Source organism: Scatophagus argus, chromosome 16 (genome assembly GCF_020382885.2).
Source record: "Scatophagus argus isolate fScaArg1 chromosome 16, fScaArg1.pri, whole genome shotgun sequence".
NCBI classification, from domain to species: domain Eukaryota; kingdom Metazoa; phylum Chordata; class Actinopteri; family Scatophagidae; genus Scatophagus; species Scatophagus argus.
In genome coordinates this window covers 5885684-6028777 of record NC_058508.1, presented here as the reverse complement: position 1 = coordinate 6028777, position 143094 = coordinate 5885684, and the positions used below count along the sequence as shown (strand labels likewise).

Here is a 143094-nt window from a genome sequence, read left to right as displayed (position 1 = left end):
GTCAAAGGCATATTAAAGACATATTAAAAAGTTGTTTTTTAATATCAAATGTGATATATACCAACATTTAAGAATGAACACCATGTGCTGACATTTTACTACAAGGGTAGTAATGGCTGCCAATAATGTTTTTACTCAACCCCATCAACCACATTACTATGGAAGGGTGACAGGATTGAAAAGAATTTGCAAAAATTGGAAATTGCAGAGAATTTGTTTTCAACGGTGTTTATAAGATATATGCATTTTTCATCATGACAATGAGCTCTACCCAGGAATCACTTTGGCTATAGATGAAGGACATTTTCAAGTGCATGCAACAGGTAGGCAGGATTAAATATTTCTGACTAGCCCAGGAGGACTGGATCTGGAACATGTTCAATGACATTTCAATACTGATTCCTGTTCCTGTTAGAGTGACAGCACATAGAGATACAGAAAGACATCAAAACCTGTTGCATAGACAGTAGAGGAGTTGTGGTGAACCAGTATTGACGAAAAATATTAATACTGGGCTAATAATGACATTTAGTCATGTGTGGTAGCAATCTGCAAACCATTCTTTCTTTGTGCAACAGTTTATACTCAGGGGATCAGGGGACAGAGGAGAAATGAGAAATTGTTTAAAATACTTGTGATCTAGGTTCTGTTACTAAAAAATGTCCTCAGAAACACATTTTAACACATTGTACTGTTTAGCTGTATTATGTGAAAGTTTGTGACCCGGCCACCATTTTGAAAACGAAGAATCACATGCTCAAACACACATGTGCATCCAGCACAGCTACCAAAACAAAGAGCCGAGAGGCTCAGATTGAAACTGCGATGTCAGTCTCTGCTCAGAATGCCATTATGCCACTATATCTTTACCATACCAAATAGTTGTTTACTGCTACATACATTTTCAAAATCTCATATATTTAACCTTGATGTTAGCTACCTTGTTAATGGCCATCAAAACTAATGTGCAGCATTTTTTTGCCTCTCACCGCCCAAGCACTTTATCCCCAAGCTTCATCTTTCTGCCAGAAAGGAACTCCATATGTACATATATAGTACATATAGTATATACCATATGTGAGCGAGATGGCTGTGATTAGAGGGTGGCAATGCAGCGTTCCCCTCGAGCCAGTTTTCCCTGTTATTTTCCCCTCATCAGCCCGTGCCCTCAATAGGGTGGGTGGGTCCGTGACCTCCCTCCCACGCACAACCACGGGAGAGGGAGGCACCCTCTTCACACAACTCCGCTTAAGTGTCCAGAGGGGAGTGGCTGAGTTCACCCCCTCTCTCCCCCCCCTCAGGCTTTTGCAGCCCCCAGTGGAGCTCCACATTTCTCATAAGAAGGTATGAAAAAGCCTGGGCCTCCAGGCTGAATCCTCCACACTCTCCTCCGCATTGTGACACAGACAGTTAACATGTTCTCACCACTGTCATCCATCTGGGCTCATGGAAGTCATCAAAAGCAATGAACTGTTGAAACATCAAGGCAGTTGAGGCAGTTTTAAGGATTTGGCCTCACTTCCCTTTAACTTCACCAGATAAATTAAAGAGATAAGAAGGGACCAAGTGGTAACACATGTAATATGTCACAGCGTTCTTCGGCATCCATCCTCCTCTTGCTCCCCCTTTTTTATGCCAGCTTTTCTTCTCTACCTCTGGCACTTTTTTCCCACTGTCTCTCGCTCCCTGTTTCCCACCCACAGCATTCAGAAACCCTGAAAGGGAAGCACCATCGTAAAACAAACAGCCCAGGGCCTTGTTTAGCCAGGGCGCCCTGTGAAGTCTGACGGAAGGAGAAAGAACAACAACAAAAAAAACAGTAATAAAATTGTGGTTGGGATGCACACAGTGGACCACTTTGTGCTGAAAACTTTAAGTCTGGGATCATTAAGCTTTAAAGAGAGTTAAAAGAATAGTGGACAGTGGAGAGCCTGTGCACAATAGCAGCACAATGACTGGCAAACAACTCTGCAGTCTTGCTGTCTGTACTTACCGGTCTGATGCTTCCAGTTGTACAAAGAGTTCAGAATGTCTCAGAGTCTTACTGATTTTAGGACAGCATTCAGAGTCTTTTGGTGGGCAGGAATTAGAAAAGGACTGGCTGCATGCCAAAATGACCTGAGATGGAACAAAACAGTGCATGTGGCAGAGCTGACAATGCTGATCAGGATAGTTCTGTCTGTGATGGTTTGTCATTGTTAATGTTTTTAATGTTATATGTTTTGTTTCTCAGATGGCTTTCAAAGACTCAAACCGATAAAATATACGCTATTGAGGATTGAAAATGTTGAAAACAAACAATAAATGGAAACAAATGGATAAATGGAAACAATGATTTTCTTGCAAACCTGCCCTTTAAACATCAGATCATGGTTGTGAGCTCAGAGAGCATTCAGAGTGCATTGCCATAGTTCACCTTCAAGGCTGATAGCTTCTCCACAGGACACTAAGTCTCTGCTCCTAACCGAGGCCATCTTCTTACAGCCAACACCACAGTTAAAGAATGTCCTGGCCTGTTAAATTTGTTTGTTCATTTAAAGTTGCACTGATAGACATTTTATGTTCACAGTAAATTACATGGCTATCTGTAACGTGAAAGGGCCACAGAGAATGATCCTCAGATTCTGCAGTTCTCCTTCAGCTCTACAGAGTACTGAAACATCTTTCAGGTCAGTGGTTTGGTCTTGAAAGTATTGTTAGTATAAAAGTCCTCATATTGACTTTGTCGTGAGTCCATGATGTTTGTTCAAAGTTAAATAGAGAAAGGAATCTGTCATGTTTTTCCACTTTTAATTTTAAAAAAAGTGGATTTATGGAAAAGAGTTGCCACTTTTCCCACTTCTGAAAATTATTAAAAACCAAGCCAGCTCTGGTCACATCCAACATTTATTCAAACATACAGCCCACGGTCAGTCCAAACATTCCTGCCACAGCAGTTCCCAGACTCCCACTGCTTCACAGAGCTGTGAAGCATCATAGGAAACACTAAAATACTCTCCAGAAACACAACTAAAAACACTTTCAAAAACACTCCTCCCACTGGGCTGTCTGGGAAAGATATGAAATGAGAATGACACAACATAATTCTGTTGCGACATTGATGTTCATTCTTTCAAAGAAGGGAAAGCTGTATAAAACCTGAATTTTAGCGTTTCTGTTAGTTCTTCTTCACACACACAGACTTGTTAACTCAGCCTGTTGACTCACACACACAGTATTCAGACAGCAGCAGGTGAGAGACACAAAAAGGGCATGCAGAGGAAAAACAAAACGGGTCGTCAGTATTGCCAGCATCAGATACAAACCACAGCACAAGATGGCATGCTGCCTTTCTTCTGACTATGAGAATTGTGGTAAAAGCTGATATGACTAAATCTGAAACAGCAATCTGGGTCAAACCTCACCTCATGTTGCTCGTGCCTTACAGTTTCTGCAAAGGAACTCAAAATACGTGGCATCAAGCCCCTGTTAATGTTACTGTTTGCAACAATTTACTGAGAAATTACTAATAATTATTCTAATATTTATGAGGCAGATCTGGGTGGTAGTATTTTTCCCAGCATTCACAGGGACTCCATATCGCTGGAGCCGTGCCATTCACCTCTTACTTGTCAGTTATCAGCCAGTTCTGTATGTGTAATGTCATCACGCTGAGGTTTTGGTTCAGTATGCTGTAATAACATCCCCCAGATGTCAACTCCTAATGCTGTTTGTTGGGTAGAGCTGCTGGCATTTGTGGGTCATTTTTTAAAGAGGAAACAAGGGGCCTGTTAACATCATAGCAGAGATGATGAGAATCTAAACCCAGAGAGAAGTGTTACATCACTACAGAGAGCCAGAGTAATTTTTTCACACACCATTCACGCAAATGTTCTGTTCTTGTTCTCTGCATGCTGATATCTCATAGCTTCCCCACGGACAGAGGCCTCAGTAGTGAGAAGTGAGAAGTGATCGTGAGGAGGCAGAGGCCCTGACCTGAGGAGAAACAGACTTATCTCAACAGGGATCAGATGCTCTGCTTAGTTTTTCCTTAGCTCTTCCAGTGTCTTATCACAGTGTACCTTAGAGGGTACTTCTACCAGTACCCAGTGGTACATGGACTATACTACTACAGATCTGCAGTTTGGGAGTGAGTAGCATGTGAAACTAGTTAGCAAGTAAGCAGATGCATATAAACAGTTAGCATAGCAAGCTAAAGTTTAAAGTAAGTGATATAAAATTTAAATGGTTAGCTAAAAGCACCAGATATACATTTGAAATAGTGTTTGAGTATCAGACAAATACTTAAGCTAAAAATACTAAATCAACAGTTGAGTTAGTTTAGTAACTTTACAGGGACAGTCATGTCCCAGGTGCTCCCTGGGCATCTCCTGTGTGTTTCACTGCATGTTGCATGTGTGTGTGTTTCAAGCAGTGATAGGTTTAATGCAGAGAAATAATTTTGGTGTATGTAAGAAATATACTGACAAAATAATTTTGAAGTTTGAAGTTTTTTTTTAAAAGTATCTGATAGCTTCTGTTACTCAAGTGGTTGTAGAATTGCAGACGTAAACCAACCCCACCTCTGGCAGTTTAATTTTATGGATATATATATTCTATATATTCTAACAGTATCAATTTTTGTGTGGTTAATAGTGTTAAAAACACCTGGTTTAAAGTCAGTTCAAATGACCACATCCCATATATATATAATCTTTTTAAAAAACGTTTTCTTTCTTTTGTTCTTTTTGGTACATCCTTCATTTCCATGCATACCACAATATGTATCTCCAAAACATCAGCTTCTCACAGTCAAAGAGAGGCAATCTTGCGAACCCATGCAGTTCGTTTGATCTTGGGCTGACACTGTATCTTCAAATCAGCAAGCTGTGATGAATCTGATCAGAGCTTTTTCACAATTACAGTGGTATGAGTCTGTGGTGGATACATCAGCTGTTGAGCAGAAATGACCTGTTTATGCGCTGACAGTTTCCAGTGAAACATGCCGAAGTAACACTGATGCCACCTGGCCTTGTGCCCGCAGCTCACCACAGGCCTCAGCAGAGTTTGCAAGGCATGGTGTGTTTTTTGTGTTCTTGCATCTTTCAATAGGAAAAGTAATTTCCTCAATAGATAAATAGGTTATTCACAGTCAGAAGATATTGAACATTTTCCTCCAGGCCTCTTTCATTTGAAGGGCTAATTAAAGATGAGGAAATCGTCTCAATTATGTCTTCTAAATTGCATCAGTAACACCACCAATAACACAAAACAAAGCCTCCACACACACACACACACACACACAGTCTTGTTTCAGTCATTTTTGGGGGCATTACATAGACTTACATTCATTTCCTGCAGGCTTAACCACCACCTAACCATAACAAATAAACATTACTAGCCTAAGCCTAACCCTAACCTTAACCTTAAAGCAAGTCTTCACCCTAATATATAATGATTTACGATGTGGGGACTTGCATTTTACTACACATGCTGTGCTTGGAAAGACATTCGTTCTTAGGCCCCTGACATCGAAAAATTAGAAATTGCTCAGTGTATTTTGATGCATGCATAGTGAGTGATGATAACTTTTTGGCTTGGACATCCAGTTGTTAATAACAATCATCAATAAGTGCAGTAATGAGGGACCAGGGCTCCAGAGGTGAACGGGGACATTTTTTGCATTTGTTTTGTCAAAGAGCAAAGAAGAGCAGAGTGACAGGGAAAAGAAAGACACACAGACAGACCTGGGGAAAGTAAACAGATAAGTGCATTAAAAGAGTCTGCTGTTCCATCTCCATGGGCACTGTGCCTATCCAAACACCCCATCTGTGTCTTCCACTGACCCTGCAAACCTTCCCTTAACCCCAAGATGTCACGCAAGGCAACAGCTGCATCCCAAATCTGAGGAAAAGAGTGTGCAAAGGCTAGAGGTGGAGAAGACCTGCTGAGGATGGAACTTGTTCCCATTTTAGATACTTGGGAGGATCTTCATGTCTACTGGTAACAGATCGAGAAATGAGTTTGCCTCAGAGTGCAGTGGTTCTATTCCATCACCCCACGGCCCTTTTTCTTAGAGGGACGAGGGGAACATGAGGGTTGGATCGAGTTTATATCTACAGCTGGAAGGTCAGCTTTCCTCTGGGACAATGTGAGGATATGAATGTTTGATGACAAGCTATGATAAGGGACTCAGTGTGTGTATGTGCGTGAGGGAATGTAGGATAATGAGTACAAGGGCAGCCAAACCTTTTTTTTTTCTTCCAGTTTCTGGAGATTATTGCCACAGTCTTTTTCATTTAAGTTGCGCAAGTGCAGAAATTACTTGTCGTGCTAATGAAAACAGACATATCTTTTAAATGATCAGTCAATAAAGTGATGATATGAATGGGTGCGTGTATAATCTGGCCATGAGAAAGACAAAATAGGTTGTTATGTAAGTGTTATTCTCAGTAGGGTTTCCCTTCCCCACCTTGTCATTGTTGTTGCATTGTGCTCAGGTAATTAATTAAACCAATACAGCACCAAAATATGCCTGAAAACATATTCCTTCACAGCTGTTAACTGTGTATCTAAAGTATATTTAGATATCAGTTCAAAATTAAAACAGAAAGTGTCTGCCTGAAATGTCCTGAGATAATCTTCCTTTGCACAGAGCGATTATTACTGCATGTCTGTTACCCCACCAGACCTATTCAGCTCTTTTCCCATTATGGTTCAAGAGTTCAACTATTATGTAGGTGCGCTGAGCTAAATGCTAATGTCAGGACCTTGACATGTTCAGAATGACTGTAGCAGAGTTTCTATCTGATTTTCAAGTCAATTTGAAGCAAAATTTATAAATAAGCAACCAGGAAACAAAAGTTGTCAACCAAATGACAATAAACCTCAAAGAAGAAGAAACAAAACCAGTCACCTTGGCCATCTCTCTTCTTTTTCTTCTTCTCCTTCTTCGTCTTCTTGTGAGTTCAATGTTTGTAAGTTAAAACTTATTGGAAAAATCTGATTCTGTCTCATTAGGTGTAGCTATAGATAATTTTGCATCAAAATATGTTGATGGAAACTGTCAACAGGCCAATGTTTAGCATGTAAAATGTTTACTGTGTTCCCCATGCTAGTTTTGTGTGTTTATCCTACAGTTCCTGAATAATCTGTATAAAATGTCATGGCAATACAGACAATAGTTGCAGAGATATGTCAGTGTGGACCAAACAGTTTGTTCAACAGAAGACTGTCTCAGTCTGTGTAGTTGTTGGCCACATTGACTTTTAGGTCATCCGAAGGTGACTCATTATACAATGAGCCATCAAAGCCAGTTTCCAAGCCACATAGTCATCTGCTGTTTTGACATAAACTAAAAATGAACTTGTATACTGACTATTTATGAGCTTTTTAAGGACTCTCCTTGCACCTTGTTGACCTCAGGCGACAGTTTATACTCACTGGAGATGCAGATTCAACATGTGCACCCTGACTCCATGAATCAAAGACGTTCCGTGCATAATTCAATCCACAGATCTGCAGGGATAGTTGGGGGGGGGGGGGGGGTTTACAGTATGTACCTGCCCTGTTTCCTGTGCAATCAGAGGAAATAAGCAGGGCTCATCAGTGGTCCGTGAGGCCATGTGTTTCCTGAACTGCTTTCAATAATGAGTAAACGCACATCCTTTTGGAGGCATTTTATCTGCTCCCAGAGCCCACATCAAGGCCTTGGACTGTCTTCCAGACAATGGGCTCAGGAATCCCACTCTCTGCTCTACGAGAAATCAGGCAGTCATTTAGATTAGCTGTATCTGTCCGTCTAGACACACGAGGCACATCAGCGGTATCACTTGTTGAAACAATGCAGTGTTAATTGCAATTCGAGTGACCCTGGGCAAAACAACAAACACTGAGCACAGAGGGGAATTTTAACATTGTTTAAGGGGATTTGGAGGTTAAATCTCTGATTGCTGGTGTTTGCTCTCTGCTATGTCTGAGATCTGAAATCACTGAAGTCTTTGTAGAAGGTAAAACATTTACGTACTCTAATGAAAAGAACATGAGAGAGACAGAAAGAGAAACAGAAAGAACGCCACCATTCTGGCCGCCAGCTTCTGCCACAAGGGGATTTTTGGGATCAGCACTGAAATCTACCAGGTCAAGAGACGCCCACGGCATTCCAGGCCTACACAGACAGACCGAAACTAGTGAATAATGACTTCCGGCAAAAATGCAGTGTAAGACGTGTTACCACTTCCTTTAATTTTCCTTCTCATCTTTCATCTACGGTTGTAAGATTCCCGGTGGACACGGTTCAAAATCCCAAGCCGAGCAGCATTTTTGATCATTAGTAGAACTCTTTGGACAAGCCCGAACAGCAGAGACGATAAAGGAGGCAGGAGGCAGGAGGCAGGAGGCAGGAGGCAGGAGGCAGGAGGCGTGGGTGGAGAATGTTAAAACTGGACCCTGTCTGAAGAATGGTTATTTTTAAGACATGTTGTGCAGGGTGGCTAATTCTAAGGTCCACTGCCACGGTTACATTTACTGTAATCTTTTGCAAAGTGAGAACTCTTATGTGGTTAACAACCCATTACCGACTGCTGCTCTTGACACAAACCAGTCGACAGGGCGTTAAAGAAGAAGTCTGGCCTTTTTAGAAAAAGTTTTGCATTGCACAGTTGAACAACGACAATTTAAATAATGGTGGTGGTGCACAGATATGCAAAGGTTTTGTGTTTGCAGGAAAAGACTGGGGCAAACCATTGCAGCTGAGGTGATGCACATACAAGAAGAAGATTTGCATTAAGAAGGAAATTAGCTGCAGTTTACAGTAACAGTCTCTTAAATTCAACACATGCCTTCACAGTATTGCTCAAGTAAACAACACATTCAGACGGCCATTAATCATCCACATTCTATATATAGTCTTGGAGTACGACCAAATTTCCTGCAGTGATGCAACTTGTTGTCCAGATGTTGACACTCCTTTAACACATTTGTACAACTGCGACTGAAAACAGTGAAGTCATGGGGAAAAAAAACAGACACACCCACCTCAGCGTGGAGCACAGTGAGGGCAGAGGTTCTACATTAACTTGTCTGTTCCATCAGGAGGCAGGAAAACCTCATATGAAGCTTCAGCACTTGAATTCCCCCACACAATGAGAGCATACACAAAGGCACAAGAGTGTGACAAGAGGCAGAAGTGTTAACTAGGTTTTAACTTCTATAGTACTTTGTTGCGGAAAGAAGGGACAGTTTGGTATGAAATAATGTTAAAGCACTGTACATTTCTGGCCATCTTTTAAATTAGTTAGATGTCATATTGTGCAATGGGAAAAAAAACATCTGAAGTTGGACATTGCTCCCATTTTCTGTCACACTGTGAGGCTGGTTGGACTGGGTTATGACCTACGCTAATCCCTGGGGAGGGGGAATGAGAAGAACAGAAAAGCGTGTGACAAAGAGAAGTGTTGTGTTTACGGTGGTCAGAAGCGGCCTGAATCGCACAGTGTGTTTGAGCTTTGGTGACGAGCCTGGTCTCTGCTAGGAATGATTGGGACGTTTTGGGGTGCAGATTGTTAAATAAAAATCACATTTTTTTGTGCTGCCAGTAATGTGTATTTTCATTACTGATTATTACTGAGTTATTTTCACAGTTAATCACTTTACCTTGTGGTCTATTAGATGCTAAAAAAAGAAAAAAAAATCCCTTTGCAAAACACTCAATTAAAATGCGTATTGTTTGTGTCTCAAGTTGACAATTCTCTCAGTGCCTTTGGAAATGAGTTTACCTTCACATAATATAATGCATATGGCATTATATTAATTATTCTTGTTTGGGTGATTTGACTAACCCTGAAATGTCGTCCCTTTTTCAGATTCTTCAATTGGTATCTTCTAGATTGGTGTGAAACAACATCAAGGCCAGAGTTACAAATACATCAAAAATAAATAAATACATATAATACATCAAATGGGAGAAAAGAAAAACAGGGCATTTTGATAAAACTTGATAACTGGACTTGATAAAAATTTACCCCTTCAGTGTGAGATTCACAAATAAGGAAAGGTCATCACATTCTGGTTGTATAGCCTGCTGGTACTGGAGATCTACGGAACATGAATTTGTCTGGGCTAACATTTACAAAGTAAGTGTACATATGACTCATTTATCTCAACCTCAGCATGTAAACTGCATCTGAAAACACGTCCTTTTTAAGGTACTATGTGGCTGTGAGCAAGTGAGAACCAGCAAATACAGCCTCAAGTGTGATGTGTTCTGTGGTGTGCAAAAACAAACACCAGCTCCACCCAGAAAGGTCAAGTTGAATTATTATTACTGAGGTGCTGCAGCCTGCAAAAGCACTTATACATCAGTTCCTTAATAGAGTGCAGGTAGACACTTTACACTGAAGTATTACACGTCCATTATTTTAGGTATTGGGGAAGGATAAAGAATGCAATTTCAAGCCATGCCATTAGCTTTAAAACTATAGAGCTAATGCATGAAACAAAGCATTTGGTCTGTACAAATGTATTACTGTCAGTGTTGGCTTAAAAATGATTCCTTTGAACTTGCTTTCTTTCGGCTTGACTGATTCACTAAGAACCCTGCCGACCTATGTGATACTGCTGACTGTTACCTTCCTATCTGTTCTTTGTTTTGGTGTGTGGTGCAGCATGCTGTGGCTAGAAAGTGAAAGCAAAGTTTAGTGTTACAAGGGCGGCTTGACCTGTTTGAATGTCCAGGAGTCCTGCACCATGGGAAGGACACACGAGGTTAAGGAGAAACCAGAGCATTGCTACAGAAAGAAGGTTTTTATGAAGGTCAGCATGGCCTGCGCAGTGTAGCATGGCCAATAACAGCTGCTTCACAGTGTAAATATTTCACATTTCATCAAAATACTCCCCCCTTTTTAACGGGCACAAAGACAAGCTGGAAATCTGTAAAAACAAATCCTCTCTTTGTTTTCTGTCAGTGGCCTGGCTCACACTGCTCTCAGCCTTTTCATTTCACAGGTGTGCCTGCCATTAGACATTTCAGTCCAATATTTGTCTCTGTGTTATTGTCTGTGCTCACTGCTGTGGCAGTGACACCAGTTTGTGACTCAGCAGTAATTAATGGATTTAGTCTGGGAATGAAATGATGTGCATGCGTGTTTATTTGTGTGTGTGTGTGTGTATTTGGAGGTGGTGGTTGGGTCATTAAAGTTCCTAGAGGTCAGCTGATTTCCCTTATCTTTGAAACCATTGTTTCACTTGTGGTAATGCCCAATGTCTGAGGATGAAGATGATAAAAGATAATAATAAGAAATAAGAAAGAATAAGAAATTCATTTTTCATTTTTTGACAGTATTTGTTGTAAAGCACAGAAAGAAATGTAGAATATACTTAAATGTAGTGTGTCTAGGGGATGCATTCAATTTTGTTTTGTATTTTCCCACAGGGGAAGTAGGTTTAATTTCTGTGAAAGTGAAGTGCAAATATGTATGACAAGAAGGAGGCACTTTTTTTCTGAAAAGCCTACAGCAAACCTGTGGTATGCATGTGCGTTTTTGTGTTTCCTTCCATTTAAAGAACTACAGAGAGAAGTTAATTGTAAAACCACAAATAACAGAACCGGGCCACCCTCAGTGTCTCTGCCACAGTTTCCTGAGGAAATATCTACATCACAGTTTGCAAACCTCACAAATTGTTTTGCAGGTCTGAGAGCAGAAGGTTCCTCACAGCATCCAGGACATTATGGCTTTCTTTAGCAGAAAGCTGAGGTTTTTCTGCATCTGAGGTATTAAGATGTTCTTTCTGGTACATCAATTTGCACCATTCCTATATAAAACCATGTCACACACTCATGCTTGGCCTTCAACAGCAAATCAGAGGCCTTAAACTACACTGTAGAAGTCAAATAGTAACAACAAAACAACCACAGTAACTACACGGCTAGCATGCTGAAAGAACTAAAACTAAATTTTGGAACAAATGGAAAATTTGACCTGATGTTGGTGCTCATACCAAAAGTCAGAGGGTCACCATTAAAATTCATCCTTTGGGGCCTATGAATGTCTGTACAAAATCTGATGAAATCCACAAGAGAAGCAGTGAAGTATTCCTTTAAACACTAATCAATCACTCACTTTTAATGAGTCTTTGACAAGCCACAGTGTACCATATTAATTAACAAAGTGTTTATGTTATGTTTCACATTTCTTACCACAGATATTAAGTAATGACTCAGGATTATATATTATATGTATATTATACATAGCATGAAAGTGTGAAAGTATGAAAGTGGGTCAAATATTTATAGAGCTGCTTGGAGCGGAAGAGTGCGGAAGTGTGGGGAACACAATGTGTGTGTGGTAAACAGTCTTGGGAGAATCATGACTGATGACCTGCGACTTCCAAGACAAGACTTCGAGTCTCAACAGAGTGAGCTGGTTTTCTCTGAAAGAAGCAACATGTGCGGTCCAGATACTTCTTTTTTGTTGAGAATACTGAAATCCTAACAACACACACATGGCAGTGGGGACTGACTGAGTGAGCTGGCTGGAGACAAGATCATCTCATTAAAACCGCTGGTATCCAAACAGAACGAAAACCTAGCTCCCCATCCTTCCTGTTCTGGTCAATCATCTCCCTCATAAGATTTCCAGTAAAACCATGTATTTAAACAAAACCTATTCCATCTGATCTGTAGACCTCATTCGCCTTGAACGCTGCAATGATCTGTTTATGGTGATTAAGGGTGGCATCTGCCCAAAACTGGTGAGAGAATCGTGTATAAACATGTGACTCACAGTGAGGACAGTGGGAAAGGGATTGGGAGATAATTGGCTGGAATTGAAACAAGACGAGGACACTGTATCCAAAGAAGAAGATCAAACTGAAGAACGTGGAGTCTCAAAGGCTAATCATGATAATAACAGCAACCATGTGTTCAAATAAATGACCTCTACCAATGGCCTATCTTCCCATTCACTTTAGACAGCTCATCATAGTAATTGGCATAGTAGGATGATATGACATTATTTTCCAAAGAACATCAACAAAAGGATATGTAACGCAATATGACTGCTCAGAGCTGTGTGAAAGTGTCCATATGAGGCAGGTTTTAGAGAGCTCTCTGGGAACAGAGAAGTGCATAGCTGCAAGCAATCTCGTGCAAGGCTACAGTTTCTCAGCCCCAAGGGTCTGGAAAGACTGGAAAGAATATACTCCTTGTCTCCTGGTAAAGTTTTACAGTGGAATACCTCACATAACTTCACAGTCCACAGTAACACAGCCAGTACTCAAGCCAGCAGGGTGCTGGGGTCCACTGGTCGCTATGTGCATGGCCCTGCCACCATTACAGCCCAGAGCCACAGAACATGCTGTTATTCACAGCAGCTGGAGTTCTACATCTGTTTAATACCTACTCTACATCATCAGAGAGTGAAAGGACAACAGTCAAGACAAAAAACACATTTGCACATTTAATATCACATCTTACTCAAAATACTGTCATTTATTTTTTTGTACAAAAGTTTCATTTCATTTCCACTTGCTGCAGTTATGTGACAGCTAGGATTACTTGTTTCTTTTCAGATTTAAATTTTACATTAAGAAAAACATGCAAAAAGTTTGTAAAATACAACACGTTGTTGGAGATTGAACCAGTAGTCCCAAACCTTTCTGATTTGTAAACCCTTACAAAAAAGCAGTGCCTAGAGCCTCTTGTCTGCTATGAATTGCTAGCAGTTCAACCAAAAGGAGATTTCCTTTCTAAACTGCTCACGTGGCTGAATTTCAGTGGTTCATTTCAGTGGTTCAGTCCCAAAGAGATTTAACATAGCTAACCCTTTGGACTCTCAGGTTGGGTACCACTGTATTAAAATACCTAACTGTATATAGGAGGAAACCTGCTCCACCTTGACTACAGGGTTTTTACGCTATAAAATATTTTTACACCGTTGTTGGTAGCTATACTTAAAGCTCCAGTAGACAATATTATTTTGGTAATTTTGGTTGAAAACAACTCATTGCATGTCACTAACAATTCAATTAAAGGGTTCTTTAGTCGATAAGGATGCCTGCACTATCCTCTGATCCTGAATGTTGGTATTCACACTAGCTGCCTCTGAAGCCTGGGGCTGCGAAGGAAGATGGGGGGTGTCTTTGAGAAGACGAGCTGCAGGGAGAGGGCAGGAGTCTTGCCGAGGCTCACGCCAGGGAGGGCCGTGGTTTTCACAGAGAAACTGACTCCTGCTGTCATTCAAACTTGTGGATTATCACTTAGTGGGAGGGGATTAGTGGACTGGTACAAGGCAGCAGAGAGAGAGGTGGAAGGATTTGTATTCCATCCATTCATTGTCTATACTGCTTATCCATCAGGGTCCGTCAGGGTACATTGTGGCCTGGTCGCCAGTCAGTCACAGGGCTAGGATTTGTATTGTGTATGTTCAAATGTTCTACTGCAGCTTTAAGTAAAGGATCTGAGAATTTCTTCCACCATGTTTTGTTTTGTGAAGCAGCCTACTGTCAGGTCTGCACAGCTCACACAGCTACATCCATCCATCCATCTTTTATACTGCTTTTCCGTCAGGGTCGTTGGGGAGCTGGAGCCTATCCCAGCTTACTACGGGCAAGAGGCGGGGTACACCCTGGACTGGTTGCCAGTCAGTCGATACACAAAGACAGACAACCACACACTCTCACACTCACACCCAATGTAGAGTAGCCAATTAAGCTAATGTGCATGTCTTTGGGATTGTGGGAAGAAGCCAGAGTACCAGGGAAAAACCCACGCAGGCACAGGGAGAACATGCAAACTTCACACAGGAGGGCCCAGACCGGGATTCAAACCTGGAACCCTCTTGCTGTGAGGAGACAGTGCTAACCACTGCACCACAGTGCCGCTTTCTCACACAGCTACATCTGACTCATAAATGAGCATAAGCTGTCTTTTGCTTCTTGTAGAAATTAGTAATCATTGGCGATCCACACATCAGTGTTAAAAGTACAGATGAAAGCTTTGTGACGCATGGTGTGTTTCACTGCATATACACGGTAATTGTGTGTGTGGGTGTGAGAGAGCAGCGCACTTTATGATTAGGTCTGTAAGTGTGAATGTGAGCCAGACAAGGTTTTTTAATAGCTTCCAGAGGTTGGAACTGTGTCAGCCAATAAAAATACAAGAACTTACAAAATGTTGAGCAATTCACTTCCTGTAGCAGTGGCTTTATCAACGCGACAAGCGCCAAAGACAAATGGCCTGTTGGTTGAGTGCACCATGTTATTGCATTGCAGTAATACTTTCACACACATTTCTCGCTCCAGCCACAGGAAATGACATAGGAAGGAGAGAGTGAATCCACCAAAACACATACACAGCTATTATCCCTGATCCAAAAACAACCAGAGAGAAAAAAGCCCAGCTACAACCCCATAATTAAAAAATCACTATCTTTTCCTTATTGCAGAGATCAGACAGATGAAACACACTTCACATGCTTCAAAGTGATGCTCTGAAACACATAGAAATGTTAAAGCCATCCAAAGCGCCTCCCAATGAGCCAATATTTTGTTTCATTCTCTTCTTTTTATGGCAGATACACATGAAACCAGAGAGGGGACTAACAATACTTTTGGTTTCAGTTAAGTACAGGATCAGTGAAACATACCCAGTCTGGCCTCTGTGATGGTCTGGGTAAGTCAAAAAGCCTGCTGGTTTCCCCTGAGTGGGCCCACACCACACTCACAGAGCACGCTCATAATGAAGGGTTTCTGCTCAGCTTTTTTTGGAACCACTATGGAACAATGTACAGATTATATTTACTTCACAAAGTGTGCCTCGAATATAAGCAGAGAGAGACACGGACAAGGGGAGGAAGTGGGACTTTATGGTGTCCGTATGAACATTCTTATTCCTTGGAGATCTTTTTGATGTTTCGCAAGTCAAACAAAACACAAAATTTTGTGATCTCCTTCATTACACCAAAGGATTATCATGTCCCCAGTAAAAATGCTGTTTATCTGCTTGCATCTGCTAACGTAAAATAAATGTCTGAAGATGCTCATAATATTTCAATCATATATGATAACCAGCTTTCACCATAAAATATATGTTATAATGCAATACAATCATCAAGATTTTTGATACTGCAGAGCTTTGAGTAACCTAAAAAATTACAAGTATTATAAACCCACAGAATCCGACTTCACCCTTGTATCAGGAAAACAGTGTGAGGTTAGATCCATTTGTTCACATACTGCACAAAATGCAGTTTACATTTACAACAGTGGCACATTCGAAGATCAAAATCCTAAGTAAGTTTTCAAGCAGTGTGTCCTTGATTCAGACAGAAGTCAACAAAAGTAGGCCTCCCACTTGTAGCTGACAGGCATCAATTTACTGATGAAATTATAGCAATCACTGTCAGATTTAATCAGCTTTAGCTGGATAGTTAAGCTACTGTTAGCTCCATGACTTTAAGTATTAGGAAAAATCCATCCATCCATTTACTATACCCGCTTATCTGTCAGGGTCTTGGGGGAGCTGGAGCCTATCCCAGCTGGCTACAGACGACAGGCGGGGTACACCCTGGACTGGTCGCTGGTCAATCGCAGGGCAAACACACAAAGACAGACAACCACACACTCTCACACTCACACCTAGGGGCAATGTAGAGTAGCCAATTAAGCAATTAATTAATGTGCATATCTTTGGGATTGTGGGAGGAAGCCAGAGCACCCGTGAAAAACCCACGCAGGCACAGGGAGAACATGCAAACTCCACATAGAAGGGCCCAGACCGGGATTCAAACCTGGAACCCTCTTACAGTGAGGCGACAGCATATGGAAAAATGGGATACTTATTTCTTTGTTCACAACTCAACACAACCTGTTTGGCTAGTTACTTGTTCATATTTTTAACCAGAACTTATTTACTTTTTATGTCACAATAATGTTACAAAAGAAAAGACTGCGAGGATGAGGCCAAACCAATATGTTTTTCAAACATTAACACTAGCTTACATACTCTCCTGTTGCTGTTCCTTGGGAGTAAACTTCCCCAAAAATGAGCACAGTGGACGGTAATTGTTGTACTAGTGTTGAACAGGACTTTTCTGAACATACATGTGTATGTATACACACAGGCCAACAGCATTTACTGTTATGAATCTCTGATTCACAGTTTGGAGCATTTAACAATCTGTGAGTTCTTTCTAAGGGATCATTTAATCTCCATTAACATTAACTTTCATCATGTTATCTTTTGCTACAACTAACTAAATAAGGCAAAACCTGACAATGGGGTTGCAAATATAAATAGCATTGTTTTAAGGAGTCAGAAGCCAAGAAGTCTGAGGACTAGCGTGTTAAAGAAAAAGAGTCCCATTAAGTGCAATCTACCCAATATGGTTGTGCCTTTCACCTTATCAGCCTGCTTGCATTTCCAAGCATTTTTCAGAGAAAAGTCTTCCTGATAGGAAGTCGCCCTCTCATGTCTGGCAAGTAAAATTTACAGCCTTATTTTCATTGGAGGAGAAATGCTTATACAATCATTTAAGTGAATAAGATTGTGCGTGTGCACGTGTGGCAATGGGGAGTGTAAGCTAAAAGGTATTGAACTGAGACAATGGAGTGTTGTAAGAGGGTATTTTTAGCCACCATGCTAAGTACCCTAAAATCACTCTTACCTCATTTGCTATGGTAGTGATAGATTCATTTATAATCCTCCTGTCTGGCTGATATCTGTGACATTTCCTGAATACATATTAGATTGACTATTGTATTCTTAATCTGCCCCTACCTGTTTGCTGCCTGGCTTCCTTTATATACAGCATTGCAAGCTTTCATTCATTGACTAACACCCTGGCGGAAGTTCTTCATTACTTTACCTTGGGAAAAGCAGCAAATAAAACCCAGTGACTGGTTTTATTGCTCTAAAGAACAGCACAGTTTACTGTAGGACAGTAAACAACACAGAAAGCATGATGAATACCATATTTTATATACCTTCTAGCAGTAGGTACCTGAAACCCAGAGAAAAAACAAGGATCGGTCTTAGGGAGGAATGCTGAATTTCCCCAACAGCGTCATCACACAAAAGCAGCTGTTTATGACTGTATTCCCCTGTGCTGGATGCCCACGCTCCCTCTGCGTGGAAGTGAGAGGAGCTCTTCCGAGAATCTGATCTGCAACAATAAGTGCTGGTGGGCTGTTGGTGTGTCAGTAATTGAAGAAGTTTGAATAAATCTCACGGAGGAGGCCGGTTACTAATTCTCATGACTCACCCCCACTATACAGTCCGTTACACATCCCTCCCTGCCCAAACCCACCCTCTTCTCCCCTTTCCCTCGATGTGGGAACGCTCTTCTGCTCTTTCTTCCATTCCGTCCTCCAAGATGAACTCATCCCAAACCGCTGCTGTATGAACAAAACAAGCTTTCATGAGAACTGCCCATTCACATCTCACCCCCCTAACAGTTTAAGCGGAAAGAAATACATATGTATGAAAGTATGAGGTAGCCTGTCAGTGACCAGTGCATAGCAGCCAGTGAATTGTAAATGACAGTCTCTGTGGTGGATACTGTCACTGTGGAAACCTCTCAAATGTCAGCCTTCTAAGAACAAGGAAAAGTTTCAGTATTGACCCATGAGACATTTTTGACTGTACCCACTTTGGTTTTTACAACTGACATTGCATCATATGATCTTTTCATGTAATTTAAAACATGACCAAATCACCAAAATGCAAAAATTTGTAATGATAAGCAAGTACTTTTTACTCTCATACAGAAACCGTATTTGGAAAAAAATGTTTCTTTATCAAGGTCTTTATCTGGTGCCTTTTGGGGGTTTATCAGTGAATGCAGGACTGGGAGAGGGTAAAGGTTGGAAGGTTAAATGTCACTATGTGGGAATGTGGAGACACAGAAGAAGAAAACGGCTGAAAAACTGAACCAAACATGAAGTGAAACAAAACCTCCATAGTTTGTAGAATTGGACTGTAGCTGACATTACTGACGGACTGTTACTTGCTAAATTTTTGAGTTTATTTATTCAAGTATCTGTGTGACAAATTTAGACAAGCATGAAAAGAGGTGACTGCTTATTTGCTTTCTGGCACAATGCTAGAAGGACTGATACCACTCTTGTGTCTGTACGGTAAAGATGAAGCTACAGCCAGGAGACGATTAGCTTAGCTTAGCATAAAGACTGGAAACAGGAGCAAACAGCTAGTCTGGCTCTGGTTAAAGGTACATAACATCACATACTGATTAGTGAGTGTAAAGGTGTTTTGGCAGGTGGTTCGATACTTTGGAAAAGAGACCGGCTAGCTGTTTCCAAGTTTCCAATCTTTATGCTAAGCTAAGCTAGACAGTTGCTGGTTGTGCTTCATATTTAATGTACAGTTTAAAAGTGGTATCAATCTTCTCATGTAACCCTTGGCAGGAAAACATGCAATAAATTTAAACATCAAATTATTCTTTTAATTACTGACTAACTACTGACTGTATATCATTGTTGACTCAGCTATCGTTTAACAATAAATACTAAGTTAATTTCCTGTCTTTGCAGGCCAAGAAAGCTTGGCGGTAAACCTCAAACTCAGCTCTTCGAAACCTGTGGGATACCATCACAGTGATGCCATCTTGGTTTTTTAATAAACACAACCATAAGTGAGCTGAGAAAAAGTCAACAATATGACTAAACAGTCATTTATCTATAGTATGGAAACTGCATGGCTGGAGAGCTCTAGCCGAGCAGCTTGCCAGCTTGAGAGTGAGAACTGGTGAAAGGTTTACACAGAGTATGAGGATGTTTGTGTTAGCATATAGACACAACTGACATTCACATATGCTCGGTTTATGTTTAATCAAAGTGGTCCCGAATGGCAGCCTCTTCCTGTGTTTATTTGTGCCAGAAAATCCCCACTGACTTTAACAACTTTGAAAAAGCTTCTTCTGACCCTTATGAAAAATATCTACTTGGAAGAAGATGTTTTTTTTAAAAAAAAAAAAAAAAAAAACCCCAAAAAAACAACTCCGTTTAAACCAGGGAAATAAATTAGTGCATTTTACTGAGCAGAGGCTCTCTATAAAGACTGTCTGGCTTTAACACAAACGAAAAACTTCAAGTGTGTTTTCCTTGTAAAAACATGAGGCCTGGATCAGAGCAAAATGCAATTAGACAGTGAGCTCTGGTGAAAGAATTTACACGCTCCACAGACCCTCTACATAAAGCACACTGTATGTAAATGTCGCTTTTTACAACAGATGGAGCCCATTTTTAAAAGACTTGCATCGGTTTGCATGATAGAGAGAACACAACTAAATGAAAAGCAGAAGAAATGGTGAAGCTAACCAAGCTGTGTCCTTGCTCGGGTTTGAGTTTAAGTTTGCAGATGCAATCTGATCTGAATTCAAATTCTTTGACTGTGAGTCTTGCTGGACAAGAAGGAAGGGACAACAAACATGACAGAGCAGCTGGAGACTAGCAGGGACAGTTCAGTACATTAGCTCGCCTGACAGAAATACACCAGGCTGAATGGAGGCAATGGAAAAGAAGTATATCCAAAATTTACATATGCTCTTCCCATTTAACCTTATTAGGAGCTCAAAGTGAGGTCACTGCCCAGCACAGCTGCACATGAAACAGTGTGGCAGAGAAGCTGGACTTTGACAACGCAGGCTATTTCTAGGATTCCCATAAATCTCTGGCAGTGCTGGACACTACATTAGAGTTCCTGTGTTTTCATTTTTTTTTTTTTAAGAAAATGGGCTCTGTTGTTGCATTTTTCCTAAAACAGCATGCATCTCCTCTCTCTAAACACACAGAAAGGAGGAGCCAAACAAATCATGACCTTAGGTTAACCTGCACTGTCAAGAAAGACATCAAATACTTTCCAAATGAAAAATAACTAGGCAGTTCTGTGACTACTCAATTATATTTATCACCTCATTCCTTCCTGTGAACTAATTTACCAAGCAGACAGCATATGAAGGTATCTGACTGAGAGCATTATTCAAGTGTACAAAAAGCAGTGAGGAAATGGCTTTACAAATTTACTTGTGAAAAAAGGAAAGTAAAGACCGAAGTGTCTGCTTTGAAGCACACACACTCACATTCTTTCATGACTGTGAAACAACAATAAACAATGACACCTTACATATCTGTTACCAAGAGGTGATAGTCTCATTTTGAGGTGTGAATTTGCATCTTATGGGCCACCAATAACACCTCAGAGCATAGAAGTGCAACAAGTGGGTGATGCATGGCTTTTAAAAGGTACTTTCAACAGTGCTCTCAAAAATGTTAGTTATTTATGTTCAAAAGTAGCAGCATGGGAAGAAGAGTCATTTTATGGTAAAAGTCACCTCTGTCCTTAAAAGAAAAAGAAAAAACAAAAAACAGCCGCTGGTCACTTTGGGATTATTTACTCAAACATGTCATTAGGCAGTGACAAACAACGGTCAGACAAGTTAGTCAGTAAAGGAGACAACACAAGCGGTGGTAAATCTAAAGCGGGCTATCCTGACAAAAGCAGGACTGACTGGCTTCCTTTCTACAGGCGCACTAACGTCACAGGAAAAATGCCCAGAGCCAAGAGCATTGACCACAACATACTGAATACAGAAAGTCCCCCTGCTCCCCAAACGCTCCTCAACTCCAGCCGCTGAGACGACTGGGTGGGTCAGAACTGGCCAGTCCACTGCAAAGCTTTGCTGGCAGCCTGAGGGAAGAAGCAGTGACGGAGCAGATCCCCACTGTGGGAAACAGAAAAAAGGCAGAGCACAGAGTCCTGCTGTCGTGTCTTTGTGTGTTAACTAATCAGAGACAGCACACTGAGAGCTTGTCACAGCGTCACTGCGGGGGGTTAACTGCCACTCGCCTGACAGTCCAACCTGGTTATCACTTGGGTGGGCCTCAGGGGGCACAGGAAAGGCAGAAACAAGATGAGTCAGGGACCAACTGGAAGTCACTTAAAGTGGACAAAAAACTGGTCCCAGACAAGCAGGTGTGGTGAGATTAGCTGTTGGATCTAAAATAAGAACAATCCTGTTCAAGTGGGGAGAAAGAAAATAACTATTTATAGAAGATAGAAACTGGACACAAAAGTTAAGAACACCAGGCAAGAACATTCTGTATATAAAGTGATGCATCCATTATTTGCTGGAAACACGTTCAGTCAAATCTTCCATTTATACCGGCAGCGGAAATGAGTAAGTTGTTGATTATGCTCGCTAAGTATTTGTTGAACGTCATTCTGTAGTCACAGCCCCCCATCACCTCGTGTGTCAGTTCCTACCAGTGACTTCATCTGTGTTTTTCTCAAGGATATCCCTCTCCTTTCTAGGCACAATGAGTTAGCTTCCTGTTTAGAGAAGGTCCAGTCCAGCCTTCACTCACCCACCCTGGCCTTATGTAATTTCCTCTGTCGTTCTACCAGTGTCCCAGCAGTGTCACAACACTGGTTTTTTCCTCGTAGTGCCAGTGAGTAAATAATAAATTAACAAGACTGAATAAAACGGGGATTTATCTAATCGAATGTGATTACTCATGTGTCCTGTGGAACTTTACCAGGTAAAACGATTCAAAATTAAAAGTAAGAACAAGATAAAAAATAATACACACATGCACATGTATAAATGCATATACTTCTGTATCTAGTCTATACATATAAATATATAACGTTGACAGTAATGTGTTTTTATTTCCATTAGCTTTTGCTGCATATGGATGGAAACATGACCGGACAAACACAGAAACTCCTCACATCTGAAAAAAAAAGCTAGTGCCACAGCATGTCTAACGATTTTCTTTAAAAAAATTAATAAAATGGCTAATTGGTCACCTATATGGTCTCTGTTGGATGACTAATCAATTAATTAACAAATCATAAAAATGATAGTTCTCTAAAGCTGGCAGGTAAAGGAATGGAGGATCTGGTGATAAGCTGGATCTCTCCAGCTGTGTTTGCTATTGTGACTGTAATGAGATATAAAGGCTGATTAAACTAATTTAATCCCAGCCAGGAAAAACATCAGAAATCTTAATTTGTTTAGCACTTTTCTCGACACAAATACAAAGCAGTTTGGAAGGAAGACAAACAGTAACTGAGATCTTTAAGTAGTGAAAGTAGGTTAAAGTCCCACTTAAATATCTCGACAGTTTGATTTACGTCAAACTTGAATGTTTGACATCTGTTTTGTGTCTCTGTGCTCAGATATAATCTGAATTGGAGACGAGTGTACCAGCATTATTTTCGTTTCACTCTGGAAGACAAGCGTGGGTCTACACTCAGTATGTGTGATGTGAAACCTTGAAGCCTCCAGCACGCACACACGCGCACGCGCACACTCACACACACATACACACCCACACACACACACAAAATGTGTTCACCGATTAAACGTCTGAAACAAAAAATATTTACCTAGTCACAGACTTTGGATTTTCCAGAGAGGTACGGAGAAGAGTAGATAATTTCAAGCATATTTGATGAAGTAACTGAACTTACACAGTGGTAAGATGAGGTCACACAGTCATGCCAAGCAGGGCAGTTTCTGTGTCTTAAAACACGTATGGAGGGGAAAACAGTCCTCAAACTGCCATGTATGCCAAAAAAGAGCGTTTTTGATGTGTGAGCTAAAGAAATAATTACAGATGAAACTTATTTTCTGAAATCTGGGGTTTCTGGACTGCAAACCAGACCAAGCCACACCAGTTTGACAAATTATATTTTTCCACTGACAAATTAAATTGTGGCTTTTAGTTTTGAGTTTACTTCTGAGAGTGATGTTTGTCTTTTATTAGCTGTGGGAGACAAATATTTCTACATATTCTGACAAACCAGAAGAGCAGCACAGAGCTGTAATGATCTACAGCCATAATGACACTCCAAAGGCGGAATGAATACAAACAGGAGGGAGAACACAACTGGCAACATTTACAGAAGCCGAGCAGCACCGGAGGGCAAACCGATGAGGTGAAAATCTCACTTTCTTCCACCTCCTTCTTCAGTTGCACTAACGAAAACAGTAACACATAATTTGTCATCGAGCCCTAATTCCTCCTATGGACAAATCAGACACACACACACACTCACAAAGAACAAAAAAAACCCCTGAAGGGGTCAGATGAAGGAGGGAGGAAAATCGTTGAAGGGCAAAAACATTATAGACCAACCCACTGCGTGTTGGGTCCTGCCCTGCTCTACTCCCACATCGCACTCACATGTCGTTGTGGTGCAGTGATAGTCCGTGTCCTCCTCCTCCTCCGGCCGTGGGATCACCTCAGCCGCTGCTAAAGTTCCCCTGGATGTTCACACGGTTTCCCAGGTGCGTGGAAACATTTTGTAACTTGAAGTTTGTGTCAGATAGTTAATGGTGTCTGCAGGGGCGTGAAGTGTGATACGTTTCTAGCGACTTTACTACGTACAAGTCCGTTTTAACCTTCTGTAAGTTTAAAGCTGTGATATGGATATTTGACTTGATAGTGTTGGCTATAAAGACCCAGTTTCCCGGTTTTGGTTTGTTTTGTTTACTGCATGTATGCCAGTGAAAACTGGATGAGGTACTATTCAGGAATAAGCTCACTGTGATTGTCTGTACGATTTAAATTTACCGGTTTGGATACTTGGATACACATGCGTATTTACGCATAAATGACATTTAAATAAACTGCGAGTTAGTTTACAATAGTTATATGCCAAATGACCCAAAGGTGGGTTTCAGTTTTGACTGGCATCAAAATACTCCCAATGAGGTCAATGGATTAGGAAGGAATGTTCAATTAAACTTCAGACGTTGAAAGTGTTTTCTCATTTTAATCCCACTGAAGCATAAACCTTTCTTTCTCCTGTAAGTCATTACTGCATGTTCCGTACTGGAGACCTTTCCCTCTCATTAATCATGAAGATATAATCGCTATTAAGTGTAATCATCTGTGCGTACTCAGAATGTTGTCGAGGGTTTCTAAATTAATTTAATATTGAATTTCCTGTAGTTAATTGTCGTGTTTATTGTTCCTCATCAACAATAACTTTCTTTCTCTCTTTGTCAATGCAGCCTGGCTCTCCTCGCCTCCTAGTGCGCAGCCTGGGCATTGAAAAGAAAAATAGATTTTTTGGGGGAAAAATTCTCAAACCACAGGAAATCCCATTTGATAACATCAGAAGAAACACTTTTTCCTTCCGGCAAACAGCTGAGGGCTTCTGTCTTTCCAATTGCAAAGGAAGAAAGAAATGCAGAATCAGAGGACTATATGACACCTTTCCTGTGGATCTAAGTTTCAAATCAGAAAAGAAGAAGAAGGAGAGGAAAAGCATCTACTTCTGAAACGATCAAAAATGGCCACAGAGACTTTCCACGCCGCCTATGCTATCGAGACCCCGTCCGCCATGCCCATGTCCCCCTCCACAGGAAACCTGCTCCAGATGTTTCATGAGTACCAGAGCAACTCAGTCATCATAGAGCACTACAACTACACAGGCAAACTGAAGGAGAACAAGTACAAGGAAGGACTCAAACCAGAGGCCATAGCTTTCCTGCTGGTCTGCCTGCTTATAGTCGTAGAAAATGCTGTGGTGCTTCTGGCTATCTGGAAGAACAAGAAGTTCCATCTGCCCATGTACTACTTACTGGGCAACTTGACCCTCTCTGACCTGCTGGCAGGCTTCACCTACATGGTAAATATTATCATGTCCGGTGCCAACACATTAAACATGACCCCGGTGCTGTGGTTCCTGAGGGAGGGGGGCGTGTTCATCATGCTGGCCGCCTCAGTCGTCAGCCTGCTAGCCATCGCCATAGAGCGTCACGTTACCATGGTGAGGATGAAGCCGTACCAGGGGGACAAACAGGGGCGGATGTTTGCTCTGATTGGAGCCAGCTGGGTGCTGTCTGTGTTGCTGGGTGTTCTTCCCGTCCTGGGCTGGAACTGCATGGGACAGCTGGACCAGTGCTCCACAGTCCTCCCTCTTTACGCCAAGAGTTACATCCTCTTCTGCATCACCATCTTCAGCGCCATCCTCATGTCCATCGTGGTGTTGTACATCCGCATCTTCCGTATCGTCAAGTCCAACACCCAGCGCCTTGCTTCGGTTCCACAGCGCAAAGGCCTCTACCGCAAGTCCCAGAAGTACATGGCTCTCCTGAAGACAGTCACTATAGTCCTGGGAGTCTTCATCGCATGTTGGCTGCCCCTCTTCATCCTCCTCCTCTTGGACTTTGTCTGTCCAGCCAAAAGCTGCGAGGTGCTCCTCAAGGCAGACTATTTCCTGGGCATTGCTATGTTCAACTCCCTGCTGAACCCCATCATCTACACCCTGACCAGCAAGGACATGAGGAGGGCCATCCTCAGGCTGCTTTGCCGACACTGCCTCCTAACAAAAGACGGACAGGTAAAGAAGATCGGGATGCCCTTCCTGGAGTGCAGCACCAGTAAGACCGAAGCAACATCTCACAGACTAGAAGGACTGGAAACGACAGTATCCTCCAGTAACTTAACACCCTCTGCTATCAAAGCCATTTACCCCAGGATGTCTAAAACATGACACAGTGGCTCCATTAGCACTGAGAGCAAGCATTAGGAATAAGACTCTGACTTGTGTTACAGCCAGGCTGCTTCTCTTTAGTCCAACATGCGTATGTGCTCTAGTCGAGCCAACATTTACGAATGGAGCTGAAGATTTGTGTTGCACTCTGCTGTAGTTTTGGTATTAATTGTCATGGAACAGAATAAGCTTAGTGTATGTGACAGATGTCCAGACTGGGAGAAATACATGGATTTTTTTTTAAGCTTCTGTGAATATTTTCTATGACAGCCTAATCACGAAAAACAGGAAATGTAAGTGCATTACGGTAGCTGGCAGTTTCCTGTTAAAACAATGCACTGCATTTGTCTCTTACGCAGTGAGAAAAGGCCAGTATTTGACAGAGGACATTCCCTCAGGGGGAAAATGTCATTTCATTCTTCTTGTCAGGGTTTGTTTTTGCACATGAAAAAGAAATCAAAGACATTAATACAGCCAATTATGCTGCACATCTGACAGACTGAGACTAAAGCCTAAGCACCGGCTTTATCCTTATCTCCTCTGCCTGTGTAGCATATAATGACATGTTGTTACAGACACAGAGCATCCACACCCAAACTCTGCTGCCAAAACCATGTAATTTCTGCCATGTGAGGTTTGGTCAGCAGTAATTCTGGGTAGAGGTCCCCTCGGCTGAGATCAGAGGCTTGGTGGCCTGCAGATGCACTGAACACGTCATATGGAGAGCCGTGCTGAGCGGTTTGCAGCTCTGGAGGTCCCCTTCAACATATGTAGCAACACATGATGTATGACTAAAAGCAATAAAGTTGACGGCGGAGGTTTGTTCGCTCCTTCTTGGATTTAACATACTAGCATATCACAGTGATATGCTGTAGCTCATGGACAAAAAGTTCAGAAGACAGACGAGTGTTTTTCTTATTGGAGAATGTTCACCGTGACATGATATTAATCTATTTTTCCTGTGAAAGGCTGCAGATATAATTTTGTTCCACACAGCAGCAAAGCCCAGACATCAGAGTCTGTGGGCTTCAAAGTGCTGGGGTATTTCATTGTGGTTAAAGTGACACAAAAATGGACACTTTGCCAATTGTAATATTGTACATAAATGTAAAGAAAAAAAAAATCTATCTATTTACTTTTTTTTTTTTTTTTAATTGTAAATATCCATAGCCTTTTCTGAGCTGCATTTTGTATTGTAAAAAAACTCACTTAAGTTATGATGCCACTTTTATATGTGCACTGAATAAAACGTGAATGTTTACACTGAGGCTCAGATTTTCTTTACTCTAGACAGTCACACAACTCAGTTTTATTTCAGAAATGTTTTTGTTGTTTTTTTAAATAATTTTTTAGTTTGTGATGGATTTCACTTGATCCACATCCTTCCTTGTTACTTACTATCAGAACTTAAATACACTCATATATAACACTGACCACTTTGATTATACACACACACAAAAAAAATGTAAATTATTTATGATTACATATACTGTATACAGTCAATTTATATATGTATTAACAGTGATATTTATTCCATTTCATGAAGTGTGAGTATTTGGTTGTTGACATGAGAAGTTCTACAAACACTGACATTATGAACTATTGGCACATGTGAATTTATTTTTGGTCTTAATATGGAAAAATGAACATATTTAAAAAAATATCGGTTCATCAATATAAATGCATTTTGTGAAGAAACTCTGAGTGACAGAAACAAACGCGTGTGCGATAACTGCGCCACAGCGGACTCAACACCTCGGTGACTTCAGAGGATGTATACTCAAATACTAAACCAACACTTAAACACATACCAAGACCCATCTTAAGTTGTACAAGTTACTTGATAAAGTTAAACATCAACAGTGACTCTAAAAATTAAATGAGTTTTAGTAGTAGTAGTAGTTTTCTACTTTACAGAGTTGAGTTTTGAGACTTCAGCAACTTAACAGAAAAAAAAATAAAGACAACAAGTGCCTCGATCTTAACAAACAAAATCCCCTCCTACATGCAAACCACTTGTCAAACCACGTAATATAATATGCGCCGCCTGTGGCTGAAGTATAGATGAAGTTGCAGAAACAAGGTGGTGTCAGCTGCTCCGTTTATCGTAAGAAAACCACTTGTTGCTGCGTGGTTCTTCAAAGTTTTGGAACTCGTAAGTATGAGTCTCCTCTACATATGTGTGTCATTCTGCCTACTTGTAACCACTCGCTGTGCTGCAGGGGTACACATTCGTGGCACAAAAGAAGGTGGAAGTTTCAGTTCCCAGTAAAGCAAAAAAACTCAAGGCACACACTCTGCAGTGCAGAAACACGATCTGAGCACTGTCACTGTTACCTGGATAGAAGTTCAGATTTCTGCATCTTGTTCACATTGCTGACATAAATTATTATGCCTACCTCACCACTATCAGGGCTCAGTTTTAATGTGATGCGTGTAATTGTTGTGATGTACAGTTACACTTACGGATGGTGGCGCAGGTAGATTTCTAAACGTGTGGACACTTGGAGGATAATGCCAGACAAAGTGCTACACTGAGTGCTAACCAAACAATAAAAACATCCTAAAACTCATCTGCCAATGGGAGCCATGCTCACCAAACCAGTGATATCCAGCACCAATGGGTTTACATGGAAAGCTCAACAAACAACTGTGATGTGATTTAAAAGCAATGGTCACAGTTGTTGCTGTGTCAGTTTTCACCACATTTCATCACAACCAGCAGTGCAAACCAGTAACCAGAGGCAGAGAAACTGAAATTTGCTGAGTGAAAAATATAGCTAAAAGCAAGCAGGAATGATTGAAACAGTTAAAGCAATTACAAAAGAGATAAAATAGTTTGCTCTCTGTATTGTTAATAGCTGGAGCTTTTATCAAAGTGTAATAAAAATGTTGACATTTTGAACATGACTGGGGATGTTGAGCTCATTTGACAGGCTGTGAGGGCACATCACACAGGAAGGTCAGGGAATCCCTGAATTCAACTAAACTGGTCTTTTAGTGCTCTTCTAAAGCTTTCAGCTGCCTCTCTTCTACAGCAAATGGATTTTGCCTTGTTACCCAAACCAAAAAATCTAAAAACTGCATAAAGGAGTTTATCTCTCTGTAATGTCTCATCTGGGTGGGCGTGCTTACAAGAAGACAATGCTGACATTTATAGCAATAACAAAACAGTTCTGCAGCGACATCTAGTGGTCAACACAGCCCTCAGGCTCGTACAACACTCGAGAATGTGCTGATGATTTCATGCTGCTGAAACACAAGTAGAAAATGACTGCTAAACCACAGGTCTGAGATATTTAATTTTTAAAACAATACTAAGGTCGTACAGAACAGAAGAAAAACAGACAAATTCACAGACAAACAAAAATAATATGCACATTACTGACATCCTTCAGCTACCATTCGGTGCTGACAAAGTCCCACAGCTGGTCGCTCACATCACTGCGAGTTCGCACAGATGTGTCAATGTTGATGGGAGTGGCCAAGTCAGCACCATAGTGCACTGCAAGAGGGGGAAAACAATGTGAAGCCGTGTTAACAGACACACAGGCACTGACACAGCACACATGACAGACACAAAAACTGTACCTCCTTTCAAGGTGTTGGGTTGGGTGTCATATTCCCACTTGATCTTAGTTATTAGGTAGTACACCTGAGCCACATATCTGTTGAGGGGAGTTCAAAAACAACAGTCAGAAATGACAACAAACTGCTTACAGCTCCCACATGTCACTGTGGTCACATGAAAGCTGTGCAGGCGAGTGAGACGGACGATGTTAATTTTAACATGAGCTTTTCATCTAAAAGAAGAACAGCGCTTTATGTTTTATTTTGACTAGCTTGTTAAATAAGGTTGTCCACTAATCTGTCAAGTAGTGAATTACTGTCTACAGGACTTTTTGCTGTACTCTACTCTGTTTTCAACAAAGCACACAGTAACACCCACAACATGAGACAACATCAGCTTTAGAGCAGCAAATAATGATTATGTTTTTCTAATAATGATTCATCTGTTTTCTTGATGAAGCAATTCATAATTTTGTTCATAAAATGTCAGAAAATAATGGGAAAGGCGATGCCTTCACTTACCTTGTTAATCAGCTCTCAAAATATTTCATAAATTGAATTTCTGCTGATCAAATAATGAACTAATTGACTCCAAGAAGGTGCCTCACGTGTGCAAGACAACTGTTTTCAAAGAGCACAAACTGCAAAGCATCCCATTCACTGAAATGTCAGGTCACAGTATTTTTTTATATGGGTGACTCCTCTTCCACAGTCTGTCATGTTGCCCTGCCATGTTTCCACAGCAGGCTCCAGAGAGGGCCGTAAGCCTTTTTAGTGGCCACAGTGGTGGACAGAGAGAGACAAAGGGTGTTCGTTTCCAATCTGTAACCACACCAATAGATGCCAGTAAGTCCTACAGACATGAACTTCAAAGGGACAGTTCACCCCAAAATCAAAAATACATTTATTCCTCTCACCCGTAGGGCTGTTAATCCATCTAAATTGTTTATGGTGTCACTTATAGAGTTTTGAAGTTATCATCTGTAGGAATGTTCGCCTTCTCTACAACAAAGTGGAACTAGATGATACTTAACTTGTGACCCTTAAAGGACCACAAAAATTAAAAAATAACACAATTGAAAAACTCATTCAGTTACTCAAGATAATCCACAGACCTTGTTTTGAGCAGTTTCATGTAGGAACTATTTTCTTTCTACACCGTATCACAGCGCAGAAGGAAACATCAGGCAAACATCTCTATAGCTGATCTCTTCAAAAGTCTGTAACTCACACCAAAACTATCTAGATGCATAAAAACACTGCAGGTAAGAGGAAAAATACATATTTTTGATTTCAGGTTCCTTTGTTCCTTTAAAGGTGATGTCCGTAATATTTATTGGCATTTAGTGGTCTGGTTACAGATTGAAAATGAACTCCCTTCATCTCACACTTAAGGCCCTCTCTGAAGCCTGCTGTGGAAACATGACAGGGCAACATGGCAGACTCTGTGGAAGAGGACCCTGCCCATATAAAAAGCTCATTCTAAGGCAATGAAAACACAATGATTCTTAGTTTAATGACTATACATTAAAACACAATTACAAATATTATATTGTGCCCCCAAATCCTCTTCAGTCCTACACACTGGACCTTTATGTGACATTCTCATTCAATCTGCATTAATGGAGATTTGTAGATGGAAACAAAAATCTAATTTTGAACTAAAAACAATTCAGTCACCAGTAAGGAAATTGGCAATGGCTCAAAGTAACACAGTCTCAAATAGGAAGATCCCTAAACCATTATAAAAGCACTTATATAAGTTAAACTTTGTAAGGTGCTCATCATTTCTATCTAATGTTATATAAAGAAGGTGGACACAACAACCCGTGCCATATTCTCTGTTGATTCAACATCTCTCGACATAACCTTCAGAAAGACAGTATCTGAAGGGTATTGGATTATGTCGAACTATTATTATTACAGAGCTCATACAAAATACATACAGAAGCAGTCACTGCCCTGTAAAAAATAACTTGTTTTTCAAAGTCTGATCCACACAAAAATAAACAGAAGTAACATCAATAAGAGGCAACAAGGGACATTTTCATTTTGGTTTATATGCGGTGTGTGGAGGTAGGAACAGCAATGGCATAATTGGCATAAAAAACCCATTTGAGACTCACACTGCTGAAGGGATGACCTCGGTGGTGTCTTCATCCACCTCATTCTGAAGAGTCTGAAGCTCGTGTTCAGTGTTTCTCAGACTCTCCAACTCTCTCTGCAAAAACCTGGAGGAGGATTAAGGATGCTAACAAGGAAACTAAAAAAAGACAGGATTTCTAAATGTAAAAAGCTGCATTGTACAACCAACACAGACGTATAAAAAGATACTGTAATTCTGAGTCAGTGATCTGGCTCTTGGCAGTGTACTGCCTCAGCTGTTCCTCCACGCTCTGCAGCTCGTTCTCCCGTTGCTTCTTCTGCTCCTCCATGTCCAGCAGCCTCTGGCCCACACTCTCTTCAGTCTGAGCCACATCTGGGGATGAAGGACAGTGACAGAGAGAGTACAAGACAGAGAGCATTGAAGAAGATGATCAGGGGGTCCAATTTTGAAACACTGTCATGTGGATGCAAAAAGAAGGCAATCAGCTTGCAGACATAGACACTGAACACAAAGCAGTACTGGCACACAACCTTATATAATGTACATGAGAGACACTGTTCATCTTCACGTGGCAGTGACAATGCACTTATGAGTAAAAGTAAACAACACTGACATCTGAGAAACAACAGATCATTTAAAGTCTGATTACTTGCCTTTTAAAATCTGCGTCACAATCTTTTTCGTCTCTATATGTTGGTCAAAAAGAGCCTGATGCTCGTCTTTCACTTGTCTCAGTTTCTCAGGCTGGCTGCTGTTGATGAAGGCCACCAGCGCCTCCCCCGTCTCCTCCAAGTCTTGAAATTTATGACCTTGAGCCATTGTGGTGACACCAGCAGCTACAAAGCACATAACAGAAGAGATTAAACTAAACATGTTGTGGTGTTTCTCCTTTGCAAGGTGCACAAAGAAAGAAAGATCATCAAAGTTTGTTAGACTTCTCTTTATCAACAACAACTAAAAAATAAAAACAGCAGTGTAGGAAATATTCAGATGAGTTACTGTGAGAGAAGTTGCATCCACAGTGTACTAATATTCCATAACATAACTTACTCAAAATTTTACTCAACCGCAACTAAATCCGTATAAAGTCTACTAATTCTACATGAGTGTTGACCTAATGCATTGATACTCATATAAAGCTTGGTAGTAACTGAAATAATGCATATCGGCACTAATATTTCAGTCTAATAATAGCAAGTAAAACAACAGTATCTTTAGGTCTCAGAAATATTTACGTTCTCCGGTGTATAACAGTTGTATAAATGTTGGAAAAGTCTTAAATAACATAAGAAACTAATTTGAGTAAACGTATATTAATTGGCCCTCAAGCTGTTGGCTAACATACTAGCTAAAGTTCATGGAAACCCTCGCTGTTTTGTTTACCTTTCACAACGACACACTTGTTCAGTGTAAACGTTGTGTGGCAAACCAAGCGATAAAATAAAAGATACGTAGAGCAAGTTACAATTATCGACTCTGCAGCTAAGTAATCATAACAGTATTAATTGAAATTAGGTAATTTTCTGCTAAAAGTAAAAAAACAGCATACCAGTCAGCTCGCTTCCGTGATTCAAATTCAGTCAGCGCGCCTGTTTTGTTTCTTCTTCTTCTTCTTTGGTCTTGAGGGGATCTCCTCTAATGTGTATACCGCCACCTAGTGTACAGTCCCTACCTCATTATTTGTTTTGACCTTCCACTTCGGTACATTTCCCAATTTTCAGGTAAAGCGTGGCGGAACAAGAGCAGGACTGTGCAACTATCGTCCTTCAAACAACTCCTAATTTGCCATTATGGGAAAAACACAAACTGCTAACTGAAACAATACAACGAATGTTATTTCAGTATATACAGTTATAATCCACAAATCAAGTATGCTAAATTCAGCCTGCCGACCATCCAAACTGTTGTGAATTACCACAGAGGTTAAAAAAAATATATGTACATATATTAAATAATATATAACCTCCCAACTACATGATTTTAAAAAGAGCAGTATCTAAACAAGTTGAGACAAAATCTTTTTTGAAAAGGCAGAGTGGTTTAAACTAATAAGCCATTTTAACTCTACATTCTAAAAATGTTTATAATATATATTTATAGTATATATTATAATATTGGTTTTAATCTTTTGAAGGTGCACCTCTTTTTATGTTTATATTATTACCTGAAAAAATAGTCAGCATGTTCAATGTGCCCAAAATTCTGACTAATACAGCACTAAGTTAAGACGAAAGTAATTAATAACTAGACCACATCCCTACCATTTCTCATCAAGTTAAGTCCAGACACACAAGTATAATTATCAAGGTGCTGTGTTAGTAAATTTATTTTGCATAGAAATTTACTAAAAATGGAAACAGGGTTGGGAAAGACTTTCTCATCCCCATAACTGCTCCTACCTGGTCCACACATTATAAGCATGTCTTGTTCCAGTTCACTGATTTCATCCACCTGGTTCAAAGCATGCCTTACACATCTGCTTGATTCGGCTGTGGAAGGAGAGACAGCAGCCTGCTCACAGACACGGGTTGAATTTGGAAATGATCCACAGAGGAAAACGACTTGTTCCCACTACTCTACCAATTTTTGTCAGAACTGATGTGTCTAAAACTGTACAGGAATAACTGTACATTTTTGCTGCACGTTTATTGTTTATACGTTGGTGAAATCTAAATGATTTGAACGTAGTAAGAGAACTACGTTCAAATCTGATTTTATACTCAGCTGTAAGTTTAAATATAAATTACAGGAATAAATTCAAAATTTGTAGTCAACCTTTACACACACAAACTTTTCTTCATATTTTTTCATCATAAAGGTCAAGCTGAGGCTGCGAAATAATGAAACAGTTAAAATTTCGTAATGGATTTGATCATAAAAATTACAGATCATTTCATCAACGTTATCTCTCCGAGGTGGTGGCTCAATGCTGCGATCACTCCTTTTTCTTCTGCTTTTCTTTCTTCTCCTGTGCTTTCCGTTTCTGTCTGCCGAGCTGTCTGAAGAACAGTCTCTTGGGGTTCAGACCGTAGGCCTTCAGTCTCTCTCTACTGAACTCCTGGATGCCTATTTTCACCCCTGATGTGAGGCGTCCACTTGAACGCTTGTTCTTCTTCTTGGACCATTTTGGCCTCTCAGTCCCGTTTTGCAGCTCAACAGTTTTATCTGCTGCTTCGTCTGCAGTAACCACTGCCTGCTTCTCCTCTTCCTGCCTCATCTTCTTCTTGGGTATCAGAATCTCTTCCTCTTCTTCAGCTGCCTCATCACCTGCCTCTCTGAGAGCTTGTGCGAGGGTCTCCTCTGCAGAGTCGCCAATGGGGACAGCACCGACGTCCTCTTCTCTGCTGTCTTTCTCAGCGTTCTTCAGCCGATCCCTCCTCTTCTTCCCCACCTTGCTCTTAGCCTCTGTCCCCTCTTGCACATCCCTGTAGATTAAGTTTAAATAAATGTTACATATTACTACACTAATGATGGATTCATTATCGGTTGTCCAGATGATTGATATATGCTTTGTGTTATACTCACTCAGTATATACAGAGCTCAGGATTTGTTTCTTCTTCTTTTCGTTCTGGGCCTTGATTTTAAAATTCTTCAAATCACTCATCTCTTCCTTGTCGGACCTGTGAAAACAAAAGAAAATCATCCTGTAAATAACCTGAGACAACAGAACAGATGTAAACGCCTTAAGAAGCAGGACATAGCCAGTACCTGAACATGCAGGTCTTCTTCAGAGAGCACCACTGGTTCAGCTCCTTATCATCAGCGGTTAAAATCTGAGGGATCAGCCAGAGTCTTTAATTAGTTCAAATCAACAACAGCTGTCTTTCTGTAACACGTTTGGTCCATTTTCGAAGAGTCTCCTTTTTTACACTTGTCGCTGCTTAAGAAAATCGCTGTGTGGTCTGCTCAGAGAGAAGATTAAATGGAGATCATTCCCTGGTCAGAGCTTTTCCCAGAGGAAAAGCAATACCAGATCAGTCACCTCAACACTCATCACTGCAGCATTATGAATATCCAGTCAGCCTACATTATAAACCCTTGTTTGGTTTAAATGGCATCGCAATTAACTATTCACTAAGCCCTCCCCCAGAACAGACAGTCCAGCTCAGCAACCTCAACATCAATTACTATAATCCAATAACATGATATACAGTATTCAGAAATACACTATTATGCATAGTGAGAATACTTATGTATGAAAAATAACAGTTTTGATGCTAATACTTTGGTACATCTTGCACCACTGATAAAGACTTAGACTTAGGTGGTTGTCTGTCCAGTGGCAACTGCAAACGTTAGCATAACCGGCTAACTAGCTTACTACCTACAGCAACAGAGCTTCACCACCAAGGCCAAGGTCACTTCATACACAATATTTTGCAGGGCTGCAGATCATTTTATAAAGCCCTGTTGACAACTAGAATGTTTTAAGTTTGGGCTAATATTAGCAGCTCTGTACTGCATTTTATTGATTTGGGGGAAGACAAATACATATTATTTAATCACCCAAACTCTGCTCTGGTCTTTTCCATGTGATTCTGATGAATTTTTGTTTGGAACATTAAGGTTTTTGTACTTAGCCACTGAATAAATGAGTAATAAATCAATTACAAAAAAAAACCAACCCAACATAATTTTAAAAAGAAGCCAGCCTGAAATATTTAAAATGTCAGTCAGCCTTTTTAACTAACTCACGAAGCTAACATTAGCATAATTACCTAGCTCGCTACACTTGGATAAAGTCTGGGGGTAAAAGTTATTATTATTATTATTTGAAAGCACTGCAGTCCTCACCTCGTTGGTGGTCAGACCGAAGTCGTTGGGCAGAACCTGTCTGTAACGGAACCTGCATGGGAGATCATCTATGATGTCTTCATAGTCCATCTTATAGTATTCATCCAAGTACTGCTCAAAGCTCTTCTCCTCTGAAACACAACAGCCTTCATTTAGACAATTTCAACACACTGAATTTTATTTCATGTTGAAAGACTTGGGTTAGTTACGTTTCAGTGGCAGGAGGTTTACTGACACTTACGTGGATCGAACACAGGCTTGTTTTTGGTGATGATTTCTGCAAAATGAGACTTTTTTCTCTTTTTGCCCATTTGTGGCATATCCTCTTTCTGCATCTTTTTCTTCCTGTCCATTTTCTTCTTCGTCTTGGAGGTAGTCTGTTGGCTGGGGTCATAGTCTGCGTCCATCTAGTTTAACCGATGCACTTCGGTGAGCAAGTTTCTCTTTACCACAAAATGTTGCCCAGCAGATCTGTGACCAGCTGAGAGGAGGATAAAACATGTTTTCTATAAAAATTGGCTAACTCACAATAAAATTTTCATCTTCGCAGTGGGGCCCATCATACTCTCGCTCCTCGTCACCGTAGCCCTCCTCTTGTTCCTCCCCTGTCCACGTGTCCCAGTTCCAGTGCTCTGGTGCACACACACGAAGCACATACGCATGGTATAATTACTGACAGACTATTGTGCTTGTTGCTACACATGCATCAAAACCCAATTCCTGATTTATTTTCTCTTGAAAACTTCAAGAGGAACCTTTAAATCTGGAGTCTCTGTCAGTACCATCTGCAGCACCGTGATAATTACAAAGTCAGTGAATTAATGCCACATTCAAATTAAACATGTAGGTTTCAACACTCAGATGATGTGAAGAAAACAGAAGCTTACCTTCCAGTTCATCATCATCATCAAACTGAGGCTTCTCCCCTTCTTGTTCTCCATAATATTCATCCCCAAAGAATTTCTGCAAACAGGAGGAAAAACAGAAAAAATACTGCCTGACTTCAGAGGTTAGAACAGTAAGTTAAGAACATTGCTGTGGGTGATGCCAGGAACGTCTTTGTCAACCAACAGGAAAGTCTGTTCAATCTAGAGACCATCTCATGTAAAGAGCAGCATACACTCACATTCACGTGAAGTCTGATTAGATAAACACAATACACCTGTGTGAGCTGGAAGCTGACTTCATTCACAAATTAACATGTTCAACACTGTGAAGAGCAGCAGAGTGATGGTGTATGACACATTAAAGACGAACCTGCGTGTTTGAAAACATACAAAATTAAGACAGACTCAGCTTTCAGTTTCATTGGTAGTGTATGAGAATTTGTCAGAGCTCTGAAGCCTTCAGTAAGCCCTGTCCACCCTCGTTACTGTTGCTACATCTGTTAGCTTTCCGTTCTCTCACAGCACACAGTTAATAGTGATACAAGTCGAGGATTTCACTTTTACTGTAACAATAGAAAATGCTTTTAGGATTGACTGATGTGTTTGACAACATGAACATGAACATGTCATTATATTGTGTAACACTGGGGTGAGGTTCCTGGAGTGCAAACTCCCCTGAATCCAATAAAGTGCAGGATGGAGTTGCTAATGTGAGCCTAAACTCTGATATGACAGCATCCAGGCATCTGGCTGCCACACACAGGGGAGATACTACGCAGTGGATCGATTAAACACACAAATACCACACAGTGAAACTGAGACTGTCCTGCACCATTGTTAAAATGCACATTGCGTGTATCCATGTTTCTGTAGGTGAGTGTGCTGACACACACCTGCATGAGCTGATCGTGCTGTTGTGGATCAAATTCTCCCTCCAGGTCAGTCTGACTAAAGGCAAGCTGCTCGTTGCCCGTCAGCTCCTGAAGCCTCTTTAGCTTCTCCATGATCTCACTGCGCTTCAAGTTCTTCAGCTGCTTCAGCTGCTCTTGCTTCTGCTCTTTCTCCTGAGATAGTTGTTGGGAAAGAAAGAAAAGCAGAGGGTAGGCTGGCATATATTAGTAAAATAATACTGGTAAGTAAAGGTTAATCATGATAGATTCATGGGCTTGGTTGGATTTTTGTTTTCCCCTTTTTTAAAAAAAAAAACATGACGCACCTTTTGCTTCCTTTCTTTCACCTCCTCCCTTTTCCGTTTTCTGCGGTCGTCTTTGGAGCGCACAGAGGTAGCGATGTTGCGGGGGTATGTCTTGATCTGCTGAGCGTCAGGCTCTTCAAAGCGAAAGTTGTAGCTTCTCTCAAAGTCTTCCTGCCGCTCCAAGAAAGTCTCCCCGTCCTCTTCGGAGTCCTCCACATCATCCTGAACCACCTCATCGTAGGTTGGGATCCTTCGTGCATCAGGAGCATTTATTGTATGTGTTACAATTCACATGCTTTACACCAAACTAGGAAATCAAAACTAACGTCCAAAGAGAAAGCAACATACCGTTCATCATCATCATCCTCGTCGAGGTAGCCCTTGTTAAGGACATAGTCTCTCAGGAATCGCTCCTTCTCATCCAACTGTGGGTCATTCCAGTAGTCCCTTAAGTATTTCTGTCAAAACATAAACCAGAATCATCACTAAGCAACACAAACACAGGCCACTGCATTAATTTCCCATCACGCTTTCTCTTCTTTATTTCACACACGCTCACCATGTCCTTCACCTCCTCTGGACCGTCAAGCTCAGTCTGGCCTTTCAGCCACTCCATGTAGTCTGCCTCTTCTTTATCCTACAAACACACAGAAGCAGAGATGTTAATCAGCAAGTCTTTTGTACGTCTCAGTTTCAAGGTGGGAAGTAAATGGTAATGGTCTCTGACCTTCTCTTCCTGCGTTTTGATCCTCCTGGTCAGCAGCTGAGACTCTCCATCTCCCTCACCCTTTTCATCATCACCATCATCATCATCACTGTCCTGGACGAACTTACGAAAACTGAAGAGAAATTTTGCCTTCCATAAATTATCCTACAGTTATACTGGCAGATAGCTTCAGAATGTTTGAGTCTCACCTTTCCTTCAGCTCCCTCTGCTCCTGAATGTAGCTCGGAGAGGCAGCTCTCTATAGAAGAAAACAATGATAATTAATAAAACATCTATCAATGGCAATTATCTGCACATCCCAAAGAAAACAAAGTCATCTGGTGACTGTCTACCTCTATTATCTTGGCAGCCTCCTCATCATCACTGTCATCATCTTCAAATTTACTGTAAAAAAAAAAAAATGAAATTATGAGTGCGTTCATAATTCAGGTTGCAGTTTTACTCACTGTTGAGTATTACTGAATAAGATAAACCCAGGCTGTATGTGCGCAGATCAATAATATAGTGATAAATCTCATTTTTGACTAGTTTTGGTCTTCTGATAGTTGATGAACAATTGTGACAGCAACTGACAGATATTGTATACGATTGCACATCAGTCGCTCACTCACCCTCCCTTTTCCAGTATGACTTTACGTTCATAATCCTTGAGGTACATGGGCTTTATGGCTTTCTTAGAGGTTGACGGCTTCTCATCAAGAGTGGATGTCCCTAAAAGCAAGAGATTAAGATGTTTTTTCCTTTAAAAAAAAACGTCCTACAAACTGTGAATGCAACACCAGTAACTGCGCTTAAATAACCTTCCGAGTAGAACTTTTCATCTGTCTGATAGATCTTTGGGTCTTTCTTCTTCAGCAGTGACAGTGTCCTGTAAAAGTCCCTTTCCACCTCAGGGTCCAGCTCCTGCGAGGGAAAATAAAAGTGAGACAAACCCACTAAACAAACCAGCATGTTATGCTATCTATAAAGTGTGGAGAGAGAAGAGGTAGCGATGCTAACCACTTCACTGTCATCAGAGCTGGACTCGGACGACTCAGAGTCGCTCTCATCAGCTCGGTCTCCGTATCGGTCCTTCACTGCACGACAACACAGACCACAAAGATATTAAGCCCGTAATTAACACAGCGTCGGAGAAAACAACTTCAAGCCAACAACTCGCTTCCACGCTGGGTTGTTAGCCTGGCAGTTCAGCCACCGTTAGCTAACAGTGACACACTTACGTCTCTGAAGTTCTTCTTTCTGTCGGTATTTGTCATATTTCTGCGCGAACCGGGGGTTGATTTTCAATTCCGACTTGCCTGACATGGTTTTAACGAAGGAGATAGCTTTATGCTATGATTAAAACTGCACGCTAGTAAACGGAAGTCATCCCAGCTACTACATGCGCGTGTAAAAAGCTGAACCACATGGTTTCCGGTGGACAGCGATTGCATAAATTGTCCGGTAGGGGGCGCCTTAATATTCATTTTCACCAATTAAAATTTGGTCTCATTTTCAGGTGAACTACTGCTCACCAGTTCAGCCTGAAAGAGTTTTTAGTGGGACAGACGGAAGAAAACAGCTACCACGTGTTGATACATTTCTTGTTTTATTTTTTTTTATGTTATTTTATTCTTTTTTTACAAACATTTGCAAAATTTTGATTTACTTTTATCTCTTCCACTTAATCCTCTTGCTCCCAGAAGCAGTAAAAAAGGTTCTTTATAAAAACTGCACATTTTAGAAACAGTTTAAATAAACTGAAAACGAATGAATTCCTCCTTCCTTCCTCCTCTTTTATCTTTTTGTGTTTTTTAATGTGTTTATTTTTTCATTTACTTTTTAAGTTATTTTATTAGTATTTATTTAGCTTTGTTTCATTGTTTTATTTAATTTTATTTACTACAACACTTTATTTAATATTTCATAATAACATTCTACACCACATATTAAGGGTAGTATTTACAACTTCACCCATATAGTCCAGATATTTAACCAGAACCACTTATATATAATGTGTTAAAAATATAAAAATATTTTAATGTCCCTAAAAGGTCTTTGCACTGTTAACAACCAGTTAACAATATACATAGGGTTATTTATTCTTATTCTATTAAAAAATCTGCAAACATCAGTAAAGCCCTCTGTGGGTGAATCAGTTACTTATATTGTGTAAATAACACCCCACATTCCATCCCACAAAAGGGAAATAATATCATTGATCAGTAAAGTGGGTACGATTGCAGAATCACCAATCAGGTAGGATGTTTACTTGATGCAGGAACAGCCGAGGTGTCAAGGCTGTGTGACGGAGCCTGAACAACACAACCTCACATACCATCAGAGCAGGTTGAGACACGATTTCCATTCCTTTTTTTTTAAATCTGAAGATTGCCACGAAGCCAATAATTATTGACCCATTAGCATCCTACCAGCAGTTTACTCTCAGAAGTTGCATTAAGTCATTGAACAGCTGACATCTTATCAGAAATCCTGAGCAAATCACCTAACAGAGCAAATAAAATCTAGGTTAAAGAACACTTGGTGCTGTATTTTAGTATTTGTTCTAAATTCAATTTTTCATCTAAAGGACTGGAGTGGACATCATAATTATCTAAAAGGATACAATGTTTTAAAGCCAATGAGTCAGTAAATGAAGTGAGTAACATCCACCATCATTAAGTCTCTATAATATTAATCTTCCATAACAACAATGTATGCCAATGACACAGTTTTAGTTTTAATAAACCTTTATTTGGACAGGCAGTCTCATTGAAATGTGGGGTCTTGTTCTCAAGAGACCTGAACAACACATTGGCTTTTGGTGCAGAGACAAAATTGAACACAAATAATAAAAGTATTTGACACACACAAAAACTGCTGATCTGTAAAGCAACCAAGTACTGTTATTACAAGTACCTTGATCAATTATGTATATTCTACATCACACCATGTACAACCTTATGATGTTAATGTTCTCATTAAGAGTAGAAAGGGTGATAGAGTTAGTCGAGTTAAATATTTTATCTTATGGATTCAAATCTTAATTGTAAGCAAAATAAACAAACAAATTCTGAACTGCCTCTCTATGGATGTAGCTGAGATATCTGTGCATGTTATGATGCTCTCCCACCTGTCTTGTATTACATGTTAGGCTAAAGAGTCATTTAACCACTAAAGACCTCTAACAGCCAATTTAATATCCTTATTGCAAGCATAATCTTCTGAGCTTTGAGGATCTTTAATTATGTTCAAATCTGTGTCTTGTGTGGGTAAGTTATTCATTTATTTATTTTATTTGTGTGGCTTGATATTCTCTATCTCTCTCTCTCCTCTCATTCCCACCTATTAAAACTAGGACAAAAAACTCTGTGAGCAACTGATCAATTATTGTTAGTAGTGAGATGGTCAGTCCGTGGGTGGTGGTGGGTAGTGTGAGGCTGGTCTCACACACACTGTGAGCAAAGGTCAGTGGTGGTTCAGGAGCCCGACTGGTTGGTTTTTGTCCATGTAGGATCAGGTGAGCTGTAGTGTCATATCCTCACATTTTGGGAGATCACATGTTACCTGCTCAAATATTTCATCAAAATATTTATGTGTAATGAATTGATTTACTGTGCAAAACTCTGTTTGCCACTTTTGTTCCACACATAAATGTAAATGTGAATTAGCTTTAATTGGTGTGTGATTGTTTCTGAATGAACACCCGCTGACCTCAGAGAGAACTCTCTTCAGTAAGGAGGATGTTTAGGCTTTCTTTTAAACTGAAAGCCGCGCTGAGCAAGCAGATAACACTGCTTTACTGCAGGAGCGTTTATTCCTTTCATCTGACCGGAATGATCCGGCCTGCTTTGCGTGACCTTTGTGGTTAAATTAATGATTAATGATGTTGAGGGATTCAGATGAAACTTTTCTTTGAAAAACAGATATTTTCTGCGGTCTGTGCAAACAAAAAACAAATTGCACTGCAGGACTGGGAGTCTTGATGACCGCTTCAACAAAGGTCCAGACTGACAGATGATGCCACAGATACAGTTTTATTAATAATTGTACACAGTATGCAGATATGTGACTCAGAGGGAGATCTGACAGGTGACATGGACTGCTTGTTTCCTGTGTTTACATGTCTGTTGATGTGTTACTACGTCTTTTCCCTGACTTTTACTATCAGCTCAACACTTCCGCTCTTCAGGCTCAGCCTTGAACTTTACACGTGACATGACGACTGGTGGGTTTGACCACAGAGCTGAAGGGTCATAGAACTGCTTGTTTTCACACTCTTCTCAGATTGCTGTTGTTATGGCTTACGTGGCTTAAAGCTCCCACAAAACACAAATATTGTTGATTTTAGCTACGCCCATGTGATCGTTGGTGTAAGTTAACTCTATTTGATCTTAAGAGATGTGAACTTCTAACTCACGTGAACACAAACCGCTCATGACTTTACTATGCTGTTTCTGGAGTCATTAGAAGCTGCTTGTACAAATACAAATTCTCTCAATATACTACAGTGTTAAGAAAACACCTGATAATTAGTTCCTCAAGTTGATAATACTCCATCAAAATTACCAAGATGTAAGCAAAAACATCAATATTACCACATGTATTTACACTATATTCAGAATGTGTAAACTGTAGTATCACATCTTTTACTTTATGTGGAAAGACTTTTATACACATGTTGTTACTTTTCCTGTCCGTGATCTCACAGCGTTGGAGTTTCTAAGAAGCTGTGTGGTTTTGCCTCACTGTGACAGCTTGTCTTTCTAGGAAAAAAGGATTCTTTTCTATAGAAGCGCTACAAAAGCACAGCAAGCCCCCTGAGAAAAAAAAGAAAAAAACAGTGACTGCACGTTTTCTGCCATGTCTGCATACCAACGCTGTTGGATGAAAACGTTGGAAAATGCTGCTGTGGACTTTTAAAAATCGACCCATCTGCCACATAGGCTAACCAGCACTCAGTCACGCATGATAACAACACAGAGAGGAAAAGTAATAGCTTTGTATCATGCAGTAACAAAGCAAAAAAGAGCTAACAAAGCAATATGTAAGACTGAACAGCTAATTCTGAAAAACTGAACTGAAAAGTGAAAATCACCACCATGTCTTACAGTGTACTTTTACTTTCACATTCATATTAATGAAGAGACTCCCAGCCAGGACTACTTGTACCCCAGAGATAACTTCTGCACTTTCAGGTTTAAGGAAAGATTGCACCTCAACTAATTAACTCGCTTAAATTCAACCAATTGAACTAAAAATAGCGAGTGGCATTTGATTAAATATCTGAATCCATAGAAACATGTTCAGGTTTGCTAACACAATTTGTAAGTTCAGTTAATTAATAAATTAATTTAAATAGTTGGAATAGTTACCGACACTTCAACTCTAAAAAAAACACTATAACGATATGCACTTTTACATGACAAAAGGTGTCAAATTATATCCAGATTATAATCAGTTCTTAAGAACATGTTTGAAACTTGATGAGTGGGAAGAACAAAAGGGAAGCACTGGTTTAAGGCAGATATCTTTATATCCACATAAATGTCACACTTTTCCCCTTTATTTTCCTTATTATTATCTATACTTCCATGCATAGCTGTCATTGTTATATGCATCTTTTTATTTTCTGTTTTCTGTTGCATCACCTGCATCACCTGAGCTCAATGCGAGAGAATTTAGTTCAAAATGAAATAAATGTCTGACGTATGAACAATAAATGCGTTAAAGTATCTTCAGACTGAGTCTTCAAAAAATGAACTTAGAGAGCAGTGATTCCATAATAAATAGAAGCATTTATTTATGTACAGCAAACGTTGAAGTTTACAACAAACTCTAAAACAGTGGCATTATTACCAAAACAACAGTAAAGAACAAATATGTACATTTATAAACATTATATTTACATGTTCAAACTGCCCTGTTAGTCTGTGCATGTAAGGTTACTTTATGTACAGCTTCACTAGCACTTTTTTCTACATAAAAGCCTCTCGACAGTCATTAACCCACATCACAATAACTAACGTCTTTGTTAGGTGTAACCTCACCTGCATGTAACACTGCCACATTCCTCAAACACTTCATTGTAAACAGGCCGACACACTGAGTTCAATAGCACCAACATGAACGAGTGAACAAAATACATCATTGAAAAAGGCACGCATTTGTCATCAATGCACAGAAACGAGCTCAAACAGCCAGCGAGAACTGGCAGGAAATCTAATTTCTTCTGTCTGGAACGCTGCTATAAGGCAAGCTGAAGCTCTGGTCCTAAAGGATGATGTAAATGTACACGTGCCATGGTACACAGCAATAGACACGGCCCCCATAGGTCACGTGTTTGCATCAAAGCTTTTTGGTCTTTGAGGAATGCACTGGCCCCCTGAGAGGGGCATATGGAGGGATAATTTAAAGATGGCTCTCCAACACATGGGCAGAACATCACAAATCAAAGAATGAAGCCGATAAAATGTACAGGGAAAAAAAAAGCCTCAGAGGCACTGTGGTGCAACCATATGGTGATATGTGAGGTCTGAAGGAGCACAGTATAAATCAAGGCACATACACAGTGTGCAATGTGTATTCTTTGACATTAACTACAGCAGTGTCTTTAGGTCCCTTTGGATGATATTCTCACTTCACTACTGAGGCAATAGCTGGTGTAAAATGCAAAATTAAACACACATCATTATGATGATTGAGGTCATACTGGTTAAACTGGCACATGCAGAATTGTTGTTAGTATAACATTCACCTATTATATGCTCAACTTTAAATTCATTTCATTTCCCGTCTTGAGATAAAAGTCAGATATTTTTTTGTTTGCAGTGAACAAAGAGAGATAGTTTTGAGTGGTCAAGACAGATGATATTCCATGAACATAATATAAAAAATAATAGTGATATTTACAACACTCGAGTGGTGAATTCTACCCTAAACAAGTGAGAGGAAATTTCCATCTAAAAGTTTCATTAAATGAGCTCACTTAGTTGTTGCTTTACAAACATCAGCATCAAAGTTACCAGGCAAAAAAAAAGGACTGAGAAATTCATCATCTGATGATTTGGTATGATTTGTTGAGACATGAGTCGTCAACTGTTAACTTGATGGAATAAAATGAAAAGTTCCATGCTGCTTTCTCCACTGAAGTGGATATCGTGGTTCAAGCTTGTCTGATGCTGGCTTCCACTTCCATATCTTTGTGCTGTGTGAGGTAAAAATACAAAAGCACGTCTAAGGTAGCTTATGGTCTTCTTTCCGCTCTGTCCAACATTTCTCAGTTTTCTGTGAAGGCTGGATTGTCCGCCTCCTCATCCAAGCTCACAATTTGTCTCTGATAGGACAGCAAATAAAAAGCATGTCAGACACAATGTATACTGTAGCCTGTATGTGCTAATCACAACAATATGTCTGGTGTTGTTGAAGGAACGGGGAGATTACATTAGGAAGAGAAGAGATTGAACAGGAATCTTAGATCATTAATGTCAGTAAAACTGAAACAGGTAAGGTGAAGAGACTCGTCTTAAGACTTACTTTTGGGTAGGAGTAACCGTCAGGACTATGGCTCCTCCAAATGTGCACTTGGTCCTCAGTGGTTTTCTGATAGACAGGATTGTCAAAATGAATGGTGTTGGTGTTTTTTAATCTGTAGTTCCTCCATAGCAGCACTCCACCAACAGCCACCAGACAAATGATTGCTACATGGGAAGGACACAGGGAAAGAGATGCAGTGAGAAAAAGGAGACTTGATGGCTGTTATTATTTCAAATAAATTGTTTGGGTTTTTTTCTGGACAGAAGCCTACTTTACAGCTGCTGACAAAGTAACTCACCCAAAGGTAAGACGATATACAGAGCCACTGGGTTAGTGGAGGCAGTGGGTATAGCTGCGGCAAATCCATGTCGGAAGTCTGACGGAAAGGTAAACACAAGACAAGAAGTTAATGATACATGAAGATGACCTGCACTATACACATTGTATACAGCTGGATATGTCAGAGCTGAGAGCAATGTACTCAAAGAAGTGCGCTGCTGAGTTCGCATGTTTTTACCCCACTGATCTCCGAGAGCATAGAGGAAAATACTTTACATTACTCACAGCTGTTTTCCCAAAACACATAATGCTTGCCATACCAATTTTAGACTGATTATAGATCACAGGCCAGTACAGTACAATAATATAATCATTCATAAATTCTTGTAGAAAAGACATCTGAGACTCAGGAGTCAGCTGCCCAGCAGGAGACAACTTACTACAAGAAACCCCCTAAATCACGTGATCCTTTTCCCTGAGTCCATATTTTGTTTAAGTTTGTTAAATGGTCGACAGGAATGTAAAACGTCTATACAATTTGACTTTAATTATCTAAAATACACAAAGTCACCATTGTGTTACTGCAACTTGCCTGGAGAGGTGACTGGAGTCTCTGTGGTGGTATGGGCAGGCTTCGCTGTGTTGGGTGGAGGGGCCTTTAGTTCAGGTGTGGTGGTCCTTACAGGAGGCTTGGTGGTGCGTGGCACAAGCTTGGCTGTAGTGCTGGTGATTACAATGGGAACCGTGGTGGTGCGAACCTGAAGTTTAGGTGTGGTTCGGACCGGGGGTTTAGGTGTGGTGCGGACCAGGTGTTTAGGTGTGGTGCGGACCAGGGGTTTAGGTGTGGTGCGGACCAGGGGTTTAGGTGTGGTGGGGACTGGGGGCCTCGGTGTGGTGCTTGCTGGTGGCTGGTGAGGGGAGGTGGTAGCTGGAGCTTCAGGCTGATTGGGAGCTGCAGGAGTTGGCACAGGTGGAGAAGTGCAAAAAAACCAATGAGGAGGAGTGAGAGCCAGAAATAGGACAGCTTAAACTAATGAATATCTTCTACCTAAATGAATTAATTCAATTAAATTTTCTTTGTGATGTTTTACGACAGTATATTTTGCTCTTACAAAATTACATACCAGGTACACATGTCCTCATATCCCTGGCTAGCATCATGTTATCTGGACAGACACAGGTATATTTGGGGGGATGTCTGCCCACTTGAGGAGCTGCCAGGCACATGAATTCACAGCCTGACACCTGGCACCAGTCTCTCCCTGCAATGGAAAAGATGAGATTTTAATTTAGTTTAACTGCTTTAAATATTTTGAATCCATTAAGTAATAGTACAAACGCTTTCTGCTGAATTAGAAGAGACAACTGACACCACTTTACATTTCTGATTCTTGCTTTTCAACAATGACAAAGACATAATTAAGCAATTGAACGAATAATAGTAGTGAATTACTATCAAAAACTTTGTGGGTGTTACAGATTGCTTTTCCGTAGCTGTTGAATCTCTGTGGCGTTGTAAGTGAATGTCAAAGTCTGGCCAATATTTAGTATTTAATCAAAGGTCTCTATCGATGTGATGTGCTAATCTGATATGCATGGTTCTGATTTTGTTGTGACACTGACATACCAAATAAATCTTTACCCCTTTTTCAGAATTCTGAACAGTTTGTGAAAGTGGTGTCTCTTACCAGTGGGCTGTTTGAGGTTATGATAGAGAATAATATCTTCTGGTGATGACAGGTGCTCAGCCACTGGAGTGATGTCTCCACCCGTCAGCCTGTTTGCACTGAGGATGGCGCTGTTACTGACATCTGTCCAGAACACTCTCTCCTAAAAGCAAAGAAAACAACCAAGATTGAACATTTAAGAGATTGGGCACTAGCAGCAGCAGAAGTGGAGATTACTTCTGTTCACACGTGTAGTCAGGAGTTCATGGCATGTTGCATTTGACAGACTCTGGGTTTATGTGTAACAGACGTTATCAGGTGATAAACATCTACCTCAAACACAGTGAGTCCCAGTGGGTGAGCCAGCTTGTGTTCGTCAATGATGAGGGTGCGCCGACCACCACCCTGCACGTCGATACTGGAGAGGGTGTGCAGTTTAGAGTCCACCCAGTAGAGCCGCTGGTTCAACAGGTCTGGGAAGGAAGCAGATCGGGGGTGGGAGGTCAATATGTCAGACCAGGAATGGATTAAAAAAACACTTGAAATCAGAGAGACGTGAATGCTAGAGTTTACCAAGGGTAATCCCATTAGGCCACACAATGTTGTCAGTGACCAAAGCACTGCGGTCCCCTCCGTTAAGACCTCCCTTCTCAATTTTAGCTGGATTCCCCCAGTCAGTCCAGTATATGAAGCTAGGGGGACAAAAAATGTTGTAAACAAAGAAAAAAACCCAAAAATAATCACTTTAGATTGTAGACACAAGAGAGTGTCTAGGAAGGTTTTAGGCTTTTGTTAGTGCTATCAAACTTACTTGCTGTGAGGATCGACCACAATGGCCCGTGGTTTTGACAAGTCTCTGTGGAAGAGAGTTTTGCGGCGACTTCCATCAGCAGTTACCACGGAGATGGTGCTTCGAATGCTGTCAGTCCAGTACAGGTTACCGTGGACCCAATCAAAAGCAATGCCTTCAGGAGCATCAATGTCGCTACCCATTACTGTGCTGTGATGAGTGGCGTCTTCAGCCAAGTCCATCTGAGCTCTGGATTGACAGTGAGGAGCTGGGGTCAAGCAGGATTAAAGGGAACAAAAACACTACTTTCCTTCTGATTTCATTCTTGCTCACCTGTAGATCTTCTTTTGGGAGATGTCTGACCAATAGATCTCTTTTGTAGCCATGTTCATGTCGAGAGCCACGACGTTCTTCAGGCGGGGAATTATTCTCATGTACTCACTCTTGTCCAAAGTCATCTTTCTGATTTCATGACGGTTGGTGAAAAAGAGGTAGGCGATTGTACCTACAACACGTATTTTTGTTAGTAATTTGATTTGAATTGTTGTTTGTTTAAGGTTAACTTTTCTTACTTCAATTGATCTCTAGTAACTATCCAGCCTTATAACCCCCACAAGAACATATGAAGGAGTTAAATTCTTTATGTTTATTAACAGGACAAAGAACAAATGAGAAAACCATCATCTTTGGACATCAAACTGTGATGTAGTAATGCAACAAACACTCTGGAAAGAACACAGAGTGCTGATATTTACCAATGGCCTTGCAGGCTTTGGTTGCTGGGTCAACTTGGTAACCCTCCTCACACTGACATTTGTAACTGCCTATCTGGTTGATGCAGATCTGGCTGCAGGTGTCCGGGTTGGCACACTCGTCAATATCTGATACAAAGAATGGGGGAACAAATGACATAAAACACACATGACAGTTTAAGGAAAGAGATCGAATGCTGAGTCATTGTGTCCATAAGAATTACGGGATCTTTATCTGACAGCACGGTCACTGACACGGAAAAGTTTGAGTTTGAGTAAACACATTGCACCAACATCATTTCTTAATCTGCCTGAAAACTGAGAGAGAACATAAAAAAGCACTTGGACGTCTGAGTCACTTCTACATGTAAATGTATGAAGGCTTTTACCTTCACAGCGCTTTTTGTCAACCAGGCGATACCCAGCAGGACACAGGCACTCATAGCCGATCTTCATGTCATTGCAAATATGAGAGCAGCCGCCATTGTTGTACAGGCACTCATTGGAGCCTGCAGCAGAGGGAAGAAAAGGTTTACTATGTTTATATGTTTTTCTGAGGACATACAGTCACTAGCATTCTCGAGCTGCAGACACCCTCTTTAAATACACAGAAGTAGTAATTAACCAGACAGTTATGAATGAGAGGCCTCTGCACTCACCACACTCCCTGAGAGGCTCATCTGACCAGTCCCTGCAGTCACGTCGCTTGTCACACACCTTCTCCATGCTAATACATTCCCCACTGCGGCACTTAAACCTGGTTGGGCCCTCACAGTGGGTTGCTGTGTATGAGACAAGAAAACAAGAGATTCAGTTATAGCCACAAATCAGAGATTTCGCAGCTCATTTTCCTGCTAGTGATCTTTTTAGCAAGGGTAGGGGAGGAGAGTCGTACCATTGACACAACCGATTTCATCGCTCATGTCCCTGCAGTCGTATTGGTGGTTGCACTGGCGGCTACCATGGATGCAAGTACCATCACCACATTCGAACTCATCGGGACGGCAGGTTGGATGTGCTGGACAGAAGCAACAGAGAGAATTTCGGAATGACAGACTGTGACAGCACGTAATCGACAGGAACAGAAGAATTTTGCCATCATACTTACCACAGTCAGCTTCATCTGATCGATCAAGGCAGTCAGATCCTCCATCACACTTCCAACTACCATGGATGCACTCTCCGCTGCCACAGTGAAACTCCATGGATGAGCACTGATGAGTGGCAACAGTGTCAGCTCTCGGTGTACCACAGTTACTAGGCCACTCGTCCGAGCCATCCGAGCAGTCAGTATCACCGTCGCAGGCCCACAGGCGAGGAACACAAATGGTGTTGTTGCACTGGAAGGATGCGGAGCTGCAGGTGATGGGTGGGCAGGAGGCCTCGTCACTCCCATCGTCACAGTCTGCCTCATCATCACACACAAAAGAGGACGACACACACTGGCCGTTGCTGCAGCGGAACTCTTTGTCTGTGCACTGCTTTGGAGCTAAGAGAGAGGAGATCAGAAAGTTCAGAGTAATGAATAACTGGGAACACTTTGGAGCAGCACTTCGGAGGGGACAAAAGCTGCGGATTCTGAGAGCTATAAAATAAGATAAATAAGATTTGACTGAGGTAGGACAGATGTGTGGGCCTCTTGCAGCCTGTAGTTAACTTCATTTACCACATCTCTCTTCATCAGCTCCATTCTCACAGTCAGCTTTTCCATCACAGCGCCATGTGCCCGGTACACACTGGTTAAGGCGGTCTGCACAGCTGAACTCTGTCGGTCTACATGTTCTGGCCACTGGAAGTGAGACACACAAAAAACATTAACTGAGAGTACATACATTATGGTCTGACGAAAGGATTGTGGGATTGGCACAAATGCAAAGCAATGCAAAGTCCATTCTCTTGTTGAGTGATGCGTGATACTCACTGCAGGTACCAGGAAGCTCATCTGTGCCGTCTCCGCAGTCATCTGTGCCATCACACACCCATCTGACTGTGATACACTTCCCATTCCCACACTGGAACTGCTTGGTTCCACATGTTGTCAATGCATCTATGACAGACAGATATAAACACACAGTTCAGCTAAAAGGGCCATTGTTTTAGTTACCATGTACCAAGAGGCAGTACAGGAACTCTCCCTATAAACACAGACATGGCTGCAAATGAAAATCAGTCACACAGAATGATGATTGTGCAGAACACTATTAATCAGGATATTTAGTCCTGAAATACTGGACAAATTTAACTGATGCTAACAGATTACAGTTATGGGATCACCAAATGCACAAAATCACAAAAGTCAGTATGGTTCATCCTCTGGGGACCATGAACGCCTGCACAGCATTTAATGGTGACACTTGTTGAGATATTGAACAAGTGTGAACCAAAGAAACGTTTCTCTAGTGAGTATGCTTTTCTTCAGCACACATAAAACATTGCCTCATGTCACAGGTAATGTTAAGGAAGTTGGTTTTTGCTCCATTTTAGTTTAGTTTGGGATTCATTACAGTGTGGCTATGTCTTCAGCAATGGCAAAGATGGTGATAAATATGCTGCCGGAAGAGAAAGAGGCTGTGAGGTAATTACTCCACGGGCCTGTTGGTACTTGTTTTAATAGGGCAGAGAAATGGTTAAACAATGAGTCAAAAGGGGACACTTACTGCATGTGTGTAAGCAGCCCAGCCTGCTTTTATCTGGGAGCTGCGGATGTGCTAAGTTCATAATCGCAATAGAGATCTCATTTTCCACTCTTTGCTGTCCTTGCTGTCATAAATTCATATGCTGAAGACACAGCATCGCTCTCCCAACCCCCACCTTTAATGGACCCAACTAAGCCACTGAACTGAAAGCACCAATTAGACTGTACATCAGAGAGCAGCACTTTGTGAAAAGGTATTAGAGCCCAGTCCTCCCTGTGGCCCCGCGGGCTCCAAAACCCTGGATGGCCACCTGTTTCTGAAATGGGGCAGATGGAGGTGTTTACCAAAAGCAGCACCCACCACCAACAGCTAACAGCTAAGCATTTAGCATTCTCATAGCCTGATATGATACTCTAAGTGCAACATTAGCTTTATACCAAAAAACTCTAATGAAATATTTATGTGCACATATTTACATTTTTAAAAGTTTGTGCCCTGTTAGTACAGATGGGACAAATCCTAAATTATGTATGGCTAGGCATTAAGACATTCATAGCCATGTGGTAAATCATAGTGTCCTGGTAAAGTCAAACATCTGGTGCCATTGGTCATGGTTGATACTTCAGTTGTAGAAGCGCAAAGAGAGACTGATGTCTTCAAGCCTCTGCAGGTAAAGGAGATGGTTTGTGCCACTGTCACCATCACGAATGACTGCAACAGCTGTGAAGTAAATCTACTACTGACTGATCAGCCAAGTGAAAAGTGCATTATGGTCCTTGCTATTAGAGGAGGAGAAAAATCCCTAGAAAACAGTGATGACGACTGGTGTAAATTTTTCACTTCATAAATCTGTTCTCATTCCCTGAAACTCATGGCACTTCACCAAAAACCGAGTTCACACTGGACATACGTCTGTATTTACTTAATGGGCTTAAAGTTCAGACCTTGACAGACAAGCTGGACTGAATGGCAGCCGTATTGATTGACTTTGTGCAAATGTGAGCTGGCGACATAACAAACGGGCTCATGTTTGTTGCCCATTCTGTGACGTCTGGTGCGTTGAACTGATTGGCCACAGCTCTTATCAGGAGACCATTGCTGGTCAGAGACTTGAGATTAACACACCAATCAAAAAGTACAGAACCACTCTGAGATCACGAATTTCTCCTCAAGATTGTACAAATAAAGTTTCTCTGTCCAAACATGGATCAATGTAACACATCTGTGCCTGGTGTGGAAATGTGGATGGGTGACAACCAGTTTCAACATGTTTTGGCACACAGCATTTCCCAGAAACAACATACTGCAAACTGGTCTGACTGCGACTTCCCTTAAGACTGACAGACTAACCAAAAGTAAAGGAATGCAAGACAATGTCTGTGTTTATATTGGAGGATGAGTTGGAGGACTTCCATTCATTTCCACAATACAGGGAGTGTCAGGGGATGGGAAACAGCCTCCTACAAACAGGCTAGATATTGCATCACGCAACACAGCTCAGATTCATCCAACTGTTCCCCTGGTAGATTTTTTTATTCGGTGATTTAAATACAAGTGGCGCCAATTCCCACATCATGAATGGCAAAAGCCTCAAAAACCGGCTTTTCAGAAACCCCGCTTGCCATCTCTACACAGACTGCATTCACTCTGCTCAAACCTCATTGGCTGCACAACCTGCTACAAGCTGAGCGCCAGTGAATGAAAAGCACACACACACACACAAAAAAGAATTTCGGCTGTTCAGATATGGGAAATTATGAGGTTGAGTCGACGTGAGATATTCTTTGTGAAGAATACGCAGCGAGTACAGCTTTGACCTACATTCTGTGAATAACAGCGCCCTCCCCCCATCACCTTGCATCCGGTGCTGTCAGAGGAGTGGGTAATTTAAACCCACACGGACTGAATTCTTGGCCAAAATGATATTGATATTATTATTATTGAAATATACATTTCTATGACACAGCATCGAGTCGAAGCGCAGCACAGTTTGACCTCTCATTAACACAGATGCCAAGTCAAAAGTAGTGGAAATGAATGAGAAAACTGATCAAGTCAAAATGAAGGAACTTACTTGTGTGAACAAGGCAGCAGATGAGAAACAACAACGTCGCGTATCGCGGGGGTCCCATGTTCTCCAGCCGCTCTGGAACACTCATCTGCTCTGAAACGTGTTTGGTCTCTGATGTGACTTATTATAACACTATCAGTACTGTGACTGCCTTTTGACACTGCACCAATGGTAGCAAACGCTTTAGTTGTTTCAGAGATGTTTTCTGCAGGAGGAGGTGAGGAGGGATGCTCTGCACACTGTAATGTTTGACAACATCAGACCCATTTCAATGTGGTCCAAAAGTGGGTGGGGAAGACAGGGGGGCCGAGAAGGGGGGTCGGGGGGGGCGGGCTCTGGAGTGGTGTGATTTCTGAGGCACACAGCCCCAACAATTGGGAGGCGGAGCTTTAAAGACTTGGATTTTTACTATGAGTTTAACCCTTTCATAGAGGACGCACATGGAGTCTTCAGATACGCACACTCTCTGCAATGGATGAAAAATTCTCAGCAGGGCCCTCCAGGGGCATTGAAGGGGCCAAGTTTAGTTGGAAAAAGTATTCTGATATGTTGGGAATAAAGATGAAAATTTACGAGGAAAAAAAAAAATCACATTTCTGTAAGAGTTTAGGACTGTAGGTGACCTGACTGTACAGGTTTCACCAGTCACTTTCCTGCCGTTTATTTTAGGGAGTGACACCTATTCGATCCAGTCATACATTACATTACAGCTTTTTTCCTTTCCTGAAAATATTACAACTGTTTTCTCGAAACCATATGATTTTATTTTTAAGAATTGTACCACTTTTTGCCAAAATATTCTGCTTTTTTCAGTTTTTCTGGAAACAGTACTTTTTCTTCTGGCAGCGGGTTGGCAGTTTTTCCAAAGAACATTTCCACTTTTTTCTCACATCATTTTTTTCTGAAAAAAATTACAAGTTGCCTCAAAGTCATTTTCTCAGATCGGTTTCACTTACGGTGAATGAATTTAGTGGCTATAACATCAAGTTTGGAGACCAGCATTTCAATCAAGTCATCAATGTCATTGTTTCTGTGGGGGGAGAAGATTGTCTTCTGTACTATTCTATACCTGCTTGTCACCTTCCACCAAAATACTGGTTAAACAGGCTAATCGACCAGTGGGTAAAGCTTTATGATAAAATACTAAAAATAGTCCAAAAAGTCATCAGCACATTTTTCATCTTCATATCACTACTTCCTGAAATGAGGTTGTCAGCTCTCATAAAAAAGGGTCCAAAGTCTCATCACACTTTGCTGGGTCCATAAGATGGTTTACTATGAGATTTAAATCAGAGGAGGTGCAGAGATAAACCACATCACAGTAGATAAAACCAGCAACCTTGAACCAGGCAGAGACGACATCATTTAGCTCAGGTATACACCTCTGAAACTGACCACAGTTGAATAATCCACATTTTTCTTTCAACATACTTCATGGAAGATGCACTGGAACACTGACGCCAGTTTAAAAACCAAGAAGCCGAAACACATGAAGCTGGTCGTAGTGGTAAGTAAATACACTGACCCTGTCACTATCAGAGGAAGGGTTACACACTCAGATGGCATCTGTGCTATCTGAGTGTGTACATTTTACCGTGTGACCTTCAGTGTAGCTCCAACACAGATAAACGTTGATATATAAATTCAAAGAAACTTAAGAAACACATTCAGTCAGAGCTGAGCTGAACACGTGAGAAATCCTCACAGTGAAAACAAAACACCACCCAGTCGGTAAGTGCAGAGTCTGGTTACATCTTTATTCACTTCAGAGCTAAAGTTGAGCTTCACAGATGCTACAAATGGAATTCAAGGACCGAGGCCAAGACTGTCACACTGCTGCCAGAGATAAAATATGTACTGTAAGGGCAGTGTCCACGTTAACAGAGAGCAAATACAGATGCAGTGCACAGATCCTTTCCCAAGCAAAAGCATTAGCATTTATCATTAGCGTAGAAAACTTCAAGACAAGCAAAAATCTAAATCATAGTACAGTGTTGTCAGCTAAATTAAAGTATGAAAAGTAAAAGTACTCACTGTGCAGCAAAATAGCCCCTGACTGACATATATTAATAGATTATTAGATTGCTGACACTGATGCATCAGTCTGTAAGCAACATTTTACTGGTCAAGTTGCTTAAGATGCTGTTTCAACTACTTCATATACAGTAGTTTTGTACTTTTATTTAAATAAGTATGAGTCTAGAGTATGAGAAAATGGAAATACTCAAGTGAAGTACAAATACCTCAAAACTGCACTTAAGTTTGGCATTTGAGTAAATGTATCTTGTTACTCCTTACTTGTTTACCTCCCATCAAGGACTCAACACTTTCAGTACATCCTCTCCTCTCAGTTACAGTCACATTACTCAGCACAGTAGATGGATGCAGGATGCACAAGTCAAACAGGAAATGATAATGAAACACCCACTCTGTTTTAAAAATATAGTATGGTATATACAGACCCAGTACACAACAGTTTCTTCAACTGCAGGGACACACTTTGTGTCCAGTGCCGGCCCTTTGCAGAGAGTGGACTCACCCACCTTTAACCCCACTGCACTGTACATTGGGGTGCATTTAATAAGAAGTGACATGGAATTTTCAGGCCTCTGCTAAAACTGGGTCCTTTGGGTGACCGACTGTGGAACATCAAAAGTTTTGTGAACTGTGGCTGAGTTAGCCTGTTACTTTCCACTGAGATGAGCCACCATCCACACACACACACACACACACACACACACACTGCCTCTTTGGCCACTTTATGAAACACTGATTGAAAAGAGAGGTTCCAATGCAGAGAGGGAGACATTCCTGATGTATGCCCTGACAGAACAAGCATGAATAGAAACAAGGGTGCAGATGAGGTTGCAGCACACACCCCTGAAGTGCAACTGATGGGCTTTCGCTTACTCTCATTATGCACAATCTAAATCTCCCCAGTCTTTGTAAACAGTTTCTGGTTTTTCCAGTATGCTTGCCCCCACAGCCCTCTTCACATTCACTGCTTCTCCTGACAAAACAAACAAAAAAAACCAAAACAAAACAATGTGTTGGCTCCAACTGATTTTCTGTCTCAGTCTTCCCTGTAAGTTCAAATCGGGTTCTTCCAGATGCAGTTAAACACGTGGGAGAGTGCGGGTGAGTTTCTGCAGTAGAAACATAGGCAAAGGAAAGATGTCTGTCTAGATGTCTCCACCAAATGTTCCAAGTTTAATTTTGCATTTGTTCAGCTATCCATCATCCACTGATGATCCACTTACCAGCACAGGGATACATTCCTGGACTGGATAGGGCGTGCTGCTCAGTAAATGACCTGTTTCTTAGATACATTTGGCCTTGGGAAAAAAAAAGATAAGACTGACACTGTGTTGAAATGGTTCAGAATGATGAAAGTGCGCAAATCTACTCCAGATTCAGATATCATTTAACGGTGACTACTAACTAACTACTTTGTGTAATCTTAGAAGTGAATATTCATAGAGGAGAGAGCAAATGAATCCTGAAATAATGACAGACACAACTGTATAAACAAACATTCACTCAGGAATATTTGCCTGCTGGGAGAATCATGCTTGCTGGCGAGTCTTGTTTCTCAAAAACTCAGCCAAGACATGAGAAATCACCCACACAGCAGATTTGTAGCTTATATATAACCCTTCATGTTTGTTCAGGTGTTGGAGCATTTGCCCCTACATACTAGCAAAATCACGTGAGGGGAAGAAGGATGAGTTTCTGCAGCAGGCTCGTCGAGTAACTTCAGAAGAGTGAGGAAGGTGTTAGAAAACTAAGATGAGAAGATTAGAGGAAAGCTACACCTCCATGCTTTTAGAAGCTCAAGAAAAGATATTTGTAAGTGATAAAATCATTCAGTATGTGGTAACTGAAAATTCATTAAAACTACTACCGTAATCTAATCATTAGCTAAAAGTGATGGTTGAAATTGTGATATAGTAAATTAAATGTTTCAAATAGGTAAAAGTAACTGATTGACATTTGAAAAATGGGGCTAAAAGTATTAAATAAATTCTGAAACATTGCAAAGTAAAAGATAAATGGTTGAAATTATACCCAACATTAGCTAGAATTAGCCTAATGGATAAACAAATGACATTATTAGCTAAAACTAATTGAAAGCAGTTGAGATGGTTACCAGTAATACTTAAATTGTCGGAAAAGTCAAGAGTGAAAAGCAGTGCATCGACAGTTATGACGAACACATCTGAAATGGAGATGGATGAATGGGTAAAATGACCAGCTACTGCAGCTCGTAGATTGAGAGAAAACTTGACCAAACTGACACACGGACAGCCCAGATGCATGAAAAAAAATAAACCTGGACAAAATCAACTTTAAAACAATAATAGAGTTAAATAACATCCAGTTTAAAATAACAATAATAATAATTACATCTGGCAGATGACTGGGGATGTTGGTCAAAATGTGACTGCTTGAGTTCATCTGACAGGACCCCAGGGGCACCTCCATAAGGTTGGAAAGCACTGGAGTCTATGGTTTAAGTAAAAACAAACTGGCTGTGATGTACAGGATGGAATTAAGCCTCAAGTAAGCAGCTACCTGCTCTTAGTAGGCCATCTAGTGTACAGATGTGATCATGGCAGTTTATAACCTGAGCTGTGTATTTTGGACAAAGAAAAACAAAGCCTACAGATTAATTATGAGATGCCTTTATTGTACTTTTTGGAATCCAGTGACACCGACACGAGAAAATGGTCCTATCCCTCCCTCCCCCTTTACATACACAACCTGAGAGGGAGGGGCTGCAGGGTGGGATATACCGTGATCCCGCTTGTAGTCTTAAATTAAACACAGAGATAATAGTGAAGACACATCCAGGTGCATTTCCACAGACACGCACGACATGCATTCAAAAAGGGACTTCAGGGAACGCAGCGACGCGCGGTTCCTGTATGCTTTGTCTTAAAGTAAAAGACGACAAAATTAATACCACTTAAAAAAACAGTTAGCTGTCTTAATGGCCCACGATCAGTCTATAGTTCAGGCTCTGTCAATTTTCCATTTACAGGAGAAAACAAAAAAGGCAAAAAGACACTACTATTCATACTGGGAAAATGGTTTAAATATGGAAGTGGATGGTTCATATCTTTCATATTTTATTATTTTTTTTACTGTTTTTTAATTAATGGTATACTTTAATGAGAATACAGTTGTCTCACTAAAAATCAGCTCATCTAGGTAAAACTAGGCCCTTTCCACTGACCGTCTCCCTGCTGTATCTAAGTAAAATATATAAAGTCCAGTTGAGGGGCTCAGTGGGCCATTGGCCCAATCACAAGTGGTTTCACTTCAATCCTCCTCGCTGCCACTGGCTGAACGCTCCTGAAACAAAACAACACAAAAGGAAACAAAGATTTGCTGACAGAAGTACACAGAAGTGCAGTATTCACAAACAGTATGACACATGCAATGACATATCTGAATTTGATAAAATCAAAAGTAGCAGAGCCATAAAGATCAGACATGAGATTAACATTATTACAAATGTGTTGATGTGTGCTCTGACTTTTTCTGTAGCAGCACTGTGTGCAGGTCATTAATAAAAAGAGGAAAACAATCTATTCCTGTTTGTGTTCCAAGGACCTTTTGTGTTCTTTTTGCTGCATTTTTTATGCTGATACTTTAAGTTTAAAATTTTGGTTATGTACCATTAGTGTCTTGTGCATACCCTTTAAATTTCAAACATTGTGATGTGTGGATGCCAACTACCTGTGGGACTAACTATCATTATGTTTGATCTATAAAATGTTGCTGATTAATTTCCCGATGATTTTAATTAATTGATTTGAATCAAGTATTGCCACAGCAGAGGTAACATAACAAGCAGACACATATGAACCAACCAGATTAAATCTAAAAACACTGACTGTTGCAATACTGCTGTATGACCTTATTTACTTTCATTTGGTCCAAGTCACAGAATAGTGAAAAAAAAGTCTTTAGCGTCAAACCCAACAGCAAGGACACATGAAGAATGTCCATGTTTTGTTGCTGTTGCCTCACCTCCTCTTGTTCCTCCTCGCTGTCATCGTCGCTCACCACAGGTTTAGCCCGGGCCCCGCGGCCCCTTCGCCGTTGTCCTTTACCTCCTCGCTCCCCTTTTTCTTTCCGGCTCAGCTTAATCTTCACCTTCACTGAACGAGCTGACAGAAATCAAAGATGGTGCATAAAGGGCCCCTCATCTGATTGAATGTAAAAGCTTTGTTTCTGGTACTCACATTCAGACTCTGAGCCTTCATCTGGCTCCTCCTCCTCCTCTTCACTTTCCTCTCCTTCGCTCTCATCCTCCTTCTCGATCTTCTGTCTCACGCTGGTGAAGACAGACTGCAGCACAATGGAGTCCTCATAGATCTGTGAGATTGGCAGAAAGAGACCATGTTAGCTTTCCTCGGGTTTGATAAGTATTTTCCAGAGGAAGCTTATTCCACTATTTACTTATTTTATTTTGACTAAGAACGTGGCTGCTTTTGGCTTTACTCACCAGAGAGCCCTCCAGGTTGAAAGTCTGGGCGTTCTGACACAGCAGCATCACATCCTTCTCGAGGTCGTTCAGGCTGCGGTACTTATGGCTCCGGATCCTCTCCTGATGGAAGGAGGGAAGAAAAGACGGCAGCAGTCAGGCAAGCAGTAAATTATCAGATGCAAAAGCAAAAAGACACGTTCTTATTTTTATCTCAACACGAAGAGAACGTACTGTGTTTACTTTTGATCTTTACCTTTATCTTTCTGAAGTCCACTGGTTTGCGGATGAGCTCATAGTACTCTGGCAGCTCTTTGCGAGATGGCAGCTGGATGAAGACTTCGCTCAGCTGTCGGCCATTACTGATGAGAAATGGAAGTTTAATATGTCTCACTGTGAGTCAATGCTGACACTAAAATTGCCTCTTCACAAAACCATAACCAGGATTTGTTTGTTTGGAATACAGATAGCGTTTCTGACAGTTCATTTGGACAGCTTTACTGAAGCCAAAGCTCTCTCTCAGTGTAAAAATCGGGTCAAATATCGCATAGATTATGAAATGTTCTCACCCATCCTTGTATTTGATGACAGCATCAACAATCTTCTTCATCTTCTTGGTGAGGGAAAGAGGGTTGGGGGAGAGCTTCTCAGCAGGCGGGCGACCACGTTTCTTGGCCTTCTTCACATCCTCGTCCTTATCCCGTCCCCGGCCGCTGCTGGAGCTGGGTGTGGATGGGCCACCGTCGTGATCGCGGTCTCTCTTGCGCTTTCTGGTCGTCTTCTTGTGACGCACTTCCTCCTCAATGTCCTCGAGATTTCCCTCCTCTATAGCCTGCGGTGAGGAGAAATGATCACTGAGCCACATCTAAGGTGCGAAGTTTTCTCACAAGCATTTTCTCACTACTAAACATAGTAACATCCCACCTTAAGCCATTGCTTCTCAGTGAGCGAGTCACTGTAGTCCACCTCCTTGCGTTGGCGGGATCCTCTGCCAAACATCTTCTCTTCCTCCTCTTCACAAGTTAGCCTCTCAACCTCGGCGTCATCTTTCAAAATCCAACTGGGCAGGTCGTCCTCTTCCATGAGACGAGGTTTCCTCTTCGGGTTGCGGGCCTCTTCGCGGCGTCGGTCTAGATCCATACGCTGCAATAAAGAAAGAACGCAGCAGGGGGTTTAGTGGAGGCGAATTATAAAATTAAAACTTATAATAATTAATATGGAAGTGGGACTAACCATGAACTGTTCAAATTCCTCTTCACTTCTGGCAATCATCTGATTGACCGTCTCATCGTCAGGCACTTCATCTTCCTCCTGCAGACAAATGAGACACAGTGAGTGACAAGAAACTATTAAAAGAATTATGTGGCACCTCAGAGCCAAGTCTCTGAACTAATGACTGTTACACGAAAACACAAAAGTAATTCAATGCATATCACTATTTACCTTATGTGGGCATTCTAAACATCGTTTCAGGACTGTGTTACATGGCTAAAAGGTGAGTTTAACTGAAACTGTATTTGATCAGTGAAGCATCATAAAGCAAAACATACTTTTGAAAGCAGAAAGAAGAGGTATCACAGAAGAAAAGTATTTATATTCAGTATGAAAGACAAAGTATATTAACCATCAAAGGTTATGCAGAAGCAGAAATACATAAGCGAGAAAAGAAGTCTGGATTGCGGAAAGCTCACAAATCCTGAGAAAAGAGGGAACAGGGAAAAGAGAGAGAAGAAAAGAAACAAAAAGGAGAGAATGAAGAGGTGGGGCAGCGCACAGGCGGATGTGGGTGGGCGGGCGATGTGGGAACACGTTCAGATCACACCCACCCACGCCCCCCTAGTGCGGCAGCCACCTCGAGCCCCGACCTCGTCCTGCTCCTCGTGCTCCAGAATGGCCTGTAAGAAGGCCCGACGTTCATAGCCTGAAGACTTCTGGTCGAACATGCCAGCTTGGATGACTTTCTGGTCCACGTTCAGTTTGTATTTGGCCGCTGCCAGGATCTTTTCCTCCACGCTGTTGACTGTGCAGAGGCGGAGGACGCGCACTTCGTTCTGCTGGCCAATACGATGGGCTCTGTCCTGGGCCTGCAAGTCCTGTAGGGGTATGCACATATGATTTGTTAGGAAGGAGTCGCTGTGTGCATGTTGTACTATGGTGACTTTGTCACAACCTAGTTGTTCATCAATAAAAGACAAACAGTATACCCCCCCAAAAAATATGTCCATGCCATAAATGAGACCCTTGTGGATAACAACATGTTTGTTTGTTTGCATTTGAGTACCTGATGTGGGTTCCAGTCACTGTCAAAGATGATGACTGTGTCAGCAGACTGCAGGTTGAGGCCCAGGCCTCCTGCCCTGGTGCTCAGCAGGAACACAAAGTACTCAGAGGCTGGGTCATTGAATGTCTTCAGCAGCATGCCACGGTCCTCAGCCTTGGTGGTTCCTATGAGAGGGGGAAAAACAGTGTTAAAAGTGGATCTGAGCTCCATATAGTTAGGCCCGTGGGAAATAAATACTAAGGAGAATAACCATTACATATTCATTTACAAGTCTGCTATGAAAACATTCTCATAAAAGAGACAAGGTTTGGTACTGTTTGAGCATTGGCCCTGGACAGAGGTGACTCACCATCCAGACGCAGGTACTTGAAGTTACGGTAGGCAAAGTAATCCTCCATGATAGTCATGAGTGAGGTCATTTGACAGAAGAGCAGCACTTTGTGGTTGGTGGCCCTCAGCTTGGGCAGGATGCGATCCAGCAACTCAAACTTCCCAGAGGAGCGGAACAGGTCAGGGCTGGACAGGCAGAAGGAGCAGTATGAGGAAGAATGAGTCACTACATATAACATATATCCACACCCACATTTGTGTTACAAACACACAATTTCAAACTTTACGTACCCACTCACGATTCCACCAGAATAACCAAGATGCTCGGAGAAGGACTCCTGTGAAACAAACAGGGCAAAAAGGTTCCATTCATTTTACTGTGAAGTCTATCTGCATTCTGCAAACTGCTTGTACTCTTGTAGTGGACTGCTGAGAAAAGTTTAGATTAAAGTGGAGCTTCTGTTTTTTACCTCAATGTGCTGGAACATGTAGGGGTGGTTGCAAATCTTCCTGAGCTGCATGATGGTGTTCATCAGGGTCTTCGTACCACCTTTACCCTAGAAAATTCAGAAGGAGAAAAAAGATTAAAAAAATAGTTAAATGTCTAGAAAATTCATTTTCACTGATTAAGTTTAAAATACACTTTATTCTCTTTACCTTCTTGTCTTTCTCTGATCCATCTGTGAGCAACACTCCTTTGGCCTGCATGTGCCTGTACAAAACCCTCTGCAGGGCTGACATGTCGCACTTGATCACATACTCCACCTAGAATATAATAAGGTCTTAGGAATTATTAACTTTCTTCTTAGTTCTTAGTTCTTAAAAAATGCATATATTTTCACATTTGTGTGAAAACCGAAGTTAACAAGAAAGCAAGCGCAGAATTTGGCTAAACAAAAGTTAAATGTAATGAGGGGAAAAAACTAACTCAACTGTACGCTGACAATTCAATTTTATGAAAAACTATTTAACAAATTTATCTTAAAAGGCTCTGATGGTACATCAAACAGAAAAAGTTGGGAATCACTGGTGTAGAGCATAAAAATTAATGAAGCAATGAAATCACAAAGAATGAAATTATATCTAAACGTGCAAAACAATGTACGAATATGTATGATAACAACATTATGTAAATTTGAAAGCAAGCTGACCTTCTCGGGCAGCTGGGCCTCGACTTCTTTTTTGAGTCGACGCAGCAAGAAAGGCCTGAGCACCTTGTGTAAACGTCGAATGATCAGAATGGTCTCTTCTTCATTCAGGTCAACCTTTAAGGTAAGAGAGGATGAGGAGGTTATGTTCAGAAACAAAAAGCACTGTACAAGCAATTTGTGAATTGTGAAGGTTTATTTATGCATATTATCTGGTTTCTTTATTTTTACTTGTATGATCACAGTAAACCCAAGCAGACTATAACGCACCTTCTCTCCAGTCATGGCGAAGGGAGCGTTGAACCACTGTTCAAATGTACTGCAGCTCTTGAAAATGGTGGGCAGCAGGAAGTTGAGCAGGGCCCAGAGCTCAGGCAGCTTATTCTGCAGCGGAGTGCCTGTGAGCAGCAGACGCCGTGGGGCCAAGTAGTGCGTGTTTAAGACCTGGGTCAGTTTACAGTGGTGGTTCTTCATACGATGGCCCTCGTCTACAATCATGTACTTCCAACGAAGCTTTGGGAGGAAATACAAAAGAGAAAAGCCTGAGAATCTGATGCATGAATGAATACATTTTGTGAACAGCCTACAACTAAAGCTGAGGATCCTTCCTTACCTTCGCCAGCACTTGCTTATCTTTAATAATGTACTCATAGGTGGTAAGCAGCACGTTGAATTTGCCACTACGCAAAATGGGAACGAATGCACGACGAGCAGCTGGAGAGCCCTGAAAATCAATAGAAGATGTTTTTCATTGATGTTCAACAACACAGGCACTTAAATCAGCCACATTCCTTATATTTGACCTAAAGTTTTTAATTCTTTGCCTCATGACAAGAAGTGACTGAAAATACAAGTGGGTGCCACTGACCTTGTAGGAGACTTTCACAACAGATGGCGCCCACTTATCAAACTCATAGACCCAGTTTGATAGAGTTCTGTTGACAAAAGACACAACAGAGACGTTTCTAATCTGCTCAACATATGAACATAAAACCACCCTTAAAACTTTCTTCAAGTTTATGTTGGCACAGATGAAGGGAACTGAGGAAGATGTGTTGGGGCTTACGAGAGTGGTACAATGATGAGGAAGGGCCCGTTGAGGCGCTTGTACTCCATGAGGTAAGTGATGAGGGCGATGGTCTGGATCGTCTTCCCGAGACCCATCTCATCAGCCAGGATCCCATTCAAGTTGTTGTTGTAAAGCGACACCAGCCACTCCAAACCTTTGATCTGAACATAAATGGGTCAAATTTAGCTTCAGTTCACTCAACTCATTAAGCATCTCACTACTAAACAGAAGCACATATCTGATAAAATCTCACAAGTATTGGACTCCCTAATAAATGATGCTATCCTACACTTCACAGCGTGTTTTGGTTGTATACCTGGTATTGCTTGAGCTGCCCGTTGACCAGCAGTGAGGACTGTTTGTCCACTTTCTCAGTGACAGCATGAGCCACAGCGTAGTAGGACTGCAGACCTCGGTTGAAAGATGCATTACCGTACTCATCATCGACATCCTGCTTGGCGTGTCTGGTGGAGGAAAAATACAATGAGACCTTTCTGGGCAAATAAAAAATGACAAATAAAAACAACTATAATACAAACATAAAACAAAAGGTGACATTTAGTCTAATTTTATGTAAGTTAGGTTACACAAAACTAGACTAAATGTCACCACTTACACACTACTTATAATTTTTAATAGTTCTTTGTTCATTTATTGCCAACAAAGACGGCCAAAAGTCCATCTTACTCAATGATGTGCCGAACATCCACTTCAGATACATCTTCACTGTCTGGGTCAGGAATCTTCTTCTTCTCGTCTGCTAGAGCTGAAGAGGGCTGAGGCTGCTCATCATCTTCCTCCTGACAAAAAAAAAAAAAAATTAAAAAAATAGCAGTCAGGAAACTACAAGAATTTACAAATGACCATTTCGTCATGATGTAAAGATCACTGTGCATCTCTACCTCGTCGTCGTCCTCCTCTTCTTCTGAACCGCTGCCTTCACTGTCTGAACGTGGCGCCACTTCATATCTGCAAAGGAACAAAAAGTTTAGAACAAGGTTAAGATAAAACTATAACTTTTTACCCTTTATTGCAGAACATCAGCAACATATTCAACAAACAATATGAATATCTCCCTCACAAATGTTACTATTAACCAGATATGATGCTGACCCTGGGTTCATTTCAAGCCAGGCCTCCAGCTGGCCAGCCTTAGGTGCCTCGACCCCAGTCAGTATCTTTCCACTGTCCACGTGGATGACCTTCACCGGCAGGTCACTCATTTGACTGGTCTCATCTAAAGGCTGGGAGAGGAGAGGATAAGAGAAACACATTAATACTGTGAAGAACATGTTAGGTATATGGACAAACAGCACTTAAGATTAATGAGGACATTTTCTTGAGGAGGATGTGGTCCTCCTTAAACTTGCCTCTCCGTCAGGTCCCAGAGCAGCAGCACCACCCTCCACAGTCTCTGGCTTCTGAAAATACAAAAGAAAAGTATACATAAAAATGGAATTTATAGCAAAAGAGACACACACCAATGACTGTTATACACACGTACCTTCTTTTTCTTCTTCTTTTTCTTCTCTTTAAGAGCTTGTGCGGCTTTGTGAGCCCGCACCAACTCGGTGAGGTTGGCCACGTACTCGTCTGTCTGCTGTAGCAGGTAGGCCAGACGCTTGTCTTTCTTTTGGTCAATGAGTTTACGATAGCCTTCTTCATCTTCAGCCTGGGACAAGAAGGTTAGACCAACATATTAATAACAAACAACATGTCTGCCTTATCCTTCTGAAATTAGCAAATACAGACTCATATGGTACTAAGCTGTCTCACCATTAGCCTCCGCATTCTCTCCTTCTCAATGCGCTCATTCTCTTTCTTCTGCTCACGCTCAGTGTTGGCATGATAGGTGGAGACAGCTTTGGTGGCCTTCTGGATCTTCGCTGTGATGGAGCGGTGGTACTCCTTAAAGTCCTTAGCGTGCTGCAGGATGCTGTTGAGGTATTCCTATCAAAACAAGAACACACAAAGCCACATCTGTTATATTCCTCTCTTAAACCTTCTGGTTTCACTTTGTGCTCTGTTAAAAAGTGTTATTACTGTTCCTCTGCCTCAAGGTGGTTTGTATAGTTTTTGGAAAGCAGGTCACAACAAAACCAAAAATTGGATGTTGGTTACTGTCACCCACGTGAGCCATTTCACACAGTGTACCTGGTGTTTCTGGCGACGTTTGCGCTCCTGCTCGATCTTCTGTTGTTTCTCAAGCTTCTCTGTAATGCGGGCCTCGCGTAGAGACTGACGTTTGCTGCGCTTGTAGGCCTTAGCGTTAAGGGCAGTTTCCAAAGCAGTGTCACGACGCATACAAACCACCACCTCTTGACGGAGCTGTAAGCACCAAGAAGTGAACAAAATAAACACTGGATGTATTCCACTGAGGAAAACAATGACGGGCGAGTAACACTGGAGACTCGTGAAATAAGCAGGGGTTATATGTCGTCTATCGTTTAAACATTCCTTGCAGATCGATAACTTCATGGTTACCTGTCTCTGGAAGTTAAGTAGCCTCAGGGCCTTGAGTTCGATGGTGGCCTTGGTGCGCAGGTCACCTGCTAGAGAGCCAGGTAGGTTCTCCAGCTCCTGGATACGATGAGCAATACGAGCTTGTAGCCTGAAAAAGTCATCATTCAAGTCAACATTAGTGATGACCACAAATTCAAACCACTGCTTTTCCTACCTTTCAGGCTGAGTATCCACAATTTGAAATAAATTATGTACAACAACTTTACATCTTCTTAGATTTTTCTGACTCATGGTATTCATGTTCAAAAACGCAGACATAACAAAGATGCAGTTGTTGTCACGTTGACATGTCCAAATGAGAGACAAGCACTGTGTGCCTTCTATATTTTCAAAAAGAACGTCAAGTATGTTTTTCCATATAATGCCCCACCCTGTCTCACCTGTATTCTCTCTCCTGGAGGATCTCAACGGGGTCCAGCCCGCGAGGTTTTTGGATGGGGGTTATTCGGTTTTGCTTCTGGTGAAGCATCATGGGAGGGGGCAGGGCAGGCTGCCCTGGGGACTGCGTCTGAGGCGGCATCACTGGGGACGCAGCAGGGGGTACAGAGGGAGGAGCGGGAGAGGGTCTGCCAGTGGGTTGAGGTGGAATCAGCTTCTGAGGAGGGTTGGAGGGGGCAGCAGCATTAACCATTGGTCCTAGAAGAGAAGAGTCAAAGGAGGTCACTTTTAATGCATGTGCACACAAACATACAAAGGGCTGAGGGACGTGAGCATCTGGAGCATCAGGTTTACCTTCAGGCCATGATTTTGGTGGTCCATTGGTAGGCTGGCCTTGCATAACTGGGGGAACTCCTGCAGGTCCAGGAGGCGCCATATTTGGACCTACTATTCCTAAAACAAGAAGAACAAGATGATTTTTCAGGTAATTAAAAAAACACTGAGACAGCTAAAGAACAAACTAAATATTCAGCCACCAGGTGTCTCTGCTGAGCCATAAAATATTTCTTTGTTTTAAGCTAATGTTGAAAATATGTTAGGATATCATTTTCCTAAGAGCCATATAACCAAAATCTACTAAAAAAAAGCATTCTGACTTAACTCACCATGTGGTCTGTTGTAGTTGGCCTGAGCTGGTCCCGGACCAGTCCCAGGCCCCCCACCAGGTCCTGTAGTGGGTGGCATGTTGGGCATTGGCTGTGGCTGCATCCCTGGCATGGGTCTCTTCCCCTGCACAGCCATCTGCAGGTGCTCTGGTAAGGGCTGACTGCGTGCTAGCATCTTGTAGGCCATAATCTGAGCCCTGAGTTGGTGCAACTGGTTCTGGTTGAAAGGAGTGGGTCCACCTGCACCACCTGGTCCACCTCCTGCTCCACCTGGTCCACCTGGAACCTGGGGACCCCCACGGTTAGGCTGACCCATTCCCTGGTTAGGGTCCCCACTGCCTTCCATAGGGCCAGCTCCAGGTCCAGAGGGACCTCCGGGCATCATAGGACCAGAGGGAGGTCCGTTGGCTGGGACGGGACTAGGTGCATGCTCTGAGCCTCCCAATGGAGAGGGGTAACCTGGGGGACACAGAACAGATGTATGATGGGTAACTCAAAAAATACTCAAGCATAGCCCTGTATTTACATGAGAGAGGATATACTGACTGTCATTAAGGTTTAGAAGTATCAAAGTATTTTACCAACTAAACCACATTTGGCCAAAATGACTAAAAGCAAAGCTGCACGTAGTTTTACTCTCTTTCAGTTGCTTTACCTAACTTAGACATATCTCCATATCATACACGCTGCTGTCACTACCATTTCAGTGTTCCTGTGTGTCTCTCTTCCTATTCTCTTTTGCTTACTGACTGTGTGGTTTTGTAGATACAGCTGTCTTTGTTGCTGTCTTAAAGGGGAAGCTCATGAACATCGCTCCTCCCATCCTCCCGCCTGCTGCTGTCTGATCACGCTGCCAAACCAGCAGCGATACAAGAAGAGAAACCGGCTGGATGGGTTTTCTCACACACACAGCAGAGTATGTGCAAATGACTCAGTGATCTGTTGTTCCCTTCTAGAGCGTTTTAGTAACAAAAAGGAGAGCCTCAATTTTAATCATTCATTACCCACTGCACCATGAGTATTGCAACCTTCAGACTGCAAGCACACCACAATGATATCAATGTGAGAATGTATTCACGCAAAGTTCTATTCCTCTATAACCTACAACACAGACTACATTAAACACAGTATTGTGTGATTGTTACCTTGGGAATGTTGGTCCATTGGGCTTGGAGGGGGTCCCATCCCACTGTGCCCACCTGGTCTCATGGCCATGCCCTTCATCTGACTGTAGCGGGGGTCATCAGGCATTCCCTTTTCATGCATGGCTTCCATGGGCTGATTATAAGAGAGAATTATTATTTTTATGAGAGGTTCTAACTATTATTTTATAACTGCCCCAAAGCTATACACTTTGTACAGTCTTGGCTTTGTACACTATAACCTGAAATGGTAATTACCAATGCATGAGCAGGGAGTAAGCAAACTGCATAATCACAAAATGTTCAAAAGATGAAAAAACAAACAAAAAAAATTAATATTAAATACAATTAAATTTGCGTATTTTCAGTCCAAGAGGAAAACATATTAATGAGGGCAAACAAAGCATAAAAAATGACTTAGTACTTTGTGCATCTGGTGCATGTTGTCCTGAGGATATCCTGAGGGTCCCTGTGGTGGGTGGGGGTGTCCAGATCCAGGAGGTCCTGGGCTGGGCCCCATCATGCTGTGGGCTGAGCCTGGAGATGGACCTGGACTGGGACCCATCATACCTCCTGGAGATGGTCCTGGGCCTGGGGAGGGTCCAGGCCGAGGTGTCCCTCCCATTGGGGGATCAGGGGTGGACATCTCTCAGGGGAAACGGGGAATGTGTGGCAGCAGCAAGTACCCCTGTGAACAGAGATGACAACTAGAATGAACGCAATGATCAGAACCCATCAGTATTCATGCACACACATTTGTATATTTACTTAAACAAAAAATATAACAACCAAACAAACAAAAAAAAAAAATCACACTGCGGTACCTTATGCATTTTGCTGGTAATGAATCATTTTAAAAAGATTAAATGTGGGGTACCACAAGGGTTTGCATTGGGCCCAAAACTTTTCATTTTAAATATCAATGAGATCTCTACAAAACATTGCTTCGTCACAGACAAAACAAAATATTTTTTTTTAGTTTTGAATAAGATTTAAAGATAATTACAGTGTGTAGTACAGTGTGTGAAATGGTCATTCTTAAGAAGTAATTTAATGAAAATAATTGACATTTGAACTGGTATAAAATTAAATTAAGTTTTGGGGATTTTTTTGTTTTGGGTGGACCACAAATGTACTTGAAAACCTTATATAGAACATATAAAAGAAGAAAGTGTGTAAAGGTATTGCAGTTTTGAACAAGGACCAGAACATTTTTGATTGTGTTGCATGTTGTATTCTGTGCATTCTACCACTTTTAAGTTGCGCAGAGGCGTGGGGCAACACATATATGACCAATACTACATCTCTGTGTGTATTAAAGAAAAGAGCAATAAGACATACAAACAAGGTGAATGTAAGACAGCATACCAATGGACCACGTATCAAGTCACATTTGAAATATGAAGAATCAGTTGATTAAATAACACTATTACTAATATGTTAAGTCATTAAAGTCAGAAATGAACTTAATGAATAATGCTTCTGTTAAGATGACTGTCACTGAATATATTTGATAATGTATTGTTTTTATGTGATCTGTGATTAAGAAATAAAGCAGGGAAAATGGATGGCCATCGGGGAAGGCAAACTTCTGTCTGCACATAGTAGTTTGGATTACAGTGTGTTATTTGTTTTTGTAAAACTGCTTTTGGAAATGATACACTAAATCTTCCTCGGGATCAATAAAGTATCTATCTATCTAAAATGAAATAAACTAAACTACATTGACACTATTGATCAAAAGTATGTAGTCAGCAGCTTAGACAGTTAGCAGAAAACTCAGAAAGCAGCTCTCAATAACACCTGTGGATCACTGCTCCTGTTAGGTAATTTTGCAAAGTGATGCTCTGTGAAACCACACAAAACTGCACCCCCCAGCATACGTTACGTTAGCTTGAACCCAAACCTCTAAACCACAACTTATCACAGGAAATAACGTTTTATGTTGTTGTGGGGTGAAATGTCCATTCACATACATGCAAAACAGAACCCTTGTTAATTAGAATTGTGACAGATGGTCAGCTGCTGAATGGAACGGCATAATTAACAACACTGATACCACATTATCTCACTTCTAACAATAACAAGTAAGAAATGTTACTTTATCTACAAAGTATAAACTTCATGCACATAATACGTAGCCAGGAGGTCATTTAAATTTTCATTTCATGGGTCAAGACTATAATCAAAAATATGCCGACAAGGCTCTTTTGAACAAGATACAACGTTTGCTGACACAGACACATACATCCTTTAAAAGAGACTGATACGACAGTAGCTCAAAGTGAAAACTCTGTCACTCCAGGTGTTAGAATGTTTACATTTTCAAGAAAATAATACTTAGGGTGGCTATTACTAGCATAGGTAGCTTTGCTAGCGTTAGCCGGGCCTTGGCGGATTTTATAGTTAACCTTACATTATGTCCGTTAGCAAAATGTAAACCTGTCGTATTAACCTTCCGCTGTACACGAAGTAACGTGGGTAAACTTATATTCACTGGACAACTTGTTCATCCGCGAGAAGACGCTAAATTGATGGTAAAGTCACAAAGAACACAAGCCCGACTCAGACTAGCCAGCTAGGTAAAAGCACAACAACATAAGTTGGCTGCTGACGATGCCTAGCATGCTAGCGAGCTAGTTGAGTTAGCCTAGCCTGCCACGCTCTCCCAGGCCAATTAGGCACAAAAATGTGTTGTTTCTCGAGCTGTTTGTCCAGATGCGGCGAGATGTGAAATGTTAGAGCATCCCTCATCGCTGGAGTTGATTGATCCAACGCGCCTCCCGTACCCTTGGCTGGGTGCTCCGCTCTAAGCACATTTCCAAAAACAATTTTCATTCATTGCACACTGTCGCGCCACAGCAGCGGCACTGTAATGTCGGTCTCGTCTTTTTCCTCAACAAAAACTACCTTTAAAAAGCACATGCACCCTCTTACAGCAGCGTTAAAACACAGACAAAACTCGTCTGGTCTCAAAATAAATTGATAGCCGACTTACACAAGTGGCGAAAGGTGATGTTTGAATCCCCACCGATTACAGCGTCTCTTGGTTTTCCTCTTAGCCAGAAACAAAGACCGACCTACCCAGTTGGTTTTTTTCCTTCAACCCCCCCCCCCCTCCCGGCAGATTGTATCGCAGGGACCGGCCTGTGCGACTCAATAGCGCCCCCATCCACCGCCTCACTCACTTCCCGCATGCCCAGTAAAGGCTGCATTACAGTGGCGGATGAAAGAGCGAGAAGCCGGCGTGGGGGATGGGAGAGGCATAATTGTCGAAGAAACAGCGAGGGTGATGACTTAACTGAGCGCTTATCCCAAGGCCAAAATATTTAGATACTCTGCCATATGCAAGAAATCAAAGTTAAGAGTATTGTGTCGTATTAGTGGAAAGAGAGAGAGAGAGCGTGGATGCAGTTTATCATATCTCATATCTCTCAGTTATTCAGTACGAGTTACTGTTGGTTTCATTATTAATTCATCTAATACAGTTTGTACATTAATAGATTGTTATTAAATTATTAAATTTATTTAACAATAAAAACAAAACATGTGCCCGTGGAGTTCCCAAAACCCAAGAGGACCTTTTCGACATGGTTGTTTTGTTTGTCCATACGCAGTTACATTACGTTTACGTATCCTTTCATAAAATTATTTAATTAATTCAAATAATTGATCATTAATTGCTTAAGCCCAATTTAGTACTTAAATTCACTTTACCAAACTAACCTCAGGGTGGATATTATCTACAGCAGAGGTTGTTTTGCTTTTGGACTGAGAGTATGTTAAACACTGTTATACTTACAGTTAACCACAAAAGTAGCTCATACTATTTATTCACCTTAATGTTAGGGTTGCTATTTTAGTAATCTACATAATTATTGACAACAGCATACACATCAAAGGTGCTCCAATGTTTCCACCATCGTGTAAGAAACATTGTGAAGCCCATTTTGAGACGTCCATGTAATTTTTGCAGCTACTGCTGAATGCTGGTGGCTGCTCTGCTTCAGGATGAGATCAGGCCTGTGTCAGTATCTTGAACCTGTGTGCGGACTCCCATGCTCTCATGGGACCTACACGGTATAAAAGAAGAAGGGACACTCAGACCTCAGGTGAACAGACCGACAAAGGTTTCAAACTTTATAACGTGGACAAGGACACAGATGGTCTTGTTGTTTACCTCAAAACACACAAGACAGGAAGCAGTGCTGTCCAAAAACTGCTGTTGCATGTAAGCTTTCCCTCATTAGACCTACAACATTACCTATCTACGCAAGTATTTTCATCTGAAAATGCTTTGGTGAAGAGATCCTGAACCTCTGTGGTGGCTCTGCTTTTCATTAACTTGAAATGATTATGCTTGTCAAACCATGCAATGCAAAGTTGTGTCTTTCCTTGTCCCGTTTTCAGATTCAGGGCAGAATTTGCAAATGAGTTACCTAAAGGTTCCTCCCAGTATGATGTACTTTGTAGTCAGATGAAACAAACATCCTTTGTGACCCTCTGAGGAGTTGAGAATTAAATAGAGATCTTTTTTTTTTGTTGTTCATAAACTGTTTATTCAGATAAAAGACAGCAAAAAGTAATCCAGCTCATAAGAATATTTTCAGCAAATTTTGTTTACCAACAACGTGAGACTTTTGCTCCAGTAAAGTTGCTTTCTGTTTCTCATGTGTTAGTCACATGCTTACAAGAATCCAATTTTCTAATCCATTCAAAGGCAAGCACATCCTGTCACATGACATTAAACAGTGAGAGACTGAATGTCCAAGTAGTGCTTGCCTTAAATTCATTATTATTGTTGAATAGATTAAATAAAAGGAACCTTTCGATGGATTTTATGGATAAACACAAACTGGCTGAGATGGAAAAATAAAAAAAACATTCATCCTTCAATTGAATGATATTAATTTAAATGTTCTCACCTTAAAACAATAAATTAAGATACAAATGAGCACAAAACAGCAATAAAAATATACAAGTGTGATGATACTCAACCACTTCATTTCAGGAAACCTTTAAGGAGTCTCTTTAAGGTATTACTTGTGGATGTGAAGACAGTGTTTGTTCTTGCACTCAGTAGTTGCCACACAATGTAGCTGTCACATTTTTTGTGATCATCGATCACGGTATGCCCCTCAGGGCAGATCTGATCTGCTGTTCATAACAGAACAAACTCATCCATGCTGTTGTCGGTGTTGACTCTGCTCAGTTCATCCTTCCTCTTGATAAAGGCGATGTTGTTTGTGGGTCCACTGCTTCCCTCCTCATCCTGACTTTTTCCTTTTGAAAATATGAACATGGGGTACGTGTCCGTAGATGTGGAGAGAGCCTGTGGGAGAAAGAGATGGCACTAAAGCTCTAAACTTCATCTGTTTCAAATCGCTTTCCTGCATGTCAGGCAAACTCACACCAGGCACAAGACAACTCTTCAACTATCAAAGAGCTACACACCAGCAAAATGTCCCATGAATAAAAAGCTGAATAACATAGTCACAAACCTCATGAACGACCGTGCACAGTGATTCAAAGTCCTGTTGCCCTTTAGCATAAAATCCGATGGTACAGCTGGGGTCCATGCGAGAAAAAGGCATTTTCCTGGGGTATTTACAGTGAAACGACTGCAAGACGTGTGGAGATGAAGAAAACAAAAATGAAAACATTTCTATAAAGGTCTGATGTGGACACTGATTCAATATTTACACTCAAGTCAGTTTATAGCAGTGATTCCCAACCAGGTACTTTTACCTCAGCTGGTATTTCTGCAGTTACAAAGGGATACAAAGAAAGATTGTGCAGAAGCTCAACTAAAAAAAACAGACACCACCAGGCATTGCAATTGAGAGTGCATAAAAATAGTTGGCAGATGAGCAGAGCTGTCTAAATGAATAATAAGTACAACTACTAAATAACCAGAAAAAACCTGCCAAATGGTCAAAACATCTCGTGTCTGCTACAAGCAGTACACACAGTATGTCAGGTTAAACAAACCAAAACACTGATGGTTTAATCGTAAAAGAAGTAAAAGTAAAAAATAAAAAATAAAAGTATTCTAATATCCACTTTTATATGGTTAATAGTGTTAAATAACTTTCAGTTTAAACTAACATTCAAATGGATTCATCTGACAGGACTGTGGGAATGAATCTGAAAAGGAGGGTCAGGAACCACTGGTTTACATTGCTAGCTGTCACAGGTGGGAACACAACGTGAAGTGAAAAGAAGAAGAGAAATAGTACTTCCTCATACCTCCAGAGGAAAGTTGGCCTTTGCTACATTAACTGTGGGCTGACAGTAGTGAGGGTCCAAGTACAGCAGATGGTCATCTTTTGCACATCAGAGCCAGAGGAAGAAAATAAGTCAAAAGACTGACATCAAAAGCTGAGCGCAATAATTCTGATGTAGAACGTACTTCACATACCCTGGAAGCCGACGAAAAACAAAGAGTGCTTCGGTTTGCCCCCAATGATTCCAATACAGCACTGTAATGTCAAGAGTCTCTGCGGAGGAGAGATGATGAAAGAGATGTTGTTCTTTGAAACTTAAAAGGCTTTTTTTTCTTGATTTAAAACAGGGACTTCTCTGTTTTCAGGCCATAGAGAAAGTCATGCAGGAGGATGCTGTTTTATGGGACCACACTGTACACAGGGAGAATGAAACCTAGGGTTCAGATATTTTAATGAGTTGTTTCCTAGTAAATTATAGCTTAGCTGTACTACTTTTGCAGGAAAAACCCTTGAACTCCCACCAGGAACCCACTTTGACCCCATAAACTACTTGGTTTACACAGAATGCACATGGCAGTAAATGAATAAATTTGAGTACTTTGACACAGGTGATGTACGAGGAATTGAGATCTTGTCCTCCAAGTCGCACAGGAACCAGAATGATGACGGATTTCCACGACTGAGGGGCAGGCCGCTCGCATAATCTCTTCACATCCTCAAGGTAGACTGAACACAGAAAAAAAGGACAAAACACACAAAGACATGTCCATATGGTTCAATAACTCTTCTCATATCCTCATCAAACTCATACAGAGCTCCCGAAAGGTCCAAGTGGGAATAATTTTGTGTTGCCTCCCATCGCGTTTTGCATTATTTCACAAGAGCGTGTATGCATGTTTTGGATTCCCTCAGACCCACAGAGACACACAGTATTGTGATATACTGTTGTGTTATGTATCATGAAAATGGAAAGCAGCAAAATAAATTAATTAATTAACAAAAAGACTCATATGTTATTAAATAGCCTGCTCTCAATAAGAGAGAGGAATGTCCAAATAAGCATAAAGAGCTTATCCATTTCTCTGTTAGCTGCATTAGCCATTCAGAGGAGAGAAGAAATACACTGACGAAAGAAATCACTCACTGGTGCAATCTTGTGCAACATACACAACTAGATTGGAAAGGTCCACCGATGCTGCCACAGCTTTCCTGGAACAAAATGTAATTAACTGTAGGATGCTACATGCTGATAATAGTTGGACTGGGCTGCCATGTCATGACTTCAGGTCTCACCGAAGGATATGCGCAGCAATAGAAGGTCCGTACCAGTCCCCGGCCTTCTTCCCGGAAGTTTTGCCCAACTCCACCAGCCTGTGTATGCCAAAAGGAGCTGTGGGATGGTCTGCGAACCATGATACTACCCTTCTGTGTGAAGCCTCCATGGGTCTGTCCAGACAAGAATCCAAGCTCAGTTTTCGTCCCCTTTTGTTCGGTATTTCCTTTAAAACCAGTGCATGTTCTGCACCGTCTGTGGGGCGGATCGCTAGCAGGTCCATGTCATCTCTGACCACATGATGGCTCACAGACCAAGTCCAACCTCAAAATCATGTAAAGATAAAGTAACATGAGTATTGTACAATGCAACTTAAATGAGAGACCAGATATTTATCACATGACCTGGGCGGTCCTGGACGCTTTGGTTTTTCATTGTTCTAAACAGACAGGCGTGGACAGAACAAACTGTACTGTAACTGAGCATAGGCTTTAATATTTAAGTCACTGCTTTTTAATTACTAAACTTTCATCACAAATATAATCTACATTACTAGAATCAAATCGCGAAAAGAATTGTATTGATTCTCTTCAGTAAATGTATGATGTTATTATTAATTCTGACAATTAATGACTGAGTAGAAGTGACTTACTTCTATAAAATTAGCATGACATAAATGTGGAATTTATGAAAAACATCACATAAAAATTTACAGGAATTACAAAACGGACGTAAAAAAGTGCAGTGACTGCACTTTTGGTAGTTCAGGCTTGCTGTCAGAGGTAGCTTAAGCTGGAGAAATAAATCAGTCCTGCTAAAACCTAACTAGCCTAGCTTACATTGTCCACAAGTAGGTTATAGTATCTGATTATATCTGACAATGATTGCATTACATTGAGGTATGTCTGTGTGTGTGGTCACCTGAAGGCATCAGGTGCAGGAGCAGGCCTTGCGCCAGCAGCATCTGCCCAGTACGTAGAACACAACCCCAGCCACTGTCTGTGGTCAGACAGCCACCCGGCAGCTGAGGGAAACCCCGTCTGTACGTCAGCCACAGGAGAGATGCAAAGGACTGAAGGAAACGCTCTCTCTGCCCTGAAACAGTTACAGAGTTTGCTTAAAACCTAACCTTGGTTTGAGAAACCACATGAAAGATAACATTTCAAACAGTACGAGTGCACACCGCTCAAAGCCTCACCCTGATCCTTCAGCTCATAGGTTTGTCCAAGCATGATCACAGGAGAGCTATTGCTGAATTTGGATTTCTGTTTCAAGGACCAGCCTGAAGCATAAAAGGGAACAGAGAGTTTTGTGTCACAAAACAAAAGAGAACAATCAGACTTGCTCTTGCTACACAGCCACAGTGTAAACCAGTCACTATGTCAGACTGGTAAAACAGACCATATTTGACGCTGTTCCATGCTGAAACCAACTTGGATTTGAGTTTGCCTCTGTCCTCTGTCTCCTGGTCTTCCTTGCTACCTTCCAGGTGCTGAGGCCCAGCAGACTCAGAGGAGAGGAAGAGCCAGTCATCCATTAGGTGATCTGCAGGGGACTGGCCCTCACAGCCTGCCAAGGAGGTGCTGGCATTCATAACTGAGGATGACTGAGAGTGAGTGTAAAGAACTGCTCTTTATCTCCATAGCAACCTACAAAGACATAGCGGGAACACAATACAACATGATACTCATATACAGTTAATTAGATTATTATGTCTTGAAACAAACAAACTCTGATCCTGGGGTTGTTGAATTGACGTTACCCACATTAAAGTGAATAATTCTCCATGACAGTAAGTAAATAGGGAAACCATGTGACTGCACCCTGTGACTCAAGGAATTTCAGATATGCCAGTTTAGCTGCAGTAGGAGAGGTGCAAGTAGCCTACTCCCAACCACATCTGGCCTCCCCGCGGCAACACGTCACACTGATAGATACAAGATGACTGCAACAAGCAGCAGTCACATATTCACTCCATGGTATAAGATGTGCACTTTCATGGGTATATACTGTAGAGAGGGGGAGGGGGAGAGGGGATCTCAATTAGACATCAGATGATTTTGCATAAAATATCCATGTGAAGAGTAACTAGTGACTCTAACCGACAGATTAGGCGAGTAAAAATACAACATTTCTCTTTGAAATATTGTGCAATACTCCCAGAAGTATAAAGGAGCATGTACCTCTAAATTGTGCTCTTGTGTAGCACTTGTTGATACCTTCCACCACTAAGACATTCATAATATCTAATAAATAAAGTTAATAAAAATACATTTTCACAAGTTTTCCATATCAGAACTGAGCTATGTCTCAAAAAACATTATGAGAAAATCCACAATAATCAATATATTGTAAAATATTCAACTTATGTAATTTAATAGACTTTTGTATTGCATCTCACACAACAACATCCTGATTCATTTTACATTTATAGAGTAGGACCTACAGACCTAGCATACTAAATGTTTTGCAGTGCTGATAGAAAATAAATCAGTGACAACTCTGTTAATCATTTCATCATCAGGTTACTTATAATGACGGAGCTTGTTAAGAACATTTTAAATGCTGGTTAGAGAAGGTAAGACAAAATGGTGGGCATTAGTCCTTTAAGAAGTTTACAATGAACCGATTACTAACGTTCCTCCCTAATTAATGTACCGTACCTTAATTTCAAATCACATACTGCATGTAGACTGTGTTACCTTTGTATGCACTGTACGTCACAAACACTTGCTAACAAAACAAAAACATAAAATAGGCACTTTACGATTGTAATTATGGGACATTACGAATTAAATATGACTTCAATATGAACTATGACTTAAAAATGTCCGTTTCTCAGTTTCAGCCACAAGCTTTCGAGCGTCAAACTAGTCAACTCGTAGACAAAGTCAGAGGACTTATGAAATTATCAAAGCATCTATTACTTACCTTATCATTCTGGCATCGACATTGTGTTTCCTTTAATGAGAGCGTGCCACTGAATGAATTTCATTGTAGGAGCCCTTCTGTTTACACGTCTTGGTATCAAAGAATCTACACTTCAGTCTTTGAAAAGGAGCAGCGTAACAAATTTGCAGTCGCTTCCTGTTTATACCGTGTACGTGGTGGCACTGCTGTGATTGGTCAACCGTGGACCAATGAGCGTAAGCCCCCGATCATTCTTCTGAACGATCATTTCACAGTATAAATATCATGTTGTTTATCTAAGAAAACGTCGGACAAAACGAGGAATTTCTCTGCATTTTATTACATTTCTGCACAATAGGCTTTTTTGCATTGGTCTTCAACAACAGTGGCTAATAAATATGCTGCAATGTAATGGACAACGATCAAGAGATAGTTGTTGATGTAAAATTAAAAAAAAAGTCAAACACTTAGACAGAGATGACAGAAATATTACCGCTTCAGACTTACTGAATGACCTCATCATAACTGCACACAAGGGGTTAGCCACACAGATTTGGGCAATTTCGCAGTCTAAATGTAAAAAATTCTAATTTAGTAGTAAAGCAGAAAATCACAGCTCATGAAATGTAAAAAATGTTGAACAAATAAAAAATGTTTAATAAATAGAACACATAATAATAAATAAATAATACAAACAAATAATAAAATAAATACATAATACAAGTAAATAAAAATATTTGACACAAAATAAAGTGCATGTTCCTCACATCACACACAAAAACACAGCTGAAGGTGTTTGAAAATTGAGTTAATGTCTGAAGATCACTACATCCTGATAATTAAAGACTTTGTGAGCTCAGACTGCAAAACTCATCTGAAACCAATCTTAACATCGTTCAGCGACAAAAGAATGATGCATCAGAATAATAACGTGTAAAATGGAAAGATACCCCGGCAAAATGTTCAGTGGTCATTTGGTATCATGTGATGTCATCCACAAGGGGGCAGTCTAAGTCTGAGCCTGGTGTCCCAAAACTATCAAGATCAATTTTCTGTAATACACAAGAACAAACAAGACCTCAACACTAAGATGCTCTCACCATATCTACTCCTGGTTTTGTGTAGAATCTACCACTGTATCACTCACAAGGATGCTCAGTTTTATCGAACTGGGCACTGTTGGATTGCATATTATTATACATTTAAGTTTAAACAAACAAAAACATGTCCCATTATTCCTAAATAAAAAAACTGGCACTTTCCTTCACACATAACATTACACAGTATAACACACATCTGCTTAAATAGAAAAGAATGAGTGAAAGAGCATTTCTATCCTACTCTCCTGTAAGCGCTACTTTCATCGTGGTTCTTTATGCACTTTGTCTTCTTATCACACTCTAAGCACACTAGTATATTCACCCAACAGCCTAAAATATCATTGCACATTTCACTATGGTCAAAGGAGACAACATTTAAAATAAAATGTGTTTGCTCGGCTTATTGCAACCCTTTCTTCGGTCTTCTCTTCTTGTCTGGAGCACATGTAAACTTAGTAATTGGGGACACCAAAAAAGTGGCATTATTAGCACATTGCATAGTGTCCCTGTGCAAGTTCATCTACTCTACCTCTTTCAATTCCATTGAAATTCAGCCCTTGAACTCATCTGAAGCAAACCAGCTGATTCTCCCTTCAAGCTGTCACTACACTTGGTCTAGTTTCCAGGATGTTTGTTATATTCGAGCCTGAACTCTTCTAGTAACCGAACTTTAAAGGAATAGTTTGTGTTTTTTCTTTTACAGTTTCAGCCAAACTAAATGATGGCACTGGAGCTGAAATATGAGTAATGCCCATTTATGACAGAATCCTGCTTGTTTAGTTAACAGTTTACCTGTTGTGGTCAGTTGAAATGTTGTTCACAGTGTTCACCACCTTAAGGTCTGCTTTATATTTTTCATTTTCTTTTTAAATATTCTTTCAAATGCCATGTACAGTGTCACACATGCATTAAGTCATATGCAATTTTTTTTTGTATATACAACACATTGTGATGAAAACACAGTACATACACGGGCCTACAGTATGATAGCACGAGCACACATTTTCCACCATGGCTGATGCATCTTCGTTCACATCTTTTTGTGTCTTACATGTCATGTCATCTATTTGGTGTCTTTTCTTCAGGCATTCACATCTCCCCTTAATTCAACGTCATGTTAATTCATGATATGTCAGTGTGATGCTACAGTAAAAGGCATTACATGGGAGAGTCTGACTCTTTCTCAAGCCCTCTTATCACAAATGATGTTTGGAGCTCCGACTGGTTCCTTTATCAGACTGCAGTGTGCCGGCGCTTGATGAGGATGCTGTCTGCGCTCCCCTACGGCCACCCCCAGACAAATCTTCTGGTTTTCCTGTTGTGTTTCCTCGCTTCTCCTCACTTAACTTGGAGGTGTCTTTAACCTTGGCTGAATCTTGTGAGGCCCCTTTCATAGGCCCGAGCACTGTTTTGGCCACACTTGTGAGCTGGGTGACAAAACTAGCTTTGTCCCCCGGAGACACTGGGCGAGACTTGCTTGAGCAGGGTGAAGCCGCGTTAGACGAGGGCGACATGGGGTTCTCTTCCACGACCTCCAAGTGGGGCCTCTCCTCCTTGGCCCCACGGTAATTGCTCGAAACCTTCTCCATTTTGGATCTGGCAGCAGCTGACACATGAGCTGCAGCCTGACTCTGAACCTGGGTGGGGACCGGGGGTGCAGGCCCTTTGCTTTTGGTCGTCTCCGTTGCTTTATCAATGCCACCGATGCCTCCTTTCTCGCCCGTCTCCATGCCTTTACGTGGCTTGGTTTGCTCTGCTGATGATACTTTGTACATGTTACCTTTGTCTGTACCTGCAGCGCCTTTCATTCGCTCCTCTGTCTTGTCCTGAGCCATACTTGCAGGTCCATTGTCTGTCTGTGCACTCTGCTGCTTGCTGTCTTGTTGTTGCGGGCCTTTTGATGCACCAGGTGCTGAGATTTTCTCACTAAGTTTATTCTTGGAGACTGCTGCCACAGAACTTGAGCTGCTTGCATTTTGAGCTTTTTCCCCTCTGCCCGGCTTGGCCTCAGTAGTGGATGAAACTAGTGCTGAACTAGACTTGGTCTCCACTGTAGCTACACTTATGTCCTTCTTTAGGACCTCAGCAGTGGATAATGTTTTACTTGCATCAATAATATTGGTCTTGGACTCAGCTTTAGTCGCTATTTGCGACCCGGTGGGCTCAGACTCTGTTGTTTGGGTATCTTTCTCTCTTGCTGTGATTAGTGTGTCACGGCTAAGTGGTGACTCTTGCCTTCCCAGCCTCCTGACAGGCTTCAAGCCTCCAATGTCTGATCCCATCGGGGGAGAGGGGGAGGAAGATGATGAAGGAGATGGGGGAGCAGGTCCATTCTCTCCTTCCATCTCTAACAGACTTTGTAGGCTGTGCTCACAGTGGAAGGACTCTCTCCTGTAGTCGCCATGTGAAACTTCCAGGCTATGCTTACGTAATGACACCCCACCTGTTAGGGGAGAGGGCGATGATGACGATGAAGAGGAAGAAGGCAACATCGGCGCTCCCAGCTTTTCTGCTGACTGCACCCGCTGCAGCAGGGGGGACCTTGGTGGCTCTGCACTTTTGGGACGGGGCCGGGCAACAGGAGGCGAGGAGTGCAGCTTAGCAGGAAACATCTGTGTGGTGTTGGAGCTCCCTACCGTGTGGCCAGTGAGGGGTGGAGGAGAGGATGTGGTCGGGGAGGGGGTGTGAGCGAGGGGGGACAAAGGGATGTTGCCGGCGGATTTGCAGCGCGCAGAGCGGTATTGGCGGTGAAGTTTGGGAGACAGGCCGTGCAGGGAGCTGGGCCTCATGTGGTGAGTGGCTGCTGGGGAGTTTGGTGTACTGGATGCTGGAGAGCTGCTCTGGGAGGAGGTGCCTGAGGAAAGGAGAGGAAATAAAGTCTTCCAGAAACCATGGAATGAATCAGGACAAACAACAGAAAACTGGATGAGATAAAGGACATGAGGATGAGTAACTAACTTAACAACCCCTGAAAATATGTTTTTGCTAACCTCCAGTGGTCTTAAATTCTCAGCATGCTGAAGTGACGTAGCAGCGTACTCCGAGATGTGTCATTACATTGTGACATCAGTGATTACAGGTACAACAAAACAGATTTCTCACCACAACCAGCCACACACAGCACTGATGCTGTACACTGCAGGTTGGCCTTGTGCTAAAGGTGCCCTGAAGAGTTTGAAGGTTTTCTTGTAAATAAAGTTTCTGACTGTTTCTCACCCAAAAACATGTGCTGAGTAAACATTTGTAAAGCCAATTTGTTGGCTCAGTTTGCCAAGTTGTTTTCTTTAAATCCTGAATTATTTATCCATGTTTACCTACTTGCAGTCAATCTTCTACAACTGCGCCTGTGTTAAACCAAGTTCAACTGCAGTAGCAGCTAGATGTACGGCAACAGTGTAATAAACATGTGAAGTGCACCGCACACCTGCTCACAAACAAGCAAAATGGGAGCTCACTCATAAAAACTTTGGTCCATGATACTACTAGCGGTTGGGAACTCCAAAAAGTACCGTAGTTATTCGTTAAAAGAAAAATATTTGATGTATAAAGAAGATATATTTTAGTACACCCCCTGTTTGTTATCCTTACTAAGAGATTGTTTTCAGGCGCAGCGGACAATCGGATCAGGTATTACAGACAGGTGATCTCAGCCTTCCATACTAACCCAAATAAGGGGATTCAAGAGTGGAGCGGTAACTCTGGGTGGGCGAGCGGGCGGAGAGGCTGTGAGTGGGGGAGCCTGGGAGACTGTCTCCAGATGACAGAGAGCGATTTAAAGACGAGAGGCTCCGGCTGGTATGGAGCAGGTTGGACTGCTTGGTGATTTTCCTGAACAGGGAGCTGCGCTTCTTACTGAAAAGAGAGACAGTTATACAGTGAAAATAAGATTAAAAAGCACGCAAAACTTAAAGGATAATGTATTCTTGTGATGAAATATATCTATTTTGCAGCCACATACTCTTGACCCTCCTTGGCTCCCGTCCTCTTGCTTCGCCGTGCCATCTTGGATTTATAGCTGGACTTGCGGGCAGGACCCACTTTTATAGAGGTATTCTCAAATGGAGTAGTTGTAACTGTCACCTTGTTTCCACTCTGTAGATCATATATACATATATATATATATATATAAATGTATAAATGTTTATATGAAACACATCATTGTATAATAATTAACTGAACCATCTTATAAAGACACTAAAATGTACATATAAATTCGACTAGCAGATAGTCCTCACCTTCAGGATGAGCTCCACCACTTCTGTATGAACAAGACCATGGACTGACTCCCCATTTACGTGAGTGATGAGATCACCAGCATTCAGTCCAGCCTCCTGGGCGGGACCTCCATCCTCCACATGCTGTGATTAGAACAAAAGACTTAATGAAGCAGATATAGGCATTTAAACAGAAAACAGTGAACAGTGAACAGTGTATCTGCTGGCTAAAGCTCTAACGGGGAGCTGATAGACCATACAAGGAACATACAATGCAGATATTTCGGGCAGACACATCTAATCAGTGGCTGAAGCCATGGCGAAATGGTTAAAAACTACAGTTCCTCAAATGGACATGATTGACCAGCTCCAAAAACGAGTCATTCTCATGACTGAAGTCTCAGACAGTTGCTGAGAGCTCTGGTGAACCCGCTGGACCTTCTGGACAGTGTCGCCTGTTGTTGCCTACTATTTATTATTACAGGGTTCAGACATATTCTGGAAAGGTTGGTAAGCATTTTTCAGAAAACAGTTATATTTCATTTGGTGTTCTATGGCTTTCGCACTTGGCCCACTCCTTTTTTCATTACATGTTTATGTTCAGCCCAAATATATGACATCACCGTGTAAAATTATCCAGTTATTATTATTATTCAGTTGTTATTAGTTATTCAAACGAAACCCAACTGTACGTACCAGTAGCACCTCGTGACTCAATTAGTTCAAATGGTCTTCTTTTAAGAATATTACATCTTGAATTGTGAAAGAATAGAGTACAAGAGTACAAAGCCCAAATCTTATTTATTGATTTTCATTCTTTAAGAGACAAAAATGAATATGACCAATCTCAGGTATCGCTAAGATTGAATTTTTTCATGTGAAAAATATAGCAAATATGAGAACATATCTTGCTCTTTTTGAGGCAAAGAAACCAGTTCTTTGGTTTTCTCTCCTCTTGATCACAATGAGTTGATTTTATTTTTATTTTTACTTTTCTATGCTGTTTTGTTGGGTTTTAATATTTCTGTTTGGCACCTTTAAATTGGCTAATTACTCTACATGTCTCAATGTTGTATTTATTATCTGATAGTATTATCATTACTAGTGGCAGTAACAGTAGTAGTTGCAAGTGTGAGCCATATTGATTGCTCTGCTCTCTCACCCAGACCATGTGATGTACGCTGTATACATCGCTGTCTCCCATGTAGACTCTGATGGCTCGGAGAGTGAAGCCGTACTTCTTCCCAGAGCGGTGGATGGTGATTGGAGAATGCAGGATGTTTACCATGGGAGAGTAGTCTCTGCTGGGAGAGGAGTCACGGGAGGAGGGGTTGGACGAGAGGGAGCGAGGAGACATGGGGCTCGCCAGGGGGGAGGCACCATGTTGCTCCACTGAGCAGACAGGGATAGAGTTAAGGTTACATTACAGAATTCACTTTGAAGTATGTTTTTACAGTTCACTTGTTGTAGTCATATAACCAGTGTGTCACCTGCAGGAATGATGACAGACAAAGCAGTAGCAGAAGCAGATTTTATAACTTTGGTTCCTGGTCGTGAGTTACGTTTCTCTCCTTCAGCTGACAGCTGCTGATGGCGAACTCTGCGCAGCACCAGGTCAGTGGTGGCCCCCCGGGGCCCCTGTGGGTCTGGAAGCCCCAGAACAGTTGCACTGCTTGGTAGAGGCAGTGATGCATCAGCAGGCCTCAAATGCTTGTCTGTGACATGATTGAGACATGAAACCCAACAGTAAACAAATGCTCTTGTTATAAATTGTGATCATGTAGAGGTTTAGGGTCACAAGGGATGCCGTGCTGCCTCATCCTTTCTTACCTCCGGCTGCGAGCCCATTGCTGTCTTTAAGGAACGGTCTCAGATCGCCTTGAGAAGGGATGGTCCCCATTGCTCCTTCCAGGGAAGCCCCTCTAACCTTCACTGGAGGCTGCTTAGTGAGGACAGGCAGCTCAGAGTCAACCTCCAGAGGGGAGGCCAGACGGTGTGTGTCCATGAGGGCGGAGAAACGTCTTCGGGCCCCGGACGGTGGGCTGGAGTCGCTCTCAGTGAAAGAGGACTCCGAGCAGGACAAGCGCTTCCTGAAATATGACCTTATTTTGAATCAAACTGTAAGCACACTGATACTATTTGGTTAGATAGAAACTTCTTTGATCAAGAACCATTTAAAAACATTTTCTACAACAAATTTCAAATTTTTTGGTTTGCACCCACATCTCAGGTGATCCAGTCCTCCAGCTTTTGTCCCTGAGTGTGAAGCTACCCAGGCTTTCTCTCTTGGCCACTCGATCCTCCCTGGGGACTTTGTGCTCCCGTAGAGTCACAGTAGGGGGTTTATGCTCTAGCTGGGATAGATGCTCCATACTGCTGTACACCTGCAGGTCCACGCAACAAAAGTCAACACTTACACTAGCTGATGAATAATCATTAGCCATTTTAATGCTTTAAACATTCTCACTGCAGATATAAAGAGAAAAATTTCAATGTACGGTTTGACCTTGCTGAAGCGAGGTGAGCAGGATGAGAAGCGATGTATCTCCACAGGCTCATCATCATTCGTATCATCCTCATCGTACGACTGCACATGATGGTAGCGCTCGGATCGGGCTGGTGAGAAAACGTAGCAAGTCTTTGTCTCTGTGTTCCTTTCTAAAATTATTAATTACTGACATTGTTCCATATGAGACAAAAGCAGTCACTGTGTAGGTTAGCCTGCAGCAGACTTACTGTCAAAATAACTGGTGTCTTCCTCAGACTCGAGGTGAGGAATGAACTCTGCCTTCTGTCTCAGTAGGCTGTTCCAGTTCACCTCCGTGAAGAATGGGTGCTGCTTCACTTCAAAAGCACCACCTAGAGGGCAGATGAAGGGAGGAGGAGACAGTAAGAGCTGGAGACAAAGACGGAAAGGTAGTGTAAAGAGGCGCTTTGACCCAAACAGTAGTTGACTTATTTGGGTAAACTGAACCTATGGGCCTAAAGACAGGATGGCAGTTGGTGCTGAGGGGATACTTCTGCAGTTATCAAGAGAAAAGTGTAAAGATTTCAGATCAGCTCAGATAACTGGAAAATAGGAATTAAGATTTAATTAAAGGATATAACTTAATATTGGGTACCATCTGTTTGAGGTAACCCACCTGTGCCCAGTCGAACCAGCGGATTCGTCTGCAGAAGGGAGGAGATGAGGTTCTGCGCATCCACAGGGAGAGCCTCATCCCCCTCTGGCCACACTATGTCATCTACCAGGTGCCGCAGAGAGACATGGGAAAAAGAAAAGTGCATTTAAGAGAGGGGATGAAGGTAAAAGACAAGACAAGGGGACACATCCCCTACAACTGATTAGCAACGTTTTGTGTGTATAAAAATTCATCCACATTTGATCACTCACCTGTAATGACCTGTCCAAACAGCTCCTCAGGAGTATCTCCAAAGAAAGGCACACAGCCCACCAGGAACTCATACAGGATGATACCCATAGCCCACCAGTCCACTGGCTTCCCATAACCTTGACGAAGAATAACTTCTGGGGCAATGTATTCTGGAGTACCACACACCTAAAGGAAAAACAGCAGCACTTGAGACTCCTCCAACTTGTTGGTTAGATTTTGTCACTCTAATAACCAACGGTTGTGATGTGGACTCAGAGTTCAGATTATTTAAAACCAGCTTGTCATATCAGTTTATCTTCAACCTGTTCTAAAACTACATGTGGTTATATTGTTGTGGGAGAGAGCTGACCCTGAGTAGGAGGCACATGTGTATGGATCATGTGTATTTCTGCCTAGTTAAGTAGATCACTACAGAGATGCCAAGACAAGATGAAAGCTCCGGTGAGGGTTTTCATGTGCAGATGGGTATTCACTGAATGCTAACAGACTTCTGAATGCATAAGCAAGTAATAATGAGGCTTCAATTCAAAGCATGAGTACTGCATGAAAGGCCTGCGAAAATAAACCACACCAGACAGAGAAATGATCACAATAACTGAGGAAATACTGGCTTATTGTTGTGCCAGCTGGCACACAATAAAATCTCTGCATAGACATGAAGACATCAAAGGACATTTCATATTTAAACTTAACTTGGATCAAACTGTGGTTGAACAGCACTGCAATACAGCCAAAAAAACATAATTTAAAGTTATGTTATATATGTGATTCTTTTAATGCTGTGATTTAATTTAAGTTTGATCACCGGTTGTTTTAAGTTTAATTAAAAGAGCAAGTGAATTAAAGAGACTCCATTAAATCGTCTTTATAAAATCAGGCTCTGACTCCTTGTAGGAGTTACTTCACATGGACTGGGGATTGAGTATACAGCTCTGCTGTCGTTTGGATGCTGTGTTTGTCATACCTGTTTATCCAGGAACTCCCGAGTATCCTTCTCTATGTGTCCTTCATACAAATTGGTGGTCAGACTCATCAGACCCATCTTTGAAAGGCCGAAGTCTGTGAGCTTGATGTGGCCCATTGAGGTAATCAGGAGGCTGAGGATAGAGACAGCAAAGTTCATTTCAAGCAGTGCAAGCTTTATTTATTTTCTCTTGAAACAGCAGAGTAACAGCATGCATTGTATTGCATTATTGAAAAGGAACTCTGTCTCACTTGTCAGGTTTGAGGTCACGGTGCACAATACCATAGTTGTGTAAATACTCCAGTGCCAGAACAGTCTCTGCAAAGTACATGCGTGCCATTTCCACAGGCAGAGCCCCGATGTTCTTCAGCAGAGTGGCGCAGTCTCCACCTGATAGCAAAATTCATCATCTGATTAGTCCTGCTGCTGACATATACAATTACCATGAATGTCTCCTGGTACCTCTTGTTCAAGACCACTTTAGTTTCTACTTAAGCCGATAAGCAACACGCAGAACACAATCATGCAATCAAAAACACTACACTGACTGTGCTGTGAGGCATTCTGTGTAGAATAATCAAGGAAATTCACTTTCATCTAGAGTTAAAATTTCCATTTGTTTAATTGATTTATGACTAAATATCTGAAAAACACATGATGTTCATTCCCAGCAGCCTCAACTGTACTTTAAGTTTAGTGCTAATTAGAAAATGTTCATACTAACAGGAACTGATACAATACATGCAACATAAGAGGTGACTCCAATTAAACTGCAGCCAACAGCAACATGTCTGTCTTCAAATTTACTATTTATATTTTGTTTTCCAAGGTCTTTCTGAAGCTGTTTCACCACCCACCCACAAATTATTTGAATTTTTTCAGCTACGAGTGGCTCCTCCACTGTGGGAAGACAGTGTCCATGGACAACACAGTGAAAGCAAATGAGGTTAGTACCCACACTGTCTGCCTTCAATATTTGTCATTTTTCCAGTAAAGACACAATGCAGACATATATTATGATAGGAAACAAAACTTTCCATAGATGAAATGGAAGAGTAGCTGTGGGAAGAGAAAAACATATTTTTTCTTGACAGCCAACACACCTCCTCTCTCTCTTTCCCTCCAACACACTCACACATTCTAACCTTCTACATACTCCATGACCATGCAGAGGTGCCGACGGGTTTCAAAGGAGCAGAACATGGAGACGACAAAGGGATTCTCTGCAAAGGTGAGGATGTCTCTTTCCACAAAAGCCTGCTGGATTTGGTTCCTCAGGATCAGGTTTTGCTTATTAATCTTCTTCATGGCAAATCGCTGGCGGGTCTCCAGGTGACGCACCAAGTACACAGCGCTGATACAAACATAGACACACACACATATGTCCATATTATTTTTTTATGTTATGGACTCTGTGTTGCCTGTAAAACAATCATCTGTGCCCAAGTAGAAATGAATCACTTCCATGTCAACACATCCTCATTAGCAGAGTAAACAGGACGTCCTAATGTTCTACTCACCCGTATGCTCCATTACTGATCAGCTTGATAGTCTGGAAATCTGCTTCCCCTGGTGGTTTCATTGCTTTAATCTTACTCTGTGGATCAAATATCACAACGCTCTGATTAAATATGATGTAGAGAGAAATCGCAACATGACCACTAAAATATTAATATAGTATAATAAGTGTCAAGAAAATCACATATTTATATTCTAACTTTAGTGATACACATTCAAACTGTCTGTAGAGATACCCCCTCCATTGCACCTTTTTGTGTGTGTGTGTCTGCATAGCTCATTTCTGGCAGCTGGAGTTTTGCCTAACGCCAGAGGCACTGCCCAGACATTCAAGGAGGGAGTATCCAGTTTTTTGTACTTCAGCATAAATTAGCTGAATTAGATAGATAAAAGCATGTGTGCCAAGTCATTAGCAGATGAAGCATACATTTTCAATGAGAGCAAGGCCCTCAGCAGGACAGACCTTAAAAGTAAGCATTTTTTTTTAAAAAAGGGTGAATGATCGTGGCATTGGACAAATTTCCAGTTTCCACATCCAAATCTCTGATTATCTCGGATCTCACCTCTGTGGAGTCGTCTGTTTCAGGTGTTAGCGGCCCCTCGCTGTCGTAACTGTCGAGGTTTACCATCTCTGATGATGAAAATACGTCAGTTTAGTCAGTTCATTTATTTTCCAAATGGTTAAATCTGCGTGTTGTACCGAGTTTCTGTCTCTCTCCCTCACCTTCAATAGGGTCTCTGGTCAGTCCCAGCTGGCTGATGATATAACGAGGAATGTCCGTTTTCATCAAGTGACCCTCCTTGGCGTGATCCTCTGCTGCCTCCAGCAGATGGTAGAACTCCTCTGGGTTAAACTCCTGGAAATCAGAGTGTGATGTCATCAGTTGGAAAGTTTGGGAGCTGGCTCATTGGGATATAATTAATGACATTAAATTAGACTTTGGGATGATTGAAATTTTGTCTGAGAAATTGCTTCCAGATAAGTTCCTTTGAATGTGAACCAGACAACGTGTCCACATCGAAGTAAAGCCACCCTGGCTGCTTTCAGCAGTGGTTTCATGAATCACTGCCTCTGGAGCAGCTCCAGGACTTGTTTCTGGAAGACGCTGTCACTGCAGTCTGTACTGTTCAGCCTGAGGAGAGACCTGAATTCTGTTTCAGGACTGATGTCCCATCGAAAGCTACATGATTAGGCCTGAGCTCAGCATCAGCAGCAGACCAGCCAGTAAATAGTAGAAATACAGCAGCTTCTTCAGGAGAGCTTTAGCATGGTGTCTGACTGCTTGTAAGGGCAAGAGTGGTTATATTTGTGCACAAACTCATATGTATGTATGTACTCGTATGCTTTGAGCTCAAATTTTTTTGCATGCTTTCTTCGCAATGCTTATTTTTGAGTGATCCAATCAAGCCTGCAGGACTGGATTTAAATCCCACTTGTTAACTGTAACATGCCCACATATTCTGTTTCTGATCTACTCATCTGTTTTGTTTTCAGTCTGCTGGCTATTAGTATGATAAATTTTTTGTAATTATAACTTCTCCACAAAACATATCATGTTTGCTTAAAACAAATCTGTCTGTGCTTAAAAGTTTGCTCAGTGATGAGGCACAAACACAACACAGCAGGGAGAATCTGAAGCTCAGGAGCCAATCCTTAAGCCTGCATCCTCCACAAAACACTGAACTCGACCTGCTGTGTTGCAGAGGAGGGTTTCATCCATTGCAAGTCCTGGCTGCTGACCCAAATCTGGTTGTTATCGATGCCAAAAACATGTAATGGATCACATACTCTGTAATCCAAATGCAGCGATATGCAGAAAACGAGGGTGGAATTACAGCAATGAATCGGTTCTCCATGTCACTGTTTCAGCTGTCGCTCATAATCCAAAACCATGCCAGTGTGGCATGACTCATCTGAGAGGTACACAAAACTGTTATGAAACACATGGTTACCCACAAAAACAACCAGCTAGACGACACACACACACACAAACTCTCTGTCTCTCACACACACACACATAGGCATCCTCCAACTTCAAATGACACCATGGTCACGGTCTGTCTGAGTCAGACTGGAAGGCGGCCCAACAGCAGGGGGCTGCTGCCTGGTATTAGTCGTACTGTGGCAGGGCAAATTTTAATCTAAATGCAAATGTTGCCGCCATCCAGACAGACTGGACCTTTACTTCAGTGTGGCTTGTTTTGATTTTCTACCCCTGCTGCATAATACATCAAAGTGCTTAAATGCTTATAATGGGCTAACAAATGAGTATCTGTGCTCATGTTTATTTAAAGAAAATCAATTTGTCTTAAGTCAAGAGAGGGAAACGTTGACATGTTCTGCGAGGCCGGATGAGTCGGATGGTCGGCATCACAGTGGGATTTTGACAATGATGGGTAAATACTGAAAAGTGTGTATGTTATCTCACCAGACACTCCAGAAGCCTGGCAGGTCGGGCGATGATGATGAGAAGCTTCTTCGCCAACTCCGTGACGAAGGCAACTTCAGAGCTCTCTGAACGCTCAAAGGCCTGATGGAGAGAGATATACAGACAGACCGACAGGGAGAAAGAGAGAAGATTAACACTCACAACATTTAGAAAATCCATGTGGCACAGTTAAATCCCTAATACAACAATAATATACAGCGCTGCAGTCAGTTAGAAGAGAGACAAAAAGACAGACAGAGTGACAAAGGCAGAGCAAGTGTTCAAAAAGCTGTGAGACATGAGAACATCTGATTATGAAAAACACAACAGATAAAATCAAACCAAAACCAGGCAATGCAGAGCAATGGCAGCGATCTAATCAAGCCGCCAAAATGAGGATGGTGATGAAATTCCCAGATATCTGTTATCTGCTCTGGCAAATCTCAAGCACAATTAGCCTCCATTTACCGCAGTCACTTCAATCACGTCTCTCACCAAAGGCATTCAGAGCTTGAATGAAATTAGAGGACTTGTGCAGGAATCTATCCATCAGCAACCTTCCACAAAATTGCATCATCTCAGTCGCTGAGAGGACAGAGGTATTTGTTTCTGTGCCTGTTTCTGTGTCTGTTTTGGTTATGACTCATTTCAGCTCACAAATAAATTATAACCAAAGCAGTTCACAAACATTTTACCTGTTCAAACATCTCGCAGAAAAAACGCAACATTAAAGTTCATTTGGAAATTGTTTTTCTGCTCACCTGGCAAATATAATTTAATATAAACTCTATTTTTAGCTCTGTTTATGAGCTGCACTCACTACTCAGGGACGTACCGGGCCGTGTAGCTGCTATATGCTATGCTACAGTATGTTCAACAGCTACTTGCTAGCTTTGCATGTCTATTGCTTGATGCTGTGAAGGTAGCGAACAGACTTTTAGGACTTTCTGATGAAAACATGCTGTTGTTGGAAATACAGTTCATAAGAGCAGTGAGAATGAAACATATCTGTAAAGAGGCAGGTCTTTGTTAATATAAAAATAAGGATTGGTGCAGCTTTAAGGAAGAGTTTGAAGTCCTGATAAATTCGATATTTTTTGATCTGAGAAACACTTTTTTAGCAAAAGTTTTTTAACTCAAGAACAAGCGAACATAAGTCAGTAAAGCATCTGTTGCCGTGGATACAGATTAGCCAGTAAAGGTGCTGAGGTTAGATACCCAGTTAGTAGTGCTTTCGGTGGTCGGTCAGAGGTAAGTTTTGTTGGCACTTTATTTTCTCACTCACATCATGAAGAAGCTTCTCCAGATTCTCCTGCAGTTCAAAGAAGTAGACAGAAGTGATGAGGCCCTCGCGGGCTTTGGCCAGGCAGTCTCTGGACAGCTCAGCTATCTGGTGGTGTATAAAGCTGAGGACGCCATCGGCCAGTGGAAGAACGTTTTCAGGAGAGAAAGCCTGGATGAATTCGTCCAGCCTCTCCTCCATCTGTGCTGTGGCCTGGTGGAGAACAAAATGTGGGGAGCATTGAGAGAACAGTAGTGACGACAGAGTGAGAGTGGAGAGCAGGCAGAGGAAGCGACAGTGATTAAGTTTAGAATGAGAGTTTATTTCTTTACAAGACTCAGAGGTGTGAGAAAAAAATGTGAGAAAACGTTAAGTGTGGCTCTGCTGCTATACTCAGTGTTTTCCATCTGACTTGTGTGAGAACAGGATCAAAGAGCTTTTACCTTAAATGAACTCCATACTATAATGCCAAATTTCCTAGGACTTGATTTTTATCACTGTGGAAGCTTTCAGCCCATTTCCTTTTGATACCAACCCACCAGAGAGTGAAAGGAAGAAAAAAAGGCAAATGCCTTTTAGTTCATTGTTCATAGCTGTGGCAGTACTTATAAGTGCTGTGAATAAACTTAATATTCTCTCTGACAGGGTGAACTTATCTTGACTTAGCAGTGTCACATAATCTTATTTGTTATGGTTAAGCAGCCCCCATGGCTCCTTTTGTCGCTGTGTTTGGATATACGATATCAAACATTCGTATAAATAAATCTCTGAACATGTTCAATCATAAATTATATGCCTTGTTCTTTTCTCTTATATTTCAGTTCTGACTTGAAAGGATTAAATAGTTTTTTGGGCTTGAAAGACTGGCTTAATGCTCTGTAGGCTTAAGGGTTTGTTCACTGTGTGTTTTTTTATGGAATATGATGTTTATCATGAAACAGCTTTGTATATGTGTGTGTCTCACCTTTGGAAAGCGCTCTTTGTACACATGGTTCATCATGACTATCTCATTATCATAGCATGTAGAGGACCGTCCTGGACTGGAGGCGTGAAACAGAAGAACGTGGAAAACAGTCAAAAAGATTTAACACAGATCGTGTCTGAAGTATGTTTAAGATTCGACGAGAATTTAACATTATCCAATCAGAAACTTGATTCTTTTTGTGTATCATAATTAAACTAAGATTGTGTCATTAAGATAACACATTTCTTCTCTTCAAAACTTAAAGTCATAAGCTGTAAAACACAGACATGCTCAGTTCAGCACAATCTTGGCTTGGTTTGACCGGTAGCTCATGGTAGCTAATGTCAGCTAATGTTGTACACTTAGGCTAGGCGTTTCTTTGAAATATCACTGACGTTACAGAGGCAGTCTGTTAACTTGTTTTTCCCCGCATTTGTCACATTAGCTCACTTAAAGGGATGCAAGACAACAGACATTAGATAATGTTTTATATATTATAAGTACATACATCATAAGTGAGCTGATGTAACCTTGCCTGAATAGACAATGCTAATATTAAAGCATGGTGGAACCTTAGCACAATTAGAGGAAAAAAAACAGGGGCATATATAAGGCATATACATGCCTTTTTAGATCCTAATCAAAACTTAGACAGAGCTCAGACATGTTAGCTTTGAAACAGAAAACTCAGGAGCTTATATAAAAGCAATAACAAGATCAAGCAGGGGTAACCCATGTAAATCTTCTTCAAAAGAGTCCTTTTAAACAGAGGATAGGGCGTTTGGACAGCTGAAGCTGCTGTTTAATCTCACGGGTGGTACTGCTGCTGACCTGAGACTGCGGGAGCGTGGGCGCAGGTGGGGAGAGCAGCGGCCCCCGTCATCATCTGTGATGCTCTCGGTGCTGCCAAAGTGCTTGGATAAGAAGTGCAGCTCATCCATGGTGGGCTGGAAGGGCAGCTGGTGCAGTCGCTCCTGAGAGGAGCTGGAGGACTGGAACGAGAGAAGAAGAGGAAGAGGAGGGGAGGGAAAAGCAAAGGGTGGAGGAGGAAGAGGAAGCAGACGAGGGTGGGGCGAGCATTAGGAGGATGAGGGAGAGGAGGGGAAGCAGAGAGGGAAGTTGGCAGATGAGGAAGGGAACCAAGGATGTTAGAGAGGCTGGAGGTGTACAGATCAAAAAGAAAAACTGATGAACAAACTGACAAAACTTGATCATATGAAGTCCAGCCACTGTCACCTTTAATTGCTTCTCGCTTTGAGGCACTAAGCTAAGCAACTAATGGATCAATGATCACAGTATTTGCAGACTAAAGTGGTCATTCTTTGTGGACATCACCAATAACTAACTGAGAATTGAATGAAGTTGTCCAATGAGTCTCAGGTCAGACCCATAAATACAGTATGTCTCAGTCATACTCGCCTCACCTCCTCATTTGCCTTCATCAAGGCAATGAGACTCCTCCACTTAACTCTGCTAATTGAAAGATTGATCACTGATCAATCACTGGTGACAGGCTAATTGAAAAGACAGTCAGGGTAAATGAAACAAGCTTGGACACTCCATTTTTTTTTGTCTGTTTGATGTATGTCAAGGTTTTTCTGCCGGTGGTATTGAGGTTGCTTTATCTCACCACTGTCTTCCAGTCTTTGTGCTAAGCTAGGCTAACTGGCTGCTGGCGGTAGCTTCATGTTTACCATACAGACATGAGAGCGGTATCAGTCAAGGCCAGAAAGCTAATAAGCGCCTTTACCAAAAACTCACACTGTTCCTTTCAGGTAAGAATCTCTCACAGTTGTTAGCAAGTGAAATTTTGGATACTTTCACCATTCATCAAACCACAGTATTAGTCAGTAACAGATTTTCACTTTAAATGAAGCAGGGAACTGAGAAGCAGACAGTGTTCAGAGGGGGGAACTGAAGTAATCACTGGTCACCATGGCTCACTCTGATTCATAAAAGTCAGAGCATTGATTTCAGTGAAGTATCTTTTTGTTTCTAATTATAGTATGTGGCTAAATTTAGCCTGAGATAAAAGTGCTGTGCAACAGAATGTGCTGTATTTCATGCCAGCTTCTGGTCTCTACGCCACATTCATCATGTCCCTCTGATCACTTTCCCCTCCTGTCCTGCTCTCTCCATCCAAATAACACTCCATACACAGCCAGATGGAGAGCAGGAACCAGGCCTCTGACGCTACTGTTACGCAACAAGACACATACTGAATGTCACAAGGTAAAGATAGTGAGGGGAAACATGCTGGAGATGGATAAAATGTGTTTGTGTGCTTTCGGCCTGATAGATTTGAAGGTAGATGACGCAGTTCATACTTACAATATACTATAAACAACCTCGCTATTTAAATCGTTCACCAATACCACCATGATGTTACAAATATGTTACTTAACATTATCAGTTACATGAAAATGGATGTTGTTACAATAACTTTTTCATACAACTGAACTGTTTGTTAGTCTTTAGGCTTGAGGTCAAGTTATTATTGTATTACTCCCACTTGGAGTATCAATTAATTTTACTACTACTTCAACTGTTTGATTACATTTTGCAGACTATTTCAGCTGCTTATACATTACCTTTAGCTAACTACTTCAACCAGTTATACATATATATATACATAAACAGCCTTTTCTAATTTCAATGGTTCCATTAGTTAGACAACTATTTGCTTTTAGCTAACACTTTCGATTAATTACCAGTGCTATTGCTAACTATGTGAATGGTTGAGTTGATGGGTGAACTGTGTACCCCCTGGCAACTGCAAACCCGGGGAACAAGTACCCCTGGTTGGGAATTCTAGATTTTTGTGATGGGAAGGGAGTTAAATTAACATTTACCGTTGAGCTGGGGGTGTTAGTGCCATATCCAGATGAGGGCAAGGATGCTAAAGACCATCGTCGTCCGTCCGCTCTGCAAAGAACACAAAGGTCACTTAAATGCTCAATGTCACATATATTTTGTAATTAAATTCAGATCATTTGAGCTAAACTCGCCTACTGTCTTTAATCAGAACCTGAAAAAAAACCTGAACTGACGTACCTGTTATTTTTATAACCCATGAAATTTGACTGATAAGCTATTCTCACATTCTCTGTGGCTGTCTTACACACACCTCAATTTTAGGTGCACTAAAAAAATGTCATTTAGCAGACCAGTGACTTATTACACATCTAGTTTGCCCCAGGGACCTTCCTGAGAGAGGGGAGCACAGAAGAGTCACTCTTTGTGCCTCTGTATGGCTCGATCGCACAGTGACAGGCAGGCAGAGAGATCTGATAAATGAGGACATAGGATTTACAGGAGCACAAGGCAGCCACAACCTCCACTCCCAACATTGTCTGACTGGGGAAAGACAGCGGTAAATAACAGTCTAATTGGCCTTTTCACATACATCTCTGCCTATAGGACACATGAGAGTGAAGTCTTGCCCTTATTACAGTCAGACCCTCACACTACTGCAGTCCCTTTCATTTCTTTAAATATGGTGTAAGAGAAAGCCCCAGTAGCATCAGTGAGCTCAGCTTCTACTGTTGGGTGTTAAGGCTGGCTCACACCGAGTATAACCCATGAAGTTATATGCTATAGCACTTAGATTTTGCTGAACTGGAATGAAGCGGTTCTAGCTCTAAACTAAAAAAAAGGAAAAAAAAAAAAGCCCAGGACTTCAAGTACATAATTATGTGGACAAGGACAGAGGCATATTTGTAACATATTAGTAAAAATAATAATACCATGATATCATATTATTCATAATATAAACAAAATATAAAGCTTCTACTATAATCATAGATATAAAAACACATTTACACAAACAGATGCACACATTTATGGCCACCTGTCCACATACATCAACACCCAGAGTCATTAGAGCAGCGTGAATAAACACAGAGGCACTGTGAATGTAATGGCTTGGCCCAGTCATACATGAGTCAGCCTGTTATACTGTGAGAACCTGCAGCGGGAGGCTCCCTGCTCCCCAGGATGTGCGAGACCTCGCACAACAACAGATCCGCACCTCGACTCTTCTCTGATGCTCGCCTCCCTCTCTCCTCCCTTCCCTTTGTCTCATGCTGACTTGAGTTCAGTCTGCCTGCCTGTCTCCTCTGCATCACTTTCTGTCCCTCTCACATCTCTATCACAAAAACAAGTCAGCGTAAACATTTGTAATCACACTCAGTAAATGTAGTGAAATAGAACAGAGACCTTCTGGAGGAGGCAAAAGAGAAGTGTGACGGGTTGCTGGGTGAGAAGTTTCGTGGGCTGTCCAGAGGGCTGCTTCCTGCTGGGACAACCAGACGTGCACAAAGGACGAGACGCAGGAGAGGGAAACGCAAAGGTAGAGAAAGAAAATGTGACAAAGAATATTCAGACCCTGCGACTAAACGATCACAACACAACAAAGCACACATTAAAACTTCTTACCGTGGTTTCCTCATTTTCATTGTGAAGTGTGATACTGAAGCTGACTCAGATTGATTATGTGGTTCCACACAACAATGTGACTATTTGTAATGAAAAAGTAGTGTTTGGGGGGATGAAGGCCTATCATTGATTTTTAGACTGATAAATTCTTTGTCGCCTAGGCTTTTTATTTATCCTACCTTGTTCTGTGGGCAGTAATGTGGTGCTTTGATTAATGGACTGCGAGTTTTCATTGGGAGCTGTTTGATAGACGAATGAATCAAGCTGGCTAATTTAAGGGAGCAGTCCATGCAAAGATGATGTACGAGCCGCACAAACCTTTTGTCTATCAGTCTTGACAGCATGGCACCTAATATGAGAGCACCTTAGTGACTGTTGCCATTTACACACAAAAACTATCTGAAAACTAAAAAAGTACTTGTGAGCATGAGGATTTCAAATTAATGTTTGCTATTAAGTCAAATTATATGTGTGAGAGTAAATGAGGCATCGTTACACAATCTGGCTTAAATTCACCAGCTCACCATCTGCGTCACCAATATACAGTTTATATAATATAATATACAGAGTTTATATACATGTGCACGCATCCTCCAGTTTGATTTTAGAAATCACGACTTTTGCGTGGAAAGTGGTGTATGTAAAGTTATAAATGAGACTCCAAGTAAGGTTTCCAAAATCAGGTCAAAAGTCAAATTGAGTCGACAGAATGCAAATCTACCTGCATGCCGCCACGTTTTCTATCTAACAGTTTTCAGTTAACATTGTGGAATAGCTTGAGATTGTGGAAATATACGTATTCACTCTCTTGCTGAGGCTCAGTTGATAAAATGATACCATTCTCGCGTCAATAAGGTAATGAAGCTACATCCAGCAGTCGATTAGCTTAGCTTGGCACAAACGCTATAAACAAGGGTGAAGAGCTAGTATAAAAAGACATAGAGCAAAAATAACAATTTGGTGTCATATGGGGAGTTGTGTGCTGAACTAGCTCCTCTCCAGACACAGTTGATGCTGAGAGGTGGTGATTTTGTTCTGACAGATCTGATAGGGCCAGACTTGGTGTTTCCCCGTTTCCAGTCTCTGGAGAAGAGACTAAGCTAGAATAACCGACTTCTAATTGTAGCTTCGTATTTATCGTACCCATGTGAGGTTGATATCAATCTTCTCCTGACTCTCAGCTAAAAAGTAAATTAGTTAATTTCCCACATTTTAACTAATGTGACTATGATTATTTTGTCACTTGTAGTGAAAAGACGCTGGTGAACAGATGATATATCTTTCTTTAATTAACATATTTGAATCCGAGTGATTAAAAATGTTAGCAGCTGCCATCAACACATAAACAAGTCAAGGTCACAGCTGAGGTGTAATGTATTATCATACATACCGAGGTGTCCAGGAAGAGGCAGTGGGGAGTGTGGGCGAGGCAGCGTGGGGGATGTGGTGGTCAGGATCAGACTTTTCCTGTTGCTTGTACGACAGCTATAAAGAACAGAGAGGTACACGTAAACATGAGAGGATTACTTATCAATCCCACTGATGTGTCCAAGTTATCACAGCAGATTTGTGTTTGTGCACTGAGTCTCTATACTTGTTGCTATGAATGAATATGTGCATGCTGTGGCTGCATGTGTACGTGCAGAAGAGGCAGAGGCACAAATGGATGGATCACTACAGGAGCACAACAGCGATAAGGAGAATTCAATTTCCTCAGTCATCCATCCCTGTCTGCCTCCTCTCAGCCGCAATAAGAAATGAGGGGAGTGAGAGGATGTGGGAGAGAGAAAGGCAAAGTTAGAAAGAATACAGGCAACCGGCTAGGGAGAAATGAAAGGACGGAAATCTTAAAATGGACTTCATTCTCCGAATAAAAGTAACAGAAACACACCCTCTTCCTTTTTTTGACCTCAGTTCATTATTTTTCAGGTGCTTAATAGCAGTCATTACCACACTGAGTCACCTCCAGTCTGCCTGTGGACTCCACACACATTCATACTGCACATCACACACCATCAGGGACTAAACTGAGCATGGTTTCTGTATTTAAGCCCATTTTCATTGTTTAAAATACTCACACTGTCCCAGTGCGATTCAACACAAAGGCTTTATAAAACATGTGCGGCACAATGGGCCTTGGTTGTCTAAGTGGTGAGGGGTCCAAGTAAATGCAAATAAAAACACCTGGGAACAAAGAGGAGAGAACAAACAAAATGCAAACACCATCTCATGTTCGCAGTCAGATGAAGACAACTGCTGGTTTCCCCTCTCTCCACTTTCAGCCCCTGTCACATGGGTTCACATGTGAGTAGGAAGCACCATCTCTACCCCCACGCACGCACACACACACACACACACACGTACACACACAAAGCATAAAGACGTGAGCTGACTGAGATGGGATCAACACAGCGAGCTGAAGATGCATAGAGGCAGAGACGCTGTGCAGGACGCTGACTGTTTTATAGGCTTCTAACACCTCTAACACTGCAGTCTGTTCTGCTTTACATGTGAATGTCATCATTTATTGAATTCTAAATTACCATTTATTGTACAATAAATGTGTTTGGAAAAAAATCCAGGTAGGACTGGAGAAGTTCAACACAAAAGCAGAGCACACTGGAGCATCACTCATTCAAACGTCTCTTCCTCTCTGCTCCCATGGATGTAGACTCACACTGTTTGTGGCCATGTGTTCACACCTGCCATCATTACTTGCTGGATGGCACTGGGCCACCTTGGCAAGCTGTCAACCAGGGAATCTAAGAAATCATACTGTGCTTTTTCATTTACAAGTCTACAAGTCAAATTTGCATAGGGTCTTCTTTAAAAACTGGAGGTTGTGTATAAAAGGGGAGGTCCAGATGCAGTGGAAATCATAAAATATGTAAAGATTAAAACAGTGTGTTGGAGCTCACTGGGTTACATTTTACAGATTTTGAAAAAACGAGAAGATCAACATGAAAATCTAAAAACTACTGACAAAAATCTGAAAAGGTCTCTTGACCATTTTGCATCTAGGACAGATACTAAGTTCAGTTGTCAATTCTCCTCTGTTAAGTGGCACAAGGTACCAGATCATGAAGTAAAATCAGATCAGGAATATCTCTGGAAAAATAACTCCTACTCCTGTGCAAGATCAGAAAAGTTTTATCCTGCACTGAGCAAAGAAATATGGTGAAAAAAAAAAGGTTAACAGTTCCCATTCGCACTGCACCTCTGTGCCTATCTCGAAACCCATCGACTACCAAATGATGGTGATTTAGCCTCTAGGGGCAACAGCCATTGTTTGGCAGCCTCCAGTGAAGCCAGAGGATAACCGGATAACAGATAACAGATATGCGGGCCGAGACTTCCTTTTGCATTCTATTCCTTTTACTATCTGATTAGTAACTTCAGATGCGATAATGGAGTTGGAGCTAAGAGATGACTCTTAATTTTTATACATATGAATGCAGATGCTTTCAAAAAAGCTAGTAAAAAAGCTAAATCACCTTCAGAAGGTTCATTTTGGCTCATGTGCTTTGCCTCTTTTTGCAGCGAAAGCCCACTCAAAAGTGGTTGGTCAGTACTGTTCGAAATACAGACACTAGAATTATTCCTACAGATTCTGCATTAATGTCTGTCTTTTTTCTTTTCTTTTTTCCTTTGTATCAGTAGACTCTTCTGTCACTATAAAGATCGTAAAGATTGAGTTATTAGTGTGAGTTCAAATAATATATTTATATTCTTTAGCAGCCCTGATACATTGTCTTTTAGCTGACCAGCTAAAAGACAATAAGTTCCATACATATACCAGCAGTCAATCACGCCAGGCTTTTTCAGCTGCCTTCCTGCCCATCTGCTGCTACCTCCACCGACTGAGCTTATGACAATCCAATAAACGAATTTAATTTCCTATCACCGCCTGAAATGTTACAGTGAGGTCACAAGACGGAGCCATTTTATCTCATCAATCTGTTTTCATTATTTTAACGGCACACAGCATGACCTGATCGATCAGATCCATAACTAGCCTTATGGATATTGATCACACATGATAATAGGTTGGCTTTAACGTGCAGGTCCGATAACTGCTGTCGTGCCATTTCACACTTTCTAACCTGGATCAATTAAATCCTCTCACTGTAAACCTTTTTCTCTGATGCTGCAATAATCTCACATCCTGCCCTATTGCTGAACCCAGTGATATCAATCGTCTCAGTGATTGTATCATGTATGTATGTCCCAGTGTGTAACTGTTCAACATAGCTTCACTGGTTGAAAGAACGAAAGAAAAACAGAGAGTGACTAAAACAAAGTCAAACCAAGCAGCAGGACTATTCTTGGTTAATGGATTTTCAGCGCTGCAGGAAATCAATGAAGGCTGGCGGTAAACACACAAAAGCACACAGCGCTTGGCCTTGACGTTCCTCTGTACATTTGAGGAAGAAAACACTGCCAGTATCTGGTGCTATGTGTAAAACATATAGACCCCATGTACCTTACAAAACCCAGCAAATGTGCAGCTGCTAATGGAAAAGTCCAAATTTCTGACCAATGCTCGGGGCTTGTTTCTTGCTCGATGGTCATTCAAGATCAAAAGAGGAACGGGAAGGGAGGGAGCGATGCACTCCACTGCACTCAGTAAATCTGGATCCTGTTGCCGAGGGCTGGCGAGAAGGATGGAGGTGTGGAGGATAAAGAAGGAGATGTGCAAAGAGATAGTGGTGTTGGGTGGCTCAATCATGACATGAAAGAGAGATGAGGGAAAGCAAAATGCGCTCATCACTCGCATAGGTGCAAAGTAAACATGACCCAATTTTTTCACCATTACACACACACACACACATAAGTATATTCACACTGCAAACATGACAGAACGCATAAGCAGAGCACTGGAGGGAATACTATTCGTTGTAAGCCTGAGCAGATGACACAGAGAGGGAAAGCACGGCTCTAACAAAAGCCAGACAAACAGGAGCCTTCATCTTCTGCATGTTCATACTCCTCCCTCTACAGCAGGGAGACCATTAATATTGATCAAACCAAACCAACCATTCATATGAAACCACACAAATGTACAAAGTCAGATCTGAGACTTAAAGGAGGAGGAACTGGAGCAAACACAGACAGGTAAGAAAAGACAATAAGACAAAGACTAAAAGACAAAAGGAAAACTAAAGCAGGAGCACTTCAAAGAGAAGACGGAGAGAGGAGGGGGCAAGGAGGAAGGAAAGAACTGCTGATGAGGAGTCGGGGTAGACTGCTGTGTTTACCTCCACAATGTGAGAAGAGCAGTGAATGAATGAGGAATGGCCACAGACAGAAATAACAGTTGTGAATAAATCACTGATGTGCTGAGGGAAAAGCTGAAAGGGACGATCGAGGGTAGGGATGAAGGAGGGGAAAGACATGCAAAAACAAAAACTATCAAATATTCATTCATTTTGTTTTCTTTGTGAAAATGTTCACTCATGAAATGTGCATCAGACCTTTTACTGTACATGTATGTGTAGTAAATTCTTAGAATTGCATGATTAGCCCGGAGCACTTTATTCAATGAACGAAAACCAGCTGAAATATAGTTGGCATCTACAACCCTTGAGGGAATGGGAAAGGAGGGAGCCATGGTCACATGATGGCTTGTTGCTATGCAGCGTGTGGCAAGGAGGCTTCTGATAACTCTGACCAGGGACCAAAGTGAAGGAGAAATAATTCTCAATATAGATGTCACTCAGGGTCACTGTTCCAGGGTGCAGGGAGAGATGTGATTGTAATGGTGACACAATGTGAAATGTCAAACATATCACCCAGCATCAGGTAAATGTAAGAAGGTGGAAGTAGCAGCTGTAGGGAAGTGAACCATGAAATCACCACAAAAACAAAAACAGGTATAAAGAAAATAGAAAAACCAACATGGCGTACAAACAAACAACTGAAACAAATAACAGGCTCTGACAAAAGAACATGCTGTACGTACAAAGGCATTGAAAGGGAAAGAACAACATATGTGCTTGCAGTTGTGCTATTGGTAGTTATAAAAGATTGCACTGCAGTTACTTGTTTGGTGTCAACACCTGCCCTGTCCATGCTGTCCATGCTGTCCATGCTGCTGAATCCGTGGAGGTTTTCCCCTCAGCAGTCTATCTTTATGGGCTTACACCAAACAACATAGCCTAAACCTGACCCTTACCCATCACTAAAATTGTATGTGTTTAAATGCATAAATTTATGCTGTATCAGATGAACAGTCTGTGTTATAAGTCTAGCATGTAATAATGCAATTTATGATAGCACTGGAAAACTTGCCACTGTAACTAGAAGGCTAATTAAACTAACATTAGCTCCATGAGTTAGTTAAAACTGAAGACATCTTCTTTATTTATTTCAATCTCTTTCAATTTTATTAATAAAGTTTTTTCCTCCCATTTGATTATCCTAAATAAAAATATTTTGCAGAGGCTTTGTACAATGGGAGGCCTTTGCCTGCTGGAATTTCATTTATTATTATTATTATTCATTTATTACTGGGTAGTGAACAACAGGGCATTACTGTACTGGATGGCAAGTGATATTACTAATCCCCAGTATGATACTGAATCCACTTTCCTGGTAGCTTTTAAATTTTGTAGCATCCAAATTTTTCCATGATTATTTTCCATTACGTCCTCCTTCATCTATACTGGATTCAGTTTTTAAATGCAAAGCTGACATGAAAGGAATCATAAGCAGAATCTAGATTTTGCTTAGCACACAAAATCTGAGCAGTCTGTACTCCCTTAAAAGTACTTAGATGAAATAATCCCAGAAGCAATTTGGCAAAAAATTTGAACAGAGAATTTGATAATCTTCAATATGCCTTTACCTTACCTTATGCCTTTACTTTACCTTAGCTGTTTTGCACATAAAGACTCACTGTGATTGTATTTCCACTACTGCCGTTATTGTGCATAGATTGATTTTTATATTGTTTTATTTTCATACTGCTATATTTTTATCTTTTTCTCTTTTCTCTTTCTCTTTTATTTAATTGCATAGCATTAGTACTAATATGAGAGAGTATTTGAATCTTTGAATCTTAAACTGCTCATGATTCATTCTTTTTCTTTTTTCATTGAGCAGCCAATCAAACAATCGTTTCAGCTCTAGTGTTAGGGTATGGTATCAGACTTCACTGAACACAGCACATAGAGTGGCGTGTAGAGCATACGCGTAGACCATATGTTTTGATTCCTGTTGGCCTATCCAAGTCTCTTTAAGTAAGCAAGTCTAACAGTATTGTCCAGCGGGTCACATGAGCAACAATAAAAGGACAGAAGCTAAAATGGTAATGGTGAGGGCCTGAGGCACAACACTGTCCTTGTTTAGCTCCATCAGATCTGTACTCAACTGCGTCGTGGATTGTGTTAAATGTCAAAATCATTGCCGAGCCTAATGCACAATGGCCAGGAGAAAAATCAAACAAAGCAAATCTCCCTTTCCTTCAACTCTTTCCTTCCCAGGTTCCCTAGCTCTTCTGAAACATCCCTGACAGCAATTCAAAGCCACTCAGCTGGGATCAAACGCACTATTTTCTTGGTGTTTTTTTTTTCTGTAATAGGCTCAAATCTTCTGTCTCAGACTGGGGAACTACACAGCAGCCGACAGTAGCAATACCTATCAAGCATGGGTAAATTTAGCACTGTTGGGAAGCCTGTGTCCTCAAAAGTGTTTTCCTGTAAGAGAAGCCCTGAGAGGGAGACAGTGGAGGAGAAGGAGGAGGAGGATCAAAAAGAATAAGAGTCCCATTACTCTAAGAAGAGAGGAGAGATACAGGACCCATTACTGAAATCAGGAGCTAATGGGAGATGTAGCACCTACGGTTTAAGCTTGTGCGTATTAAGCCCTGTGCTCCTCTTAGGGAGAGCTACAGCACTTATAAGGAGAGACTCTACAGTGTGTTGGTCTCCCACTGACCTCCTTCAATTTGCACATAATTGAGTAAGTGAAGTGTAATTGCTAATTTAGTAGAGGAGGAGTGCTTACTGATATAAATGAAAATGCTATCTCTGGTTTTACAGCTGACTCTTAAAATGAAGATTTTAAAACGATGAATATGCACGCGGGTACCTAAATGAAACTGCGCAAGATGACTCAGGGAAAAGCTGCATGCCCCAAGCAAAAACCATCATCATCTAGAGCTAGCCAGTCCTAGTATTTTAAGTATAAAGAGGAAAAATTGATTCTGGTAACTCAGTTTGGCTTTGGCAAGTGTCACATACACTCTCCGGAGTTTTTTGCCCCTAATATCTTCGCGATGGGTCAGGTTCAGGGTTAGGGTATGTTGTCTGGTGTAAACTCTTAAAGGCAGAAAACCGAAAAACCCTCACCGATTCAGCAGCAGTCAGGGCAGGTGCTGTCACCAAACAAACAACTGCAGAAAGAGTGTATTTTTGGAGCTCTGGGTTGTTGTTTTCAGGACAACAGGCTGTCTGACAAATGGACTTTAGGTCCTATGGCACATTTTTTGGACTATAGGGGTTTCAGAATGCTTATGCTATGCTCATTTTAATGCTTATGAACACAACATCAATCATGCCCTCACTTGACATGCAGAAAAATACAGAAAGACTGAATGAAAGAAAGGTGAAAAAAAATGAAAAGTGGAAGACAGAGACCAAAGAAAGAAAAAAGTCAGCGACAAGGAGGCAGTCAAAGTTGTGTGCGTGTCTTGCATGCTCACGTAACCTTAGTGAGCTGGTCCCTAATGGAAGAGCAGACATAGATATCACCCCAGGGCCCTGCACTCTATCTCAGCAGCTACTCCTTTCACCTCTTACACAACCTTCCTCTTTGTTGTCCTCCTTCACTTTCATCATCTTAATCACTCATTCCCTTGTTCTTCTCTTTCCTACATGTGACTTTGCCTGTTAACTAGAGGAACAAATAGGGGCAACACACACACACACACACCATATTCTATTTTATTCATTCATTTTAGACATTTCGCTCACTTTCCCTACACTGAACCCAGTCTGCATTTGATACACACTGTAGGACCTACAAAACCATTCCTCTTGAGTTTCAGCACCACTGTTAGTGTGCATCAGAGACTGCCATTATTTCCATCTGTCTGCCTGTGTCTGGGCACAGGTGTGTCATAGCGAGAGACTCTGCTGTAATAGAAGCTGGTTTAATCCCTGATCAGCATGGGGGTATGAAGTCACTCTGAGAGACTCAGCACGACATTCACTACTGTCGCCGCTGAAGAGGAAACCCCCGGAGCTTGAATGTCAGCTCAAATTTTCAAGCTTTTGACATTGAGTGATTAAAAGCATCAATTATGAGCACAAAGGAAAGTACGACTCATACTTAATATTCATGATGTAATTTGATAATTTCATGTGTTTGATTCTTGTGAGAAAATTCTCTTCTTTTACTTGTAGTGAATTATATTTGCAGTTGCAAGTGTAACTTTAGCTGGGTAAAAATATCCACTGACTAGCCGATCCAACCATCAAACTTCAGAAAAACACTTCTTGTTAGTGATTCAGGCCCCAGAAAAATCTATCTAAAACTCGTGATTCTGTGTGACTCACATCTGGCTCATGTAATCACCGATTGATCAAATCAGACGGTGATTCATTCTACCTGGAGGTCTGCTGCAAATGTCACGATGATGAGTCGCTCACGCACCTTTACTTACTTAATGTTACATTCACAAAGATATACTGGTAAATAAACTCTAATTTGCAATCTCAACGTTCTTATTTTTACAACAAATATATTTAGTTTAGTTTATCTCGTGGACATATTTACTCATTTTGGTGATATAATTTAATGAAATACTGTTGGCTGGCTCACATTCTATGCAATGAATGTTGTTACAACAAGACATACCACAGTAAGTGAAATGAAAGACAGCTTTGTGATGCTGTTTGTAGCCAAAGTGGGGCTTTGAGCTGAATGCTAACATGCTCACAATGACAATGCTATGGCGTCAATATTTATCAGGTATAATGTTCACAGTATTCTCCATGTTAGCTTAGCATGGTAGGATGCTACCCTATACTCTAAACAAAAACTGCAGCTGAGGTTGATGGGACTGTCATTATTTTCACAGGTATGGGATAAATTTAACTTTTGATGTGATGATAGTGTTGGATGATAAATCAGGAAACCCCTAAAGTGATTACAATTCACCATGAGGGCAACATGAATGTCTGAAATAACAATCTTGGTAATCCATCCAACACTTGCCAAGACACTTCACTGAAAATCACAAACTCAACTTCCTGGTGTCACCAGAAGAAAAGTCACCCTGCATATGTTTGGTTATAAAGTGACCATTTAACTGTATCAGTTTTAAGAAGGCTCTTGAAACAGACCACATCTAAACAGAGCATACATTTAAAACCAAGTCAGACACACAGACACATGCGCAAAAGTGACTTTACACAGTAGTCACAATGTTAACACGAGCCTCTGTGTAATGTATACTGCAGACAGTGCAGACTCACACAGAGAAAGGACTGAGAATCAGACAGACTAAACAAAGGGAAAGAATCAGATGCAAAGAGAGGGGGGAAAACCAGTGCTATCTCGACTCACATCAAACAAAACCAAATCATTACTACTCCGTCTGCCTCCCTTGCTGTACCTTTTAGTGCGTCGGAACATGTTGCTGGTCGGGTATCTAGGCGTAGCTCTGAGCAACAGGAGTCGCAGCCACAGCCGAGCGGTGAGGGAGAGCAGTCAGAAAGAAGCAGGTCTCTGAGAAAATGTCATCGCAATGCAACACTTACTGTAGCTCCCACAACCTTTAGATGTGCGCTGGTGTCTGGGCAAATGTGGCCAAGACCCAAAGGAGAGAGAGGAGAGAGAGAGAGAGAGAGAGAGAGAGAGAGAGTGAGAGGGAGGGAGAGGGGGAGGAAGGGAGGGACGGATAGGGTGAGGAAGGGAGGGTCTGTGTTTTAGAGAGGAACAACAAAAAACAGCAGGGAATTATGGGTCATTTTCTCAAGGCCAAGGTGCCGCAGTACTATGCTCTCAATGTCTGTGCACTGAAATAACCGATGTGGAGTTAAAAGCTTCTACTGCAGGCTATGGGCATCATGAATGAAGCACAGAGTAAAGAGGAGGTTCATTTAACTCAGCGGAGAGTGAAGAAATGAAAAAGAGACAAGGTCATGTGGAATGTTACATAACTGAGAAACAGATGTTAAATGGAAGAAGATGGAAGATTTTTAAAAAATGCAACTGATGTATATGACACACACAGACACACTCACACTGAATGAGCGTGTTTACCCATGAATGGATGCAGTAGGCAGACTGAGTGTGAAGCCAACTCCACCGAGCTCATCTATAATGGATGGTGGTGCCGATAGCATCCTACAGAGGGAGACGTGATGTGACGTGAAGGAGACAGACTGAATCCAAATGGAAGCTGTCTCGAGAGAGCAGCATGATGATAAAAATGGGAAGGACTGGAGGGAAGTGAAGGACAACAGCGAGGCAGGCAGGAGAGCACGCAACGTACACAAACAGGCTTCATTTTATGTTTGATTACATGTGATGACTCAGAACGAAGGGGTAGCACAGAGAGGATGGACAGGATAAGGGAATGGGACTGGGTACAAGAGAAGGGGGTGGAGACAGAAAGACACACACAAACATAATCCCAGACACACACATAAATTTACTCAAAGGAGCACAGGAGTATAAAGAAACCCCATAAGAGCTTGTTATGACACTTTTGCTTATTTAATACTCTTCATAATAATCTATACACCGTGCAGTCATGGCACTAGCATTCAGATGCTTACCCTAAAGGAACAGTTCAAACATGTGTTACATACTCATCAGCATCATCGGGCATCGTGTGACTAACCCTTTCTGGTGTTTTACATGTGCGTAAGGTGGTCCCCTGTGTGTGATTTGCCCTGACGCAGAGAAGCTGCCTATCTCACCTCCTGTCTGCTATCCCAAAAAGGCACCCTTTCCAGCTCTCCAATCACGAGGATGCAGTTTCTTCAGTCAAGCCACACATTACGTTCTCGAACAAGTTGATGAGTGCCGCACACCACTGTGTCTCTACCCCTGTCTGTTTAGTAATTCAGTACGTTCCCTGATATCCCTGACAGTTGTCTGTTTTACACATTCAGCAAACGCAGAGCAACTTTAGTGCGTATTTGGAGTCATGTTTCCAGCAAGCTGACAAATACAAGTGCAATATTCACTTTTAACTTAGTTTTTGGTCTCCACCGATTCTCAATTGAAGTACCTGGCTCTTTAGCTGCTAAATGCTTCCCTATGTTCCTAAGCTGGTTGCTAACTGTGTCTGTTTGCTGCTGACAGTGTAGTGTACAGTGGTTGTCTAGAGCTTTTTCTCTGAGTTATCCATCTGTGGTAACTGGAAACTGCTGTGAAGAGACTCAAGCAAAACAACAACAACTAAAACAATGTGTGTAAAGAGGATAAATGCTGAGATGAACTGCAGAGGGTTTATCACTATGAAAATATAATATTTTAACACTGTCAAATAAGAAACTGCTAATATAAATTGTACTTGATGTAAAAATACAAATTATGCAGACGAATTGCCCCTATGTTATATTTCTGTACATGGGTTATTATTACAGATGTATTACTGTACCAGCAGCATTTTAAAATCAAGCGGATGGATGTGAAGAAACTATAATCTACAATATATACTTTTGGTTAGTGCAATCTATTAATGTAGATCTATTCTATTAACTAATAATGTCTTTTTATTGAAAATGTAAATCTGCAATGTAACTAGAAACTGCAGCTCTCAAACAAATGTAGTTATTTTGTTCACTTTTATTTTTAAAATGTATCCACAGAGCCATCACTGTGTCCTTAATGCTTTCATGTTCATTCACTGTAGATAATTTAACTGTGCTGCTTGTTTTACTGAATGTGTGTCTCACGGTATAGTTTGTATTTATCACCGTGCGTCTGGCTTTATAATTTATTTTCCACACTTCTTTTGCCTGTGGGTTGGCTAAAACTGATTGCTAATATTCTGATAAACTAAGAAGCAGACAAACTCCAAGTGTGTAAGAATGAGATAGAATGAAGAGAAAGAGAAGGGATTTTGAGAAAAAGGATGGGTAAAGCCAAGGGGTAGAATTGAGAGCAGAATAGAAACAGATTAATGACCAAGCAACAGAAAGAGAAGAGGGGAGATAAAGCGCCAGTAACTGAGCGGCTGCAAAAGGCACAAAGACTTTCAGCACCATGGACAGCATCCAGAGCTCCCGGCTGGACTTAATCAGACTCTGACAGACTCCCAGCATCCCTCCAGCTGACCTCCTCCTCATTCACATAAAGACTACACTCTACACCACAAGCACCACTCAAGCATCCTCTGAGCTCTCAAAACACAACATGCAAATCACGCTCTGCAGCGTCTCTTGGTGTTTTTCTTCATGCAGGGACCCGGTCTCTCCCCAGAGACAACGAAAAGGGAGGGAAAGAGGGAGGGATGAACCAAGATAACACTCACCTGCTGTTCTTGCGAGGCAGTGGCAAATCCTTCTGGTAGAAAGACAAAGATAGAGAGAATAAAGAGAGATCAGGTACTGAAAAAAATGTACATTTTCACAATTAAACAAAGGCCATTTCCTAAAATTAAACAACAGAGGAGCAACTGTTTCACAGACTGTGTAGTCATTCCCATGACTACTAATAATTTCAGAGACCCGCTTTAAGGCCATTATCATGCCAGGTTCAGCAGACAAAGTTATAATTAAGATACCTCCAAAAACTGTTTGGTAAACCTTGACCCCAAACATGGACTGTCCAGCCAACAGCTCAGCAACCATAACTAGGATACCAGTATTGATGCTAACATTAGCAGCTCTGCTCTTCATGTAAGTTTATCCCATCTCATTATCCAAAATCAGTTATCCACACATCAGTTAGACCTTATTTTAAAAGCCTTTTCACTTTTAATGTTTAACCTTATTCTTAAATTGTTCAATGTCACATTTAAAATACTCACTCCAGCTAGAACTAGCTAGAGTAATAAAAAAAAATCCTTTATTGCCATGTTTTTTAGATTCATCAGCTGGTGAGGATGTTGACTTTTGGCCTGGTTTTTTCCATGTAAGTAGCCACCAAGTGTTTATTTAAAACCCCCTTTTTCAGGGTTTTTATTTTAAAGAGTCAGCTTGAAACATTATAAGCAAGGCAGAGATAATGTTTTCGACCAACTCATGGACACAACGCTAGTTTGAATACCGTAGCTAACTAGATGCAGCTAATGAATTATTATGTCATCAACTCAGGAAACAAAATCAACAGTCTGCAGCTTGATTTTTGAGCTGTAGAAACAGTGAGTGTGGTGTGGCAGATTGCTACACAGTGAACCTGGAGCTTTTGGAGGCCCCTGGGGACTGTATTATAACTACTGCGACTAACTATGATTTAGCATCTGTGTTTGTTTTCAAAAAAGTAGGTGTATTTATGTCTACCACTGCTTTGAGCCAAAGCCACTGCTCCTCTCTGTCCACCTTCCTCTCCCCCTTCCTCTCCCTCTATCATCCCATCTACTGAGTCCAGATGGACAGAGTACATTGGGCTGAAGCAGCAGCAGACACTCACTGCACCAAATGAAAACAGTGTGAGCAGAGCCAGATCTCATGGCAGTACAGCCTGACTCTTTACAAACCCCCGCACAGTGAGATACAGAGAGAGTGAGGGTGTAAACAAGGGTGGAGTAGAGGGGGAGAGAGAGAAGGAAGAGGGGAAAGCCTTCATTCCCACAGCCTTAAGCTTGAGCCGTCAGCTACATGTGAGTCTGTGTGTCAGTGGGTTTTTCAGGTGTGAGAAATTACAATGTATAATAGCAGATACAATTAAAGCACTGGCTGCTTCACACCTTCCCTTGTCACATGCAGGATAATGTGGTTAAGGTGCTGCTAGCATCGCATCGACCGCCTTCTAACCACAGTCGATGCAGTTATTAGGTTAACCTCCAGATAAAGATTACGTGTGTGTGTGTTTGTGTGAACCTGGAACTACTGACCACCTGTGAAGCACAAAACAGGTATTATACTGGGGATGCCAAAAAGCTCTGTATTACAAGGACAAACGCCAGTTCAGTCACCATCCATAAAGCTATGTCATGGAAAACAATTACCTCTAGAGGAGAAAGCAGAGTAGTGAGGCACCACAGTATACCAAACAGAGTGGAAAACACTCCCTCAAAAAGAAGAACAAAAACCAATAATCTCACCCTCTGTTCAACTTGGGATCATAAGCTAATCACAGGCTACACAGATGTTCAGCTGCATATCCCGAGGGTTTACTGTATGTGTTAGCACAGACAAATCCCGCTTTGCAAGGACAACGGAATATTCAGCCGATTGATCCCTCTTTGCTTTGTCCTTCATTGATCAGACTAATTGACCCTGAGCCGTCAGAGCTGAGGAGGTGATGGCTTACAAGAGCAAGAGGTATCAAGAAAACCTCTCAGTCACGAGGAGGGTTAACTATACAAGTGATCCCTGAGTGCACCTGTGCCTTTACAAAGCAATTATACAGGACAGGGTAAACTCAACCACGTGAAACCTCACGTCACATGAAATAAAAGCTGTTTTCAGGAGTACTACAACAGGGCAGGGTAAGGGCCATAAACAGGACTTTGAGCTCATCAGTCCAAAGTCTCCCAGTTTCTAGATAACAAAAACTCAATTTTATCTTTAAATTCAAATTATTCAATTATTAATTATTATTATTATTTATTTTTGATCTGTTTTTAGTGCACTAATCAATTATAATTTCAGAAAATAACACTGAATGCTAGATTTTGTACACTTTGCAGGTAGCCAAATATGGTAGCCAAATGTTAACACTCACGCCTTGTGTTTAGAGCAAAATGTTAAATGTTAGCTGACATACTAAACAAAGACGTTAAACATTACATCTGCTTAACATTGGTGTGTTAGCATTGAAATTATGCACAAGTTAGCATGTTGACATGAGCACTTAAACATCACTATGCTAAAGTACAGCATCATACAGTTACCAGAGATAATAAAACAATAACAATAAAAGCAACATGATAATAAATGAACAGGCATTGGGGTCTAAAGTGGTAATTACGGCCCTGGGCAGTGCTCACAGTCACATAAGTCATGAAACCCATGTACGTTTTTGGGTATGCATTTTGCAAATCTTCATGAGGTAATGGTCGGTTTACCAACTGCTGCTTTTACTGTTATGTGAAAAAGTAGGACTGTTTGCATAAATACTCAATTTAGAACTAAATACAAAAAGAAAAACCAAATGCATTCAATCTAGTAGAGCGACTGAACATACTTTTAGACCTCTTTTGTATATGAATCCAGACGTGTGAGCATCTGTTCACTGCCTCCTGATGCCCCTCTCAGGGACTCTTTAATGTTCAGGCATGTCTAGACAATAAAAAGAACCAGTTGGCACATTAAACAAAGTGCAGCCATCTACTGGTGCCTGAAAAAATAAACAGACACTACATGATGCATCCACGTTCCCTTCCTACAATGAAGTCTTTCCCTGTTTTAAAACAGCAAATCCAACTGAGAAGCTAAACTGTGCATTGACTCTGCAGGACTGTGGATTATATCCCTGTGCTATGGTAGCTCAATTATTAAATCCTCAAATGATGTGGCCTTTATTAACCTGGTAAAAATTCCATTAATGCAGTCCTCTGTCACCCTCTCTTAGATATTATAATTCTTAGGAATCAGTGTCACACAGTGTCTGCCTGAATTCCCCCTCATAATCATCAGTTCCAGTTCAATTTGTTAAAAGGTCAAAAAGAGACAACTCATTTCCCAATTCCTGTCCATACTCAGTGGTCATTGTGCCAGGAGACCAGCTCACCAGTCTGCCTCTAAATCCGCCTTCATGACTCACTATCCCACCATTTCCGCAAAGTAAAGAATAAGCAGACAACATATCATCAACAAAATGTTATCCTCGCGCCACATCCAGCTCCTGTGACATATTCTGAAGCCTGAATTCTCTGCAACTGAACTCTCCTGTGATTTAATTAGTGTGTCAGAATGCCACGCTTGTTGCTCATTGCATCTCTGCATTTGCCACGTCACAGCACATACAAAGACTGCTTAAAACAAACATGATCTGAGGCTGATGTGAGGAGCTAAACGCTCTCTCAGTCTCGCTAATGAAGTCTGGCAGTGGTGAAGGTTGACTGACAACAGATGGAAGGCTCTGTTGCGAACATGACATGCCCACCGCTACAGACTAGAAAGCAACACATTTCCACACTATATTTGGTCCGTTCTCTGATAGGACAACGGCTGCTCTTTTTATCCAGGTTTAGCTTCATCATCTGGGGGAGTGAGCTGAGGTTTGAGCTTATAAATGAATGTCTGATCCTCTTTAGTCCCAGGCTATCACACTGAAAGAGTGTATAGGTGTTTGTGTTATATGCGTAAAACGAGATGCTCAGATGCTCTCACTGGAGGGTCATTGTGCCAGTGTCTTGTAATGTTGATGGTTTATGTTTTCAGATTACTTCAAGTGCTTACAGAAAAAGATTAATGTTAAGCTTTTTGGTACGTAACCTACAGATGCCCTATTTCTGTCAAAGCATGTTCAATTTGACAACAAATAACCCTGTTCATGGCTCAACTCATACAAGGTATGTGTGTGTATTATATGTGTGTGTGCGCACACTCCAGGGGATTGTTTTTATGGTTGCCTCATGTTTTGAGTCACTGTCATTCTCAATGAATCATTTTCAAATTGACTCAACCTTAGGCATGAATAGAGAGAGAGATGAAAAGGCTGCTGAAATTCAAGTTATTTCAATAAACATTATCCACATAATTGTAATGGAAACAATAGCTTAAACCAGTGTGCAGATGTTAGTTTAAACAATAAAAAAACATGATAATATTATTTGTCTGGCTATTCTTCAGCATTCTGCAAGGTGAGGTCAGCTAGTTTGCTAACCAGTGAGTCAGCCCACCGTCCCACCATCAATTTATCCGTCCACTCACTGAAATTTGGGCGGGGGGGTTTCAATGCATGCAGTAAAACATAACTGAGACTTCAAAGTCCAGTGAATTCTGTCTGCTGGTACACATAAACCTATTAAAGGTCCTTTGCTGTTCTGTCCTTCAAGTCATCGTGCCTGCACTAAGGGAATGAAAAAAAAGCCCCTGCAATAATGAAATGGCATTAGCTGAGCTGCATGCCTATAAAGCACACAGAGCAGCACTCTGTCGGGATGAACTGGCTAGTACAAGCATTTTATACAACCACCGGAAAATGGTGGGGAATAGGATCAAACAAACAGGGACTGGACAATAGGAATCAATCACACAGCCATCAACTGTAGAAGTGACTAACTAACCAATCTGAGGCTGACAGATGGGAAAGGCAGAGGGGCTGATGGGTGGGGATGAGCCATGAGTGTCATGTTTACTTGATGGTCTGGTGCTCTTTATTATTGTGCAGCCATTTTATTTCTAATTTGTAATTTCTAATATGTGAATGTGATGCTTGTCCTAACAGTGAGTGTTGAAGAAAACTTGCATGTGATTAACTTGAAGTCAAACTTATATTAAACTGTGTGGTTTCTGAAAATCTTTGTTTTAGCTTGTTTTGGCTGGATATTTTTTGGCAGAAACAGCGCTCCCTACAGTAGTCTGCCACAGGGGGTGTGAATATTCAGATCAGACTGACAATGTCCGTACTGTACTTCGACTGATCTAATATCTGTGTGAGCATCAGCAGTGGGTCTGATGTTGTTTGCTGTTGTTTCGCTACATCCTTATTCTGTACTTTATTGTGTGGCTTGAATCACAGGATAAGGTGTGAAACAATGCACAAAGTGGTCATTTGCCATCACCACAACTGAACCCATGAAACAGCTAAGGCTGATTCCTTTCCATAATGTGGATCAAACACAGCAGCATGTGTGAGAGCTGCAAACAACTCACCAGGTATTCAAATAAAACATACAAAAAGTCCAGTGTCATGAGAATCAGTGCTAATGCTAACATACTAGGCTAACTAACTTCCACTTTCTGAGTGGAATACAAACTTAATAACACATTGGTTCTGAAAAGGTTAAATCAGATGGTAAAGGAGATAACTTATAGAAATATTCATGAGTGACTCAGGGCTATGACAGCTCCAGTCAATAGTGATTCCCATAAGCTAACAGTGAGCCAAGGGAAACACTTTCAGAGGCCTTAAGCTTAAACACTGTTTCCACAGATAGTATGTTCAATAATGTATAATAATAATGATAATATTGTATTAATACATAGTATTATTACTTTATACTGTCTCACACAAAAAGTGAGGAAATCCAATTTCAGTGAAACTTTTTATACCGATGATGAGGTGATTTATATAGATGACAATAAAATATGATGTTTGAATATTTGCTTTGTATGGTATAGTGCATGTGTGTGCCAGTGTCAGAAGGTGCAGCACACATTAAAGTTGTTCATTTAGTTATGTCGAAGCAATGCATCATGGGTGTATGACCCTTGACCCCGTCTTCAGGAGAGTGGGGTGTGTCACCATATGGTGCTGACGGAATGATTGTGTGTGTGTGTGTGTGAGAGAGAGTGACGGTTGGGATGATGAGACCCAGGGGAGTGAGAGGCAGTCACTGAATAGGACATGCACAGCCAATCACACATCAACACACTATTTTATAGACACACACACATACACACAAAAAGATAATACACGGGCATGAAAATACATGCAGGTACTCTAAATGCACACATCCCTTAAACTGTAAGTAAGCACACAATCTCTCTCTCACACACACACAAACAGGCACACCAAGTCATTCAGCCAGCCTGTCTATATCTAGAAAATGCCAGTGACTTTGTGAGTTTCCCTGCAGCTCCTGTCATACATCACAGCAGCAGAGTCGTGAGCTGAGCGGTGGGGATGATGAGACATGAAATCATCGGCACACCTCACTATAATCCTCCCATGATTCCTTTACACCCCCCCTCCCCCAGCTTTTTCACAGTAATAGGGGTCAATTTGCAGCTCAGAGGTGTAATTCAAAGCGCTCACTGACAGCCTTTCTTTTTTTCCCAATGTAATCCCCATATTAAAGACAACAAACTGAATTAAAATAAATACACACACACACACATAAACTTGCATGCACACATGCCCACAGGAGGCTTCTCTCCGCCCGTCCTGCATGCTGCTCATCTCTGCTCAGTTCACTTGACTGAATCACACAAAGATGGAGGGGGGTGGGTGTATGACCCGTGGTTAAGCAGGCTGCTTCATAATGGATGAACGCAGTCATTTGAACGCGTCATGTCAGTATGCATGAGTGACGATTCATTACCAACATTTTGTCAAAGAGACTGTGTAGCCTATGTAATACACTAAATAAAAATGATCCCACAATTAGCTGTGTGGTGATGACAGGTGAACGTCACAGTTTCAGATCTAAATAGCCTATCATGTGGTGTGTTTTTATGGAAAAATATGAGGTCAGTTTGTGGCAACCCAATCACCACCTGGGACACACTGAGGAGACGGACAGACTTCATTTTTGTCTGGGGCTTTGCACAAAGCATTATGATTAAACTATAGACTGAAACACATATTGACCAATGATTAGCAAATCAACAGAAGATTAAAGGGTAACTAACTTATTGTAATAATTGATTAGCCATGATGTTAATCTTTAACAAAAAGGAAAGAAAGAAAGAAAGAAAAGCCAAGCATTTGAGGGTTCCTTGCCACTTTTCCCAGCCTCACATAACTGAATGTCTTTGGATTTGGACTGCTGGTTGAACAAAGAGAAAGCTTTTAATGACATCACCTTGATCACTTTTCAGCCTTTTCTGATGTTTGACACACACCAAAGAACTAGACAAAATAATAGTCAGCAGAACTGATAATTAAAACCATTCTAAACCACAACATATGTTTGGATAGTGTTTATGTACCTTTACCAATATAATACTGCATAATCAAGTCTCTGTGGACAGACAGTCATGACATGCATTCAGACCTTGATAGGTTGCACTTGTCATACACAAGATTTCCCACTGAGATGCTGAAGCCATCAAATTCAAAATGACACTAACTAGCCATTCATGCACAAATGTCTGTGGACTCTTGTGTGACTGTGTGGCCCACAGCTGGACACTATAGGAAAGCTCTTTTTAAGAGAGGAAGGGACACAGAGATCACAGGGCGAGGATGTCCACCCTGCTATCCGGACAAACCAGCTCACCTGCAGCCTGCGGCGCCGTATTATCCCCGAGTCATCCATGGTGAAATGACGAGCCGTGGGGCTCCTGGCGGGGAATTCCCCTCGCTAAAACACTCTCCTGACCCCTCACTAATTTGTGTTTTGAACCCAGCGGCGCTGCAGTGTCCGTCAGCAGCAGTGGCGGCGGTGGCGGCGGCGTCCAGGCGCGCCAAAGAGGCGCTCACACACACACTCAAACACACACTCGCACAGGGGGGGTCTAGTGTCACGTCGAGGAAACCCAGGAAAACACACAAATATCAAGCAGCCCCATTCTGTCTGGTTCAAATGTCTCCTCAATTAGCAGCGGCACTTTTCACTTGTGTGACCTGTGCCCCGTGTCTCAGGGTTGCCAGTCCTGCTGCGGTCTGCGCTCCTTCTCCCGAAGCATCCTTGACATTTCGCCAGGGGTTTGTACGCCTTGATGCTGTCCAGCCGAGCGACTGGAGGCCTGGACGATCACTGCAAACACAATGTCCATGCAGGATACTGAACCCAAGTTCTCCTATTGTTTCCCAACAATGTCCCGAAGAAACGTGAGCTCCTCTCCGCATTTGGTTACAAAGGACAACGCGTTCAAAGCACAGCGCAAGCGGAAACAACCGTGCGATTATTTTACACACTACTGCACCGTAGCTGAGCAGCGCTTCGTCCGTGAGCTCCTCGGTCGGGCTGACACTGCCGCTGATTCGACGCGGGGGAGCCTGTCCGGTCCCGTAAACATCACCGTGAGTGAGGAGAGCGCGTCCCTCCTCTTTAAAAAACACACCAAGTTGAAATTCGTACCGTTTCGTTCATCCATTCGTCACTCTTCCACCCTCGCTTCCTATACAACTGGTGACTGGACGGGGCGACAGCGGCAACGCGATATTTGTAACCCCTTCCTGGGATTCCCTGTCGCCCCTCCTCCTCCTCCTCCTCCCGGCACAGCTTCTCCTCAGATGAATGGAGGAGCTTCCACCCCTGGTCAGTGCTGGGCTCAGACGGTGGTCGGTTCAGGGTGATATGTTTCCAGCACAAGGCTTCCTGTGGAGATTATTGCTGATTTTATGTCCTGAATAGAGACTGGACAGTTCACATTTTGGACATCCAGAGTTTGGAATATGTGTAAATGTGTGTGTGTGTGTGTGTGTGTGTGTGTGTAGGAAGGCACACACAGCACCAGAGACAGCGAACACAGGATTCACTGTGTGGAGAAAGTCACAGTAACCTTTCAGTAAGAGTAATCAGGTCTTATTGAAAGTCATCAAATTTACAGCACAATGCGAGGTGGATTTACTGTTCAGTGTATCAACAAAAGGAAATGTGATGGAATGAATGACAACATAGGCCTGTATTATTAATATATTAAATAGTCCATCTATCCATTTTCTATACCACTTATCTGTCAGGGTCGAGGGGGAAGCTGGAGCCTATCCCAGCTGACTACGGGCGAGAGGCGAGGTACACCCTGGACTGGTCGCCAGTCAATCGCAGGGCCAACACACAAAGACAGACAACCACACACTCTCACACTCACACCTAGGGGCAATGTAGAGTAGCCAATTAACCTAATGTGCATGTTTTTGGGATTGTGTATTGCTTCAAACAATAGAAGAAGTTACAGTATTTGAAAAGTTAGATCACCTACAGAGATAAATGACAGAAAAGAGGCCTGTGATGCTACAGCGTGGTAGTTAGCTTAGCTTTGCTGCAGACTGGAATCAGCTACAAAGGTATCAAAATCCACTTAACAAACCTCTAAAGTTTGGTGAAGAACCTTTTCTATTCCAGCATGACTGTGGGCCAATGCACAAAGAAAGGTCCAGAAGAGTGAAAGCTGTTATAACTGAAAAGGGGTGACCAACTCCATATTAATGTCTATGTATTTAGAATGTGCATTAAAATCCCTGTTGGTGTAACAGTAAGGTGCCCCAATACTTCTGTCTATATAGTGTATTATTAATGTACATGAAAACACTGTAAAACTTCCTGGGACTAGTTTTTTCTTTTTGTCAAAATGTGTGATAAACAAAAACAGACAAGACTGTTCAACACAAACAAAACCCGAGGCCAGAAAAACAAACAACAAACAACAGACAAAGACAGGACTCATCTTGCCGGGTCACACTGAGCAACATGATGTCTCCACCCATGACATTACTTCCATGATAGACAAGCGGGTGGCCCTTTGGCAAAGTCACTGCGTAATGCCTTGCTGGGGATTAGGACTTTCACACAGTTTTTATGTAACATATGGTCAGAGCTGCCCACACAGCCATGACCTCATCAGTGCCAGACGCAGCGAGAAGTCTGCAACAGAGTGTCCAAACTCAGCCCACGCTGACTTATCCCAAAGGAAGTGGGCAGGAAAGCTGCAGGGATGCTGCTGGTCCGTGTTCAGATGACAGAATAATCTGTTGTTTTTTTGTGTCTGTTTCTTTTCTTTTCTTTTTTTTTTGGCAAAGGCTGTATTATGACTTCAGTTTTTTAATCTAAACTTTACCTCAGCAGGTAAACCATGTGAAAAAGTCTTTTTACCCATGCTAGCATTATACTTCCATGGTTCACGGCTCAGACACTTTGGTGATCTTGACTTTTCCACTAGTCCTACCAGCACGTCAAAGGATTCACTTGTCTAGTAAAATTCTTCAGATTTGGTACAGTCATGTTACCCGCAGGATAATTTGTAATAACTTCGGTGATCTTTGACTTTTTATAAAAAGCACGGTGAGCATGTTATAATAGCATTTACTTTGAAGCACCACCATGCCCAAGCACAGCCTCTTTATCTTGTTAAGAGATACAAAGCCAGTAAACAGGCAAAGGTAAACAAAAATGCTGCAGACTGACCTCAGATAGTTAAAAGCAGAATTAGAATTCTCAAAAATAAACATACATGGCAGATAGATAGATAGATAGATAGATAGATAGATAGATAGATAGATAGATAGATAGATAGATAGATAGATAGATAGATTGAAAATTTGAGGCTTACAAAAGTAAAACCATAAATATCACAAATGTCTAAACGGTGAAATTGGGAAACCCTCCCCTTGCTGTGAGAGGCACAAATGCAGTCAGAAAAAAGCCTCAGGAAGCAGGCTGTTATTTGTTAGATTAAATGGAACTTTCAGGGCCGCCTGGCTGGCAGTCAGAGAGCCAGATCGTCTAAGTGCTGATGGCTTTGCTTTGTTCTGTGGTCTGTAAGCTGTGTAAACCCCGACAAACAGACACAACTCTCGCAGCACAGACAACTCTCTTTCATTCACACAAAGCCTCCTCTCAGCTCTGTCAAAGTCGTGAGCATTGCTTGTGTCGCAGTGGAGCCAGTGAACACAGCACAGCATGCTGGAGAGGCTATTGATTCCTGCTATCACACAGACTAAACTGAGCTTACAAAGCAAGTGCAGGTGGAAATCTGGCCGGGGGAGGCTCTCCTCAGCGATCATGATGCTGTCAGTATGGCCGCTGTAGAATTAACTGCTGGTGCTCAGCAGCAGCTGAACACCAGCAGACGTGATGCTGCTTTCATATCCTCTTACGTAATGATTTTATAATCCCTTTGAGTTTGGAGACCAGCAGATGCTCAGTTTTGTTTGGAACAAGAGTTGATGTCAGTCTGATAATCGCTGCAAAACTCAAGGACAAACCATTCTAATTGCCTCAGTTCTTTAATTAGAAGCAAATGCTTACATCTGTCTTTAAAGAGGCTGCATGTAACATTTTTCCATGTTAACAGTAGATCACATGACTACTTGTATGTGAAAGGGTTCGCTCCTGGTGCAGTTCCTATGCCTTGCTGGGATTTATAGCCTCTTTGAGCTCTTTGTTCTGCTGCTGAGCACCAAACAGCACACAGACCCAGATAGCAACTAGTTGGTGAACATATTGGAGAATTTAGTGGCGAAAGTGTCAGATATTTCAGCCGGGAGTTGATGGAGGCCAAAAAAAAAAAGAAAAAAAAAAGTGCTACATAAGGATATTGAACTTGGATTAGAACAGTTGCATCATTGACCACACCCAACAGTGATGTTACAAGGTTGTGGACACCACTGAAGTAAGGTTAAAAAAGGCAAAATGTTCAGGGTGTCAGTGTTGTCTTTACAGCTTGTACCACTGCTCCAAGTGGAAATTTTATTACAAGCTTAAATTTCTGAAGCGTTATTATTACATTATGGCATGGCAAATGTCCTCTGAAAAATATTACCCTTTTCCTGCTCATTTTTCTAAAAGTAAGGATTGGTGCTCAGACATACACTGATATCCAGTGCCCATTCAGGTCCAATCACACAACAGAAACACCTACATGCTGCCACTACTGTCCAACTCATCTAAAAACAGAAGAAATCCGTCAGATGAACAACAAAGTGCATCAGTGGCCAGATAAAACAGGTGTCGTTGATTTTGGTTAAACCGACATGGTCAAGATCAAATGTTTTCACACAGAAACAACTGCAGCTTTGATTTGGGGATTTTAATCTGAGGGGTCTGATGATTTTTTTCCATTTGTGCGACCCTGCGGAAGAAATAACGCACATAGTCTTGGTATGTGTTCCACCACACACACACACACACACACACACACACAAACACAGAATTTGAGCAGATGGGTGATGCTTTCCAGGTCAAGGCCTCCTCTCTCATCAAGCCTCGGCATCAGCTGTAACAACACAACTGTACAGCTGCCCATCCTCAGCGCACAGAGCATCAGCAGATATAAGGAAACTAGCTACAATACGTCTTATATGTTTTGCAAGTGCAAGAAATATAATTATTTAGAAGAAATGACATAAAACAGGTTATTTTGTGCACCTAGCTGTATAGATGCTATATCACTGTGGTTCAGTTTGCCAGTCAAAAACATATCTCACACCATCAACTGTCCTGGTGATACTTTATAGAGAAACTGCTTTCTGGTTCCCCCACTGATGTCCACCGGCTGCTCTGCTTCAACTTGCTGATTTTGTGGAGCTTCCTGATGGACATTTTTACTTGTTGATAATGTAACTGCTAACTGCTGCTACCCGTAGCTGCTAGTTAGATCAGTTAGCCATGCAGCTAGCTGACACTGGCTGGACCTGGACTGGGAGCTCAGAGCACAGGGGGGGTTGTCACAAAACCCACTCTGCAGCATCTACAGACATGATGGGAAAGATGTCTAACAAAGACTCTGAATAACAACTCTGTGTCATTGTTAATGTGCAAAATCAAAACAAGCTATATTTTTCAAACACTATGGCTCCTGAGGCTCTGTGGTCACAGTCAGTCTGTAAAGGGTGAGAGAAAATACCCAAAGGCTCATTAGAGCTTCTGAGACATTGTGTGCACACTAAACGCGCAGCACAAACTGCTTTTCCCAAACACTCCGTGCATGTCTTGAGTGTGCGCTTGTGTGTGTGTGGACTGGTTGCACGTGTAAACACACACACACTCACACAATGATACCTCACTAGGAAGCAGATACTGCGGGAGCAAACACTAATGTGAAGAATTCGAATTTGCTGAGGACAGACTCCTTTCACCTTCAATAAATCACCGCTACGACGCCTTGTGGCGAGAGGTGGTATTGCAGCAGAGACGTGGCATAAACGCTGCAGTGCTGTTGTTCTGTGTGCCTGCAAAGGAAAGATGAGTTAAAATATGTGTGCGGTATGTAATAGTGATAATAAAAGTAACAGTTATCTAATTTTAAAATGTGACAACTAATCAACTGCCTGACAGATAAAAGACAACATCCCATGTTCTCTGTGAAATTGCACAAGACATTAATCTGGGATTACAAATTTATTTTTCCTCCTGTCTGATTTAATTTATGCTTGATTGATTCTTTGGGAAAATAATGCTAAGCGGATGTCAGAGGAATATTTTAGTCCATTTTCACGCTCACATACAAACGTACATGTCACTCCCTGCATCGCATAAATTAGCAATGGAAGCACCACTTAACCTGTTAGACGATCACACGGTCATGATAAGGTCAAAATTAAACACACGCATACACACACTTCTAGTACCTAATTAAAATAAAGGCGCTGTCCCAAATCTTCGGGATGTTCTTTAGTGTTTTGAGTGTCTTGTTATTCCTGTTTAGAGAAGAAAAGATTTTCATCCCTCTTGTCTTTTGTCTGTCTTTCTTTCTTTCATACAGTTTATTGGTAAACAAGATCAAAATGTTTCTGTCTCATTCTTTATTTCCTCTGTATCACTCCATCCATCCGTTCCTGTCTTTGTGCCCAAATCTTTAATTACACACACCCACAGACTAACGTCACCAATTAATAGGCCAGACAGTGGCAGCAGGCATTGTGGGTAATCCTGGTGGCCGCTGTGTCTCATTCTGAATCAGGAGACGCCTCTCACGCTGTCAGCCTGATGGCCTGTCCCAGCAGGATATCCCTAAACCCTCCTCAGCACTGCATCACACACCACTGCTCCTGACGAAAGAACACTGTAAGAGGATCCATTCTGTTCAAAACGCACAAATTATCTGACACACAGTAACACACAGACACATCCACACACACACACACACACACACACACGTAATGAGCGAATAATATCAGAAAAAGTGGAATGGGACTCGGTGCTTAACAGATGCTTAAACCTTTAGCAAGTTTTGAATGAAGTAATAAAATAAAGTTAATAAAATAAATACATTTAGTGATTTATGTACAAGAAAAATTATTATTATTATTATTATTATTTGACTTCTGGCAACTGGAAGTCAATGCAAGATCTGAACAGCTGATAAAACGAGTTCTACTCTCTTTGATCCTAGTAGTTATTCTGGAGGGTAAACCAGGAAATAAAACTTTCTGTTAATGTATTGATTTTTCCAGGTCAACTGTGAACTCAAGGTTTCTTATTTTTCCTTTCCTATTCTTTGTTATATTTTTAAGTTTATAAAAGGGTTAACAGTGTTAATCTGATTGCTAAACCTTAGATCAGAGTCTGTGACTATGCCAAGATTCCTAACTTGACTTAAGCTCTTAATTCACAGTCTACGCACTAATTATTTGCCTACGTATGTTGTGCAGTACTGAACAAAAACACTCATGTTTTGTCAGTACTGAGTTGGTGAAAATGCAGTCATTAACATGGTCAAGGCACTGGATTAGTGGATGGAAATCATCAGGTGAGTGTTTTATGTAAAGTTGAGCACAATTGGAAATATTGTCATTCTGAATAATATGGCTTGGTGAAAGTATGTACAAGTGAAATAAAACAGGACCAACCCCAGAAAGGCCTCTAATGAAGACAAAAAAAAAAGTTCATCATCTGTAAATATTAGTCCCCCTCAATTTTCTAACAAATCCAACAATTTTTTTGCCATCCACTGCTGCGCCGAAGTCCACAGAAAAAAGGACAGAACTGTAGTTTGCAACTACGCTCATGCAAAGATAATTTAAAACTTTAAAAAAGCCTCAGTATTGTGACTCTGACAGAATACAAGTTAACACCATGGATGATTTTGCTAACCAGATAATAATCAAGCTGATGAAAAGCTTCTTTTTTTTTCCAAAAGTCTTACAGTTGGAAGGCTAAATTGTTCTATGGACTGGCTGCACAGCATTCCTCTAATTGTTATTCAGAGTTTATACACTGGGTCTTCTTGGTTTATGGCAATTTAAACAACACCAACACTGAGAGAGTTCGCTTGAGCTTGTCCTGTGTTGAATGGATGTTGTCAGCTTATCTGCAGAAGAACAGAAAGATGACAGAAGACATGAAAGGAAACTTTTTATCATTACTGAGCCAAAGACACAGGGAGACTGAACAGTCAACAAAGAGACAGAGAGAAGAACAAAGGGGCTCATGTTATCAGAGTAAAGTGCTTTTACACGGAGAGCTGATGAACTGATTACAATCAATGCATGTGCTAGTACATGTGTGTATGCTTTAGTGTTTCAATGAATGGGAATTGGCAATAGCATCAAAGGAGCATTGGCAAATACCCAACCAGACCATTTAGTCCCTCAGACAGCTGATGCAAAAAACTACGTACACACACACACGCACACACACACACATGCACACACACTCAGCTAAGCCTATTACAAAGACACAAAGAGTCCTGAAAGAGTACACAACATCCAAAAACTAGCACGCAACCTGACGTAACCTGACGAAAATGTTCACGTGGTTTGCTAAATTTGAGTCTGTCTTATTTGATTTCAATAAGCACTGTGTGAAGGTTTGGAATATTCATAAAAACATGATGTAGGGCCATAAGATGCTGCAGACTGACCTGAGAGCAGGAGCGTTTCAGAGAGAGCCAATGAATCTGCTCTCACTAAGGTGTCATTTCAGAGGCAGAGTTATGGGACAAACACAGCTGTTTGTCGGGACATTCTTCTGCCATCCATCTATGGCTGCAGAGTTTGCACTTGTAATACAAACATGAATCTGTCTGGGTGTCTGTCATGTGATATATCTTCCCAAAGGTGCTCCCACACAGCTCAAGCATTAAGATTTGTCTCTTGTGTGTGTGTGTGTCACTTCATCCCCTCCTTAAGGACAAACGTCACTCTGCTCATGACTCAGAAGTTCTTCCTTCATACGTACTCTTTCATTTTTCCAGCTGGTGATTTCCTTTTTATGTGAGCGGAGGAAATGAGATATGATAAACAACAGGCTCCATCCCAGAAAGCAATAATCTGGATATGAGAGAGATGATGAAGAAGGCAGCAATGTACGAGCAGATGCTGTGAAGTCCGTTTTCTCCCAGAAACTAATTTTCACCAATGTATTTTTCACATTCATAGATAATGGTGAAGTAACCCCGGTCAAGAGTAAATTTAAAAAATACTGGAATATGTCCAACAGATATTAAACAAACCTTCAATGGTCTGATTCAGTAAAAACACACAGAAAACACACAACATTATCATTATTATTATTATTATTAAGTGAAAAACATGTTTTTTTTATTACAAGAGCACTACCTAAAACCCAATAAAGCATTTTATATGTAACATAAACATGAAATGATTAATAAATGAAATAAAAATTAACTACATAAATTTAATGATAATCTGCAAACCAATCTGCTTACTTGTATACCAACACAAAAAATATGAATGTCACTCAGTGTGTAAAAAAAAATTAAAAAAAATTAACCCCTTTTTGTTTTTGTCTGTTTTGTTAACAGATGGTGACACTGACAACATCCGGTTCAGTAAGCCCTCAAAAACAAACCAAATCAAAACAAATGATTAACTTAAAAAACTTCATCATAAACAGAACTGGCCGGGCTCTAGATGGTTCATTGGGGCTGAGTCTAGAGCAAATAACAAGATCACAACTTTTAAGACTCAATATGGTACATTTTGAACCTTTTTAAACTTGGCAGATAGATGGTGAGGTTGAGAGTTTGCTATTCTCTGCGTGGTGCTGACCTTGGTCCTGAAATAAAGACTGATTGACTTCTGTTCATTCCTTTATTGAGCACCATGTGTGTACTTTGCTTTGCAGGCAGGAGACCTTGTTTATTCACTCAGTCTCCCAACAGGCTGTTGACGTACTCTGGCACCCAACCGAGTCTGAGGATTTGACGTGTGCAAACAAGGCCAACTAGATAAAGAAGCGCTCATGGAGGAGGTAACCAGGTGTTCTGAGCCTCAGCAAGAAAGACACCGTCCACCCTGACAGACAGACAGAAACACAGGAGCACTAACTTTTGAATTGACTTCAAGGAGTTGGAGTTGTCTCTCAAAGCCACAGGTATGGAGTCCATCATCCAGACAGTGGAGGCAGCAGATGTTCACTTACAGAGGCAAGGCTGGAGGTTTGTGGTGAAGCGGGGAGCCTCGTCACAGTTTGTTGGGAGCACCATCGTGGTCTTGTCCACTTATGCTGTTGCTACAATAACAATGAACTTGGGGAAAAACATCCAGGAGCGAAGATTAAGACCAAACGGCAACTAGCAAGGCCTCAACAAAGATCTGGACTCGACCTCTTCGTTCTGACGAAATGGCGGAAAGAGAAGACATGAACAGAACTCATTTGTGTCACTTCAACCCATGTCAACCATGTGCTGTGAGGATGTGCAAGAAATATATAAAATCAGCCACTGTCAGCCAGAACTTCTACAGATACCAATGTTTACCAACGCAACAATATCATCTGCTTTCAAAGTAAGTGTTTTACATGAACTGGGAATACAAGTCACTGATGGATAAAATTGAATGGGCATAAATGCTCTATATGCAGTGCTGCCATGTGACCACAGGGTGGTGAACTGGGACTTCTTCACTACTTTTTCCATCTACAATAAATCACAAGGATCAGTGGAGAGTGAATGTGTCTGCCAGCTGAACATGACAGAACAGATATGCACACAACCATTCCAATGTACAGAATAGAAATGAAAGGCATTTAAATGCTCTACAGCTAACAGTTTTAAATGTTTGTCTATGTACTTGTATTTATTGCTTTTTTATCTTTATCATAAATTGTATGTTAATTTTTTTTCAAAAATACCAATGTGATTGTGTGACAGTGGACTGGAGGTGTCTGTTTCTAAATGTAATGTAATATTGCTCCAATTTCTGTCAGCTGATTGTACAGAAAAAGAAAATCCATGTTGGATTGAATAGTGTCTTTGAATAAATGGTGAAATAAATTGGAATAAATATATTCTTTTCTGACTTGAAATTATTTTGTTGTCATATCATCAGACACATGGATGCACAAACATTTTCACAACAAAAGTTCACAGTAGTAGGCCTTTGAAGACAAAAAATAAAAATGTACCACAAAAAGATACAAACTGAAGTAACCCAGTTCAGACAGACATACACTTACATTTTAACATATGTAATTAATGAGTTTTGAAGGGATAAACATAAATTTGAGTCATTGCCCTTATTTATGGTGACATTTGAGACATTTCTTCCTCACAGAAATCTTAATTAGCAACACCAAAAATCTGATATTTGACCAGTGACATTTCTGTCAACTGAAAGGTCACTGACTTTGACCTTTTGAGAGTAGTTTCTACAATTGCAATAGTGATTTCTTTTACCATTAAATGTTACAAAGCATTATAAACTATGGCTGACATAAAATGCACAACAGTTCTCCAAATGACCAGATTTCTTTTAAGGAGTTTAAGGGGCTTCCCATGTTTCCATGTAGAGGGAAGCCTCACATATCCTCTGCATTGGATTTTCTCATGAAGGGGAAATAGAAGAAGATCCTGAAGTCTCTCTGACTTTCTTCAGTATGTTCGACATGCAGTGGGCTACACCGATGGTTCCCAACCTTTTGTTGTTTGATTTGCCTCCACAGCATAAGCTCAAGTGACATGGTACCACCTGAAGTGTTCCAAATATGTGAGTTATGGATTATAAAGTGGATGCTATTTATTGCTGTTGAACATCAGAGTTGAAGATATTTTAAATGGCTAAAATAATTAAACTACTACCTGAAGTGAAAGTGAAACCAACCATTTATCCATGAGCCTGCTTGAACTATTTCACCTATCATTAGCTATGTATTTCAACTGTTGCTTTCAGCTAACAATGTCAGCTTATCCACTAGGCTATTTATTTAGCTGCAATTTCGCCTGTTTATCCACTACTTTTAGCTAATGATGGCAACTTGTTCATTGGCCTACTTTTAGCTAACAATTTCAAGTGTGTATCCGTACTTTTATTTCAACTATGCCATTGTTAACTTTTCCAGCTGCTTATCCATATCCATATGCAAGCTGTGTGCTAGCAACTTTAACTTGCTTTATTTCCACTACTTACCCATTACCCATATGTAACTCAACTGAACAACAGCAGCTGTGATTTGATTAAAAAATAGTGGAGTTCACAAACTGAACCATCCCTGTACTGGCAAAGGTACATCCTGGGGTACAACTACTCTTAGTTACAGTCGGTAATGGATTACTGCAGTACATAACTCATCCTGTATTCCTGCTCTCATGAAAATCTCAGGCAGGCTCTCCTCTTACCACCTTTTATTTCCAAATTTCATGTGAACGGTGAAAGTATCTGCCGTCCAGAAGAAACAGGTCAGTGGAACAAAAAATCAAAGAAACTCTAACTGGCGGAAATGAATGTCTGTCAGTTAGTGAGTTGACAAGGATGGCGATACTGTTTGCCAGCTGAGGGCCAGCCTAAGGCTCAAGCACAGGCAGGGACCCAACCCTGTTAAATGAGAACAACAACAAGGGGACACAGAGAGCAACGATGACCTGCTTTGTCCTCCCTCTCTCGCTCTGTTCCCTGAATAGCTCCTACACAAAGGATATCGTTATTCCTTCTCTAATTACCAGATGGAGAGCTGTTTGTCTGCCTCTCGCTCCTCTGCTTTCACCCCCAGAAATAAAATGCTCTGTGGTGATGACCCTCAGCTGTTATGAAACAGTCTGGTGGAAAACAGGGCCTGAGCGAGCCCTCATTTCCTACTTCAGCTCATACAGCAGGAATCTGAGTTGAGTGTCCACTGAGACCATTTCATCTCCACTCAGTCTGTGTGCTTATGTTATGGCCAATCTGTCTGGTCCCCTCCTGTCTCTTAGTGGTTTTGTTGCCGAAACCAATCATGTCTAAACCATGTCACCAATTTCACAGTCTTAGTTTTAGGCAGACATATCTAGGCCACAAGACACTCTCCATCTGTTCTTCTGTGTCCAGAAGCCTTGGAAGGTCACTCAGGGAGGGAGACAGGGAGAGGGAGAGGGAGAGCGATGCACCCAGCCAGGGATTAGGCTGGTACACCAAGGCCAAAGAGAGGTGAGATTAAAAGCCAGGAGCCATAATACACACATGGTGGAAAAACATACCGGCTGCCCACACTCATGTGTCCACTTAAGGCCATTCACACCATGTAGATTCCGACAGTCATTGAACAAATGTTTAAAATGCCATCTGATGGAAAGAATGAATAAAATGCTTTTAGAGATCACAACTTTTGGTAGCAGTGCTGGCAAGGTCACAAGATCTCCATTTGTCTGCAGATGCCCCACACGTGTCCATGGACACAGGTGACAAAAACAAACTGCATCCAGAAAAGCAGGCTGAAGTGAACTGTGTTTAGGATGGCACTTAGGGTTTTGCACTAAACAGCAGCTTCCCCAGGAGTCCACGGTGTTTTGTTCCACAGAGATTTGTGTTCCCTGTCCTCAGCATATCATGCAGTATTAAATCTCAGCTATACCCTCCTCTAGTCCTGTCATCTGGAAAAAGTCCTGACCTCCAGAGACAGCGACAGGGAGAGCCACGGGAGGACAGGTGTGACTCAGCACCACCTGTGAATGAGCCTTTCAAAATCAAGGGCAACGCATGCCTTTTGTGGCATCCCTTTTAGTTTTTATATCAGTCGGAGAAATCTTTTTGTTTGTTTGTTTTTTTAGTGTTTCCATCTTCAACGTTGCTTGGACAAACTCATATGGAACGCTGTCAACAAGGAGGATTTGGTAAACAACTCATTGGGAGATTAACAAGGAGGGAGTTTTTCCGTGTGTGCGTGCAAGAGACTGGGGGGGTGGGGAGAGGGAGAGGGCGCGAGCGAGCGAGCGAGAGAGAGAGAGAGAGGCTGAGGGGGGGGGACTTCCCAGCATGGGGCAGAGGGAGGGGGCTGAGTTGCCTGGTGGAAGAGACTGAAATGTCCTTCATATAAACCGGTGACAAAGTGGCGAGCAGCGGCCCCCGGGCAGCAGAGATCACAGGCGGCACAGACAGAGGAGGAGACCGGAGCACCGAGCACCGCGTAAAGGCGCTGGATCCACGGCAACACACCGGGGAGACAGAGAGAAAACACCGATCTGCTGGAAAACAAAACAACACAAGAAACTAATCCGGACGGAGCATCCTTTACCCCACCGACAGGTAAAAAAACATAGACGACGATCTAAACAGTTTTACCAAACAGATCAAGCAACACATGTCTCGACAGGACGGCGTAATCTTAGAGAAACATTTAGAAGGACGTAACATCACTACATCACAGTAAAACTACGGGATCGTGTGGGGAGGGTTATTACATTAAAAATACTGTTCCCCAGCTGCTACAGCACATATATGAAAACACATAAAGTGCCCTGAGGTCAGGGCAAACTCACTAATGAACATCAGCGGACTCCATTGGAAGACTGGACATTTTTAGGGATTTTTTTTCCAATGTTTCGTTAAGCAACTGCGTGAATTTGACATGTTTAAGTTGCGGCTTTTGTTAAGATGTCCTTAGTATGTACATGTACATCACATGGACTACTACTTGAGCCTTATTTTTAATATGTGTTGTACTGTTTAGAGCTGGTGTTCATGAATATATTTCGGCGATAAAGATTATGCGGTGCAATAGTTATAAAATTCAAGGTTGGTCCATTTGATTCACGTTTAACATGTTATTTTTATTGGTATTTCGAAGAAAATCTATAAATTACAGACTGTAGCCATATCTGCTGTTATTTTCTAACAATTAGTAGTAATATAGTAGGCTAATAGTAAATTAGCGTAGTGAATTATAAAAGGTAAGGGTAGGGTTATGGAGTAACCTACTGTGCCAAAGAGCTCTGTGTTTTACTGTGTACCTCTGCTGTGTGAGATCAGGGCCACACCGGACCTGTCCAGGGCCATGCGCCAATGTCCAACAGATTTGTTTAATTCGTGTTATGTAGGGTACACATCAGCCATCCGCTTGTCAGATTAAACAGCTACGCATGTCATCGAGCTCAGCACGGTGCCTCAGTCCCACCTAATTAGGCTCACCCTGTCTACTAGGTCACCACACAGCAGAGCGCACACGGAGCCGACGGCCCGCGCCGGATGTCTCACTCACACCGTATAACTCATAATATGACATAATGATCAAAGCCAGAAGGTGCGAGAATAACTGATTGATTATATTTATAATATATAATATATTCATTATATTATATATACATTGCTTATGTAGCCATTGTCTTGCGATGTGTTTAATTTTTACTGGTGTTTCAGGTAAGAGCGTGCTGTACTTTGCCTACCGCTGTCCAATGTGCTGAACTCCCTTTCAGATTTGTTTGTGGCTGTAGAGATGGGTGTCACCTCTCGCCCTCTGGTTTTTGTTTGCGTATATTTGGTGGCTGCACTGATTGGTGGAATCCACACGGAGGGGGTGTGTCTTCAAGACGGCAAACACAAAGCCACGCCCACCCCAGAGCCGCACCTGAGGGAGTGTGCGCTGTATGCTGACAGTGAGTGTTTGTTTTGAAAGACTGTATGTTTAATGATGTAATGACATCCTGTGATGAAAATATCAAAGTGAATGTCCCGACTGACAGCTGGCTGAAATGTTTACCTGTCCTTGCTGATGACAGATAGCTGCTGCACAGAAGAAGACATCCAGGATATCTCCCACGTTCCCTCTGTTATCAATAAGAATGAACCCTGGGACAAGTGTGGGCCTCTGAGCTCAGAGTAAGTCTCACCTAGCTGATATCCTTTTGGTTATCATATTGGCCTATCATACTATTGCCATATATAAATTTGAACGACATGTCTCCACCTCCTCCCACTTTACAAAAGTGAACCCAAAATGTCCCGGATGCAAACTTGCCATCTTGCACTGGGGTCGTTATTTGGACCCAGGCTGTGCAGTATTTGGGCGTAGCTGCAGTAGTGAATTCCCGCAAATACACTCCCCTGACTCATAAACAGTGAATGTAAACCTCCTGCCCTCAACAAGCTAATAGACAAAGGGAACACAGTGAAGAATTTAGCTGGTGAAAGGCCAGAGATTTCATGCAGGAATTGGAGGAGACAGAGCTAAATCAGGACTGATTATTGGACTTACATTTGTTGTTGTTGTTTGCTAGGGAAAAAAGAAAAGCCAAATGAATGCTAATGTTGCTGCAGCTGGGGATGCAGATATGTAAATACTCAGCTCTTGTCAGTGATGTGTTTACACTTTGTTTCCATTTCTGCCAAGAGGCAAAAAATCAGTTATGGTGAAGTTTTGAGTAATTTCAGTGTAAGACATTTTTCTGCATTGTGTGATAATGTTGCACAAGCTATTTTGTGTGTGCTTATTCCATGGATTCAGTTAAGGTATATTGAATAAAATATTAAAAAGCAAAATCCAAAAAAAAAAAAAAAAAATCAGATTTTACATAAGTGGAGTCTATGTCATTTGGTCAAGTGGTTCATTTATTCAACCATCGAGTCTTTATTAGGATTAAGTGTGGGATCATGGGAGTTGTGGTCTTCATTAGCAAACAACCACCATTATCTTCCATGAATCGAGCAGACATGTTCACAGAAGAGGTCATTTTTTATTCATGTTACGTTTAGTCACGTTTGCTAACTTCCTTCCTCACTCTCTGACTCTCCCATAAGTTACAGTGACAAGCAATCACACTAAATCCAAAATAAAATGACCAATTTCTGGAAGGAATTTGGATAATGTAAGTTCTCAATTCAATAAATATATAAGAATCTTTTAGTCATTTTCAATTTAATGCAGAAATATTTCCTATTATATCTTTGATGCATGTCAAGTATGAAAAGGTACCTTGGTGATGATTTAGGGGAAAATAGGAGGAAAAAAAACAAGACAAGAAACAGCAAAATAGCACAGCTCATGTTATCTTTACCTGCCTTGTGACCAGCTATCCGGAGCCAGCATCCTCAGTGTATATAAAGTTTAATGTACAGACGTCACAGTTCATCATCTTTGTACTAACTGGCCCCCTCTTTCTCTTCCCAGGTGTGAAGGCTTCCTGAAGCGTGTGTCTTGTTTTTACCGCTGCTCCCCTGATGCCGCACGCTGGCCTCATCCCCATCGCCGCTCGTACATCCAGGCTGTGCCGCTCTGCCACAGCTTCTGCCGTGATTGGTGAGGCTGCCAAACACATTGCCAAGCAGACCTAAATCAAAATCAGTATCTGTCTGTATGGCTGACAAGAGAGAGAGAGAGAGAGAAAATACCAGCCAGGGTGACAACAGCATACTGAGGTACCCATACTAGGACAGAGGGTGCCCAATAAACATCATAAAACTGTATTACATAGCTAAGACGAAGGTTATATATACGCATCAGTCTTCTCTCGTGGAGCAGGGTACAAAACATGTAGCACTAACTCCCACGCTCAGGTTCATAGCCATACAGAGGATTCCCAGCAAAATGAGAATAAGCTCTGTGTCGAGATTGCTTTGCTTGGAGACATATCTTGACATTCTGGGGGGAAAAAAAACACTTGTAGAAGAAGTGAAAAAATATGAAAATAGCCTGATATACTTTTAATTCGATTTTAGCTGCATGTCTTTATATTGCATTCTGCATATATAATGTAATGTAAGAACCATGGCAAAACTCGTGAAACCCATGGGCCCTGCAAGGAAATACTCACATACTCTGTACTGTCACATAGACTCTCATAAAACAGCAAATTGTTGGTTTTGCACTTCTTGTTGTGATAGCAAGAAAGTGAATGAGCATATTTCCAACAATGTTGAACTATTCCTATATATAAGATACAGCTTGCCTCTGTTGAAAACCCAGCACCTCAGCTCCCTGGTAAACAGCATGAATCTTAGAAAATATTCAAATAGAAATACTGAAATGCTGTTTAATGCTTCGTTTCAGATATTTTATTTTGTGAATTTCCATACCTTTCTTCAGGTTTGATGCCTGCAGAATGGACATGACGTGTGCTCGTAACTGGGCCAGAGACCCCAGGGGACAGAACTGCACTGGAACCTGTGTGCAGTATCAGCAGGTAAGCTTTGATCTGGCAAACCTGTGTTTGTTTGCTTACATAACGTGAGATCTTGTACTATTTATTTAGGCATCAGTAGAAATCAAACATTTGTACTGGTCTTAGCAGCAGCATTGCTTTATGGATCATAATTACCATAGGTCCGCCACTTGGGTTCAAGCTGAAATATCTCAATAATTCTTGGATGTTTGTACAAAAAAAACATGGTCCTCAGTGGATGAGCCTTACTGAATTCGGCGATCCATATATGCTCACTTTAAATAATGATAGTCCCCTCCTCACAGCACCTTTATTTGTTGTATTAAATGTGATAAAGTCACCGAAGAAGAAAACTGTGTCTGCAACCATTTAACAATAATAGGACCAAGGGAGTGTGGTACAGTGCATACATACAGTGCAAGAAACACAGGGCAAATTTAATATTGTAGAGTGGAAAGTGCATGAGGTCACGAATTTGGTCCTGCACATGGACATCCACTCAGGGGTCCATATGTCAGCATCATATGTCAGCATCACCACTGTAAAGGGCTCCCAGTTAAACTATAATCAGCAGTTTTAGCATCAGCACAAACATGAAGTGATGCATTATGTGTCTACAGTCACACCTCAGCTGAGATTTTCTAGCCAGCAGAGGAGGTGCCGTGGGTCTGAATCCTGTGGACAGACCTCAGAGCTTGTCATTGGAGCCATGCGCTGCAGATGGAAGGTCACATACTTTGTCACAGTAGAATCGACGTGTTGGTGGTCAAGAGAGTGTGTGGTGAGCAAAGGGTTAAACGCTCAGGGTGACGCTGTGTGCCGAAGCATGAAAAGGTTTGGTCCTGCTTCAGTGGGCAGAGGCCAGCAGGGTGATTCAAGAAGAGGCAGAGTTACTGAGGGGCTGGAGAGCCTGTCTATCTATCTGTCTATGTATCTATCTATCTGTCTGTCTATCTGTCTATGTGTGTGTCTGTTTGTGTTTTTCCTCTCATTTTCCATTATCTCTCTCTCTCTCTCACACACACACACACACGCACAGGGAGAGGGAGAACACACAGACGCCAGACCTATTAAGGCTCACTGGTGGATATTAGATGATTACTGGAAATGATTTGTACTAAGAGAGAGAAATGCAAAGAGAGAATATCTAAGTGAGTGTGTGTGTGTGTGTGTGTGCGCGCACACACGCTTCTGCTTCTGCGTGTTTTGGTGCTTTGTGTGCCTGTATTGGCCCATTTTCATGTAGGGCGCCACAAATGGCACAAAATAGGCTCTAATAAATTTAAGTAGCTCTCAAAACAGAATGTTTTAAACAGCTCCTGAATACAAAGAAATGAGTCACCTCATTCAGCACATTCAACAAATCGCCCCTCTTGGACACCGCAAACAAGTGCTCTCTCAACATTTTTGGAGGTCACAGCAGTAAAGCTTCATCTTGTTCTCTCTTCAGACAGCAGGGATTTCACAATGGGTCGCCTCGCAGTCTGAGCTCACAGAGTTTTAGTCCACCTCAGGGCTGAGATGTGCTGCACAAGAAAGCAAAACTGCAAACATGCACAGATGTAACTATCGCTGTCATGAAAACCTCTGATGGCTCTGAAGTTAGGGTTTTATAAGCTTCAAATTCAAATGATACAATGCACAGATTCACTATGGAATAAAAAAGAAATCCTCAGGAAACCTTTTCAAAAATAAAAAAAAACAAAAAAACAACCTTGATGGTGTTTCTTCCAGCTCCTGAAAAAAATCACATAATATACAGAAACACGCTGTGGCTGTGTGTGAAGAGTAAATACACACACATATAGTCAGGATTTGTTAACGTGTACTGCAGTAGATTTGCATAGAAACAAGCTGATACATTTAAAGGCACAGATATAGGCGGACACACACACACACACACACCCACTGCATGCAAA

General features: G+C 41.4%; 8 protein-coding genes and 1 non-coding gene across 12 annotated transcripts in view; 2 read left to right on the top strand and 7 right to left on the bottom strand.

Annotated features, from left to right (window-relative positions):
* The first annotated feature begins 24133 nt into the window (after positions 1–24133).
* Positions 24134–27773, top strand: s1pr5a (sphingosine-1-phosphate receptor 5a). Its single transcript, XM_046415879.1, has 2 exons — positions 24134–24290; positions 25020–27773. Exon 2 carries the CDS (start codon positions 25301–25303, stop codon positions 26504–26506), a length of 1206 nt encoding a protein of 401 aa, XP_046271835.1. The 5' UTR covers positions 24134–24290; positions 25020–25300; the 3' UTR covers positions 26507–27773.
* A 2016-nt stretch (positions 27774–29789) lies between these two features.
* Positions 29790–33836, bottom strand: spc24 (SPC24 component of NDC80 kinetochore complex). Of its 2 annotated transcripts, none has more exons than XM_046415880.1 (6): positions 33733–33836; positions 32837–33019; positions 32411–32555; positions 32203–32307; positions 30098–30174; positions 29790–30011 (listed from the first exon to the last, which is right to left on the bottom strand). In XM_046415880.1, the coding sequence occupies exons 2-6, from the start codon at positions 33000–33002 to the stop codon at positions 29905–29907; spliced, it is 600 nt and encodes a 199-aa protein (XP_046271836.1). In that variant the 5' UTR covers positions 33003–33019; positions 33733–33836; the 3' UTR covers positions 29790–29904. The 2 variants fall into 2 exon arrangements, with proteins under 2 accessions (XP_046271836.1, XP_046271837.1); XM_046415881.1 differs by lacking the exon at positions 33733–33836 and adding an exon at positions 33567–33698.
* An 810-nt stretch (positions 33837–34646) lies between these two features.
* kri1 (KRI1 homolog) lies at positions 34647–41192 on the bottom strand. Its single transcript, XM_046416181.1, has 18 exons — positions 41008–41192; positions 40787–40863; positions 40588–40690; positions 40399–40498; positions 40120–40171; positions 39976–40025; positions 39788–39899; positions 39620–39697; positions 39409–39518; positions 39082–39310; positions 38759–38929; positions 37866–37941; positions 37507–37610; positions 37220–37385; positions 36979–37109; positions 35893–35957; positions 35709–35804; positions 34647–35608 (listed from the first exon to the last, which is right to left on the bottom strand). The coding sequence occupies exons 1-18, from the start codon at positions 41090–41092 to the stop codon at positions 35119–35121; spliced, it is 2295 nt and encodes a 764-aa protein (XP_046272137.1). The 5' UTR covers positions 41093–41192; the 3' UTR covers positions 34647–35118.
* LOC124074060 lies at positions 36087–36186 on the bottom strand. The gene has a single exon (XR_006845778.1). It is a non-coding gene; the product is annotated as a Z30 small nucleolar RNA (small nucleolar RNA).
* Positions 41193–45544: 4352 nt separating the features above from the next.
* ldlra (low density lipoprotein receptor a) lies at positions 45545–55744 on the bottom strand. The gene is made up of 18 exons (XM_046416007.1): positions 55501–55744; positions 52712–52837; positions 52457–52579; positions 51899–52279; positions 51686–51808; positions 51450–51572; positions 51180–51299; positions 50794–50919; positions 50372–50543; positions 50060–50287; positions 49822–49940; positions 49582–49721; positions 49270–49411; positions 48706–48843; positions 48174–48533; positions 47601–47678; positions 47303–47466; positions 45545–47102 (listed from the first exon to the last, which is right to left on the bottom strand). The coding sequence occupies exons 1-18, from the start codon at positions 55583–55585 to the stop codon at positions 47046–47048; spliced, it is 2805 nt and encodes a 934-aa protein (XP_046271963.1). The 5' UTR covers positions 55586–55744; the 3' UTR covers positions 45545–47045.
* Positions 55745–60166: 4422 nt separating this feature from the next.
* On the bottom strand, positions 60167–74687 carry smarca4a (SWI/SNF related, matrix associated, actin dependent regulator of chromatin, subfamily a, member 4a). Of its 2 annotated transcripts, none has more exons than XM_046415160.1 (34): positions 74528–74687; positions 71954–72217; positions 71533–71665; positions 70388–70846; positions 70077–70175; positions 69725–69980; positions 69306–69432; positions 68976–69149; positions 68598–68771; positions 68326–68493; positions 68192–68242; positions 67935–68065; positions 67724–67790; positions 67509–67621; positions 67138–67285; positions 66819–66982; positions 66621–66687; positions 66366–66476; positions 66023–66265; positions 65756–65869; positions 65262–65369; positions 65075–65161; positions 64896–64942; positions 64624–64790; positions 64275–64438; positions 63820–64086; positions 63227–63304; positions 62918–63136; positions 62563–62825; positions 62250–62355; positions 62015–62116; positions 61752–61884; positions 61537–61676; positions 60167–60855 (listed from the first exon to the last, which is right to left on the bottom strand). In XM_046415160.1, exons 2-34 carry the CDS (start codon positions 72173–72175, stop codon positions 60823–60825), a joined length of 4935 nt encoding a protein of 1644 aa, XP_046271116.1. In that variant the 5' UTR covers positions 72176–72217; positions 74528–74687; the 3' UTR covers positions 60167–60822. The 2 variants fall into 2 exon arrangements, with proteins under 2 accessions (XP_046271116.1, XP_046271118.1); XM_046415162.1 differs by having other exon boundaries at positions 63859–64086.
* Positions 74688–76071: 1384 nt separating this feature from the next.
* Positions 76072–82116, bottom strand: LOC124073287 (cysteine protease ATG4D-like). Its single transcript, XM_046415435.1, has 11 exons — positions 81961–82116; positions 80431–80678; positions 80228–80311; positions 79951–80124; positions 79050–79353; positions 78901–78965; positions 78355–78482; positions 77951–78029; positions 77779–77855; positions 77031–77150; positions 76072–76861 (listed from the first exon to the last, which is right to left on the bottom strand). The coding sequence occupies exons 2-11, from the start codon at positions 80621–80623 to the stop codon at positions 76691–76693; spliced, it is 1395 nt and encodes a 464-aa protein (XP_046271391.1). The 5' UTR covers positions 80624–80678; positions 81961–82116; the 3' UTR covers positions 76072–76690.
* Positions 82117–82271: 155 nt separating this feature from the next.
* LOC124073286 (microtubule-associated serine/threonine-protein kinase 1-like) lies at positions 82272–123983 on the bottom strand. 2 transcript variants are annotated; one of them, XM_046415433.1, is made up of 27 exons: positions 123484–123983; positions 115738–115769; positions 103633–103727; positions 102024–102099; positions 100658–100730; positions 98637–98797; positions 97806–97881; positions 96845–97054; positions 95560–95661; positions 93855–93987; positions 93694–93761; positions 93133–93209; positions 92758–92966; positions 91864–92002; positions 91613–91745; positions 90648–90813; positions 90397–90498; positions 89990–90112; positions 89760–89869; positions 89477–89637; positions 89084–89343; positions 88744–88968; positions 88416–88645; positions 87275–87397; positions 86998–87131; positions 86704–86891; positions 82272–85893 (listed from the first exon to the last, which is right to left on the bottom strand). In XM_046415433.1, exons 1-27 carry the CDS (start codon positions 123520–123522, stop codon positions 84236–84238), a joined length of 5103 nt encoding a protein of 1700 aa, XP_046271389.1. In that variant the 5' UTR covers positions 123523–123983; the 3' UTR covers positions 82272–84235. The 2 variants fall into 2 exon arrangements, with proteins under 2 accessions (XP_046271389.1, XP_046271390.1); XM_046415434.1 differs by having other exon boundaries at positions 115738–115766.
* Positions 123984–137087: 13104 nt separating this feature from the next.
* rtbdn (retbindin) overlaps positions 137088–143094 on the top strand; it is a 10704-nt gene continuing 4697 nt past the window's right edge. Inside the window, exons 1-5 of the mRNA XM_046415226.1 lie at positions 137088–137327; positions 138494–138673; positions 138797–138896; positions 140185–140313; positions 141100–141196. Of these exons, the coding sequence (XP_046271182.1) occupies positions 138514–138673; positions 138797–138896; positions 140185–140313; positions 141100–141196 (486 nt within the window). The 5' untranslated portion in view covers positions 137088–137327; positions 138494–138513. The remainder of the gene's footprint in view (positions 137328–138493; positions 138674–138796; positions 138897–140184; positions 140314–141099; positions 141197–143094) is intronic.

Bases quoted from the DNA above. Each gene is read 5' to 3' on its own strand.
- s1pr5a (XM_046415879.1), top strand. From the start codon at position 25,301: ATGGCCACAGAGACTTTCCACGCCGCCTATGCTATCGAGACCCCGTCC.
- spc24 (XM_046415880.1), bottom strand. From the start codon at position 33,002: ATGGCTCAAGGTCATAAATTTCAAGACTTGGAGGAGACGGGGGAGGCG. The intron at 32,556-32,836 runs GCAAGTAATCAG...CTTCATCCCCAG, and splicing joins TGTGACGCAGATTTTAAAAG to ATGTGGCTCAGACTGAAGAG. The intron at 32,308-32,410 runs GTATCTTTTTAT...ATCCTCCTCCAG, and splicing joins ATCACTGACTCAGAATTACA to GTTTTTGCAGAGAGAGTTGG.
- kri1 (XM_046416181.1), bottom strand. From the start codon at position 41,092: ATGTCAGGCAAGTCGGAATTGAAAATCAACCCCCGGTTCGCGCAGAAA. The intron at 40,499-40,587 runs GTTATTTAAGCG...TCTTGCTTTTAG, and splicing joins TGAAAAGTTCTACTCGGAAG to GGACATCCACTCTTGATGAG. The intron at 35,805-35,892 runs GTACTGGCTATG...TTGTTTTCACAG, and splicing joins AAGAAGACCTGCATGTTCAG to GTCCGACAAGGAAGAGATGA.
- ldlra (XM_046416007.1), bottom strand. From the start codon at position 55,585: ATGAGTGTTCCAGAGCGGCTGGAGAACATGGGACCCCCGCGATACGCG. The intron at 48,534-48,705 runs GTATGTAATTTT...CAACTCCTGCAG, and splicing joins TATGAGGACATGTGTACCTG to CTCCCAATCAGCCTGAAGCT. The intron at 47,467-47,600 runs GTGAGTTACTTT...CTTCCCATGTAG, and splicing joins GTATATCGTCTTACCTTTGG to CAATCATTTGTCTGGTGGCT.
- smarca4a (XM_046415160.1), bottom strand. From the start codon at position 72,175: ATGTCCACCCCTGATCCCCCAATGGGAGGGACACCTCGGCCTGGACCC. The intron at 65,370-65,755 runs GTCAGCTTGCTT...ATTATATTCTAG, and splicing joins AGGCCCAGCTGCCCGAGAAG to GTGGAGTATGTGATCAAGTG. The intron at 61,885-62,014 runs GTGAGTAAAGCC...CCAATCTCACAG, and splicing joins TCAACCTGGAGGGCTCTCTG to ATCTATGAGGACTCCATTGT.
- LOC124073287 (XM_046415435.1), bottom strand. From the start codon at position 80,623: ATGAATGCCAGCACCTCCTTGGCAGGCTGTGAGGGCCAGTCCCCTGCA. The intron at 78,966-79,049 runs GTGAGACCTGAA...ATTTTGTTCCAG, and splicing joins ATTGCTGCGCATATCCTTCG to GAAAGCTGTGGCAGCATCGG. The intron at 78,483-78,900 runs GTGAGTGATTTC...TTCTGTGTTCAG, and splicing joins TGTTGCACAAGATTGCACCA to TCTACCTTGAGGATGTGAAG.
- LOC124073286 (XM_046415433.1), bottom strand. From the start codon at position 123,522: ATGGATGACTCGGGGATAATACGGCGCCGCAGGCTGCAG. The intron at 98,798-100,657 runs GTAAATGTTAAT...CTCTCGTTCCAG, and splicing joins CTAACACCCCCAGCTCAACG to TCCTCCAGCTCCTCTCAGGA. The intron at 88,646-88,743 runs GTGACACACTGG...CTGTCTGCTCAG, and splicing joins GTCTGTCATCATTCCTGCAG to TGGAGCAACATGGTGCCTCC.